This window comes from Sciurus carolinensis, chromosome 2 (assembly GCF_902686445.1).
Source record: "Sciurus carolinensis chromosome 2, mSciCar1.2, whole genome shotgun sequence".
NCBI lineage: Eukaryota > Metazoa > Chordata > Mammalia > Rodentia > Sciuridae > Sciurus > Sciurus carolinensis.
In genome coordinates this window covers 175,514,080-175,635,975 of record NC_062214.1, presented here as the reverse complement: position 1 = coordinate 175,635,975, position 121,896 = coordinate 175,514,080, and the positions used below count along the sequence as shown (strand labels likewise).

At 40.0% G+C, this 121,896-nt stretch overlaps 4 protein-coding genes and 1 non-coding gene across 6 annotated transcripts in view; 3 read left to right on the top strand and 2 right to left on the bottom strand.

The window, feature by feature from the left end:
* The first annotated feature begins 5,768 nt into the window (after positions 1-5,768).
* On the top strand, positions 5,769-40,299 carry Snw1 (SNW domain containing 1). 2 transcript variants are annotated; one of them, XM_047539085.1, is made up of 14 exons: positions 5,769-5,835; positions 9,377-9,530; positions 14,614-14,775; positions 23,815-23,910; positions 24,003-24,109; positions 24,910-25,014; positions 25,959-26,028; positions 26,658-26,723; positions 28,319-28,435; positions 29,640-29,781; positions 35,274-35,370; positions 37,003-37,120; positions 39,371-39,534; positions 39,613-40,299. In XM_047539085.1, the coding sequence occupies exons 1-14, from the start codon at positions 5,822-5,824 to the stop codon at positions 39,809-39,811; spliced, it is 1,611 nt and encodes a 536-aa protein (XP_047395041.1). In that variant the 5' UTR covers positions 5,769-5,821; the 3' UTR covers positions 39,812-40,299. The 2 variants fall into 2 exon arrangements, with proteins under 2 accessions (XP_047395041.1, XP_047395040.1); XM_047539084.1 differs by lacking the exon at positions 5,769-5,835 and adding an exon at positions 6,580-7,073.
* On the bottom strand, positions 40,281-45,391 carry Slirp (SRA stem-loop interacting RNA binding protein). Its single transcript, XM_047539088.1, has 4 exons — positions 45,241-45,391; positions 41,639-41,697; positions 40,935-41,042; positions 40,281-40,388 (listed from the first exon to the last, which is right to left on the bottom strand). The coding sequence occupies exons 1-4, from the start codon at positions 45,335-45,337 to the stop codon at positions 40,317-40,319; spliced, it is 336 nt and encodes a 111-aa protein (XP_047395044.1). The 5' UTR covers positions 45,338-45,391; the 3' UTR covers positions 40,281-40,316.
* Positions 45,392-45,430: 39 nt separating this feature from the next.
* On the top strand, positions 45,431-72,284 carry Alkbh1 (alkB homolog 1, histone H2A dioxygenase). The gene is made up of 6 exons (XM_047539087.1): positions 45,431-45,625; positions 48,078-48,186; positions 55,450-55,612; positions 67,522-67,612; positions 70,267-70,460; positions 71,216-72,284. The coding sequence occupies exons 1-6, from the start codon at positions 45,443-45,445 to the stop codon at positions 71,643-71,645; spliced, it is 1,170 nt and encodes a 389-aa protein (XP_047395043.1). The 5' UTR covers positions 45,431-45,442; the 3' UTR covers positions 71,646-72,284.
* Positions 72,285-104,725: 32,441 nt separating this feature from the next.
* Positions 104,726-104,832, bottom strand: LOC124978344 (U6 spliceosomal RNA). Its single transcript, XR_007107381.1, has one exon. It is a non-coding gene; the product is annotated as a U6 spliceosomal RNA (small nuclear RNA).
* Positions 104,833-110,051: 5,219 nt separating this feature from the next.
* Positions 110,052-121,896, top strand: part of Sptlc2 (serine palmitoyltransferase long chain base subunit 2) — a 106,864-nt gene continuing 95,019 nt past the window's right edge. Inside the window, exon 1 of the mRNA XM_047539405.1 lies at positions 110,052-110,355. Within this exon, the coding sequence (XP_047395361.1) occupies positions 110,221-110,355 (135 nt within the window). The 5' untranslated portion in view covers positions 110,052-110,220. The remainder of the gene's footprint in view (positions 110,356-121,896) is intronic.

Genomic DNA, 121,896 nt, shown 5'->3' with positions numbered 1-121,896 from the left:
CCCTGGATACAATCTTTTCTGTGTCTGTTTCACTCACATTCTGCTAGGTACACCCGAAGCCCCACTGTAGGCACTTACTGGGACAGTATGCAATGTTTGCTATGATCTCATGGGATTCTGTTGCAGCTTAGCTTGGCCTCCTCAGGACTGCTCCTCCTTGGCTCTCTGCTTGCCAGTTAAGAAATACACAGCACTTTTCAAACACCAGTTCACTATGCAGCCTCTGGATTAGCTACATTCAGGCTGCTTTTCTGATCTGCAGATTTTTCCATGCCAAATCTCTGTGTTATCCCTCCACTTTGCAGCTAACCAGCACCAGGGTCCCTGCCACAACTAGCTTGGCTCCAAAGTACTCTTTCTTGTTTTTTGCTCAATACTCCCAAATTTCTGAGACATGTTTGTGGTGTGTGTGTGTGTGTGTGTGTGTGTGTATTCCTAAGAGACTCTGACAGTCCAATATTAATTTCAGTGAATTCTCTCTTTAACCTGCCTCAGTGGGAAGCAGTACTCCTGCTGCTTGAATCCTGAGATCTGGAACAACTGGAAATACAGTCTTCCTCTAATCTGCCATCATGAATCTCCTCTTGAATTAATTTTTTTCATATGGCATGAAATACGGATCCAACTTCTTTCTTTTGCATAAGGATTTCCAATTTACCAGCACCATTTATTGAAAAGACTATTACAAGATAAAATCTTGGATGGTTTGGCACCTTTGTCAAAAATTAGTTCACCATAATCATGTTGGTTTATTTCTATTGATATATGTGTCTATCCTTATGTCAGAGCTACATTGTCTTGATTAGGATAGCTCTGTACTAGGTTTTGAAATTAGGAAATGTAAGTTCTCCAATTTTGCTCTTTTCTTTGAAAAGGTTTCTCATTTTATGTTTGAGCATTAGGGAATTCAGCTTTTGTGATTATGCTATTTCTACTTATTTTGCAAGTTTTTGTCTGTTCTGTTTCTTCTTCCTTTGTTGATGTTTTATTTTCTGTTTAAATCACTTTTACCTTACTTAGAAAAAGCAATGTAGAGCAGATTATTGTGTGTTCTAGGAGTAAGTTTTATTTAAAAATTAACTCTTAGTCAGGAGTGGTGTGCATGCCTGTAATCCCAGCAGCTAGGAAGGCTGAGGCAGAAGGATCACACGTTCAAACCCAGCCTCAGCAACTTAGCAAGACCCTGACCCTAAACAACTGAACAAGACCCTGTCTCGAAACAAAAATTTAAAAAAGGGCTGGGGATGTGGCTCAGTGGTAAAGCACCTCTGAGTAAAAAAAATAAAATAAAATAAAAATTAATATAAATTAACTCTTCCAAGAGATTTTTTTTAATGTGACTGGAATTTAACAAAATCAGTTAGCTGCACTATAAATTATTATACACAAACTGGATTTTTCTCTTTTTGGTACAAGAGATTGAATTCATGCCCTCATGAATGCTTAGGTGGACGCTGTATCAGAGCTACATCCCCAATCCATTTTATTTTATTTTATTTTATTTTATTTTATGACAGGGTCTCACTAAGTTGCTTAGGCTGGCCTCAAATTTGGAATCCTGCCTCAGCATCCAGAGTAGCCTGAATGTATGCCACTATACCCAGACACAAATTAGATTTAGCTTCAACTTTAAGAGAAGTTTTGAACATTTTTATAATGGATAGTTTATCTGGGTTACATGGTTTTAGTCACTAGGGTTCCTAGGACACCATTTAGTCAAAATTTAGTAAGAGTCTGTATAGTTTGCCTTGAATAAACTACTTCTATCATAGTTGTTGCATTGGGGACAAGGACTGGGAGGAAAAGACTTGTGGAGGAATGTGTAGAAATAAGGGACTATATGTGTCAACTTGGCTATTTGGTCACACATCATTCTAAATGTTTCTGTGGTAGGATTAATACTTAAATCAGTAGGCTTAGAGTAACTTATCTTCTCTAATATGGATGGTACTCATCTGATCTTTGGAGGCCTTACTAAGACTTTGCTCTTCTCTCTTAGATTTGTATTGTGAACAATTTCATATATATTTTTTCATATATATGTTCTTTCATGTATATATATATGTATATATATACACTAACATGTATGTGTATGTGTATGTTGTGTGTGTATATACGTAGAAGTTGAAACAATGATTCAGTAAACACCTATACAGCTCTGCCATTCAGTCTTAACAATTGTTAACATATTGCTATATTTGTGGTCTCTCTCATTCTCTCTTGCTCTCTGGCTGTAAACGCACACTTATTTTGTTGTGTTGAACTATTTCAAAGTAAGTTGCACACATTTCTTCCCCAAATTCTTTGGCATACATCTCCTAAAAATAAGGTTGTTCACTGGGCATGGTGGCATATGCCTGTAATCCCAGCGGCTTGGGAGGCTGAGGCAGGAGGATCACAAGTTCAAAGTCAGCCTTATCAACTTAGCAAGGCTCTAAGCAATTTAGTTAGACTCCGTTTCAAAATAATAATAATAAAGGGCTGGGATGTGGCTTAGTGGTTAAGCATCCCTGTGTTCAATCCCTGACAACAAAAAATATAAATAAAAATATAAAAGAACATTCTTCTACTTAAATATGATGTCATTTAATACTCTTAAAAAATTAACTAGAATTCTATAATGTAGTCTACTACCAGTCCACATTCAAATTTCCCCAAATATCCTGCAAAAAACTTTTATAGTTTTCCCCCAACTAGACCAGAATCCAATCAAGATTTGTTTATTGTATTTGATATGTCTCTCTTCAGTCTCTTTACATTTATTTTATAGACATTCTATGATATTAACATTTTAAAGAGTCTAGACCAGTAGTCTTAGAGAAAGTCACACTCTGGATTCTTGCTTCCTCATGCTGTCAGAAATGTTCCTTTATTGCCTGAATTTCTTATCCACTGGAAATTAAATCTGGCCTGATAATAAAATTGGGAAATTTTTAAAAAATGAGAAATTTCCTATTGGAGACACATAATGTCAGATTGTCCCACTATTAGTAATGTTAAAGTGAAGATATTAAGGAAGTTACATTTTTTCTTTTATAGTTACTAAGTAACCTTTGGGTCTGGCTTTTCCCCCCACCTTTGGAACTAGCCTTTTTAAGTATATTTTAATGAAAACCAATACTTTGGTGTTAAAGTGTTTTAAAGATCGGGAGAGCAGAAGAAAGTCATCTAAAAAGGAAGAACAGTGAGGTGCAGCAGCTCTGCTTTTTACCAGAGAGTGATAATAAAGCTTCACCAATAACTTAAACATAATGGCATCAGAATCCAAAGTACTGGTATTAAAATAAATTCAAACATATAGCATACAGGAGAAAAGAATGTGTCACATAGTTCTGAAACCATTAAAAACCCTTACATGGTTTGCTACATGCTGCTAATGTGGGGATTACATTTTTGTTCTGTCTTGATGTTCTATTTTAGAGCGGACATGTCATCAGATCCCATAGGCGAGAGCTAATGTGAACTCCCCTTTTTCCTTCTATAGTATGAATAAACTCTCCTTTCCCGTGGAAGTATTACATCAGACCTTGTTGAACTCACCACATGTGAGTTACTGAGCTCAACTACTGGACTTCAAAATACACATTAACTTGTGTTTGACCAAAATTTTGAGAGCTTAGGCCCTGGCAAGGCTGTACTCTGTCAGCCACTTGACATCTGTGGGCAGATATCAGGCTTCAGAAGGCCTTGGAATTCTGAGGCCTCACCTGCCAACACTGCGTCATCCTCTAGCATACAGGGACTTAACACATCATATTGTCCTGGGTCTTGCCAGTGGTAGTTAAGCTAGCTTCTCCCAAGTACTGATTATATAAAGCTATATCTTGAACTTTAATTAAATTTTACTTCACACAAAGGTCTGTGTGAACCTAATTGAAAAACTGGACTTGAATAATTTTGGAACTCAATATGTGCCTAATGTACCCCACTTAACTAGGATATTTACTAGTGAGCTTTTATGCTCCCCCATTTAGGCAGTGTGATTCTAAGAAAAACCTCAATTAACCATGTGATTCATAAAGTCATATTCTGATCAACTCATTTCCACCATACACAATAGAACATTCATTATAAAGTAACCCAGAAATAAAATTGAGTTCAATTGCTTCACTTCATAGATGCAAAACATGAAGCCCAAAAAGTTCAATAAATTTTAAGGTCAATTAAATTAAGGACAGAAAAATCATAATTATTTTTTGAATGTTTACTCTATGCTAGATATTGTTCTAAGCACTTTACATGATTGACCTGTTTAATCCTCCCAACAACTTTATGAGACACGTTATACTTATTTTACTTATTTTGTTTTGCCAGTGACAAAACTGGGAGACAAGTTAAGTGACTTATCAAGATCTACAGGTAACTCAAGAAAACTGACTCCAGAATCTGTGCTTAACTGATCCACCCTACTACCTAGCAAGTTATTCTATTTGTGGCTACATAGTCACAACTAAGTTAGGAATCAAGTTAGGTTCTATGTTCTCTGAGAATAAATTCCACCCTCTATAGGGAATTCTAGGAGTGGAAGGAACAGAGTGTTTCTTGCAACCCAGCACAGCACTGATTCTGGGGTTGCACTAGGCTCTCTATTATGAGCAAGTAGCTGTTAAATATCTGTCATGATGGGGGATGGATGAGTAAGGAAGATCCAGGATCCCAGAACACCAAACCCCTCTCCCACAAAACCAAACAAAGCACTAGGCCTTGAGGTATGATATCACATCATTTTTGCAAATTTGCTTTCTTAATTATGTTCTGCTTAAACTACTATTAAAGCAGGTTCCCATTCTCTTATACACCCCAAGGACAGCAAGGGATCATGACTGGTGCAAATGCCTCACATGATATGCCTCTGTGGAAAAAGAAAATAGATTGTAAGTGCTCTTCTCCCTCCCTTTCTTTCAATCTTACATCCCAGTTCTTGGTATGTCTTACTGATTTCCCAGGTTAATTATTTTAACCTTGTCCTTAGTGGCCTCTTTTGTCTCTCATTGCCATAGAAACGCAATCTGCCACAAGAGTTGTCTTTCTTGGTTGTTTCTTTGACCCAGGCCCTCTACTTAAACCCTCCTTCAGCTCCAAATCAGGTGATGAATTAAGTCTAAGCTCCTTGATCTTGGCTGCGGGACCTTCTCTAATTTGCTCCTTTTATTCTCTTTTTAGAAATAATATATTCCTGGAACAAAGGTTAAATCAGACTACTGTCAGCCAAAATAGTAACTCTAAGAACTAATGTATTTATATAGAATTTTTGAGAGAAGTAAAAAAAAAAAAAAAAAATACTTACCTATATTTACCTATATTACCCACATTTAAGTCTCACAATCAGTGCATTATAATAATGTATAATATACATAAACACACACACATACACACACACACAACAAACTCTCACAATATTCTACCGTTTTAAAAACCTGTCACCCTTTCACTTAACATCATTGTCCCCAGAAGGCTTTTACATTTGGAACTTTACTAATGGAGTGGAATGGAACTGTGCAGGGAATAAAATAAAGCGGCTTAAAAGGCATTTCCTCCAATTTCGTTTTTCTGCCTAAGGAACGCCATCTCAGGTCACAGTGTACGAATGACGGGGTTATATCATTTCCTAAATGCACTTGCTTCTGACTGAAGCGATTACCGTGATAAACCGCTTGGTCTGGTTAGGAGTACAGTGTGCTACTGTTCAAAGAACTACAAGTCCCACAAGGCCTTGCGGCCAGGGCGCCTGCGTACCGCGTGCTCTTTCCTTTCCGCTCCTCGTCGTCGGGAAAGGCCCGCCCCGCGGCGCTGTCGCTCGCCCTGGAAGAAGCGGAAGAAGATGGCGCTCACCAGGTGGGTTGTTGATTTGGGTCCTCGATACGGAAGGATCTGGGAGTAGCTACCTTTTTCTTTTCTTTGTCTACACGCCCCCGGGCGGTGACCAGGCCTGGGGCGCAGAACGACGTGGGCTGAGATCATGGCTACACCTTCCCGCTGGCCGCCGCTGCGACTAGGCCTCGCCGAAGCCGGGGTCTTTCCTGAGGGGCTTCCCGGGTGGAGTTCCCGTTCCTGTGACCGAGAGGCACGGCGTGGCCTCGCGCTGGAGTCTCACGTGTTCTTCGCTTAAGCTTCGCGGCGGGTTGGAGAGCGCTCCCGCATGCCCGCTGCTGGGGTGGGCGCGTAGGGCCCGTGGAGGGCAGCGTCTTAATTCCCTGGGAGGAGTGAAGCGCGCGGGAGGCGACTTCGCGGCTTTCGGGCAGTTTGCGATGATCTTTCTCCTGTTGCCAGAAACTGGAATTTGTGGGGGGAAAAAAAAGAGTGTGGGGGCGCTGGAGGCGGAACTGAACAGAGATTTTAAACTGACCTCAGTCGTGGCCGCTGTCTACTAATATGCACCTTTGCTGAGCACTTTAACTTTGGACCTTAGAATTTTTTCTGTGGATAGAACTACCTCAGATTATTTTGCTATTCTCGGTTGCCTTGGCAACCGAAGGTAAAGCGCTCCCGCCATTAATAAAATAGATGCTGTTAAGTGGGAGATTCCAAGAAGTTACATAACTCTTGCGACCTTGCTGCTCCATCTAAGTAGAAAAACTTTCCACGCGAACTCAACAGTAAACGTCTGTTGTCAAAGAGGGCGCAAGGAAAGTAATCTTTTTAGGACCTCAGCTTGAAGACCTGTAACGCACTTCATTCAGTCTCCTCTTATATTTCCTAACTGATGACAGCATGAATCCTAAAAACGTTTTAGTTGTAGAGAATTACTGTTAGGTACCTGCCCTATCCTAGGGGTCTTTTGTACAGAAGGAAATACAACTTTTCAGTGGCAGAGAAGATGGGGTACTGGTACAATCATAAGACAAAGAGTAACATAGTGCTTTTTTGTTTAGTACCAGCCTAAGTACAAAAAGAATTAGATGCAATGAGCTGTATGGACTGAAGAGTTTCCTTTAGTAAATGATATAGTCAACAAACATTTTAGTATCCTCTGTGTGCAAAGCATCGCAATAGATACTAGTAGGGTTATGAATGAAGAATTTTTGGAAAAGTGGAATTGGAAATGAACACCCAGGAACAATACCACAGATATGGTGGGTATTATGTGCTTAAAATTGCATTGGCAGATTGCAATCTCTAAATGGTCAGTTTGGGGGACTATGTTGCTTTCCATAGGTTCCATCTGGTGTTCATTGGTGTCTTTTGTAAAATCCTTTATATAAACCAGTAAAGGTAAGTTTTTGTTTTGTTTTGTTTTGTTTTTAAGTACCAGGATTTGTACCCCAGGGTACCACTGAGCTATATTGCCAGCCCTTAATTTAATTTTAATTTTATTTTATTTTGAGACAGGGTCTTGCTATGTTGTAGAGGTTTGGCCTTGAATTTGCAATCCTCCTGCCTCAGCTTCCCAAGTAGCTGGGATTATGGGCTGTCTGCTATCATACCTAGCTAAGTAAATGTTTGGGTTTTTGTGGTTGTTCTTTGAGCCAAGGTAGTACAGCCAGTGAGTCAAAAGCTGAGACTTGAAATTGGCATCTAATCTGTGGGATCTGGAGCTATCGCCAGATAGACAGTATCAAAATTGAATTGAATTAGAAGATACCCAGCTGGATACACTGAAGACCCTGCAGGAGAATTGATTGCTTAATGTGTAAGGGAACCATCCCACACATTTGATTTCCTAAATCTTACATATTGTTGATTGTTGAGTGAGATAGTAGGAGAAAATGGTTTTCCTAAATTATTACATTCCCTATCTTCATGGAGCTTACATTCTAGTAGGACAAACTATATATGAGTAAAATCAATAATGCCTTCAGTAATAAATGCTGGGAATAAGAAAGGATTAGATTGTGACTCAGTCTGGAGAAGTGGCTACTTTGGACAAGGTAGTGAGAAAACAGCTCTGAGGAGGTGTAATTGAGCAAGACTTTAATGCTAGGGTACTCAGGAATTGGATTGTTTTTTTTTTTGTTTTGTTTTGTCTTTTGTTTTTAACTAGGGTCAAGTTGCTGAGGCTTGCCTCAAACTTGCAATCCTCTGGCCTCAGGCTTCTGAGATTATAGTGCCCAGCAGGAGAAATTGTTCTTAATAAATAAATAGAATATTATCTAATGTAAAGAGCCTGAGACGGCTTCTCTGAGTAAAGGTGAGAAAGCTATAGTGACTTAAAGATGGTGAAGGCAAGGGATGGAGTGAATTCCCCTTGCAAACATTTAAAGTACTCCTACAGTGAGCTGGACAGTCCTGGACATTTAGGATAAACTTGCAGAAAGCATAATTCCTAACCTTAAATTGCTCACTGTCTAGTGAGAGAACAATAGGTAAATGAATAGATGATTACAGTTCAGTAAGTAGACGTTCTTGTAGTGTTGTGCTGAGGGTCTAAAGAGAGCATAGTGTGGGGGCAGCCAATGCAAATTGGGAAATCGTGGAACAAGCCAAACAAGTTGAACTTTATCTAGACACTCTGCCAACTAGTTCATGAATGTTCTCATTTAATGCTTAAAAGAATCTCATGTGGTAGATATTCTTCAGTGATCTCTCAATACAGGTGAGAAAACAGGTTCAGAGAGGAAAGTATTACCCAGGTTTTTAAGTGGCATAAGGTAGATTTTGAACTCTGAGCTCTTAGCCATTTTATTTATTACCTGACCTTCCCCAACTGGTAAACCCTCTGTTGAATGCTGTTGTAGGACTCTATTTTTTTAACACTTAATGTATTCATAATTATGGATTTGTGTGATTGTCTTTCTTCCTCATAAGACTCTAAGCTTTCTCAGTTTATACTCTCATTGCCTGTCTAGTATAGTGTTTGCATCCAAGCGATCAAGAAATATTTTGAGGTGGGTGGGAAGGAGGTAAGAATGGAGGAAAGAGGAAGTGTATAGAGGGAAAAGAGGGGTGGGAGGGGTGTGGTGGGGGGAAATAACGTAATGAATCAAACACTATTATCCTATGTAAAAGTATGACTACACAAATGGTATGCCTTTACTTCATGTACAAACAGAGAAACAGTATGTATCCCATTTGTGTACAATAAAAATAAATTTAAAAAAAAAGAAATATTTTGAATAACTGAATAAACTCTCCTACATATTTAGGTGTGCTTGCTAGCCAAGAATCACAAAGGAACTTGAATTATTCTTCCCTTCAGTGTTCATCTGCTGGAATCCTTTTTTCTTTTTTTTTTTTTTTTTTTTTTGCTTGTTTTGTTTCAACTTTGGATATCATTATGATAACATAATATTTTAAAGTTGTTAAGAACATGGGGCGGGAGTCTGCTCTTGATTCCTCAAAGGATAAAGCATCATAGAAGAAGTCACCTGAGAGCCAATTTGCAATAATCAAATGAAATGTATGAGTTTTTTAAAATTCTGACTCTTGTTTTCTATAGCTTTTTACCTGCACCTACTCAGCTGTCTCAAGACCAGCTTGAGGCTGAAGAAAAAGCAAGATCTCAGCGATCACGGCAGACCTCACTGGTCTCCTCCCGAAGAGAACCCCCACCATACGGATACCGAAAAGGCTGGATACCTCGGTTGTTAGAGGTAAAAATGGATGTTCTGTTTTGATATATTAAATTATGCTGGGATTTATTATTGTATGCTTGTAAAATAAATTTAAACCCTAGATCCTCTGATTATTAATGTCAGTGATAGAAATTCTAATTGTGAGCTCTTGAGACATCTGCTTCCTTCAGATTTATCATTTTCTTTTTGCTTATTGTCACTGGTTTGTGATTCCTAGAGAACTGCACCATTTTGTCTCTTCTAATGCCAGACTACTAAACATGTACGTAAAGAACTAACATACCCTTTATGAATCTAGGTAGCATGTGGACAATAATGATAAAATAAGAGGTAAAAATAAAGTGATTTTTATGTTTGCGTCTGCCCCCAACTTAAAAAAAATAACATGTAACCCTGAAGAGATAGTTTCCTCCAAAGAAGCTCCAGTAGCATTTCCTTTGCTGAGTTTTTTTTCCCTCATCTGTTTTCTTCAGTTTGAGAATGTTAATTAACACATGCCTGATATTCAGATTAGATAATGTTTGGGGAAAATGTGAGAGACAAAATTTTATGACTGATTAATAGGAAATAGAGGAGAAGGAAGAATCTAGAGTGATCCTTTTTTATATCTCCGCCTTGTTTCCAAAGAACAAACATCTCGACACCACCAATTCTCCTAATTACTCAGGATCCTATACATACATAAGTCAGTTCAGTTGCATATTTCTTTCCCTGATTGCAGGGAAACCTTCCCATGCTAGACCACTGTGTTAGTCAGCTTTTGGTTGCTGTGACCAAAATACCTGACCAGAGCAGCTTAGAGAAGGAAACGTTTATTTGGGCTAATGGTTATGGAGGTTTAGTCCATGGCTGGCCAACTCTTGTTTTGGACCTGAGGTGAGGCATAGCATCATGGCAGAAGGGCAAGGCTAAAGATAGCTGCTCACCTCATGGTGGCCCAGAAGCTGAGAGACAAGGGGAAGGGGCCACAGGGAAGATGAATCCAGGGCTCACCCCAGTGACCCATCTCCTCCAGCCCACAATTACCACCCAGTCAGTCCATTCAAACTGGGATGAACTGATTAGGTACAGCTTTCACAATTCAGTCATTTTACCTCTGAATATTCCTGCCTTAACATAGGAACTTTGTGGGGACATACCCAGACCATAACAACCACTTTACTTATCTCGAGAGAAAACAAACATTTGAGGTAAATATTTTCTTACAGAAGACTTACTCTGCTTTAATCAGTCTTTTTCTTCTCCCTCTCCCAACATTCATTCTGATTACTACAAATTTTCCATCACATCCCAAAGAATGTATGTGCCCTATTAAACTCTAAAATGGCTATACATTTTTGCACCCATTTATTTTCATTGTATCACTTTCTTATATTCTGTTCTTATGTAGTTAACTTTTAATTCACACATGGGAAGAGCTCTTGCCTTTTCATATGCCTCCAAGTGGTGATCATAGTATTTTTTTAATTGAAACTTTTGCTTAGAATCCTTTAAGAAGCCATCTGTATTCTTTCTCCCGGCACCACATGTTTGTCATTCCCCTGCCTGTCAGACTCTACAGAGCCTACAGGATGAACCCCCAGATAGATTGCCCTTATATATTTTGGGGATTTTTTTCCTCAGCTCTCCTGTGGTCTTTATGAATTCCTGTGTGTAAAGACCAGCCTTACTATATTGAGGGGTTTTTGTTGTTGCTTTTGTTCTCTCTGGGACTATAATTTGTGAGAAACAGCAAAATGAAAGATCACTGGGGTGGCTATAATGCCCTTTTTACCTGGAGCAAAAGGTAGTGATTGGCATTAGTTAATTGAAGAATTCAGTTTCTCTTGAAATTATATCTTTTTTTAGCTTCTCAGTAGATTACAGAATGGGGGTGGCAGGCCTCATTTTACATACAATGGAATCTCATCTTTGCATATCAGCTTTATGACATTTGGCTGCTTTTTAAACTCTTAATTAATTATCAAAGGTTTCATGTATCTTGGTGGAACAGAACTGTTTATTTGAAAATCAAACTAAAATGGCCAGCTAATCTGGAAATGCCATGGATGCTTTGAGGGGAGCAAATGTACTGTGGAAGAAGGCATTTTGTTCTAGTCTTCAGAGTAAAAGCTATGATTTTCTGGCAAGCTTAATGACCACATAATGCTACATCTACAGTTCTGAAGTGCTTATTATAGTTGAAGAACTCTAGCAAATCTGAGCATGTGTCAGATTGATGGTCTGGGTACAGGAAGCACTTTTCTTAGGAATGCTTTAACTGTTTCTGCCTAATTTACAAGAAAATTTCTCTATTCTGTTCATTTTCATATATTTCAAATCTCTCAGCAAATAAGCCTAGTGTATCTAGGGACTCATATATGCTAGGTCTATCAGAATATTGCTTGAAGAAGTCTTGTAAAAGTGGATTTCTTAATAATTTTTTCATCAGACCCCTCTAAATGATGTATGTTTTTCTTATCATTCTTAGTAGTGCAAATTGAGTATTCTTATCTGAAATCCTTGGGACCAGAAGTTTTTCAGGTTTCAGAGTATTTTTCTAGACTTTACTGGTTTAGCACCTCTAATCTTGATCATGAGAAGTTTAAAATCTGAAACTTTGGAAGTCTATTTCAACCCTCAAAACATTTTGATTTGGGGGCTGGGGCTGTAGTTCAGTGGCAGAGTACTTACCTGGCATGTGGATACTGGATTTGATCCTTGGCACCACATAAAAATAAACAAATAAAATAAATGTATTCTGTCCGTGTACAACTACAAAAAAATTTAAAAAAAAAAGTTTTGATTTTCAAATTGGGGTTTCTTGACCTATCTTAGTTTGACTTTTTTTTTTTTTTTAATTCTGTTTAGTTATACATGACAGTAGAATGCATTTTGACACATCATACATAAATGGAGTATAATTTCTCATTCTTCTGGTTGTACACGATGTAGAATCATATTGGTTGTGTAGTCATACATGCACATAGGATAATAATGTCAGATTCATTCTACTATCCTTCCTAACCCCTTACTGCTCCTCTCCCTTCATTCCCCTCTACCTAATCCAGGTAGAGGAGAATTTTCTTTCCTAGCATGACCCCGCCTTACTGTGAATTGAAATCAAATATCAGAGAAAACATTCTGCCTTTGGTTCTTTGGGATTGGTTTTTTTCACTTAGCATGATAGTCTCCAGCTCCACCCATTTACCAGCAAATGCCATAATTTCATTCTTCTTTAAGGCCGAGTAATATTCCATAGTGTGTGTGTGTGTGTGTGTCACATTTTATCCATTCCTCTGTTGAAGGATACCTAGGTTGGTTCCATAGCTTAGCTATTGTGAATTGAGCTACTCTAAACATTTATGTGGCTGCCACACTGTAGTATGCTGATTTTAAGTCCTTTTGGTATAAACCGAGGAGTGGGATAGCTGGGTCAAATGGTGGTTCCAAATTTTTTGAGGCGCTCCATCCCACTTTCCATGATGGTTGCACCAATTTGCATTCCCACCAACACTGTATGAGTGTACCTTCTTCCCCACATCCTCGCCAACATTTATTGTGTGTATTTTTTGATAATTGTCATTCTGATTAGAGTGAGATGAAAACTTAGAGTAGTTTTGATTTGCATTTCTCTAATTGTTAGAGATGTTGAGTATTTTTTTCATATATTTGTTGATCAGTTGTATTTCTTCTGTGAAGTGCCTAAGTGCCTATTCAGTTCCTTAGCCCATTTATAGATTGGGTTGTTTTTTTTTTTTTTTTTTTTTTTTTTGTAGACGGACAGCATGTCTTTATTTGTTTATTTTTTTGTGATGCTGAGGATTGAACCCAGTGCCTCACATAGCAAGGCAAGTGTTCTGCCACTGAGCTACAGCTACAGCCCAGCCCATCCCCACCCAGCCCTTTTTTTAATTTTGAGACAGTGTCTTGCTAAGTTGTCTAGGGCCACAGCCTCCCAAGCTACTGGGATTACAAACATGTGCCGCTATGCCTGGCCCTTTTTTTTTTTTTTGTCAGTGTTAAACATCATTGCCAACACTGTTTAGCTTGTACTTTAGAAGTGTGAGCCCAGTGTAGTAGCATGCACCTGTTGTCCCAGCAGAGGCAGGAGGATCACTTGAATCCAGGAGTTTGAGATCAGCCTGGGCAACTTTGATTCCATCTCTTCTCCCCACTTTATCCCCCAATAGTAATACGCATATACCTCGTGTGCATGTGTGTATTTCCTGCACACACTCACACATGTATGTTTTCCAAGTTGGAAACATAGCCCAGTGTAAGAATGCTTAGTATGCTTAAAGCCCCAGGTTTCATCCCCAGCTTTACAAAAAGAAAGAAATGTGGTAACTCATTTCTAGCTTCTTCCTATCTTACTTGCTTCTCATATAATAGTGAGTAAATGATGTGTTTTTATTTTTTTAGTACCCAGGATTAAACCCAGGATCTTGCTGTGCCAGACAAGTGTTCTACTTCTAAGTTACTTTCCCAGCCCAATGATATTATTTTAATAAAATTAATTCCAAGAAAAATTCTTTATAGTTCTGCCCCTAAGTACAGTTTTACCTCTTACCCTGCATGTGTGTGTGCGTGCACATGCACGCATACATGCATTTTCTTATTTTCTGTCACATGTATCATCCACATTGTTTGCCTTGAGCTGGAAGCACCTTCATGATATGGTGTTCTACCTGTGCAACCTGTGTGTCAGTTACTCTGTCCTCAGTACACTATTAGCCTCACTGGACTTTTGTTTCCCAGAACAAGCCAAGCTCATTCTTGCAGCAGGGCCTTCACATTTACTGGTTGCTTTGCCTAGAAAATGCTTGCCTCAGATCTTCCCATAACTGCTTTATCATCATTCAGGCTTTAGCTTACACATTATTCCTGTTGCTTCTTAACAAAGGCTTTAGCAAGCACCCTATCAGAGTAGCGCCTGGTTCCAGGATCTGTATTACCCTTGTGTCACTCATCATGAACCAGAATATATTTTTTATATCTTTGCTCACTGGATTGTAGGCTCTACAATGCTAAGGACTCAATGATTATTTGTTGAATTAATGAATTTATCTTGAACCTCTAATTATTATTTAATCTTCCTCTTATTTATTTTAATATTCAGGATTTTGGAGATGGAGGTGCCTTTCCAGAGATCCATGTGGCCCAATATCCACTGGATATGGGACGAAAGAAAAAAATGTCAAATGCACTGGCCATTCAGGTGGATCCTGAAGGAAAAATTAAGTATGATGCAATTGCTCGACAAGGACAGTCAAAAGACAAGGTAATCTCTCACTGGGTGGTCTTTTAGTTTTTTTGTTTTCTCATTGACAAATATTTTTGTGACTTTTTTGTTTTTGTTCTTGTGTTGTAATAATAGTAGCAGTGAAGTTAGAGACACAGCTAAAATGGTGGAGCTCTTGCCTACCATGCACAAAGCCCTGGGTTCAATTCCCAGCACCAAAAACCAGAAAAGTAGCAATGAAGTATACTTAGGTTAGCTTTGGTGTTGTATCCAACAGTGACTTGTCCTTCCAAATTTTCCACAAATTGTTGATAGCTTGGGGAAGGGAATTGAACCCAAGGATATTCTTAACCACTGAACTGCATCCTCAGCCCTCTTTATTTTGAGACAAGGTGTCACTAAGCTGCCAGGGCTGACCTTGAACTTGAGATCATCCTGCCTCAGCCTCAGTAACTGGGATTAAAGGTATATGCCACCATGCCTGGCTTGGTGATGACTTTTTTTTTTTTTTTTTTTTTTCAGGTTGAAATTGGGCAATTGCAAAGAAAGGGCAGAGGAGAAAGGGAGTTGTTTGGTAGGCATGAAATTTAATGCAAATAATAAAGGAACTGAATTGAATGGAGCTAATAAATGGGAAGGAAGTAAAGGAGTTGGCTTTAAAATACTGCGGTTAGAAGAACAGTTACAATAGGATGACTGTGTAACAGACTAGAGAGGAGACTTGCTGAATTAGTGATGATGGAAATGGTGGAGTTTTAGGTGGCAACTAGATCCAAGGTTTGAAGATGGATGTGGGCTGGAAGAAGTCATTTGAGATTAAGGGCTTGAAGTTTGAAGTCACTGGGTAAGTGGGAAGGTGCAGTGTGAATTAGGTGGTAAAGACTAAGGAAGAGCAAGGGAGGAAATGGTGATGACTTTTATATTTATGGTTTTTACTTAATTTTATATTTCAAATACAAGTATTCTATAGTTCTGACATTCTAATTTTTTTAAAGTCTACAATTCTAAAACCCCAATAAAGTCAACTTTTCTTTTTCAACTTTTGTTTTTTGCAGTGCTGAGGATTATACACAGTGTTTCAATTCCCTCCATATGCTCATAGAATACATGTATAAATGCTTATTCTATTTTATTTATTTTATTTAAATTTTTGCATGTGTGGTGCTGGTTATTCATCCAAGGGCTTTGTTCATGCTCTACCACTGAGCTATACCCCAGGTCTTATTTAATAGTTCATTTGGATATAATAAACACTAACTTCTTTTGCCCTAGATTAAGTACTGAGCTAGCATTTGGATCCAGATTTAGGATGGCCCTGCTTACAAAGTAATCCAAAGACCAAAAATAAATTTTGCTTAAAATAATCTTTTTACAAAGCAGTTATGCTCAGAGCCAAGGAATTATTTTTGAGAAGACCTAGTTTGGTTTTTCCCCCCTTGTAAATAAATACTTGAGATAGAAGTAAAACATTTCTTTAGAATTGATGATGTTGGGGGAAAAAAAATACCTGAGAGCTTTCAGAACCTATCCTTTGCCCATCCCCCTCCCCCCCTCTTTCTCTTTCTCCCTCTCTCCCCCTCTCTCCCTCTCTCTCTCCCTCTCTCTCTCTCTCTCTCTCTCTCTCTCTCTCTCTCTCTCTCTCGCAGACTTTTTCACTTTGCCATCTAAAATAGCCCTGCGGTCATCCTTAGTCCTGCATCAGGACTTTTGAGCTTTTGGAAAAAGGCAGACATTCAAATTCATATCTCCAGCCCTGCTCCTTTCGTGCTTCCACCACGTTGTATGTAACTCCTTCTCTCCGTTCTGTCTTGTCCTGAACAAGTGGCTCACATCTATTTCAGTATAAAGACAGAAGAAAACTGGCAACTTTATTCTGCACTTACCTTTTTCTTTTTGTTTCCATAAGAAATACCTTTTCTCTGAGCCTCATCTTTTTATTTTAAATTTCCTAGAACTTATATTTCAAAAATTATAAGAAATGGTTGAAATTGATTATAATCACAGAACTTAGTATCTGAGCCTCATCTTGCCATGTGTATTCTGGTTCACAGTCCCTTCTCTTTCCCTCTGAATTTCACATATTAGTTATTCTTCTCAACTGTCTTTAAGTTCTAATGTTTCCTTCCTGTTACATTCGAATGTGCCTGCTTTTCTTATCTTTTGAAAGATAAACTTCCTTGACTATCCTCAAAGCTCCCTCTAAGTTACCACTTAATTTCCACTTAATTTTCTTTAACTTTTCTCAAGATTCTCTAAAGAACTTGGTTTCACCCTACTTCACCTCCCTTTAACTCTGTAATTCACTATAGTATGGCTTCACCTCAACCTATTTGTGGAGGTAGCTTTCTGAAAAAGTCAAAGGTCTCTAACACTTTTTCACAATGTATTCTCCTTAACTAATATAGTTTATTTCCTCTAGGTTCTGTTGTCACTCATAGGTTGATAACTGTTCAATCTGTGTCTCCAGCCCAATTTTCTTTGCTAAACTCTTTTTTCTTATTGTCTCTAAGGACAGGTATAGAAAGGTTTCCCTAAAATGCTTAATCAAATCCAAATCTAGGGCTGGGGAGATAGCTCAGTCGGTAGAGTGCTCCCTGGGTTCGATCCCCAGCACCACAAAAAAAAAAAAAAAAAAAAATCCAAACCTAATGCATAGCTTGTCTCTTAATCTACCTGCTATATTCTCTAATTCAGTGAATGGTTGTGATATCTCTCTAATTGCCTATACCAAAGACTCAGAGAGTCCTGTTTCCCCTTATTTTATGGATTTTTAAAATGTTACACAAGTAATATATTCTCATGGTAAGATACCAGTGGTATACAGTCCTGCCTGGTTTTCTTTTCTTTTACCTGCCAGAGATAACTAATGTTACTACAATGATATATATCTTACCAGACTTCTATTGTGGATTTAGATACTGACATATATATTTTCTCACTTTATATATGCATATCCATTTATAGATTTTTTTATATGAATGGAATTTTAATGCACCTTCCTTTGACTTTTATTTTTTAATGTTTTGAAAATTTTTGTTAGGATACATAGGGTTGTGTCTTCAAAAAACATCTATGTAGACTTCTATGTGTGGTAATACCCTAATTTTTAAAGCATTGGTAGTTTTAATTATTTTTGCTATTGCAAACAGCACTTTATTTAAGATAAGATACAAACCTCTTTTTGCACATTAGTGTCTATGTAAAATAAATTCTTAGATGTGGACTTAACTGATCTGAAGGATATTCCAATTTCAGATGTGATACACACTGCCCGTGTGTTATTCCTTTGCTTAGCAATCATTCTAGTTTTTAGTTTTCTTTAGACCCTCCATCTATTTAGGAGCCATGCTCTGTCTAATTTCCTTAATACTTCTCAGGTATATTCCCTCTCTACTACTTATTTCAGGCTATTATTGTTTCTTGCTTAACTTAGCCACAGCAAAGGCTGAGCCCATCTATTTGCCATTTGTCTTGCCTGCTAGAAAAAAAGATACATCGTGTCTGTCATTCTCTTTCCTCTGCATATATGCATAGAAGCGTGCATGCTTACAGTCTTTTCTTGGCTTCTGTGGTCTCCTGGATAAAGGCCAACCTCCTTATGGTCTATTTGCCCCCTTGCTTACCTTCCTAGTCTAACCTCAATTCTCAGGACCAGAATACTGAAATAAAAAATAAACGGTTCAGTTTTAACCATTCTATTTATTTTCAGCATAAAATAATCATTATAGTGATTGTAAAGAAGAAAAATTTTCATGCATTCTCAAAATATCTTCCATGAAGAACTACTTTTAGTTCCCATAATACAGCACAGTCTCTCTTATCTTGAGAACTTTTGTGGACTTCCTTCTCATGCCTGGAGTGCTCTACCCCTAAGTTCTGTTGCTTTGAGATCTCAGCTTATTCTTTACTATTCCAGGATATTCTCCCTGATCTTCCTAACTACATTGGCTTTCTCCTCTCTAGTCCCAGTGTTTTTCATAGCAGTTTAACACATCATTTGACAATGAACTGTGTTGGATTGGCTCTTTCATCTTTTCCTCTTCGGGCACTTTAGTGCCTGAAAGCTTGACACAAGCATTTACTAGTGTTCCTTGGGTGAATAATAGCAGTATTCATTGTGTAACAGAAAACCACTTCTTGCTGGGTGTGGTGGTGCATACCTGTAATCTCAGAAACTTGGGAGGCTGAGGCAGGAGGATTGCAAGTTCAAGGGCAGCCTCCCCAATTTAGTGAAACTCTAAGCAATTTAGCAAGGCCCTGTCTCAAAAAATAAAAGGACTGGAGGTGTAGCTCAGTGGTAAAGCTGGGTTCTATCCCTGGTATTTAAAAAAAAAAAAAAAAAAAAAAAAAACTGCATCTGAAATCATTGAAGAAGCCTAATCTACCCCTGCAAAAGGAAAATGAGATGCCTGCACATGAAGGATTTATACTGGAAGCCTTCACTGGACTCTAGCTGCATTTGTTTTGGTACATCTCTCCCTCTGGGTTAGTCACTTCACTGGTATATGCTACCTCTACTCTTACCAGTTAGGAAAAAGCAACATTTTAGGGCAATAAATTGGCATTGGCAGATTATAATATTTCGAATTAAAGAATTTTGTCTGGTTTATAGGAAATCTCTGAAAATATTTTTATTTATGTAACAACCATTTATATTGATAGTTATTTTATATCAAAAATAGAGTAGACCATTAAAACTGAACCATTTATTTTTGGATTTCAGTACTTTAACCCAGTAAGGTCTCTAAAGCTTTGTTCCTTTGTACAGTGCCATTATTTATATGCATACATGCTTCTCTATAATGTAGCCACTAGCACTGAACCCAAACTGGTAGTTTAGAGAGAAGTACCACTCTCAAGTTTGCACTGCTTTTTTCCTTTTTTTTTTTTTTTTCTTTTTTCTTTTTTCTTTTTTGCTAAAAGTGGATGGATTAATGCATGAAATTTTGGAATGCATTTAATAATTCAAATTTAAATACACATTACATGCCATTGGCATTTTGAGGGTGACATTACTTGATTATTTCTTACTGTCTTGAGCTTTGTACAATGTTTAACATGACTGATTCTACCTATTAAATACCAGTAGTGTCCCTCTCTACCACCATTGTCTTAACCAGAAACACCTTGTACATTTATCAAGGCTACAGGAGGGGAGCTGGAGGTGACAGCAAAACCGTGTTTGAAAATCATTGATTTACACATGAATGGTGTGAATCTACATTGTGTACAATCATAGAAATGAAAAGTTGTACCCCATTTGTGTACAATGAATCAAAATGCAGTCTGTAAAAATAAAAAAGATTTTAATTAAAAAAAAATCATTGATTTACTATTTTTTAAAAAATGGGAATCGACTACTTGCTGTACTAAATGGAATTTTAAAAATTCTTCATAAGGAGACTTATGCAGAATTCTCAACAAAAGATGAAAACAGTTTTGGGGATTTTTAAATTTGTATTGTAGTGCAAAGATTTCTAACTTATCTCAGAGGGATCTGATAACAGTATTCTTACTGAAATATTAATAGAAAGCAGGAATGGAAATGCTAGCTAGCCAGGCACAGTAGTGCATGCCTCTAATTGGCACAAGGATTGCAAGACAAGGTCAGCCTCGGTGACTTAATGAGATCCTCGGCAACTTAGCAAAACTCTGTCTCAAAATTAAAATTAAAAAATAAAAGACTAGGGGCTAGGGCTAGGGCTCAGGGGCAAAGCACTTGCCTAGCACATGTGAGGCACTGGGTTCGATCCTTAGCACCACATAAAAATGAAATAAAGGCATTCCGTCCATATACAATTACAAAAAATTAAAAATAAATAAATAAAAGACTAGGGATGTAGTTCACCGGTAAAGCACCCCTGGATTCAATTCCCAGTGCCCCTCCCCCCAAAAGGGAAATTCAAGCAATAGTTATTAAGAGGTAAGGAGAATGAGTCAGGATTCCAAGAGGTAATATTTAGAGCCAGTCTTAAGGCCATTGCTCTCTGTACATGTAAAGTAAGTACTTGTGTTTATGACTTATCAGTAATATAAAATTATGTAGAAGAAACTTTCTTGAAATAATCTTGGTAGAACTAACTGCTTCTCTTCTTTTCAATTATGAACTTCAGTGATAAATCTTGAAATAAAGACCCTCGTATGTTTTTATTTCTGAAATAATTTCATAGAAAATGATATACACATGATATTACCTAAAAGAGCACCCTTTAATTACATCCTAAAAAAATTCCTTAACAACTTTAAACTATGATAAATGTGGTGTTATTAATATTTTAAATGATTACACAAAGTAAGCCTAAAGATAGTGTTTTTTTTTACCTTATATTGTGAGTACGTTGACAGACTTATCCTTCCATTTAGTCCAGTTCTTTCCAATTTCATTAATAAGAAATTATCTATTTTACAGATGAGTTACTGCTTTATCTTGTTCACAAAGCTCATTTATGCTTCTACCTTCAAGGATATATTATAGTTTTCAGATAACCCTATCGAGCCCTGTTACCTCCTGGGATGTACTGAGTCTTCAGCACATTTGGTTCTCAGGCTATAAAATTTGGGGGTTTTATACTTAATTACTGTGGAGGAATCTTGCTCTTCAAATGTCCTTTACTCTGCCTAGTGAGATGGTAGAGTCTTACTGATGCTCATTTAAAGGGTTATTAACTTTAGAATACCCAAATAAGAAACAGGAAATGGCTCTTGTATGCTAAATTAGTATTGAGACTTTATGTTGAACATACATGACTACCAAGGAGCTGTTTACTTAAGAATCTTCCTAAAATGATTGCTCTGTGAAAGTGATTAACTCTTCATAGTCTAGGTATTATCTTCTATGGTGTCGTTGTTTAATTTTCAATTTGTGTGATGTGGATTTTTCCTTCCTGAGAAAAAGACATTTGATATGTTTTAGAAGCTATGTGATCTTAGTATAGTGAGCCTAATTTCTCATTAAAGTGGGCTTTAGGGCTGGGGAGATAGCTCAGTCGGTAGAGTGCTTACTTTGCAAGCACAAGGTCCTGGGTTCAATCCCCAGCACCCAAAAAAAAAAAAAAAAAAAAAAACACTTAAAGTGGGCTTTAGGGTTCCTTCCAAAACAAACCTTCTTAAAGGATGGTAACACTAATAGCTCACATGTCAATAGGACACCTTGTGCTAAATTTGTACTTTCTTACCTGGTCCATCTTCTCATTGCTTAGAGAAACAAGCTAGAGATTTCAGTTTATAGCTATGAGGTAGTTTTTCCTGAGAAAGCAATAACTTATATAGAAAGTTCTTAGCTAAACACAGTGGTATGCACCTGTAGTCCCAGCTACTCTAGAGGCTGAGGCAGAATGGTTCCTTGAGCCCAGGAGTTCAGGGCCAGCCTGGGCTGTCTAGCAAGATCCCATTTCTTTAAAAAAAGAAGAAGAAAGATTGGTTCTATAGGACCTAAAATATAGTACCTGTAGCATGTAATAAAACTTCTCCGAATTATTTAATTTGTACAAAAAATTAACTGAATAACTCCTATGTACCAAGCATTGTTATTGGCACCAGAGATACTTCAATGAATATTCTCATCAGTAATATGGCTATTATCATCATGCTTACCTCTTAGGGTTGATACAAAGATCCAATTAATGTATATAGTAAAACAAAACAAAATAGTGACACATAGTGTGCTCAATAAGTATTAGCTATTTTTTATTTTAATAAGGGGAAACAGTAAACAAGTAGAATAGATAAATAACGTCATGCTGTGAATAGCACTTTGAAAACCGTAATGAGTGGGGTAAAGCAAAATGGTTGAGGGAGTAGGGCTGTTGCTTTAACAAGGCCAGTCAGGAGGCCTCACCAGTATAGGCCATTTTAATCTGAGATAGAGATGAAGAGCTCACCTGAAGAACTGGGAACAGTACTCTCTGTAAAGGTACAGAATTGGGGGAAAAGCATGTTTAAGATACAGAAGCGCTTGTGTGGCTGAAGCATGAGTGAAGGAGTAAGAATTTATAAACAGAGACTGATGCTGCAGGCAAAGCCAGGTCAGATCAAGTAACCCATCAAATGTCTTTTGGTCCATTGTTTGAAGTGGGAAATTAGGAATAACATGCATTTCCCTAAACTGTTTTAAGACCTCTCATTTGGTAGAACAAATTATTAATATAAGACTTGGGCTTACAGTTTCTTCTATAGAAAACTTTGGGTCTCAAATGCCTAGGAATTTTGTTTTCTTTCATATTCATAAGTTGTTCTTTGTCAAAGAATTCTAATTAAAGCATTAAAATCTAGAATGCTTATTATTGTAGCATTTAAATTTCTGTAATCTCTATTTCTTTAAAGTCTATATACATTTTTATGAAAATATTTGAAAACTATAGATGTCTGTGAAAGTAACTAATATTTTGTTTTAGGGGGACGCCTGTCACCCATTGTCAGCCTAAAAGAATCTATGTTGGGCCTAGTAGAACTCACAGTAGTCTTAAATTTTGGAATAAAATAAGTTATGTATATAGGATGTGTTTTGTTTTTTCTATTTCATTTTTTGTCTTCTCATGGAAGAAAATGTTCTGGGATTTTTCACTGTGGCACATATTCATTTTCTTAGTCTATGAATAGAATTGATGGCAGAAAAAGAGAAACATTATAAATAGGATGAGGTCAATGAAATTTTCTAGGCCCAGTGAATTTGGAAATTATTTGGTAACCTGACTTAAATTCTGATGAGTTTTTAATCCAAGATAATGATTCTTTGGGCAATTTATATCATCATTAATTTCAAGTCCTAGTGAGCCTCAAAAATAGAGATCACTGATGCATAAGATTTTGTTGGCACAATTTATTTGGATTCTGACTTGATTAGAAGATCTCAAATAATTTAAATACATGGGGTCAAAGGAAAATTATTAACTTAGAGCTCAGGCAGCAATTTGTGTATATAGCTTAAACTTTCTTGGTTTTAAAATCAAAAAGACAAAACTGAGTGTCCCAAATTTATAAGTGTGCTGAGAGGACATGTTGACATCTGGAATGACTTAATGAGGTTGCATTTTTTCATTCTCTGCTTTTCTTAAGCTTGCTTGTGTTTGAACATTTCAGGTCATTTATAGCAAATATACTGACCTGGTTCCAAAAGAGGTTATGAATGCAGATGATCCAGACCTACAAAGACCTGATGAAGAAGCTATTAAAGAGGTAACTGGGAACTGATATATATAATTATCTTAGATGACTTTTTACATCCTTATTAACTTCCAAACCACTCAGCACAATGTTTCTTATTTCAGATAACAGAAAAGACAAGGGTAGCCTTAGAGAAATCTGTATCACAGAAGGTTGCCGCAGCCATGCCAGTTCGAGCAGCTGATAAACTGGCTCCTGCTCAGTACATCCGGTATGAGACCTAAAAGTCTTAGTTTCAGTTCAAATTTGATTTGACTTGGAAATTCTGGTATTCATTCACTGTCCTACATAGTCATAATTATAAATGAATTGTCTTGAATAGGGACTTGTATTGACTCTCTTTGCAAACAGTTGAAAGCAGAATTTTTTAAGATGTCCACTTTAAGATGTAAGCTGCCACTGCTATTTCCGAAGTATTTTTTTGATTGTAGAAAAGTTACTTGTGGTATATGATCCTAACCACAGTTGTTATTTTTAGTTTTCCTTTCAACTATAATAGACATCTTTATAATCCTTCTAAATGTTGAGGGGTTTCACTCAACTAAATGTTTCTGTGGACAGATAAATCACATATAGACTTTAAGAAAAAAACTCAGAGCTGCTAGGGCTGCTGCCATTATTCTTTCTTTGTTTTACAACTTAAGATTAATCAAAAACTACTGTAAGATGCCTGCTGGGATTTTTATGTAGGTTGTTTTTCCTCAAACACACGCTTAGAAACTAGCTACTATTTTCTAGACCTCCTCTCTCTAAAACTGAACAATTGCACCTTCCATATTAGAAAGTGGATGAGGATGAATTGTTGACAAACCACTCCAGTTTACATTGTTTGAATCTCATAATTTCTGCTAATTGTCTTATTTTTGTTCCTGATGGCTCTGCTTAGATATTTTGTAATTTTCTGTTAATCCTTTGTGAAAGCATTTGAAAATGTAGTCTTTAAGATTGCAATGGGAAAATACCTACTGAAAACTTCAGTTAGTCACACCTTTAGTTTCCATCTTTCTTTAGATACACACCATCTCAGCAAGGAGTAGCTTTCAACTCTGGAGCTAAACAGAGGGTTATTCGAATGGTAGAAATGCAGAAAGATCCAATGGAACCTCCAAGGTTCAAGTAAGTACATTGCTTCACAAGAATGAACCACTGTCCTTAAAGATATTAGAGGAGAAAAGTGTCTCAAATGTCCATGAAGCAAATGGATAAACTGGTCTATTGATGCATGGAATATTACTGAGCAGTTAAAAAGAGGGGGAGCATGGGTGGCACATGCTGTAATCCCAGCAGCTCGGGAGACTAAGGCAGAAGGATCACAAGGTCAACGCCATCCTCAGCAACTTAGAGAGGCCCTAAGCAACTTAGCAAGGCTTGTCCCTAAAATACAAAAAAGGGCTGGTTGTGTAGTTCAGTGGTAAAGTGCCCCTGGGTTCAATCCCCAGTACCCAAAAGAAGTCTCAAAAAAGAAAAAAAGTGTATTAATATAATAACATTGATGAATCTCAAGATCATTATGCTGAGTAAAAGGAACCAGGCAAAAACAACATATATATAATATGATTCCATTTATATAAAACTCTAGAAAATGGAAACTAATCTATAGTAATAAAAGGTAGATCAGTGCTTGCCTATGGGAAGGAGCTCAGGTCAGAAGGAGGAGAGACAAGAGGTATAGGTAGGGACAGTGCACAAACTTCTGGGGCGAAGGGTATGTTCACTGTCTTAATTGTGATCCTTCCACAAATGTATCTTTGAGGTGAATCAAATTATACACTTTAAATATGTATAGTAAATTATATGTCAGTTATATCTTAATAAGCTGTACACATGTTGTTTAATGCTGTAATAATGTTGGTGTGTCAGCTGAGTAATGATGACAGCATTGACCGTATTTTATTAATTGTTGGTGCCAAATGGTAGATGTATGATGGGCATTCACTATGTCTATTTTGTCTGTGTTTAAAGCTTTACTCAACAAAAAACAAGAAGGGGAGTTTGGCAATACAATAACTAATAGGGGAAAAAGTATATCACTCTCTGATTGTGTTTGATTTATCCTTCAGGATTAATAAGAAAATTCCCAGGGGACCACCTTCTCCTCCTGCACCTGTCATGCATTCTCCTAGTCGAAAGGTATTTGCTATAGTTCAAAATTTTATTTTTACTCATGATTATTAATTTTATAAATAAGCTCCCTATGCCTACAGGTACATGTTACCAAACTGATCAGTTTTCTTTTGTCAATATCAAATAAGGACCCAGTCAAGACTACAAATATGAGAATGTATGTGAAATTTTAGCTATTAGTTTTATTATTAGTAGCTTCAATCCTTCTTTTAATGAAATGAACAGGATCTATTTCATATGATGGATATCCTTATATGAAATGAATACCATGTGTTCGTTAGTTCTTCAATTGATAATTGCCTTTTTAGGTAAATTTTTTTATTACCCCAAAAGAACAAGTTTTCATCTGAAAGATAGCCCATCAGTTTATGGAAAAATACCAGCCAGCATTTGTAAGTGTCAGAAATAATTTCTAGATTCTTTTCCATTTTTCACTATAGTTGAAATTATTACTAGAATCCATGGTATGGGAGCACAGTATGTAGTGCTACCAAACAAATGGAATTTTACACTTTGACAATGTCTGTCCATATGTTGTTGTATGTGGAGGAGTCTTTGATGAGAAAAATTGTACTTGGGTTTTTAGCTAGACTGCAAATTATAAAAATACTACTCTTGCTCTTTTCTCAACTCAGATGACTGTAAAGGAACAGCAAGAGTGGAAGATTCCTCCTTGTATTTCCAACTGGAAAAACGCAAAGGTAATTCAGTTGTTATTAGTTTCTAAGTATTATAATCTACTACTTCAGTTGAAACTTTAGCTTCATATATGAATGTTCTCAGAAAGGAGTGCCAGGGACTGAGGGTTATAGCTCAGTGCCAGAACTCAAGTTTTGCTAGTGTAGGCCATGGGTACAATCTCAAGCACCAGCACCAAAAGTTAAAAAGACTAATTTGTGCAACTTTCTAAAATGTTAATGTTAGTACAGCATGATCATGGGTACCATGTAGAGTCCTGTAGTGAATTTTAGCTGACACATGGGGCACAGTGGAATACACTTGTAATCCCAGCAACTCAGGGGTCTGAAGCAGGAGGAACTCGAGTTCAAAGCCAGTCTCAGCAGCTTAGCAAGACCCTAAGCAACTTAGGGAGACCCTGTCTCTAAATAAAAAATTGAAAGGACTGGGGATATGCCTAAGGTTAATAAGCACCCCTGGGTTCAATCCATGATACAAAGAAAAGAAAAAAATTAAACCAGTCTCAGTGATGATGTGAAAAACTAATAGTAAATCTTTGGATATTTTCAGTACTTTAATTTTCAACTATTGGTCTCTGTTTATAACATTGCAGGTTTAGGCTATTTAAATCCTACATATCTCTACTAATACCCAAAGCCTCTAGGAGTTACTAAGAATCTGTAAAATGTGGGATAAATTGCCTAATCACTATTTCTCATTCTCCAAATTATATCATGATTCTGTTTTTGATGAGGGAAGAAGGCCAGTTTAACCCATGAGTTAAATGTAAGTTGTTCCTTAAAGAAAGTGATGTACTATTGAGGTCCCACAAGAAGAAGGTTGGCTAATCTGATTTAGTCTGATTAATACATACGTAAGTGTGTGATATGTTAAGTATTTGATTCTGTAACACTTTGTTTTGTTAGGAGACCATGGACTAGAGGTCAGTGTTTGGGAATCTAGTCAGAAATCTGGAAGAACAAAGGAAAGCCTCAGAGTCATGTGGATGTTCAAATATTATCCATGTAATGTTACCAAAATGGGATGAAAACTGCAGAATGTAGAATCTCAATTACTTAGCAAACTTCCCACCCCCCATTTACTAAAACTTAAAATCTAATAAATCATTAAAACAGCATGACAAATTAATAGCAAGATTATCTTGATTTGTGCTACCTTTGTATGACTTGATACTTCTACTCATGGAGCAACTATTTGGCTATTTGATAATGATTTTCTTTTATTGTACTCCACATGAAAATCTGTTTTTCGAGAACTTGGACTCTGAAATACTGTCAGAGTTTAAATCCTAGTTTATCCACTATCTATACAACTTTAGGGACATTACCTAAGCTCTCTACCTCACTGTCTTGATCTGTGAAATGTAAACAGTAACATTATGAGATTTACTTACTGTGACAGTCAATGCCATAGGTTTGAAATGCTTAATCCTCCATACAAAGCGCTCATTGTTACCTGCAGTTATTTTGCATAATTGTGAAGAAAGATGTAAGAAAGAGAACTTCATGTTCTAGAATGAACAGGTCTTAATTTCATTTTAAGTAATTATTATAGCTCTTCTGTACTGATATTTTCTCTCTGCTTTCACCCTTCCTAGGGTTATACAATTCCATTAGACAAACGTCTAGCTGCTGATGGAAGAGGACTTCAGACAGTACACATAAATGAGAATTTTGCCAAACTGGCTGAAGCACTCTACATTGCTGATCGGAAGGTTGGTCTGTTACAATTTTAGTTGTTTAAATTTATGATAATTTGTAAGGCCATTCTTGTTTACCTAAGGTACTGTCAATTTAGCTCTAGTACTGAGTATCTAGAGAGACTAACCTGTAGTGTGGGAGGTGCTAGTTGCAGCTCTGCACATGGTTCCAGCCTGTGTGTACTTGTGCACACACCCTGCACCAACAGTGATCTACCTCCCTCACGACATGCTAGAATGATGATTCCCTAGGCTGATCCAGTTTTGCAAAGATTGTTTGGTTCTGTTCTGTATTACATTATTTTCCCAAAAAGGGTCAGTTACAGGGATTGGTAGGTAAACATTCTGATAAATTGAATGCTACTTAAAATCACATAAGGGTATTGACTGTTGATATTAAATATTATGGTATTAAATTGTGAACTTCAAGTTTGCATGGCTTGTTTTTAGCACATAGAAAAGAATGTCTTCTTTATCACAATGAGTACCCTTATAAACATTATCTCTTTAAAAATTTAGTCAGGTATGATGGCATACTCCTATAATCCCAGCTACCTGGGAGACTAAAACAAGCGGTTCAAGTTTGAGGCCAGCCTAGGCACCTTAGCAAGACCCTATCTCAAAATACAACAAGAAAGTAAAGTGGGGACTAGGGATATAGCTCACTGATAGAGCACTTGCATAACATGCCTGAAGCTCTGGGTTTGATCTCCAGCATCCAAATATATATATCAATAAATATGTTTACCTATTAGGCTAAAATTTTGTCTTAGGTTGGAGTCTTGCTTAAATTTATTTTTTGTTTTTGTTCTTTAATTGTTCTGAGAAGAGGTTTTGCTAGTTGTCCAGACTAATCTCAAACTCCTAGGCTTAAGTAATCCTCGCGCCTCGACCTCCTAAGTACTGGGGTAGTAGGCATGCAGCTCAGTGCTAGCTAATTTTTGATTTTTAGTTTGTTTCTGAGAATGCATTGGTGAAACACTTGACTTACAAGATCGATTGGGGTCACAATAGTTTCAGCCATTAAAACACTCCCCAGGGTGAAAAAGCTAACCTTGTGAAGTCTTCTAAGGCAGGATATCGTATTTTAATCAGCAATAACAAATATGAATTCTATTTAATTGCTCTTTCAATCCATACTTTAGTCAGGGAGTTGGATGACAGCTGTAAATATTTATCCCACAATAGTGTCCTGTTTAACATCAAATTTTACTAACAGGCACGGGAAGCTGTGGAAATGCGTGCCCAAGTAGAGCGAAAAATGGCTCAGAAAGAAAAGGAGAAACATGAAGAGAAACTTAGAGAGATGGCCCAAAAAGCCAGAGAGAGGAGAGCGGGGATCAAAACCCATGTGGAAAAAGGTATGACGTTCTCTTTGTAGAATTTACTTGATGAATAGTATGTATCTCATTTTAGAAAACCTCTTTATTGTCTTTTTGTTTTTTAGTTCATACAAAAGTAGTAAATATAATAGAAAACTTCTGATATTTCAGAAATAGTGTAGAAATGGAGAGTAAACTCTACCTTACTAAGCTGAAGCAGCAGAAAATAAAAGTATGTATTTGAAGGTGAGCCTTTACTATGGGACTATTCTAGAACTTCCGGGGATTTTAAGTTCTGAGCAATATATAGTTGGCCTTCCTAATCCTCAGAAACCACATCACAGATTGAACCACTGGTCCAAAGAGGGGAAAAAAATAAATAATCTACAATCTAGAGATGATTGAAAGTATAAAGGAGGATGTGTGTAAGTTTTATGGAAATGCCATCTTATTTTATATAATGGAATTCAGTATGCATGCATTCAGGTATCCCTGGTGAATGGTGGAACTAATCCCCAGGGGATATCAAGGAATGGTACTTTAAAAATCACGTTATTATTTAGCTAGGCATGGTTTAATCCCAACAATCCAGGAGACTGAGGCAGGAGGATCACAAGTTCAAGGAGAGCTTGAGCAGCTTGGTAAGAACCTATCTCAAAATAAAAAGACTTAGAATGTAGTTCAGTGATGGAGTGATAGTTTCCATGTACAGGGGCCATGGTTTAATCCCCAGTATTGAGGGGGTGGGTATTTATTATTCAAATGATAGGCTGATGGGGTTTTTTTTGTTTTGTTTTGTTTTTTTCTGTTTTGTTCTTGAAATTTAGAAAGAAATGAGATTTCCAACTGAGGAAGTCAGCTTGCCCATATGGTAAAATAATCCAGTTTTTCTCTCTCACAGGCTAATGTATTCTCTAATCAATACAATTGCCAGTGTTCTCTCTGGTTTTATTTGGTGGTCTCCATTGGTGTATTAATTCCATTAGAGTAGAATGATTATCATTAAAGAAAATTTGTTAGGATGACTTTTGCTTCATAATAAGTCCTAGACTAGTTCAATTATTCATTCTTTCATTAATTCGGTTCATATTTAGTACTTACTATGTGCAGGGGTTTTTTCCTAGACACAATATTTTCCACTACATGTGGTTAGGGTGGTATGCGGGTAAGTAGTCAACTTCTGCTGAGTGTAGACAAGACAGTTAATCATACTATAATATGTGTAATAGTGTAATAAAAAGTAATAACTGCTATGGCTAAAAATAAAACAGGGAAGGGGACATAAAAGTACCAGGAGAGGGTTATCAGACTGGGCCTCACTTCTGAGATGATAATACTAGCACAAAAACTTAGAAGTAAGGAAGTAAGCCAGGTGGCTCTCTAGGGGAAGAGTATTCCAGGTAGAAGGATAAGCAAGTGCAGAGGGCCTGAGTTAGGAGTATACCTGTGTACTCAGAGAAGTGTGGGGAGACTCGTATGGCTGAGGATGGTGAGGAAGGAGAAATCAGAGATGTCAGGGTGGTTAGGACAGGTGGGAAGAGTAGTGGCCAGCCAGGATCACACAGTCTTTCAGCCATTGTGAGGACATAGCTTTTACATCAAGTGACAAAGGAAAGAATTGAAGCGTTTTGAACAGAGCAATATTGCCACCTTTATTGAGGTATCATTGGCAAATGAAAGTTATATATATTTAAGTTGTATAATGTGATATTTTGGGGTGTTTTTGTTTGTTCATTTTGTTTTGTGAGACAGGGTCTTGCTTTGTTGCCGAAGAGCTCCTGAAGTCTCTCAAGAAGTTGGGGCTGTAGGTGGGCTCAGTGATATGCCCAGACTAAGTTTTGTAGGTGTTGTTTTTTTGTTTTATTTTGTTTTGTGGTGCTGGGGATTGAACCTAGGGCCTCGAACATGCTAATTAGCACATGCTCTACCGCTGAACTATGCCCGACACATTACCCCAGTGTAATGTTCTGATGTATGTATACTTCATAAAATGTTTGCCACTGGGAGGGGTGGGGGGAAGGGGAAAAATAACAGAATGAATCAAACAGCATTACCCTATGTAAATTTGTGATTACACAAATGGTATGCCTTTACACCATGTACAGACAGAGAAACAACAGGTATCACATTTGTTTACAATTAAAAAAAAAAATGTTTGCCACTGTTCAGCTAATTGACCTATCAGTCATCTTACATAGTCAGGTTTTATTTTTACCTTAAAACAACACAGATTGTGGGCTGCAGTTGTGGCTCAGTGGTAGAGTGCTTGTGTAGTATGTGTGAGGCACTGGGTTCAATTCTCAGCACCACATATAAATAAATGAATAAAATAAGGGTCTACCAACATCTAAAACCAATTTTTAAAAAACACTGATTATTTTATAGTTATAGACATCAGAAATCTAAAATGGGTTTCAGGAAGCTAAATCAAGGTGTTAGCAGGGCTGCTTCTTCCTGAAGGCATTCATTTCCATGCCTTTTCTAATTTTAGAGGCTTCATGTTCTTTTGCTCATGGCCATTAGCTAGCAGTCATGTTGTTGTGATCTATGCCAATGTCACATCTCCTCCTCTGCCTCTCCTGCCTTCCTCTTTTTTTTTTTAATTAAATTTTATCTTTTTTAAAGTTTTATTGGAACATTTTAATTATACATAATGGTGGAATTCATTGTGTTTTATTCATATATGCATATTTCCCCAGTCCCTTTCTTACCGCCTCTGCTTCCTCTCCTGTTAAATAGTCAGTTTTTATATTTTTGGTGAGAACAATTAAGATGTGTCAACAAATTTCATTTATTCAACGTAGAATTATTAAATACATTCACCATGCAGTACATTAGCTCTCCAGAGTCTATTCATCCAGCATCAGTGAAACTTTGTACCCCTTTAACCCGCATTTTTTTCTAAAATATTTCTAAAAGATTACTCTGACCAGTATGTTAAAAATAGAAAACTATATCCCAACTACTCAGTAGGCTGAGGTAGGAGGATCACAAGTTAAACACCAGCTAGACAACTTAGTGAGACGTGAGACCCTGTCTCAAAATAAAAAGGACTAGGAATGTAGCTCAATGGTAGAGTGCCCCAGTACCAAAAAAAAAAAAACAAAAAACTATGGCATGGGCATGGACAGAAGTAGAGAAATTAATTATTTAATTATTTGTAGGGTTATAATAAACTGGTATGAGAGAAAAGTAGGAATCATGAATGACTCAAGGTGCCAGGTGTGGTGGCACATGCCTATAATCCCGGCAGCCCAAGATGTTGAGTCAGGAGGATCGCAAGTTCAAAACTGGTCTCAGCAACTTAGCAAGGCCCTAAGCAACTCAGCAAGACCCTGTCTCTAAATAAAATATTTAGAAGTAAAATTTGTTAGATTGGAGGTGTAGTTCAGTGGGAGAGTACCTAACAGGCACAAGGCTCTGGGTTCAGTCCTGTGTACTACAAAAAAAGAAAGAAAATTTGCTTTATCTAAGTTGTCTCAAATGATTAAAGAAAAGAAAAAAAGGAAAAACAGAATGGTTCTTAAAAAATTTAGTTTGAAAAGTCTGTTGCCAACATATATAGAATGCTTCATTCATCAGAGACTGAATACACTTTCTTTTTTTATTTTTTATTTTTTTTAGTTATTGATGGACCTTTATTTTATTCATTTATTTATATGCGACGCTGAGAATCGATCCCAATGCCTCACACATGCAAGGCAGGTGCTCTACCACTGAGCCACAACTCTAGCCTGCCTGAATACACTTTCTTCTCAACAGCACATGGATCCTTCTCTAAAATAGACTATATTTTAGGCCACAAAGCAACTCTTAGCAGATACAAAAAAATAGAGATAATACCTTACATCCTATCAGATCATAATGAAATGAAATTAGAAATCATTGATAAAATAAAAAATAGAAGTCACTCTAAATAATATGCTATTGGATGATAAATGGATAACACAAGAAATCAGGGGTAAAATAAAAAATTAGTGTGGGGAACAGTGATTTGAATCATGGTTTCTCACAGTAGGAGATGTGCCTGTACTGTGAACTTCCTGTGCAAGGGTGCAGGTCAAAACTGCCCAGTTGCTATGGTGACTTCCTGTTTAAAAGAGATTCTGTGCAAGGCACAGGACTATCAGTCTTGACCCTGAGTTCAGACACCAGCTGCCAGGGGTAGAGAATTATGAACACAAGTAGATAATTAAAATAGGCTTTGTCCTTCAGCCTGCCTGCCTCCTTCAAAGAAACTTCCTCACAGAAAACCCTTTTGATGATAAAAATCTATGTAATAAACGTGCTGAACTAGCTCTAGGTCATTGCTCCTGCATCAGAGGATGGTGTTCCACTTGGTCCCAGCTTTCTCTCTTAAAAATCAAATTTCTGTCACAAAAAGGAAGTATGGGAGATGGTGGGCTTATTAGCTAATCTGATTTAATTATTTTTGCATTATAAACATCAAAACATGTTGTATCCCATAAATATATACAATTATTATTTGCCAATTTTAAAAAGAGTCTGTGGCCATATATTAGTAAAATAACTAATATATATTTATTGAATACTTAATATAAGCAGTTTACATGTATTACCTCATACAATCTCTTCAGCAGCCTTTATGCATTGGTGCTCTTATTGTCACTGCTTTACAGAAAAGGAAATTACAGGTCAGAGTGGTGAAGTAAGCTGCACAAGGTCATAGTGTTAATTTTGTCGTTCAGAAGCAGGATTTGATTCCAGACAGGCTGGCTTCAAAGCTCATACTCCTTTCTGTACTGTATCCTCTCATACTCGTAAGGGTAGAAAAAAGTGAAGGAAGACATAAATACAGTAGGGATAAAGATGGCAGCCAGTCCTTGTGGACCACAAGCAAAGGGTTCCTTATTCATTAGAATCTTTTAAAATATAAGGAAAAACTTATGCATAATTCTTTTTTCCTGAAAGTGAAATTTTCATAGAAAAATTGAAAGTACTGTGTATTGAACACTCATATCCACCCACCTGAATTTTACATTTCATTTTTTAAAAAATTACCCTCTCTTAATTTGCTTTATCACATGTATACCCATGTTTCTATCCATTTATCAGTTCACTGTACTACTTTGTACATGAAGACATCACTACTATACACTTCAGGTGTGTGCATAATTCCAGAATTCACATTCAAAAAATTCTTCCACTAATACAGTGTGATGGCACATTCCTGCAATTCCAGCTACTCAGAAGGCTGAGGCAGAAGGATTGCAAGTTCAAGGCCAGCTTGGGCAATTTAATCAAAACCCTGTCTCAAATTGAGAAATAAAAAGGGCTGGGGGCATAGCTCAGTAGTAGAGCATCCCTGAGTTCAATACCTCTTCCTCAAAACCAAACAAAAAATTAAACTAACACTGTTTATTAGATTTGAATCAATTGCAAGTGAGGTTAAAAGGCTGAATGTGACTACATAGAAGTACATGGAATTTTCTCTAAGTTTAAAGAATATTATTCAAAATATTAATGGATAGAATACAGTGATGAAGTGATTTTCAACTGTGTCCACACAGAGGATGGGGAGGCACGTGAGAGAGATGAAATCCGTCATGATAGACGAAAAGAAAGACAGCATGACCGGAATCTTTCTAGGGCAGCTCCTGATAAGAGGTATGTGTTGTCCATTATAAATATGAATATGAAGAGGATCTTTTTTATTAACTTTTGAAGCAGAGTTTTACTTCATTAATACCAGTTTTGCTTTTTCTTCCTTTCATTTTTAGTTTGCTAATAAGTTGGCATCTAATTTTCTTGTGCTTAACAATTTTGGCTTTGCAGAATTGACTATCCCTAGAAATAGTCTTTTCTTCCATCACCTTATAGGGTCATTTAGAATTAAGGGTGGGAATGTAGATAAAAGAATTCAGATCAAGTTTGTAAAGAGGAAGTAATGAACAAGGCTGTCTGATCTGTTCTTTTCCTATTTCAAGGGGTGAGACAGATGATGTGCCTTTGTTTTTAGACAGGAAATAAACTACCATACCTTTATTGACATCCTTTCATAATGCAGAATGCTGTGTCCAGTACAGTGGGCAGAGGGAAGAGCGAGTTTTGAAAGAAGTGAAAATTTGAGTAGTTAATTTGGGAAAATTTACGAAGCACTCTTAGTAAGTTACAAAATGGTATAAAACAAAAAAGTACATGTGTGGGGACATAAAGTGGGAATTGGGAAAGTTTGTAGTTCAGCAGAGGCTGAGGACCACAGTTGCTAAAAAGTAGAGGAAAGCTGTAATACAAAGGTGAAATTCTGAGTGGTGTTTAAATACAAATGTAAAACGTTTTCTTCTTGAACCATTTTCCATGCTCTGATCATCCTAGGAGCTGATACAATCCATTTTTTAAGTTATATCTTACATCACATCTACTGGTGGTGGTGGTTGTTGAATTGGTGTATTTCATCTCCTTGGATAAATATAGTCATGGAAAAGCAAAGAATCTGAATTCAATTGTGGATAAATCTACAAAATAGAAGAAATTAAATAGAGGAATTAAATTGGAAGGGTTCAATTAATGATACTCTTGGTTTGAATTTCCTAAGTTGTAAAAATTAAAATAACTTTGTACATAAATTGGGCTCTTAAAACCAGTAAAGTGACTGTGAAAATTGATAACATGAAAAAGCCATAAATTTGTGATTGGATGAAAATCAGATTATCTACGGAAATAATTTTAAGTCCTGAACGTCTAGTAAAATTAGTGATGACAGTTACCATGGTTTCATTCATTAGTGCATATGTACTAAAACCGTAGAGAAATCAAATTAAGCCAGATATTTAAAATTTAGAGTAAATCATTGACATGTATTCCTCAAAATTCTAGTAGGATAAAATTACAGACTGGTTAGGTAAAAGAGCTGATCGTAGTGTGTGGAAAACAATTCGTATGGTGCATCACTCAGCATCCACTTCCCAAGCCTTCATCTAATGATAGCAAATATAGACCATAGGAGTTTGAATTTTAGCATGGTTCTAAGGTGATTGATTGTACGTAACAAGAACCAATCTATTGGATGTTTTTTTGAGCTAACAGAAAAGTCCTAATTGTAGAACCCTACCTCTAATCCTGTATCTGAAATGATATAACAGCTGCCAGCCTGATTATACATTATCAGGGAATATATGTTCACAAGATATAAATATGACATATTCATTTCCTTTGCTTCTGAGATTGGTTGTATTTAAATTGAATATATTCAACTTGTCTGTAAAGAGCGTTCAGTTAATCATATTGTGTTTGTAATAGGTCAAAGCTGCAGAGAAATGAAAATCGAGATATCAGTGAAGTCATTGCTCTTGGTGTGCCCAATCCTCGGAATTCCAATGAAGTACAATATGACCAAAGGCTTTTCAACCAATCCAAGGTACATGGAGTTTAGAAACAGCCTATCTTGTGTGTTGATATGAATACCTATCCTTAGGGAAAAGAAAACTTACATGTCTTAGATTTGGATTACCAAAATTTGGCCAGTGTGGTGGCAAAAAAAAATTGGATATTGTTACTTAAAAGACAAGATGAAACATTTCTGATTTTAACCTCTTGAATTTAGATAAAATTTAAAGCACTCAATAGAAAATGAAAGAAATGGGGTGATTAGGTGACTCTGGTGTATCTATCTTTTATTTGTAAACTAGAGCCAGTGTTCTTGCTACCTCAGTTTTTTTTAATCTGTGGATTTTTTTTTTTTTTTAATGCTACAGAGATATTTCAACTTGAGAACTTTTAAAAATTAAGCTTGAAAACTGGACTAAAGTACCAGAATGATTGTCAGAAAATCTGATTTCTAGGGCTGGGGTTGTGACTCAGTGGTAGAGCACTTGCTTGGGTAGCATGTGTGAGGCACTGGGTTTGATTTTCAGCACCACATATAAATAAAGGTCCATCAATAACTAAAAATATATGTTAAAAAAAAAAAAAGAAGAAAGAAAATCTGATTTCTAGTTCTGGAGGTTATTAATCAGTTAGGACACTGTTTCTGCTTTTTTGTGGATGCTAAGCACACACTCTGCCAGTAAGCTACATCCCCAGACACAGTTTTAATTCACCTAATGTTGATTAGCAGCTATGCCTATGTTAGATCAAAAATAGATATGCCTTCCCCTTCAAGGAATCCATAGTCTACAGGAGAAAATAGCAGACAAGTGCATGCACACTTGTGTTCATATAAAAAGACAACCTATGTCTCAGCCTCCAAAGTAGTAGGGATTACAGGTGTGTGCTACCACACCTGGCTTACAGGCTTTTTTGTTTTGTTTTGTTTTTTTAAGCACTGAGATAATACAACTAAAAGACTTAGAACTATGTCTGCAATATAAAAAGCACCCAACAAATTATAATAATTGTTAGAAGAGCTAACTTAAATGCTTTCAAATCGTCCTAAAGCCTCCAAGTCATATAGGACTTTATCCTTCTATATCCCAGTAGAACTTAACACTTCTGTATTCATAACCACACACTTGGTGATGGTGCATTCCTGTAATCACCTACTCAGGATTACAAGTTTGAGGATAGCCTGGGCAATTTAGGGAGATGCCATCTCAAAAAGGACTGGGAACGTAGCTCCATGGTATAGCAATTACCTAGCATGTGTGGGAGGTCCTGGTTTCAATCCCCACTATCACCAAAAAACAAAACCATATGAAGGGCTAGGATTGTGGCTCAGTGGTAGAGCACTTACCTAGCATGTGTGAGGCACTGGGTTCAATTCTTGCCACCACATACAAATAAAAGTTCATAACAATTAATAAAAATGTTTTTTAAAAAAATGAAAAAAAAACATGAAGTCATTTAGCTAATAATTAAGTGATGTAATTAAGATTGAAACTTGAATGTCTTGACCCCAAAGCTTTGTTCTTAATCACTATATAAAGAGTTTAATCAGCCTGAAAAGAGTTGGTTTGAAGGTTCCACCTAAGTATTTCCAAGACTCACCTGTTACAAGCTTAAGCTGAAAGCATTTAAAAGTTGCTGGGAAAATATTTCATTTGATTTTAGATTTCCGTTGAGGATCTTGTGTGTAAAAGTGAAGTTCTCAGGCAATTAAGGGGTGTAACTACTCTAAATAGCATCAAAGAAGTATTTTATCATTTTTTCATCTTCTTGCCACCATGTATGTACAAGTAGAAATTTTTGAGTACCTGCTTATAGAAGCATCCCAGTTGTGCTTTGTTTTGTTTAATAATGTAATAGTTTTTATTTTATTTATTTGGCAGGAGGGCACTGGGAATTGAACCCAGGGACACTCAACTACGAGCCACATCCCCAACCCTTTTTGTATTTTATTTAGAGACAGGGTCTTGCTGAGTTGACTAGGGCCTTGCTAAGTTGCTAAGGCTGACTGAACTCATGATCCTCCTGCCTCAGCCTCCCAAGTCACTGGGATTACAGGCATACACCACCACGCCCAGCACATCCCACTTTTAATGACTGCTTTGTTAGTTAAAACTTCAAACATCATGTGAACAAAAGTTATGTAATTTGGAGTTTAACAAAGACCTTTTTTAAATTTGAAGTTCACATTTTTGAAATGAGAGCTATAAATGAGCATTTGTTCTTTATATAAGTATAATCAGATTGTTTTTAATAAAATATATTTTCATGCATTTTCTCACAGGGTATGGACAGTGGATTCGCAGGTGGAGAAGATGAAATTTACAATGTTTATGATCAAGCCTGGAGAGGTGGTAAAGATATGGCCCAGAGTATTTATAGGCCCAGTAAAAACCTGGACAAAGACATGTATGGTGATGACCTAGAAACCAGAATAAAGACCAACAGGTACCAAGGCAGACAGTTCAATTTCAGTGTTTACACCCATGAAATAAGTGGTTCATAGTTCCTTCTGTTTTTCCTTAGATTTGTTCCCGACAAGGAGTTTTCCGGTTCAGACCGTAGACAGAGAGGCCGAGAAGGACCAGTTCAGTTTGAAGAAGATCCTTTTGGTTTGGACAAATTTTTGGAAGAAGCCAAACAGCATGGTGGCTCTAAAAGACCCTCAGATAGCAGCCGCCCCAAGGAACATGAACATGAAGGCAAGAAGAGAAGGAAGGAATAGATACACCTCTCTTCAAAGGGAATGAACTATTATTACCTAGAACCCTAATGATGCAAGTCATGGGGGAACACTTTGTAAATGGTCAGGATAAAAACCAAACCTGGGTGTCAGATCCCAGTGCTACTTTTTACTACGGGAGATGGGGGGATTGAAAAATTTTACTTTGAATTAATTTAGCTTTTTTAAACAGTGGGTTGTTTGTGCTTCTCCCACCTTTCAGCACTTACAGAACATACTGCCCACACAGAATTAAGACCATTTTGTGTGACACTAGTAGTCTTGGGGTAATATTTTACATAAGAACAACTGCTTATGAACAAGGTTACCCCAACCATGAGGAGGAGAATATTCATATATTAGGACTGTGCTACCAAATGAATTTTACCCCTATTGTGCTGTTTTACTTTGGAGTGGGGAAAATAAGGTCTTGCTTAGTACAGCTATTTGTTTGAAATAAAAAACATTTAGACAAAATTCTCAGTTAAGTTTATTTAACTGGAAATAGTCAAAAATCCTTCTCTTCATCAGATGTTTGATCACCTTGCAACCTTTTTCGTCTTTGAGCTTGAACGTGGACCTAAAAAATCAAATTAGCACTGTAAGGAAAGGCAATGTGTGCAAAAAAAATTAAAACTTCAGCAAGTACCATTTTATAAGAATACCGTATTAGGAACTGAGCACCCTCAAGCAGTTATTTGTACCTTGTTCTTGGGAGACTCCCTGAACTTTAATTTAAAATTGTAAATCAATTTGGCTCAAGATCATATAATTATAATAAGTGGAAAAGTCAGGATTTCAACCCTGCTTTGCCCACCTTGAATGTGCACTCCAGTTTCCAGTGTCTGGTATTACTTATACCTGCTAACCATAAAAGGATCTTCCCCTGGTGGTAGAGCACATGCATATTACCTACATGTGAGGCCCTGGGTTCAATCCCTAGCGCTAAAAAATAAAGAGCCTTCCTGTTTCTCCACACCTTTTAGAAATGAACACTCTACTTACCACTCTTAACAAGCATTAAAGAACCTTGTCATTCCTAAATTTTCCCAAAATACCTGTCATTCTACACTTCTGACTTATTTAAGTAATACATGGAAAGCTCATAAGATATGAGAACATTTACCTTTACTCCATCAATAATATGATTTTCCTGTTGTACTGCATTCTGAAGTTCTTCTTCTGATGAAAACTGAACCCAACCCATACCTTTATGAAAGCCAGTCTCTTTGTCCTAAAAAATTTAAATAACAAAGGAAATGATTAATCATGAACTCTTCAAACTGATAACCAGGATTGCCATGTGCAATCCTGAGCAGATAACAGTTCACCTGTGCCCACTTGTGAGCTCATCTGTTTTTTAGCCATTAAGTTTGTGGTAGTTTGTTATGCAACAATAGAAAACTAACACAAATACCTAAAGTTTTGTTGTTTTTTATCAGTCTTATCAATATAACACCCATAACTTTATCAGTAAAGGCTAAACAGCTTCATTCTTTTTTGTTGTTGTTTGATACTAGGGCTCAATCCAAGGAGACTTCTACCACTGAGCTATAACCCCAGCCCTTTTATTTTGACTAGGTCTTGTTAAGTTGCAATCCTCCTTTCTCAGACTCCCAAGTCATTGAGAGGACAGTTGTGCACCACTGCACCTGGTTTCATTATTAATATATGTTGTTTGTTATGCTTTGATTTTTAAAAAAGCAAGAATTAGAAGGAAACAATGCTTTTTTTTTTTTTGTCAGTACTAGGACCACACATGTGCTAAGGCAAGCCCTCTACTACTGAGCACCCCCAGTCCCCAATAGTTTTTTTAAAGATAATACTCACAAAAGGTACAGTGCACTTTCGTACATGACCAAACTGAGCAAAGTGTTCTCTCAGTTCACCTGTACAAGGAGAGAAAACATACTAAAAATAGTTAACACATTTTGTTTTCTAGCCTAGATTGTAGACAGAAACCAAGGGGGTTCAGGAGTCCTCAATCTTCTTGTGGGTAGGAACTTCTTTATATTTCCTTAGCCTTAAGATTCGGCAAACAGCTACAGGACTGATCAAATTGCCATAATGTACCAGATTTGATGGTAAGTTAGGGACATGCTGAGCTGGCTACAGTCTCCGTACTCAGCAAATACTAAGTATTTTCATCATACCAGATACCGTACAAGGTGTGTGAATTACAATCCTTGTGAGTAGATCACAGAAGACAAAAACAATTACAATCCACAGTGTTGCCAGTTATATTAGAGGTCTCCAAACAAAATTCCAATTTACTCATGTAACTTAAAGTTCATACTAGGCTAAATAACTGGTGCTTGAAAATGTGTTCTGTTGCCCTGCCCTGCCCTTCCTGCCTGCCTTCTCACTGCTGGCCCACAGTTCTCTAGATCTGAAGTCTCCATATCCTATCCCGTGGATTTCCAGTTTTGTACATGTTGTTCTCTTCTATGTTATGTTAATGTTAATGTTCTATAATCCTATCTCCTTCCTAAATTGTAACTATCCTCCAGACTCAAGCCAAATATATCCACTGAGTATGGGCTCCTGTGCAACAATAGGAAACTTACCAGCCCTATAAAAACCTCAAAAATATATAGCATATAAATGTATTTATTCATTGTTGCAGTGCTGGGGATCAAACCCGGGGCCTCATGCACACTAGGCAAGCACTCTTACCAGTCAGCCACATCCCCAGCCCTAGAGTGTACTATCTTAAAGATAAAAAACTACATGACCTCTTTTTCTTCTGAACTATAGTGGTTGGTTTTGCTGGTTTTCATTTTATATTACTATATCTTGTAGTTCATCTAAATTTGATTGGTTCAACTCCCTACATTTGTGTTTGTAAGTCTTCTCAGCCCCACCACTACTCTATATAAGAATAGAAACCGTGTGAGATACACAGTAGGGCTTTAATATTAGCTGAATAAGTAAACAATTTACAGAAGTTAGATTTCTGTAGGTCCCTAACAGTTGGTCAAACCAGCTGGAAAGATCAGATCACAGAACACGATACTGTGATCGTTTAACTGTATGTTAAAACATGTATGTTTTATACCAACTATTATAAGTTCTAGAAAAGGCCTGGTTCCCAGTCTGTGGAGGTGGGAGAACTTTTAAAAGGGAGGGCCTAGTGGAAAACAGGTCACTGGAGTACACCATTAAGGGGATCCCCTCTCTTCCTCTCTGCATGAGGTGAACAGCCCTTCTCTTCCACATGCCCCCAACATACAGGTTATACTATGCTGCCATAGGCCCAAATAACCAGACTGAAACCTAAAAAGAGGTAAAAATAAACCCTCCCTTCTTTGAGTTGTTCATCTCAGGTATTTCTATACAGTGATTAAAAAAAAAAAAAAAGAAAACCCTCTGGATGGTAACCTTTGTACCAAATCACCTATAACTGTTCAGGAAAAATAGCTACCAAAAAACAGATACTTGTTAAATATTGGCTGACTGAGTGAATGAACTAAGAAAAAGTATTTCAAAGTTATGAAGCTTTAAGAGTTTTAGACCAGGCCAGGTGAGGTGGCACACTCCTCTAATCCCAACAGCTCCGAAGGCTGAGGCAGGAAGATCGCAAATTCAAAGCCAGTCTTAGCAACATAGGGAGCCCCCCCTAAGCAACTTAGTGAGACCCTGTCTCTAAAAAAAAATACAAAAAAGGGCTAGAGATGTGGCTCAGTGGTTAAGTGCCCCTGGGTTCAGTCTTCAGTACCCCCCCAAAAAAAAAAAAGAAAAAAAAGTTTTAGATCAGCCTTTATGGTAGAAACGTGCATCTACTAGATGCTGGTAAAAATCCTCAGCCTTTTTCTGAAAGCATAAGAGAAACATTATTGGGTTTGGTCTTCACCACCCACATACTGAAAGATGGGGCACAAACCAATCTGCTTCCTACCTTGCTACTCTCATTTGAGTCACCAAAACAAAGAAAATAGCCAGTTGCTGCTGGTGCAGTGATGAACACCTGTAATCCCAGCAGCTGAGGCGGCGGAGGTAGGAGGATCTGGAGTTCAAAGCCAGCCTCAGCAAAAGCAAGACACTAAGCAACTCAATGAGACCATGTCTCTAAATAAAATACAAAATAAGGCTGGGGATGTGGCAGAGTGATCAAGAGCTCCTGGGTTCAATCCCTAGTAACAAAAAAAAAAAAAGAAAGAAAGAAAGAAAGAAAATAGCCAGGTGCAATGGTGCATGCCTATAATACCAGCTAAGCAGGACATTTTTAAGTTCCAGGCCAGCCTCACAACAAAGGGAGTCCCTGTCTCAAAATAAAAAAGGGCTGAGGGGTAGCTGAGCAGCAATGCCCCTGGGTTCAATTCTCAATGGGAGAAGGGGAGGACAACCTAAGCAAAGTAACCCTGTTTCATTCTTTTGTTGAAGGAGACTGGCCTATACATGAGAACATCTACCAAAGTTAATCATGGATTTTTAAGTTTTAGTAAGAAAACATAAAAACCTTAATACTGCAGCTAACAAGAAATTTCAGAATTTTTCAAACCCTCTATCTCCAGAATAAACCTCTCCGATGAGCTTCAATTTTAGTAATCATGAAAATAACTAGATTCGTTGAGTACTTTCACTCTAACAAATCTAAGAAGTGTATGTATAAACTCGCTTAATCCTCTCCACAATCCTAGGAGGTATTGTTGACGCCATTTTTTAGATGATTAAACTGAAGCACTGCTGTGAGTTTCTTTCCCATATTATCTTCAGTTATTCGGGTTATTTTTAACTACTAAATGGCTGAGTTGGAATTTTAACCCGGGTAGTCTGGCCTCAGAGTCCATTTCTCAATCACAATGTACAACCGCCGCCCAATACCCTGACAGCGATCCCACAAGCTTCTAAAATCTCAACTTGCCCAGAACTGAAAAGGATCCCCATCTCCTCTCAGCCTGCTTCTCCTAAATTCCAACAACACAACTATCAACGCTAGAAATCTGGAGGTGTCCTTCTGCTCTTTCCCTCGTTGCATAACACCACCACCACCACCACTCTTCCTAAGACATCACGAAACCCCACTGATTTTGTTTTCTGAAAGACCTAAGTGGATCTGATCCCGCCCCTTTTACCTCTTCCCTAGCTCAGGTCTTCAGTTTTGAATCACATGTACTTGCCTTTTATCTCTTATCCATGCCTACCATCTTGCTAGTCACAGCGGTTCCTTCGAAATCTTACATTTCGTTACCAAGTAATAAACTTTTCCACCAAATCTCCAAATTACAGGAGATCATGAACTCGTGCCTCAAGGTTCAGGGGCATCTCTAAGCAGTTAAATATGAAGGAAATGTCAGCGCACTGGTTTGCTTGGTAGCAAACTCGACCTTCTAATGCCACCACCACGCTGACTTAAGTGCTCTGCACAACGCAGAGGTTTTGTCATCGCGTGGACCTACAGATTCCGCCTCCCCCACATCTCCGTCACTCACTCGACGCCGCGGTCCAGGGGATTTTTCTGACAAAAGCAACCGGACGACCGATACTCGTACGCAGAGCCACAGCACCTTTCGCCGCGGAGGCTGCCATCTTTCGACTGAAGGAGCTCGGTGAGCGCGTGTCGTGACCTCGGAAGAACCCGTCGGATCCCGAGCAAGAAGATATGCTTCCGGGTCAGAGCGGTCAGGGAGCGAGATGGGGAAGATGGCGGCGGCCGTGGGTTCTGTGACAACGCTGGTGACCGAACCTGGGGAGGACGCTTTTCGGAAACTTTTCCGCTTCTACCGGCAAAGCCGACCCGGGACCACAGACCTGGGAGGGGTCATCGACTTCTCGGCGGCCCACGCAGCCCGCGGCACGGGCCCTGCGGCTCACAAGGTACGGAGAGAGGGGCGGCTCGAGCGCCAGCGTCACCGCGCGTGGCTCGGGAAGGGGCTTCCTCGCCTCTTCTCGCCGCCAGACCGATGGTTAGGGAGCGATCCGCTCTCCTTGGGCTCGGAGTTGAACTCTCCACCAGCAGTCACACGTGGCGACAAAGCGTTACGCTGCAGGTTTCACCGTGCTTTGCTTCTCTGCCTCGGTCAGAATCCTGAGAGTTCGTGTTTGTTCCTTCCTTGAACTGTCCACTGACAGCTCCACTTTATTCCACGTAGAATCCCTTCGAGGGCCATCGTAGACTTAGGGTAGCGCTCCGCGACTTCTGCCAAACCTAACACCGAGTAATCCCAGCACTGCAGAGGGCGGCCGTTGTTAAACCTTCCGGCATGAGACTAGTCACAGACTTGGGTCTTATGGAAGAGGTCATTGGAAGGATTCTGAAATCATCTCCCCAAATCAAAATAAATGTCTGAAGAGTACATATAGAACCCAAGCACCCTTCCTTATTTTTATTTTTGCCACTGAAAATTCAGAAAGGAAACTGTGAAGGTGTTGTAGGTGTTAACTGCACAACTGTAGTGCAGTTAAGTTTTCTTTACAACCTACTTTAACCTTGAGAACATCAAATCCCTTAATTGGCCCTTGGTGTTGTCCGGATGAGGCATTCTTTACAAGCACAGTTATAGCTCTCAATAAAACTAATGCTATCCTAACCCCGTACTTGTCTAGAACTTAGCTTCTGAGCGACTTCATTTGTTAACATAATAGTCATAGAGTTCTCTGAATATTATAGGTCTGCACCTGGAGTGTAATATACTTGACTAAGAAGAAACCTTCCAGCTTCACTTTCCTGTATTTTATCTTAATGCATCAATACTTTTTAGAATATAAGTCACTGATAACCCCAGACATTGTATGTCTAGCACAGTACCGAAAATAGCACTCAAAAAATTCAGTATGTGTTGAGTGCATGAAAGCTTAGGCATTTAGTTCCCCAGGTTAAAGCAGATTTAAAGTAGCATATTAGAGAGATTGCTATCATAAAACTGGTGAGAAATGAAGAAAGTGATGCTGACAATCCGGCAAAAGAGGAAGCAGAAAAACTGTTTTGGGGGGTGGTGGGGAACAATACTGGGAATTGAATCCAGGGCCTCATGTATGCTAAACAAGCACTTTACAATTGAGCTATGTACCCAGTCCTCAGGAAAACTTACTTTAGAAATCTCAGTGGTTTGGTTTCATTCAGTTTAGCATATAATAGACTAAGTACACAGACATGCATCAACTCTGAAGGTGTTGCTGAATTATAATGCAGTGCAAAGTGTGGCCTATTTAAGAAATTATAAAAGTGTTTATCAGTTGGAAAACTCAGCTGATAGGTCTCTTTGAGAGTTCCAGATAATTGTTTTTTATAACAACTGGTTACATACCTGTCATTTGTTGGTTTTTTGTCTAGAAATCTCCATACTTAGAAAAGTTGATAGGACAAACGATCACTTATCTTTGAAAGAGAACTTTTGATGTAGTCTAAGGAAAGTCAGCTCCTAAGTTAATTTATTCATAGAAAAATTCTCTTAATGTCCTTAACTTAATGACTACATATAATGAGCTATAAAATAAGATGCTTTATGTGCAAAGAAACTTTCATTAACTTCTCTTATTTTTATGTAACCAACGAAAGCAAAAGTTCTAGCATCACCGTATCATCTAGAAGACAAAATGTTCTACTTTTAGTTAATAGGATTCTCAGTGTTTTATTGAAAGGGAGTGCACCCTCTCTGTTCTCTCACCCTCCCTGGCCTACAGAGCACCAATATGCAAGGGCATCAGAAGTATTATTAAAACTAACCAGAGTAAATACTATTGTGACGTGGGATATTCCAGTCCACCACACACCTTCTATGTAAGTTCTATTAAGAAGCAACCAAAGACCAGGTGCAGTGGCACACACCTGTAATCCCAGCGGCTTGGGAGGCCAAGGCAGGAGGATTGCAAGTTCGAAACCAGCCTCAGCAACTTAGCAAGGCCCTAAGCAACTTAATGAGACCCCGTCTCAAAATAAAAAATAAACAGGGCTAGGATGTCATTCCGTGGTTAAGTGCCCCTGGGTTCAATCCCTGGTACCAAAGAAAAAGAGCAACTGAAGTGTGGTCTCAAAGGAAAAGGTAGTCTTGAAAGCCAAAACCAGTCTGCTTTAATTTTCCTATTACCACTTTGCTTAATTTTATATAATTCCTTAGTGTTTGTTAGCATACAGATGAAGAAACTGGCTTTAAGAAGTTACATAACTCTTCTAAAAGTCTCAGATCAAGTATCTGGTAGAGCTAAGATTAGAATCCCAGATGTAAGACTCTTAATTTGCTGCATACCAGAAATTTCTGGAGATTTGAGGTTCTTAGGGTTGACCTTCGAAGTAGCTCTAGCCCTCTGACTTCTGTTTCCTTCCTGCCAGGTGGTCAGATCTCAGCTAAGTGTGTGCTCAGTGAGTGAGCACGATGCACATAGAGCAGGACTTCAGCCAGTCAGCAAGTGGAGAGCCTATGGACTTGAAGGCTATCCTGGTGAGTGCACCTGTCCTCAAAGAAAGTTCTCTAATTTCATAGGAGCTATGAGCATGAAAGTAGAAAAAGGAGAAACAGACACAGGCACCCCACTTGTGAACACATCCTAAATTGTGTTTTTTCTAAGGTGCCCGTTTATTTGCATTCCCAAAAGATAGAAAAGTAAGCAGTGCCTGCCTTATATGGCAGAAAGTGGCCAACAACAAATTAAAAATAAAGACAATGACTGGGCTCCCTGTCACAACTCTGAACTTCTACCAGAATAATTGTTTTAAATAGTACAATAACTCATAATTGTCATTCCAGTCACATTTTCTAATGGTGTAACAACTTAAAACATTGCTATCAAGGTTGACTATTTGAAAAGAGAATTACAGGGCTGGGGATATAGCTCAGGTCATAGAGTGCTTGCCTAGTATGCATAGGCCCTGGGTTCAATCCCCAGCACCACAAGAAAAAAAAAAAAAAGTCCTCTGAAAAGAGAATTACAAGTAATAATCAAAAGTTCTAATAGACTACTTTAGGATTTTTAATGATGTTGAGTAGGTTACTTTATAGAAAAATTAAGGTAAGAGTAATTAATTAACCTTTTATCTCTTGAAGCTGTTGTAGGCTAATTATTATAAACCATTTATAGGATACAGAAATGCCTTATTTGGGCCAGATAATCTTATATCTGCCATCCTGGATTTGGATATATTGTTTGTTTGTTGTTGAGATAGAGGACTCACTGCATTGCCCAGGCTGTTCTCAAACTTGGGAGCTCAGTCCTCCCACCTCAGCCCTGTGAGTAGCTAGGACTACAGGCATGCACTACCACATCCAGCTCTGTTTTTTCCTAAAAGACAAAATGTTAATGTTGCACTTGTGATTTCCAATTTAGGTCAAAAGTGGGAGAATCTTCAAAAAGAAGTATTAGTTTTCATTACTGTGAACCAGACAATGTTAGAGCTCTTACTACATTATGACTACTAAAATATTTGTTGAATATTGGGAAAGTGTAACAGCTGTACTACTTCCTGTAAATTCTGTATGAATTCAGGAGGAAAACAGTTGAGGGATGACTTTTCGATGTGAAAGCATCGTTCTTTGTGAGTTTGGGTAAATTGGAATAAGCGCATAAAACACCGCTGGTTGTTTTATGCACTTATTCCTTGGAGGCCGCTCGTAATCTCTTAGCTCTAGTGCCTATTTTCAAAGTCATGGTTTTCTGTCATCTAAGCCTTCTTTTCTTAACAGATTGTACTACACAGTTACCAGTTCCACTTCAGTTTTGTATTGTCCAAACCGATATGCCTGCTTTTTGAAATTTTCTAGGTTTTTCCTGCCATTGTAAGCTGCATTAAATAGAAGTGTAATGTCCAGAGCATGAGCAATAATAGCCTCCTGTTGCTCTGAGTTAATCAGAAGGAATGTATCTTCTTCTGGATCCCACTTACTTTAAAGAAACCTGATTATCCCACTCCTAGGCGTATATATACTCAAAGGAATTAAAATCAGCATACTTTAGTGACATGGCCACATCATTGCTCATAGCTGCTCAATTCACAATAACTAAGCTATGAAACCAACCTTGGGGCCCTTCAATAGATGAACGGATAAAGAAAATGTGGTATACGTCCACAATGGAATATTACTCAGCCATAAAGAAGAATGAAATTGGTAGAATGAGACAGACATTATTACCTTATATACATGTGTGGGAAAAAAATTTTTTTAATAAAATAAAAGAAGAAGATTGGAATTATGGCATTTACTGGTAAATGGATGGAACTGGAGACTATCATGCTAAGTGAAATAAGCCAATCCCAAAAAATGGGGTTGGGGCTAGAATTTCACCAGATTGAACAGTAGGAATAGAGGAGATGGAAAGGAGGGTGGGAATGGGAAAGACAGTACAGTGAATCAGACATAACTTTCCTATATACTAAAGAGAAGGTCAGAAATGATACTAGGAGGCTTAGTCCAAGGGTCCAAGGACTACTTTACCAATGTTGCACCTAATTTGGGAAATATTTAGGACTGGATCCCAAAAGCTATGTGTAATTTGTTTTGTTTTTCTATTTCGCTTAATGTGTGAGGGCAAGGGATGATAGAATTTTTTGTTTGATTGAATTGTATCTTCCATAATACTCTCAATAAAAGGACAACTGGAGTCTTTGATGCGGGGGAGGAACCTGAATATACCAAACCTGTTCTTACAATAGTGAGCAGGAGAATCATAAGTCTGGAAACCAGGACCTTAATGTAGGGAAGAGAGGTCTTGAAGGGGGAACATGATAGTATCAAACATTTGAAAAGTGGTCAGATACAAGAAGGAATAGAAAGGACTTAAGATGAATGGTTAAGGCATTAGTTCTGGTGCCAGGCTACCTGGACTTTTCCTGGCTCTACCATGTACTAACTGACCTAGGGAGATTTTCTTAATCTCTCCTGGCCTCAGTATTCATGTGTAAAAGACATATAGAAATAGTGCTTGCCTCATCAGTCGGCAACTGTACAAGACAATCCAAAACAATAGAGTGGAGAGGGTAGAAAAGAAATTTACATGCTTCGGTCAGCGCCTGGAATATCATAAGTGCTCAATAAATGTTAACCATAAACCTGTAGGTGTTTATCAGAAAGAATTAAACACCAATTTGGGGTTGCTCAGTGTCAGAACTCAAAACCAAATCAAGTTCAGTGGCACGCATCTATAATCCCAGCAACTTGGGAGGCTATGACAGGAGAATCACAACTTCAAGGCCAGCCTCAGCAGCTTAGTGACATCCTATATCAAAATTAAAAATTTTGAGAGGAATTAGTGATTCAGCTCCGTGCTAAAGGGCCTCTTGGTTCTCTCTCCAGTACCAGGAAAAAAAAGGAGAGGGGGGACGTAAAACCAATGAAGACCAATGCATGCAGATTAAAGAGAGGCAGATTTTTAACCCAATAAAAGAGAAACAACATTGAAATAGACTGCCTAACAGAACATTCAGTTTCCTATCACTGTTCAAGGTTTGTCTAGAACAGACACATTCTTCCTTTAATTTAATATTTTGGGAGATGTTACCATCTTTATTTTGTGAAAAAATGATGATCAGAGATGGTAGGTTGCAGAGTTTTTTTGTTTTTGTTTGTTATATTCCTTTTCCCCTCCTAAAATGTTGACTATCCTATCACTGTCCCAAATTATTTGGAGGCTATTTCTGCTAAATGGAATGCAAAGGTGGGAACTCCTAAATGGGTTCTATGTTTTGGAGATGCATTAGAGGACGTATAAAGAATCAGATTAGCCAGGCACAGTGGCACACTCCTATAATCCCAGCCACTCATGGGTGGAGGCAGGAGGTTCACAAGTTTGGGGCCAGCCTTGCCAACTTAGCAAAAACCTACTCAAAATAAAAAATAAAAAGGACTGAAGATGTAACTCAGTAGTAGAGGCTTCTGGATTCAATCCCCAGTATTGCAGCAGACCAGATTAGTGGTTAAACTAAACAACCACTAAGATGAATTTTTATAACTGATCAACTATGTTTTTTGCCCAGCCTTTTGCAATGATTTTCTCTCCTTGCTGCGTTAATTTACAGTGTGCCTAAATAATGAAATCCACCAAGAGCTTTCTATTTTTTCTTAGCAGGTGAAATTCTTTGCCATATGAGATTTCTTTGGTGTCATTTAGTAATTAGCTTTGGTCACTAAGTCTAGTTTGTAGTGTAAGCTATCCATAATATTAAATTATCAATAACTTGAGGCTGGGGCTATAGCTCAGTGGTAGAGTGCTTGCTTAGCATATTTGAAGCACTGGGTTTGATCCTTAGCACCACATAAAAAATAAAGCATTGTGTCCATATAACTGAAAAATATATATATTTTAAAAAATTATCAATAACTAAATTATTGATAGGATTAGTCAACTGTAGTGACCAGCCTATCCTCAGTGAATATTACTAAGCTTTTTAAATTTTTTCCATATATGCAAGAATCTAAACACAAAATTTTAAGTTCTTTTAATAAGATTTAGTACAATGAAGGAATCTTCAGGTTATTTTCTATATATTTCTACTATATTAGCACAGGTTCCCTTCTGTCAGACTTCATGTGGTTTAAAATCCTTTGGAAATTCTAATAGTGGACCATTGATTTTATTGTTCAAAGACTGAAATGATTAGAGACTAGTATGTACAAGGCAAAGATCTCAGGTTTGTTTCCTGAGAACAAACAAATGGTTTTGTTTGTTCCATGTCCACAAGCTCAACTTTGTTGTCATCTCCAAAATGTGTGCTATTGACCCTGAGAGAGGAATTAATCAGTGAAGCCATGTTACCTTTCCAAACCTCTGTTCTCTCATCTGTAAAACTGAATTAATGACTTTCTCATGAAGTTATTGAAGATTAGTGACATAGAGTAAGATTACTAGCACAATGTCTAACACTTGGAGGCATCTTGTTTTTAGTAGCTACTGTAATTAGTGACCTAACTTGTTTAGTGTTAATTTGTTGTTATTAAACGTCGCCATTATCCTGTGTTTAAATTAAATGCCAAAGAGAAGAGAGAAAGAATAGTTTAGTAATACCAAAGTTGTTTTTGTTTTAGCCTCAGCCCTTGTCTTTATTGTCTGCTTTCCAAAGTAATTCTCCTTGAGGACATTTCCATAGTGTGTGCTCTGTGGTCTAGACTACGAGTTGGCAAACTGCAATCAGGGGCCAAACGCCCCCTCAACCTGGTTTTCTTTTTTTTTTGCAGTGCTGGTGATTTGAACCCAAGGCCTGTGCTTGAAAGGCAAACACTCTACCAACTGAGCTATATCCCCAGCCCCCTAACCTGGTTTTCTAAGTACAGTTTTATTGGAATATAGCTATGCTTATTTGTTTAGTGTTTCTGGCTACTTTCTACTACAGTGGCAAAGTTGAATACTGAAAAGAGACTAAATAACCCTCAAAGCCTAAACTATTGAGTGTCTAATCCTTGACAAAGTTTCCCAGCATCTTATTTAACTAGATCTGAAGTCCAACCAGGCATTTAAGAACCTCTAATTAATGCCAACATTTAACTTAGAAATGCTTGAGTTTCAGTCTCTTCATCTGTTTGTTTACCTTTGCATGAAGACTTTACACTAATAGAAAATTATTGCTTTTTAATGTAATTTTACTGATTCCATGTCGTTCCTCATGACTTTTCCCCAGCTATTCTTTCTTTTGCTGAGATGGCCTTGCTATATATCTGGTTGGGAAAACTGAGCCTCAGGGACGAACTTCTCAGCGTCTAGTAACCCCCACACTTACAAGCTGATGTTCTCATTCTTTCCTCTAAGGTGAAAAGCCATTCCTTTAGTTCAGAGACAGTTCCTTCACCCTTCTGATTTCCCTTTATGTCTTTCAGGACCTTGCTGTCCTCCTTTCCTCTCTTTTATTTTCAACCAGTTCCTCAGTAATGGCTCATTCTTCACAGTCTACAAGCATATTTAGGTCTTACCAGTCACTAAAAACCATAAACTTACCTTTCAATTCTTTATTCTTCTGTGACTACTCCTTGATTTCCTTTTATAGACAGTCTTCTAAAAGGAATTGCTTGCTGGGGATATAGCTCAGTTGGTAGAGTGCTTGCCTGGCATGCACAAGGCCCTAGGTTCGATCCCTAGCACAATAAATAAATAAATAAATAAAAGGAATTGCTTGTATAACCAACCATCCCTCCTGTCCTGTCTCCAGGCACTTACTTCCCTTTCTTCAGACAAAAATTTTCATCTCTAATTCTTGTCTTTTTTTTTTATTTTATTTTTTTTATTTTTATTTATTTATTTTTTTTTGGAGACAGTACTAGGGATCAAACCCAGGGGCTTGTACATGTTAGTCATGTGCACTACTACTGGGCCACATCCCTAGCCCTCTTCATCTCCTATTCTTAGAAAGTACCTTGTACATAATGAATGAGAATGAATCTTTACCATGTATAAGAGATTATAGTTAAATATTATTATTTGTCTTTGAAAGTAAAGAAAAATGAGGTTAGGTTACTGTTCATATCACAGAGATCTTTCCAACATGTACTATAGTTACTTGCATCACATCATACTGAGAAGGTATGTATTCCATCTTCCTTCCCTATAGGATCAGTCAGGAGGCAGAAATCATTAATTGCTTTAACACATAACTTAATATGAGTAATTACTAGTCAGGTATTAGAAAATTAAAAAAACAAAAAGGGAGCACAGATATCACAAAGGTAGGAACTATAAGAAGCAGCCACCACCCCTATAGGTGAGTGGGATTATTGAAGAGGATGTTGGAATTATTAAATTTAGTAGCTTTGGAAGAGGGAACACATACAGCTAGGGTTTTGTTGGTTTGGTTTTTGATTTGGAGTTTTGTTTTGTTTGTTTTGTGGTGCTGGGGATTGAACCCAGGGCCTCACACATGCTAAGCAAGTGCTCTACTATTGAGCTACATCCCCAGCCCCAAGACTTAGAATTCTGAGGAAGGGGCACATTGAGACTGGTTCTAGTGATGTGGAAAAACAACATTAGAACCAACTTCTGCCCTCCAGTCATCCATTAGTATCCCTGATGGGCACAGGTTAGTGGGGAGCCAGCTGGCAAAGAGGAAATGTAGTTGGCAGGTCCCAGCCTGACACTATGAAGCCAAACCAAATACAAAAAGGAATGAATTTGAAACTGAGAGACAAAATAAATTAATAACCAGTGCTCCATTCATTAGAGGCAGACTTTCAAATCCATATTTCAGTTAGTTTCAGTATAAGAATTCAGCCTTCTGTTCCAATAATAAATGATAAAAGGAGTTTAAAAAGTCTCAGATGACTCTGAATGGTGATACCTGGTAAAAATTAGAGGGTGGATTTTCAGTTCTAAAGTTTACTTTAGGATAACAAAATAGACACTTAACTTTGTGGAATATTTGTTTTCTTTGAGAATAACCCAAAAAGTGAGAGATATTTGTATAGAAATGGGTGTTTGATAATTTTCAAAAATTAACTTTTCAGGCTAGGATTGTGCTCAGTGGTAGAGTACCGGTTTAGTACATGTGAGGTACTGGGTTTAATCCTCAGCACCACATAAATAAATAAAATAGCGTTATTATATCCATCTACAACAAAAATGTTTTTTTAAAGAAATTAACTTTTTATTAACTTGAAGCCTAACCAAAGGATATATGGGGGTAAATGACAGATTAGTAGATATAAGGATGTCAACAAAAAGAAATGGTCTGAATAACTAATAGACAATTTTCCCTTCTCTTTTTTTTTTCCTACCTATCTCTTGTATAGGATTTATTTTTATCTCAAACCCATTTCTCCCAGGATACCAGTGGCACTGGGTAAAGCAGTGCCTGAAGTTATACTCCCAGAAACCTAATGTATGTAACCTGGACAAACACATGACTAAAGAAGAGACCCAGGATCTGTGGGAACAGAGCAAAGACTTCCTGAGGTAAGTCTTATGAGTCAGAATAAAGTGTCAGTACTCGGCTCGGATCATCACAGTTCTTTGAATAAACTGTTATATCACGATGCAGTGAAAGTGACTGTCCTGTATTTCCTCCCTTGCTTCTGTGCACATAGAACACAGTTGTTTGCCTTCCCTGGGAACATTTAGACAGATGCTTTGACAGTTATATTAAATTGAGATCATTTTACAGATTTATTTACCATAGCTTAGATACTGAGTTCATCCATATTAATCATTAAATTATTCATTTTTATTCAGCATTAACCCTTTTTTCCTACTTAAAATGAGTTCCTTTGAACACTTGTGGTATGCTGGGATAAAATATCATTGACAGCTCGTTACCCCTACTCTCCCAGATGGAGTCTGCTGCTAGTGTTTTATGAAAGGCCAGTTGTTCCTTATGGGAGAAGAACTAGTATTTGTGCCTTCATTCTGTTTCAGTATTCATTCCACAAATACTTATTGGAAGTCATTTGTGTACCAGGTATGATACTAGACTTTGGATGCAGAAAGCTTAATAGAATATTCTTCCTGTACTCTAAGATGAATAATCTATAGCAGGAATTCATTGTCTATAGGAATAATTATAATAGACTCAGAAACTGTTATAATAGGGGTCAGAAAAATACCATGGGAGCACAGAGGAGGAAATAATTAATTCTTCCAGGTAGGGTGGAAGTGTCAAAGAAGAAAAAGTGGGGTTTTTTTTAATTGAGTTTGTTAATCCTCTTTCTTCCTCCATTCATTTGAACTGATCTTCAAAAATGATTAAGGGTTTGTCAGTCATAAAAGTAAAAGGGCACTGAGTGCTGTGGAACACACCTGTAACCCCAGCAGCTTGGGAGGCCAAGGCAGGAGGATTGCAAGTTCAAAGCCAGCCTCAGCAGAAGCAAGGCACTAAAAATTCAGTGAGACCCTGTCTCTAAATAAAATTCAAAATAGGACTGGTTATGTGGCTCAGTGGATCAAGTACCTCTGAGTTCATTCCCTGCTACCAAAAAAAAAGTAAAAGGGCTGGCTAAAGATACATACACCGGTAGAGCAACACTTGCCTAACATGTAAAAGGCTCTGAGTTTGATTCCCTGCACTGCAAGAAAAAAAAAGGAGGTTGTTCTGGGTAAAGAAAGCAGCCTGAGCAAAGATGTAATATGGGAGCAAGAATTCAAAGACAAATAAGAAACAGTTCCTGTCTTCAAGGTGTTCACAGTTTAATCAAGGACAGAGACGTATAAACAAGTAATTAAATATAATTTGGCAGGTCCAAGTTGAGTTTATAAAATAAAATGTGAATAGTCATTTACATGGCTAGATAGGGGTAGGTTTTGGAAGATGCTTCCTAGAAGTCATGGGTAAGAGGAATGAAGCATGAATCTGGAAAAGTAGATTAGGACCAGCGTGTACATGGTTTAATTATATAGAGCACCAGTTTTGGAATCATTTCCTTTGTTCACATTCCAGCTGTGACACTTAACTGTATAAACTTGAGCAAGTTTCTTTTCTTTTTTTTTTATAAACCTTCACAACCCTGGGGATTGAACCTAGGGTACTCTACCACTGACCTGCATCCCCAACCCTTTTAATTTTTATTTTTGAGACAGGATGTTCTGAGTTGCCAAGGCTCTCTGCAGATTACAGTCCTCTTGCCTCAGTCTAAGTAGTTGGGATTGTAGGTATGTGCTACTACACCTGCTTGAGCAAGTTTCTTAACCTTTCTTTGTCTTCTGACAGTCCTTTCTTTATTAAATAGTGTAGGACTGAAACAAGACAATAGAGAGAAATCCTTAGAAAAGTTCCTGTTAAGACCATTTTACCAACTTTGTATCCTCTTTAGTCTTAAGTGGCCGTAAAGATACAATTTTCAGAAACTGTCATACTGATTTTAACAAGGGAAATAGAAGATTTTTTTAAGGTGAATGGGGAAAGAAGAACCAAAGCTTAGTTGGTATGTAGGTTGTAGTACGAGCAGGAGCAGTGAGGAAAACCCTGTCATCAGCCGTTAGTAAGTACCTTCTTTAGAACTGAGTGAAATTAGTGAGAGACAACTTATTGTTATTAAACCAGTCTATGTTTTCATTTCTTTTTTCCATTCTGATATATAACTGCAAAATCCCATCTGTCTTCTAAGATAGCTCAGATGAATTTCTGTAATAAATCATCCTGTAGACAATGGTGGGATACATTTTTTTTGTCTGATAAATTAGCAAGAATAAAAAAAATGTGTTTGTCATATCTGATGTTGGCAAAGTTTAGAAGAAATTGATATGCTCACACATTGTACTGGGAGCATTGCAAACTGATTAGGTGCTTAGTTCTTGTTCTGTCACTATGTGATGTGTGTTTCACTTTTCTCATGTGGGAAATGAAGGTATTAGATGGGAAAAGCCATTCAAGATGATTGAATCCTGGTCATAGTCCTATGAACAGTACACAAAGCTCTCCTCACTTTCCCAGTCTGTCAGTGAAGGAGAAAATCTGTTGCTCAAAAATTCCCCTAGAGATTCTGATTATCTGATAACATCCTCCCACAGTGAGAACCAGGAATGAGAGGATTTTTCAGGATCCTTTCACTTTGAACTCTGAAATTCTACATTTTAAATAGGATATGAAGAAGAAATACTAGAACTTAGAAGCAAAGACAAGACTGCTCATAAAACTAGGGAATTTCAATTCTCTTTTGCGTAAAGTGAATAGTTCAGCTATTGAGCCTTGTATAAGAAGCAGAAGACCAGATTGATCAAGCATGGCATATCGCAGTAGTAGAATGCGGTCATTAAAAAACTGTAAATCCAGCTCTCTCACAAATATGGTAGAGCTTAAGAGACAGGATAAATTCAGTCATTTCTCTCCATCTCTATCCCAACCACCTTGTTCTAAGCCACCATCACATCTTATTTATAGAATACCCCAGTAGCATCCGAACCCATCTCCTGGAGTGTGCTCTTGCCCCTCTACATAGAGGATAGAAATCATGTCATTTTTCCTACAACTTCCTGGCTACTATGCAAATCTTATGCAAACTATCCAAAATTAGCACAGACTTCGTAAGTTAAGGTCACATCTCCAACAAGCCTGCTACCTTCACTCCAGACACCAACCACAAGTTTGGAAGGTTTCCATGTTACACTCACTTAGGACCAATGCTTATAAATTCAGGGGAGACCTATGATTCACTGAGGTCCAAAAATTTACCTACAACTCAGAAAAACATTTTACTTATGATTACATTTTTATTATAAAAGCTACAAATCAAGACCAGCCAAATGAAGACCATGGGACAAGGTCTAGGAACTCCCTTGTCCTCTTTCCTATGGAATCAAGTCATATATGTCATCCTTCTAGAACATTCGTGTGTTCACCAAGCAGTAATCTCTCCTAAACCTTAGCATGCATAATTTTTATTGAAGTCACATTATTTAGGCATGATTGATTAAATCATTAGTCACATAGAAGTATTATCTCTGCAGTTTCCCAGTCATCTCCTTAGCATAAATCTAAGTGTGATCCAAGGGCCTATCATGATTAACAGTGACAGTCCTGTCATTCTGGAAATTCCAAGTGTTTAGAAGCTCCCTCCCAAGAACCAGGGACAAAGACCAGTCAAATTCTTCATTATATAATAGCATCACGTTTTTTAAAAAATCCAAATTCTTTTTCATGGCCTCTAAGGCCTAAATGATGTGGCCTCCAGCCACTTCTCTAACTTTATTTCCTCCATGCCTTTTCATTTGTTCCCTAGCCACACTGGCCTCCATGTTATTCCATAACCACATCAATTCTGCTCAGCCCCTTTGAACAAGTTTTTCTACCTAGGAAGCTCTTCCCTTGAATATCCAATGACTCCCTTACTTTGTTTGTTCTAATATAAGAAAAGCCTTCCTTTATCATTCAGTCAAAAATAGTCCCCTACTTTCTTTCACTTTTTAATCCTCTTACATTGACTTTTTTCTTCTCCAGTGTAAAGAACTTATCAAATATTTCTGAAATTATTGATATATTTTGTATCTTTTGAATTTTGTATGTGTTGTCTATGCAAAAATAAAAGAATAGGACAAGAGAAAATGCAAATTAGTAGCTTACAATTTTTTTTCTCTATGTTTGCTTATGAAGTGCTTTGTATCCCTTTTTTTTTTTTTTTTTTTTTTTTATTTTTTACACAAAAAAGGTTCTTTCCACTGATACCCTCCATGTGGAAGCAGAATTGTGCCTTTGCACCTTTGTACGCATTTATTTTGGGTCGGGTTTTATTTTGTTTTTGCAAGGCTGGGAATTGAACCCAGGACTTAACATATGCCATGCAAGCACAGAGCTATATTCCAAGTCCAAGACTTTGTTGTTCAATGCTAGTTATGGTATCTATTTTAGTGAATCAGATTATCTGATCCTTCCTCCTTTCACAGTACACCTTCCATAGCCCCTACCATCTTGAAAATTGTGTGATCTTAAGGCCTAACATAGTTCTTGTAAATATTAGAAGGTATTCAGTAACTAATATTTCTTTTTCCCCCCAATGCTGAGGATTGAACAAACCCACAGTAAATATTTCAATTATGTTGCTATCTCCTTTTCTAGCCCAATAAAACTGCAACCACTAAATTTGGAAAGAATTACTTGAGGACTTGGGGTTGGGGTTGTGGCTCAGTGGTAGAGCGCTTGCCTGGCATGTGTGAGGCCCTGGGTTCCATTCTCAGCACCAAATATAAATAAATATATAAATAAAACTAAAGACCCATCAACAGCTAAAAAATATTTTAAAAAAAAGAATTACTTGAGGACTGCATAGTAATTTTCCTTCTTGTTTTTGTTAATTTATTAAATAATGGTGATTTGTGTCTTAGAAAATATTTGATTCTAAAACAACCATGAAGAAGAATAAAACTTAGTCCCTGTCTTTGAGGAAAGGACTTAGATGAGGAATTTACAACATGGAAGGTTATGTCCATGAACAGAGGGCAGTTTAGGGAGAGACTGGGAAGAAAAGACTTCAAGTGGAAGTAAATGTAAAACATGTATGAAAAAGCAATTTAGGAAAATCTGGTAGTCTGAGGATATAGTGAGAGAAAAGATAGCATTTCAGTAGAGAAAAATTGAGTGGTCCAAGTCACAGCCATGGAAGGTAAAGGGGTAGGACTTGTGGGAAATGCTTGGTGATGTACTAGAAAGGTTAGTTAGAACCAGATTATAAGCAGGTTGTATGTGGACTTTATCTTGTGAAGAGTGGAAATTTATCCAGATCAGTACCAAGATTTTTCATTCTAGAAGTCTGATTCTTTTGACACTAGGAAAAATAGTCTGAAAACAGTGGCTACAAAAGGCAAATTAAGAATTTAAAAGCTCTTGAAAAAAATAAAGGTCTGGAAAAGTCATTGTCAGCAGAGCTTGGTTATCAAAAGATTATGAAAAATGAAAGAAAAGAAGAAAACGTTATCCACAGATTTCCTTGAGGATGGCAATGAGGATAATATGGAGGCTTTTAGTGGAAATAAGGATTGGCAGTAGAGAAGAATGAATAGATTATCCTGAGCATGGTTTGGGGCATATTGGTTTTGAAATACCTGTGGTTTATCCAAGTTGGGATGTCCAGCGTGCCCTGCAAATAGGGAGCTAAACTTGAGAGCAAAATCAGAGATGAGATGAGAAAGTTACACATAAAGACCACCGTGAAGTAGTGGGAATAGATGTGATTTTCTCTTTGGGGAATTCGGAGGGGCATAAACAGGAAAGAAAGTCATTAGCCTGAGGAAGCCTCAGTGCTGGGTGAAGAAAGTAGAGCAGAAGACCCTGAGCAGTTAGAGGGACATGAAGGAAAACAGAAGAGAGGACTTATAGGGGCTGAAACAATAAAATATTTGAAAAAGAAGAAAGGGGAGACAGGCTAGCCTTGTCAACGAGGCCTAGGATTTGACAGTTAAGTGATGTGATTGAAGCTGAAAAACTAATTTTGGTAGAGTAACATTAACAAAAACCAGACTATAGTGAGGGAAAAGTAAAGATGGCAAATACTGAGTTTTTTGAGAGTTTAATTGTGAGTAGAAGAACACATACAGGGCAGAGAGGTTGGCGTAGGGCAGGGTGGCTTGAATGAGAGGTAGAGTTGAAAAAAATGTTGTTTTGTCTTAAGTATGCAAAACTATTAAACAATATAAGTCAAGAGGAAATAATAAGTGCAGAGGAGGACTTGAAAATGGGAGAAGAAAGATTTCTTAATGGAGAAACCCAGAGGTTATACCAGGGGAAAAGGATGTAGTATGGGTAGAGAATTAGCCTTAGTGGGAAGAAGTAGGACCAATTCTGAAACCAGAAGGGAAGATTGGAATAAAAATTTAGAGAAGTATGGAGGTGTGGGAGAGAGAATTTGAAATTGGACTGGATCATTTAGGTCTGTTTCTTCATTGACCTAGAAGTGGGAGTAAGAGCAAAACTGAGGGCTTGAGATGTATGGTGAAGGCTTCAAACAGAAGCTGGAAGGTTAAATGAGATAAAATATTTACAAGATAACAAAAAGATGTTAGCAATTAAAGTAGCATTTGTTGTGATTGGGAGTATCAAGTTGAGAAAGGAAGAAAAACTGGAAGCACTCAAATACTGAAAAGAATGAGGTTCTGGGAATAAGAAATTGAAGTTCAGGTTCAATGGAAATGAGAGAAGGAAGGAAGGAAGCTGTGATCTTAGAGGAAAATATCAGAGTTGTGAAAGACAATTCCCAGACCTTTAAAAATAATTGGAAAAAAACTGGTGTGGTGGCACACACCTGTAATCTCAGTTACTCAGGAGGCTAAGGCAGGAGGATCTTGAGTTTGAGAACAGCCTGGACTATTTAGCAGTACTACTCTTCAAAAAAAAAAAAATCTAGGGCTGTAACTCAGTGGTGGAGCACTTGCCTAGGAAGCTCATGGCCCTGGATTTAATCCCCAGTACCACCAAAAATAATAAAAATGAAAAAAGCAAATACCTGTAGTAGGATTTTGAAGGTTTTTATCATAAATTCTCAGACTATTCTGTCCTGAGTGAGTAATTTTGCTTTCCCAGTGATTCAGCTAATTAATGTTTCATGCAAGTAAGAAAGTAAATACCAATGTTTAGTTATGGCACTTGGGTTGTCCACTGTACAAAAGTAGAAAAGCAGGCAGGAGTTCATTTCCACCCATTAGGGTTCAATTGGAAGCAGTGCTTTAGAACATGATTGCTGAAGAAAATGCCAACACCAGGCACTTAGCTGTGACAGAAACTGCACAGACCGCTGCATGAACGCATTCACTGGGGGAGAAGGTGGCCAGCCCACGGATCCATCTTCCTCCTGCTAGTGCCTGGAGGAAGGAATGACGGCAGTGCCAGGAGAACGAATGATTAGGGTCATTCATTCTTGAAAGCATTGTTTTGGATAATTGGGTAAAGATTTAAAGTTAGGTTAGGTGCCACTATATTTCCTACTTTGTTCAAACTGAATATGGAAGCTCCATTGGTGCTGATCCTTCTTGGCTTCCTTTTGGACAAGTCAGATTTTAAGGGAGAATAGCTCACGCTCTTCAGTGACTCCTTGGTGTTTCATGCTTGAGACTGTTCTGGAGGTGGGTTAAGTTTTGGCCTCATAATGTTCACAAAATTGAAGAGTGAACTTTTTGGATTCTTCGTTACCCAAGTGGCCCAAGGGAACAAGATGGGTCCCTAAGTAGTATAGTAATACAAGAAATGTGTTGTGCTGGCTATTTTGCTCTCATATCATGAGGGCGAATGTTAGCAATTTTTGGCTACTTTTCTTCTAGAAAATACAAAGATAAGAATTGAAATCAAGTTTTCAGAAGAGGATATGAAATAAGGGGTGGAATCTTGGACCTACCTCAATCCTAATACATTATACAAAGTATATGTATTATTACCTTCAAAATGGAACTGTCAAGGATCACTTTTCTTGCACTCAGCAGACTTTTAAGTTATTCTTCTCTTTTTGTTATGTGGACTGGGCTTAATACTTTTGAAAGTAAGATTCTGCTTTGGCTTCTTTCACATCCTTAGACTAGTCTCCCTCAAAAGGCAAACCTCAAAACCTTTCTTACAGTGATGCAGTTAACAGAGAGATGTTCTTTTGGTTTCTTAAAAAGGATATAAATTAGAAAGATATATTACAAGAGCCAGGCATGGTGGCACATGTCTATAATCCTGGTGACTCAGGAGACTGAGGCAAGAGGATCACAAATTTGAAGCCAACCTGGGAAACTTAGCAAGATCCTGTCGGAAAAAAAAATTTTTTTTTTTTTTTTTTTTTTTTTGGTGCTGGGGATCGAACCCACGGCCTTGTGCTTACAAGGCAAGCACTCTACCGACTGAGCTATCTCCCCAGCCCCTGAAAATGTTTTAAAAAGGTCCAAGGGCAGGGGGCTGGGGATGTAACTCAATGGTAAAGCATCCCTAGGTTTAATCCCCAATCCAAAAGAAGGAGAAAAAGGAAGAAGGAGGGGAGCGGTGCAGGAGAGGGAAAAAAGAAAAGGTATATGATAGGATGGTTCTGCTCAGGATAATTTAGGTAAATTTTATTGTTAATGCCATAAAGCTGTGTTTGTTATGATAAAGTATGCCGTTCTTAACATTAGACTGAATCTTTGATGGAAAAGTAGTTTATTGGTGCCATGTCAGATGTTTAAAATACCAGCACTTGGGCTGGGGAGATAGCTCAGTGGAGTGGGGAGATAGCTCAGTGGAGTGCACCTACCTAGCATACACAAGGCCCGGGGTTTGATCCCCAGCACCACCAAAAAAAGAAAGAAAAAATACCAGTACCTTCTTACTAATAATGTAAAGCTGCATTATTGCTATCTTTATGATTCAGATCTATCTGATTTTGCTATATTATAATAGTGTAGATTCTTTGTCAAGAGTAAAATAATCTATTATTGAGAAATGGAAGGTATTTTGAATTGTCTTTTAGTTCTGACTACAGTAGTGGTTTTCCAAGTGTGGTCCCTGCACCATCAATGTCAGCATCTTTTGGGAACTTGTTAGACATGCACATTCTTGGCCCCAACCCAGATCTGCTGAATGAGAATTTATAGGCCTAGACTCAGCCACCTTAGTTACAATAAACCCTCTGGATGATTCTGATGCACATTAAAGTTTTAGAACCTCTAGGCATAAGCTAGTGGTATGGGGCTTGGGTTGTAGCTTAGTGTTGGAGCCCTTATCTAGCACATGTGAGGCACTGGGTTCAATCCTCAGCACCACATAAAATAGATAGATAAATAAAGGTATTTTGTTCATCTACAACTAAAAATTTTAAAAAAAGCTGGTGGGGTGCAGGCAGACTGTAAAGCTTCCGTACAGTTTTTCTCTGGACCATCTAGATAATCAAGGTACCATCTATATTGAGTTTTAGATTCTAGTCTTACACACTGACTTCAGGCCTCCCCCTTGAAAGTCCTCCAGTGTCCATAAAGCCATCATCTTTTCAGTAGCATTTTCATCTGTCTTAGAGATTGATTACCTTTAAATAAAGAGTTGTGTACAAAAGTTTCCATTAATCTTAAAATCTGCCAGTCCAGAAATAAGAAAGCATACTTATTTCTCTCTTGGGCTACTAAAGTAGTAGTACATGTTCTCTGGAAAATATTAAGGAGTTCTTTTATGTGTACCTTTAACTATAGAAACATTGATAGAACTCAAGTTCTGTTAATAACTACCTTTTGTTTTTTCTTTTTCTGATTTTTATACACATAAATATTAAACAGTATATGGCCATATTGTAATTGTTTAGGATATGAGAGTGATCTGGCTTCAATTTCTATCACCCCATTGATCACCAGGATTGGTTCTTTTGATATAACTGGCTCTGCAGGTGTCCCCATCCTCATCCACTCCATGTGCATCCCTCAGGAAGCTCTGTGCTCAGTGGATAGGGTGACCTTCCCCAACAGAGGAGGACCATTCTTCAGTCAAGGGTATATGAGTAGCTGTGCTCCCTGCTAGAACTTCCAAGACAAGCTCTGAAAGTCCATGTTGTACTTGTTTTGATCTGGCCAAGCCTTAAGTGTCTTTTTCCCTAAATTGTTAGTCCTGTTGAGGGGCCCCAAGACCACACCCAAGTTCAGTAATTCACCAGGAGAGTTTATAGGACTCAGCATATAATTGTTCTCACAGATAAGATTTGTTAAAGTAAATCATAAGCAGCAAAATCAGCAAAAGGGCAAAGGAACATGGAGCAAAAGACCAGGGAAAATCCTGCACTAGCTTTAAGGATCCTCTCCCAGTGAAGTCACACAGGGCATGCTTAATTGCTCAGCAATGAGTTATGACAAAATCTGTAAAATGTCTGCCAAAGAAGCTCAGTACCAGGTTTTTAGCAGGGACTGGTCACATGGGCAGTCCCTACCTGAAACTTACAAAATTCCAAACTCCCAGAAGGAAGGCAGACTTCAACATAAACCATTTTGTTTACACAAATTGTTGAGGCACAGTGAGCCATTCTTACCAGTTTAGTGAATGGTATGAACCCTTCCAAATTCCAGACACCAGACAAAGGCCATCCCTGAAGCAGGCCTTCGAAAGGATAGCAGTTGGATCTTCTAGGTCTTTTTTCTGCATGCCTGTTCTAAATAAGTGTTTTCCTTGTTCCCTTTCTTTCATCAATTGGTCTTGATTTATGTCTGTGTTGTGATGTCCTTCTTAGAATGTAAATTCTGTGAGGACAGATAGCATCAGTTCCATGAACTCCTTGTCAGACAGCAAGATGAGTGCCACTTACATGTGGGCCTCCAGTGGATCCTTCACTTTCATGCTTTTGTACCCATGTTGCCTGCTGCATCGCTCCCTGTTTAAATACTGGCCATTCTTGGATGCCACGCACAACTGCCCTGCATACCACAAAACCTTAACTAATTAGGCAGTTGACTTTGCACTTTGCTTTTTCTTAGTTCTCGTATCCTTCAAAGTCTGTGATATTCACTTTAGTAGTTTCATGCTAGACTTTCTATTGCCTTTAACTTTCCCTTCATTTCTACCCAAACTTTCCATTTTATATGTTCATTTCCTTTCAGAATATAAATCCCTTAAAGGAATCCCATCTTTGGTACTAGGGATTGAACCCAGAGGTGCTTAACCACTGAGCAACATCCCTGCCCCTTTTTTATTTTTCATTTTGAGACAGAGTTTCACGGAATTGTTTAGGGCCTAAGTTGCTGAGGCTGGCTTTGAACTTGTGATCTGTGGCACCCAGCTTTTTTTTTTTTTTTTTTTTTTTTAAGATTGATTAATAATGTAAATTACACAGAGAATAATTATATAAAATGTTTAAACCTTGGATTTTTAGATATTTAGAAATGAACCAAACAAGCTTCCTCTTTTTAGAAAAAGAATAGTTAATCCCATAGATTTATTTCTTCAGATAAAATATAATTGCAGGAAGGATACCCCTATTTTACTGACATCTCCATTGGTTTGAACAATGGAATGGCAGAAACCCAATCAGTTTCAGTGGGGCCTTAATTGTTAGCTAAGCCTCAATTATCTAAACTGTATTGTACATGGTTAAGTAAGTCATGTTAAACCAGTTACTTTTTATTGTGTACTATTAGTACTCTTGGTATCATTAACAAGTAAAGACGTTTCTATTACCATTTTTGTTTTGTTTTTCTTGCTTTATGATTATTGAGATGCTAGAAACTTGTCATTTCAAGTTGATCCCATTTAGCAGAGCATTTAGAACTAAAGAATAGAAATTGGAAATGCTAATGTTTTTTACTGTTACTGTATTCTTGGTCAAGTCGTTTATGTTTTTATTTTCCCTGCCAAGCCTTGTCTAACAGCTTATACTGTGGAATACTAAATTTAGACTCCAGGGTTCATACAGAGAACTGTTGCTGATATTTGAAATGAATAAATTCTCTCTTGTTTGCAATCTTTTCAGGTATAAAGAAGTGAATAAACGGAGACCCCGAAGTCTACTAGAGAAACTGCGCTGGGTGACCCTAGGCTACCATTATAACTGGGACAGTAAGGTATTCAGATTTTTTTCATTCTTTTATTTTCCATTTGTGAGCTTCTTGAGTCTGTATAGTTGAATTTCTCCCTAGTCAAGCTCAAAGTATCACCACATAACAGGAACTGACTAGAGCATAAATTACCCATTTCTGGTAGGATCTCTTTCATGTATGCCCTCCTTAAAAATCTCCCTTCAGTTATCTCAGGACAAATGAATAATTTATCAGGAGAAAATTTTGTCTTCATAAACCCTCACGTCATATTATTGCATCAGAAGTCATCAATTCTGTCTCAAAATCTGTGTCTCTCATGTCTCAATGAGATGGTTATCACCAAGTGAAAGAATTCTGAGAGTAAACTGAGGACTGGGGAATAGCTCAGTGGTAGAGCACTTCCCTAGCATGCATGAAGCCCTGGGTTCCATCCTCCGCATTGCAAAAAAAAAAAGTATACTGAATAAAACATATTGGTATAGAGCATATTCTCTGCCTGACCAGTTACTTTCTGAAAACGCCATTGTTTTAGTCAACCCAACTTATTAACAAGTTTATTAACTGCTTCATATAATGACAGGTGTTGCTTTAAAAAAATGTGTGATATAATTCTTTCTTTCAGTGACACAGATTCAGTATGAAACTAGATGTTTGTGTTCAGGAAAATGGCCATGTGAGGGTCTTTGAGTTAGACAGTTGGTGTTTGAATCCTGCCTCATAAGATATTTGTGGGTAATACCTGTAAAGTGATTACCATAGTGCCTGACTATTCTAGACAGTAAGATTCAGTAAAACAAAAGGAATTAGCTTTTTTTTTTTTTAAAGACCAGGGTCTTGTTAAGCTGTCCAGACTGACCTTAAACTTGCAATCCTCCTCTTCCAAGTCGCTGTGATTAGAGCCATTTACCACTGTGCCTGGCAGCTGTTGTTTTAAATATTTTAGATATTGTTATTCCCAAGGACCTCAAAGTTAACCTTGTTTACTAAGAAAAATAGAGAAAATTATCAACAACTCTGACTGAGAAATCAAAGTTTTTTTTTTTAAAAAGTGGAAGTTTAGGGGATGAGACATGACAAAATATAGTATTTTTTAGTTAAAGAGAGTGTGTAGCACATAGATAGTTTGGGTAGGTTGAAAAGCCCTAAAAGGTAATTATTTCATCATAGCAGAGGCCATCTAGAGCTCCAACGGGAGTCCTGACTGGTTGATCTTCTAAAGGAATAAAGCCTAAATTGATACAGGAAATCTTAATGTTCTTTAACTATACTTTTAGTTTTAAGAATTAAATAGGAGCTTTTCTTATTTGCAGTTCAATAGAAGAAGAGAAAACTAAAAACAGAAGTTCTAACCAAAGAGGTAGGCCATCCAAGATCTCACAGAAGTTTTCCTTATATACCTATAAGTTAAAGTTCACTTCTGGACAAAATAAATCCCTTCTGTCCAGAACTGTGACTATTGCTCCAGCTAGAATATATCAGGAAACTAATGGATCTGTGAGAGAAAAGTGGATCAGTTTTGAGGTTCATTTATCAAAGGAAGAGGTGGGAACAGAGGAACTTCAAGAGGAAGGGGAAGCGTGTTGGTCTGCTGCAGGCATGCCCAGCCCGAGAGCCCTCTGGCTCCTCACACAGGAAATGAAATGAAATGAAACCACAGCCTTGGTGTTCTTATGAATTGTATGCAGGAAGATCTTTTAGAAAGGTTTTATGACCTTTGGTTTTTGGTTTGTTGGTTTGTATGTGTGCAAGAGACAGAAGGTATTTGTAATCCTTACATGCTAAAAACAGAAGCAGTTTAGAGAGAGAAGTTTTAAAAAATGACTTCTTCCATTTTAAGGCCCTACTTGACCGTGATGTGAGTCAGACTTAATTCAGATGTTTTGAGCATGTCCTCTCATCCTTGTTGCAAAGCCTTGTTGTAAGGTGACTTATAATATGAGTTGCCTTTTTTAAAAATAATTTTTTTATTTTAGGATAATTTTAAACGTATAGAAAAGTTGAGAAGACAATACAGAAAGGTGCCATACCCAGTTCCACCACTTATTAACATCTCTCATTAGTGTGGTAGCTTTGGCTCAGTTAGTGAACTGCAGGCTGGGAATGTGGCCCCGTGGCAGAGCACTTCCTTAGCATGTGCAGAGTTCAGAGTTGGATTCCCAACACCACGAAAGAAGATAAAACAAAACACTAGAAATCAATTAATAAACCAATATTATAAACAATTATAATTTAATTCAGATTTCTTTGATTTTTAACAAATATCCTTTTCTGTTCTAGAATCTCATCCAGGTTACTATATTACATTTAATTATCATGTTTCTGTAGGCACCTCCTGACAGTGATACTTTTGAGTTGCCTTTTTACCCTACGAGAATTAGCCTGCTTAGGATTAAAGTAAACTGGAGAATGGTGTAATAACCACTTCCTGTATGCACTCCAAGCACTGTGAATCTGTGTCATTACTACTGCATAGCATGGCCTCCTGTGTAATAGGTGCTCAGTATTTTGAATGATTTATTATTAGATTACTGGTTGCCTCAAGAATAGATGGGTAAATAATGCTAGTTGCTATTACTTTGGAAGTTAGAGGACGTAAAAATGGTAATTAATCTTCTGCCACAGTTTACTATTCCTGAGATCATTGTTTATTTTTCTTATTTTCCCTACTTTTACCAAAGAAATACTCAGCAGATCATTACACACCTTTCCCTTCTGACCTGGCTTTCCTCTCAGAGCAAGTAGCCGCTGCCTGTGGATTTCAGGGTTTCCGAGCTGAAGCAGGTATCCTGAATTACTACCGCTTAGACTCCACACTGGGAATCCATGTAGACAGATCTGAACTAGATCACTCCAAACCTCTGTTGTCATTCAGGTAAGCTGGTTCCAGAGATTTTGAGTTACTTTTATCATTTCATTCTTTTCTCTAAAGCATTTTAAGCTAAAATAAAGACATTAAACTTTCTTTGAATGGCTGGACTCTATGTAATCTTTCATTTCTGGGCATCTTAACAATGTATCATAAAGTAAAATTAACCCAGTCCTCTATGAGCAGTGCCAAGTTACAGTTACTATTCTGTTTAAGTTGCATGGAGTATGCCTTTTGTAATAAAGATATCCTCCGTGTTCTGTGGAAGAAACAGGTAGAAGACCATAAAGCAAAGTGAGCAGCCTTTTTAGAATAGTGGAGCAAAATCCAAAAGCCTGAGTGTTTACTCTGGTCTCCTGAGACATAAGTTTAAATTGGTGCTGAGTACTACGCCAGTATCTCAACAGAGAGAGTGCCTTTCGTTAATGCCTTATCTTTATAGTGAAGGAATGATACACATTGTGAAGGATGCAAACAATTTTATTGAAAGGCTAAAATCTTGTAAGATACATCAATAAAACTTTATATGAATAATGTTAAAACTCAGTTCTTTACTTGCTTGTTTCCTTCATCAAATTTTATTTCACAACAGATTTACGGGCTGTCATAAGTATAGGTAGCAGGTCTTGGGTTGATCACTGAGAGACACAAGCCAGAAGAGAAAGATATTAAACTGCATTGATAAAATAATGCAGTTGGCAATAACTTTGACAATTATAGTTAATAACAGAAACTTCCTATTTTTACTTATTTTTTTATAGCTTTGGACAGTCTGCCATCTTTCTCCTAGGTGGCCTCAAAAGAGATGAGGCCCCCACAGCCATGTTTATGCACAGTGGTGACATTATGGTGATGTCAGGTTTCAGCCGCCTGTTGAACCATGCAGTCCCTCGAGTTCTTCCACATCCTGAGGGGGAAGGCCTGCCTCACTGCCTGGAGACTCCTCCCCCAGGTGTCCTCCCCAGAGAGTCAGTGGTAGAGCCCTGTTCTGTGGAAGACTGGCAGGTGTGTGCCAGCTACTTGAAAACTGCTCGTGTGAACATGACTGTCCGACAGGTACTAGCCACAGACCAGGACTTCCCTTTGGAACCCACGGAGGAGAAAAAAAGGGACATCACCATAGAAGGTTCCTGCCATCTGGATGACCAGAATTGCCAAGTAAAACGGCCCAGGTTACATCCTAACAGCTGAGACATAGAGGCAGGTCTTATATTGCCATGGACTCTAGCACCAGGACAAACAAAAACAGACAGGGAAGGACTCATCCTGATCACACCGTTGCCTTGGAACCCATCCTGAAGAGTAAAGTGCTTTCACTTTCTCAGACGCCGTCCAATCCTAGTCAGACGTCAGCAGTGATATGTGTGGATCATGTGACAGAGGTATGATGGTCCACACAGCATTCAGCCTCTGCCGTTACCTTGAGGAAGATGGAAGTAAGTTTACAGATCTGTGGAATCAAAATACCTCAGATTTTACTACTGGGAAATATAGCAGCACTGCCCCAGTCACAATCAAAGTCTTTGATCTCTTCTTCGTCCTCACTGGCTCTCACAGAGGAATCACATGTACGGATGACAATAGAACTGAATTGTCCCCTGGAAAAGAATTAATCACAGCCATCAATTTTGCCTAGAAGACAAATATATGTAAACCAAACAAAAGGGAAACAGTAGTCTCTCCACATCTTTTGGGTCTCCAAACTCTCCTGTTGGCTTTTTAATGCAGTTTTAATTATTGAACTAAAAATGTCCCGAGGGTGTTCTGTTACTGTTTTCTCCGTGAATAAACTCACTTAGTTTTAAATTAAAGATCTGTATCTGTCTTTGAGGGTTAGTCTGTCTGGGATTGGTTTTTCCTCTTTTTATTTGCTTTATTGTTCATGCTATTGAAGCCCTCTGGCTCTTCTGCCCCACACCAGCTTGCTCTGCCCTAAGTATTCTTTAGCTGTCTCACAGGAGAGACACTTGATAGTCCAGTCACTGTTGTCAGTACTTGACTTGAAAAATGCAGAAAGCACCAATTTTCATCTTGTACCCCCAACCAGCCCAGAACACTGTACCCTGCACACAGTACTTTACATTTCTCTGGACCTCTGTTATCTCACTCATAAAATGAAGAAAATATTTACTGCCATCTTCCTAGGGGAATTTTGGTATTCAACAGGGAATTCAGTGCTCTTTTCTAGAAACATGATGTAACAGTATTGTCTTATTACTACTTGGGCTCCAGAGATATCCTAACTTATGTTTGTGTGACAGTGAGCCAGAAGCCACTTTGATGCCTAGTCTTTTTGATGTGTTGTGTTGGATTTGCATCTCTCCTCTGCCCTACTTCTTTTTTTGGAGGTGGGAGCTGGGGGAGGGACTAGAGACTGAACCCAAGGGCACTCTACCTGTACCACTGAGCTACACCCCCAGTCCTTTTTTATTGTAATTTTTATTTTTTATCTTGGGACAGGGTCCTGCTAAGTTGCTTAGGGCCTCAATAAGTTGCTAGTCTTGAACTTGTGGTCCTCCTGCCTAAGCCTCCCAAATAGCAGGAATTACAGGGGTACATCATTACAACTGGCCCCACAAGGTACCTTACATATGACCCACCTGAAACCAACATACTGCCGTTTTTTGTTTGTTTGCTTTTTCTTTATAATAGATGATAACTTCCTGATGGGGTAATTCTGTATCTGAAATCTAGAATGCAAACTTAGGAACAACATTGTCTAACAAAAGAGGCATTTTAATGAAATTCTTATAAAGTGCTAATAGGTACTACAAATTATATTTTAGAGGAATATTTGATCATTAGAAACAATATGTTAACTGAAAACAGCTTAAAGCAGTATGCACAGGATTTATACATTTTTTATGTGTACATACATAGAAAAAGCTAACATTCTTATATTTTCCAAATCTTCTACAGCCAGCATAAATTGTTTTGAAAGCCTTCGTGAGATTTTTCAAGGGACCAGTGTGGCACATGCTGAGTCAGCAGCACCAGTTTTGTAAAGTGTCACATTGTGTCATTTCTAGTTGTCTTCTCTGATCAATCTGACACCCTCTCAGTTTCTCTGACCTTCCTCTTTCTTTAGCATATACCTTCCAAAATGGATCTTCTCGGTACACTGTTATTTCAGTAGAACCTCTTTCCTATGACCCATTTTTACCCCACATCTGGCTTTTCCTAGAAGGGTGTCAGGGCCTCAGTGAGACATAGATGTATTGCTAAGTAGGACAGACTCAGCAAGATTTGGCTTTCCAGTCCAATTTTCTCAGTTCCTTTTTCACTAATATAAGCTGGTCTTATCCCTTTTCCCTCAATTTGAAGGCTGTTTATTAGAGAGGGGAAAAAAGACCCTAATATCTTTAGGTGGATTCAACTAAGGCAAATTAGAATGGTAATGAGGCAGAAAGGAATCCTGGGAGTGACTTGATCTCAGGGAATGAGGCTGGAGGAACTAAACAGGAGACTCCTCACCTGTTTCAAAGGTTGCAGTGGAAAAGCAGTGAATATCTAGTTTCTTAGCCTGAGTGCTACCTATCCAAATTTGAGCCCTTGTGGAGATTGGTTTTGTAAGATATAGAAAATGACAAACCCCAGAACAGTGTGACCTGGGAAGGGGGAGTGAGGAAGAAGGTAACACATTGATAACATTGATCCTTTCCCAATACATCCATTCCTAGCGACAGGACCATCCCTGGGAAGGAAATATCCATCAAGCCTTAAATGGCAGTCTCTGGAAGGAAGCCAAAGTATTGATCCTCTCCCAGTGACATATACTGGGACCCTGAAGGGAAAGAGATAAGCACTGAACACTGACCCCAGACCCTCCATTCTTCCCAAGTAAGAATATTGCCCAGTAAAAACATTTCAAATTCTCACAAATCTGTACCTGAGTGCCCACACCTACACGCTCTGCTGATAATTATGTCACCTCTCAGTGTAACCTATTTAAGCACAAGACTCCCCCTTTGACCAGTGGCTCATTTTTTGTCAGGAAAGTGGGTCGACCAGAGGCATGACTCCACTGCTGAATAAAGGCTCTGCTGACCCGTGACGTTTGCACCAGGCTCAGTCATTTTGGGGTAACAGGTTTTTGATTCTCAGTTCATTTTGTTGTTAAGACAGATTTCCTATTAGGATAGGTAGAAGGAAAGTGAAATAGAGTGGTTATCAAGAAAGCTTTTTTCTCTCCTGTGATGGAAATGGAACCCAGGGCCTCATGCCTGCTTGGTAAGCGGTCTATCACAGATTCACACCTAAGCCCAAGAAAGCTAAATTTTAATAGCAATTGTAACACTTAGCTCTGTGACCTTGAATAAGTAAGTCACTGAGCCTAGCTAGCCTCTGTTTGCCTTCTTGAGCCCATTTTTTCTGATCTATAAGGAGATGTTATCAAGTAATCCTTGTGTTACATACCAGCTCTGCAATACTGTATTTCTAAAATGAGAAGTTAATTCCATAGAGAAGCTGGATAAACACAAAGCAAAGCTATCCCAATAGGCAAGATTTTTGGTAAGGAAATCAAGTTAAATAAAGAGAAAAACAAAAAACTCAAACTTCTTAGAAGAAAACATAAAAAGATGCTCACCTCACTAGTGGTGAGAGATACGCAAATTATTGCAGGATGGAAGTTTGTTCCCAGTCATTCAGCAAAACTAACCAAATTATGATCTCTAGACTCCTCTCTCTGACTCATGTTCTACCTGCCTTCAAGGGATCCAGAATCTGATCAGTTCTTTTCACCTCACAATTACAACCCTGGCCCAAGCCACAATCATCTCTCAACAGATCCTTGCAATAGCATCCTAACTGGCTCCTTCCATGCTGTCCCTACCCCTGTCCCCATAGTTTACTGTCAACAGCAGCCAGAGTAAGCCTGTTAACAGCTAAGGCAAATCACGTCACTTTTGTGCTCAAAACTAAAGTCAGTACTCACCCTGAACACAAGCCAATTCCCATCAATCACCTACAACTCCCTACCCCAATTTGGCCCCCATTTTTCTGTTGGTCTTCTCACCTACTTTTCCAGCCCCTGGCCTCCTTGCTGTGCCTCAACATGCCAAGCACCTTCCTGCCTCATGGTCTTGGCACGGGTGGTCCTTGGCCTACAACACTTCCCAGGGATTTGTACTCACTTCCTTCAAGTCTTTGCTCGAATATCACCTTCCTTAGCAAATCGCCATGGCAACTCGGTAACCTGAGCAAGGCCAATCTGGGCGACTTAGTGAGACCCTCCTTGTCCCCAGATAAAAAATAAAAGGGGCTGGGGTGTGACTCAGTGTTAAAGCACCCCTGGGTTCAAACCCCAGTACCAAAAAATAAAAAGGTATAGATATATACACCTTATTACATATATACACACATATATACACACATATATGTATCACCTTTGACTTTACCGAACCCTGTTTTTCATAACACTGATGACATAACTTTCTATGTAAGTTACTAGTTAAGAAATAATAAAGAATATGATAATTAGTTTCCCTCTACTGGACTATAAGTGCCACAGGCAGAGAAGGGCCCTAGTGTCTAGAATGGTGCCTGCTTGGTGAGGATATGTGACTGTTACACTGCTGTGGAAACAAATTGGTAAAACTTACCAGAGGCTAATTATTGGTATTTATGTAAATTTTATTCTAGCAATTTACTTCTAGGTCTCTTCTCTGTAGAAACACCTATAACTGGACATGCTATGTGTAAAAGATGTTCGTTGCAGTGTTATTCATAATAGTGAAGAGCTGGAAACAACCCCAGTATTAATCAGGCTAATTGAATGATGACTCATAGACACTGTGAGACAAATTAAAACTGCATCCCTTCACAAGAATGTACTGACATGAAAGCACTCAAAATATATTGGTAAGTGAAAAAAATTGCAAAATAATATATACCGTCTAAAAACAGATATGCAAAATTATTATGCATATATAAATGTACATATAAAAACTGATGGAAAGTTGGGCATAATCCCAGCGACTCAGGAGGCTGAGACAGGAGGATCAAGGGTTCAAAGTCAGCCTCAGCAATGTTGAGGCACTAAGCAACTCAGTGAGACCAAAAAACAAAAAAACACTGAAATAAAAACTAAAGACTGTTTTCTTCCTGTGCATACATTTGTGAATGCACTGGGATAGGGGAGATAAATCCTTTAATGTAATAGTGGGGAGGAGAGATTGGGTGGTAGGAGCCCCTTTCTACTCCATATACTTTTGTATTGTCCAATTTTTTATGAAAATATGTTCACATTTTATTTATGCATAGAAAAATTTATAAAGAATCTTGTAGTGATAAAAAAATGGAGTAAATCCATCTTTCTCCAAACTGGACATTATGTGTCGTTAAAAAGATCTGGTACTGGGTCAAATGATGCAAAAAGCAGCCGATGGCTACTACACAAGGGCTCTGATCCTGACGTGTGGGTCCTCCGTGGACTGGCTAGAAAATACATGGACCCCCTTCCAAGCAGGAGAACCACCTCTTGTTTTGTACACCCTAAGCTCAGGTACCTTGCTTGCCCACAAACACTGATCTACCTTCCCATGAAGATACCAGACTTGGGCTTTGGTTGCTAAAGCAACAACCTTGAGGTTGAGCCAACTTGTGAGGATCACAGTCTTCCCCTGAAAAGGATTACTGTATTGCTCTAGGGATGAGGCTGGGCAGATAGCTCTGAAGTCCCCAGAGCCTTAAAGTTTCTTATTTCTGTGATGTAATGGTGATGGCCCAAGGGAGGAGAGGTGAAGTCTCTGCTGTTTGGGGCACCCTGGGAGGTGTTTGTGCATGTGTGTGCTCCAGCTACATGCTGGGTTCCCTTTTCCTGTTAGGTATTAACTGTCCCAGCCCCAGTAGTGAGATCAGGCCTACAGAGGTGCTCACCAGTGTGCTCCACTTGCTCCTGTTGACAGTAGGCCCGGGCTGCGGAGAGCCACTAGACACTGGCCCCACAGACTCTATCTTTATTGTTAAGAGGTGCTCAGCAGAAAGCTCCAGGCTCAAGTGCAGGAAGAGTGAACAAGTTCCCTGTCCTGCATTTCTGGCTAGAGAATATTTTTCTCTATCTCTGAAGACATTCATGTTATATGTGTCACTAACCAACTGTCCCTGCCTTTGAAGGGGTCACATGGTGAGAAAATTGCCTCAAGGGCAAAATAAACAGTGTGACTGCTATGGGTCAGGCACTGAGCCCTCGCTGTGTGTTTATCCAGCACCACTGAGCTTCAGTGAAGTGAGTCGCCGTGTGCGTGAATGTGACAGGCATGCTGCTGGCCTCGGCACCACAGGGAGTGGGGAAAACGCTTGCCTAGCCACAGAGCAGGCTCCGGTGGGCCAGGCACGAGGTGCGAGAGGAGGGCCTTTAACCTGGAGAGGGCAAGCCCAGGCTTCCCGGAGGAAGTGACATACAAGATGACAAAAATGAGCCAGGGCTAGCTTCACTACCCTCCTGTTTGGCCAAAGGCATTTATTAACATACCGATCTCATTCCTCTTGTAGGATTAAAAGCATCTGGGAACTTGTAAGAACATTCTTAACCTTAATAGTTGTGATTATGTATGACTCACACTGAGCGAATCACTGGGTTTGTTGTTACCCATAGCACTATCTGCTCTTTGGTTTGTTTACCCCTTACCATGTCCTCCAGAGTATAAATTCCTGAAGGGCAGGCCTTTCTCTGTCTTGCTCAGGGCTATATCCCTCAGGCTTCAAATAGTGCTTGGTATATAGTGGTTGCTAAATAAAATGTTTAAGGAAGTAAATTTCCTTGGTCTTTTCTTGGTTGTTTTTGTTTTTGTTTTTTGGTCACGTATAGAACCCAGGGGCACTTAACCGCTGAGCCACATCCCCAGCCCTTTGTATTTTCTTTTTGTTTTGAGACAAGATCTCACTAAGTTGCTTAGGGCCTCACTAAGTTGCTGAGGCTGGCTTTGAATTTGTGATCCTCCTGCCTCAGCCTTCCGAACCACTGGGATTACAGGCATGCCCGATTTCACCTGGCTGCCTTGAGCATATTCTTAATGCAACATGGCATCCCACAAGTCTTTACAAATAACCAGCTGTGGAAAGACGGCAGCATTTACATTTACACATAGCCAGGCGGCCTCTTTTTTGAGGGACTCACAGCTAATTCTGAGTGGTAATGTGGCTAGACAGGTCCTTTCAGCACCACGGGGCAAGACTTACCCAACTACTCAGAGTGCCTTAGCATTCCACAGCAAGACAGACACCTATTAGACCACAAAAAAAACAACCATGGACAGGAAGTGCAGCCCAGCACCACGGGCAACTAGAATCAGAAAAGATGTTGGAGCCACCGTGGCTGGCACATCCCCCTCCCCCACACCCTCCACCCTCCCTGGTCTCCCTCTGCCTGTCTGCCTCCTGCTCACCACAAGTCTTTGCTGATTTTACCTGCATGGTGCTGGGGCCTAATGGCACCTTAGCATCTCTACCTCCCAGGGTGATTAACCCAAACTCACGTTGCTGGGAGAGAAACACTTGATGTTCTTGGGCTCAGTTGTCTATTCCTAGACCCGTCACCTATGGCCAGGGAGGCAGGGACATTTGATGAAACATAGGACTTAATTCTTCAAAACCAAAGGAAGGACAGGGGATGGGTAGAAAGGAAAAGATTAGTGGAAGAAATGATGGGCATCTCTATTGACATTCATTGCTAAATAAATTTTCCTTCTAGAATGAAGTGCTGGAGGATATTAACCCCAGATCATTGAACCAGGAGCTGATAGGTGCAGAGCCTGACAGCTTTCTTTACCAAACACCGCTCCCAGGCCCTCCTCTAAACAAAGCCCACCAGTGCCCCAGCGTCATTTCCCCCGCGTATCCCCTCTTGGGTTTTGTTGGAAGGTTGGAAAGGAGGTGAGGTATCTGGTTTTCCCACAGTCCCATTGCTTTGGAGACCAAAGGCAATTGAGGTGCTTTCAGCCAGAAAAATATAATTTAAGGGCTTGGCATCTGGCTGGGAGCGGAGAGCTGTGTTGCCATGGAAATGCCTCGCTTCATTTAACAGCAGCATATCCCTGAGTTTGGTCACATCCACACTCAGGCACACAGAGCACACTGTCAGCAGCCCCCGCGATGCACACACACATACCTCTGGCAGAAATCCCTCTGCAGGATGCAAAGCCCATTTCCGGCACCCTCCTTCCCGTCACTGACACCCACACTCCTCATACCCTTTCCTGCATCGCCTCTGCCAATCACAGAGACTCCCAAAACACCCCCAGAGAGCACAGAGCACTCCAGGGAACGGGGATTGCCTCATGAGGGCAAAGCCTCTTTACCAGGCCTACGCCACACGGAAAGAAGGCTGCGGGATCCATCTGCTTTTCCAGTGCCCCTAACCTGTATCCCTAGCTCCTCCTTCCTTCCTGCATCTTCATGTCATCGCCAAGCCTTTAATGATACCCGAGGAGCAAGGAGTGGCGCCGGACACTGTACACAAATACTTCTCTATTTCCCTGAGAGGGCTCTGGGGGTAGGTATGAAGAGCTCAAGCCCTGCAGTGATTACCCCAGACCCCTAAGACCCTCCCTTAACCAGGCACTGATAGATCAGGTGACTTACAGCAGAGGGACACGAAGAGACATCTGAGGATATTCACTGCATTTCACTGCTAGCTATAGTAATGAAAAATTGGAAATCGCCTAAAATGTCCACTAACAGGAAATAGGTGAGTAAATTGTAGTGCAGCTGTCCAGTGATGTACCCTATGGAGGTTTAAAAGTTATATAATCCACATATACTGACAGAAAATATGTTGTATTATATGTAAAGTTTGATCCTGCCTGTGTTTTTTTTTTTAACATTTGAAATTTACATACATGTGGATATTTATATTGTATAGGAAAAGGTCTGGGAAGTGTTGAATCAAGAGAAGGGTGAGCCAGGCGTGGTGGCTCACACCTGTAATCCCAGCAGCCTCGGAGGCTGAGGCAGGAGGGTCGAGAATTCAAAGCCAGTCTCAACAATTTAGTGAGGTCCTAAGCAACTCAGCGAGACCCTGTTTCTAAATAAAATACAAAAAAGCGTTGGGGATGTGGCTCAGTGTTTGAGTATTCCTGGGTTCAATCCCCAGTACCAAAAAAAAGAAGAAAAAGGTGATGGGGACTGTTTTAGTTGTCCTGGCCTACATAGCAAACCACCCTAAAGTTCAGTGGCTTCAAGCAACAACTCTCTATTTTCCTGGACCACAGGTTGGCCAGGTAGCTCCCTGCTGGGTTCCCCAGAACTCACTGATGCAGCTGTGATCCATTGGTGCTGGCTGTCAGGCAGACTGTCCCAGTCCCCGAGATGGCCTCTCATCATCCAGAAGGCTAGAGTGGCTTCTCTGGTGTCCCAGAGTAATATTCCAAGACCACACATGGAGAAGCAGCAAGACCTTACAGGCCGAGGCTCTGGAACTTGATCAACATCGCTGTATCTGACCTGTTCTACTGGTCAAATCAACTCCAAAGTCAGCCAAGTTTCAAGGGGTCAGGGAATAGACTCTGCCTCCTGTGAGCACAGGTGGCAGAGTCACATGGCGTAAGGGCGGGTTATTGGGATGGGAAGAATATACAGCCATTAAAGAGCTATGGGTGCCTGCCATGTTTTACTCTAGGTATAAATTCTGTACTTCGTGTTCATGTGTTACTTACGTAAACTAAAAAAAAAAAAAAAAAAATCTATGAGACATAAGAAAGAATGATGAAAGCTTTGTTGACTCATAATCCAGAAAGAAAAGTCAAAGATATCTTTAAGTTTACTAGTCTGGAATGCTAAATTATGGCAAGATTATTTTAATCAACTGTGAGGAAATTAAATATGGAACATCCCAGGGTAGAGTTGTGACATCATTGACTAGTGATTCTGTGGGAAAGAAGCATGAATTTTAAAGAGCAAAGGAAGAAAGTGTAACTATTTCACCAGACTCTCACTTTATAAGAAATAAATACAATCAGCCTTCGAAATAGCTGTACATATGCAACTGATGTATGTTATCCATGAAATATCAAAATGGATGGCACAATTTTTCATTCTCTGCCACTGCTTGCTGGATATTAAGTACATTCCAGAACCACATGTTCACTCACTAAATGGAATAATCCTCCCTGTTAAGGACTTTGGGTTTTTTTGTTTGTTTGTTTTTTAAGTGATCTCCCATTCATATAATATTCCTGCAAAGATGGTTTGGGCCATTAGCATGGGTGATTTAACAAAACAATACCCTCAAAGTCTTGGGGAGGGGCTGGGGCTGTAGCTCAGTGGCAGAGCGCTTGCCTAGCATGTGTGAGGTACTGAGTTTGTTCCTTAGCACCGCATTAAAATAAACAAAATAAAGGCGTTCTGTCCATATACAACTACAAAAAAAAAAAAAAAAAAAAAAGTCTCGGGGAAACAGGACCAGCAAAAAAAGAAAATAAAACCTTATTTTCAAAGTGGCAAGTTTACAGGCTGCAGGGGAGCTCAGTGGTAGATTCCTGCCTAGCACGTGTGAGTCCTGAGTTCCATTCCCAGTACTACCAAAAAAGAAAAAGCACAATAAAGTGGCAAATTTTATTTTTATTTTTCATTTTTATTTTTAGTTGTAGATGGACACAATGTTTTATTTATTTCTTTTTATGTGGTGCCAAGGATCAAACTCAGTGCCTAACACATGCTAGACAAGTGCTCTACCACCGAGCTACAATCCCAACCCCAGAAGTGGCAAATTTGAAGCATGATTACCCCAATGAGTCCTGAGCGAGGGCCTGGTCCATGTGGAGCACTGTGCAAAGCAGCACCAAGGTAGCAAAGAGTTCCCAGGACACAATAGAGAGAACAGAAGAATAAGAATATTAGATTCCAGACACAGAGACATCATCTGAGCCCCCAAACTTCTGGAGAAGAAATTATGTACACAAATAGGACCCCAAGATGTAAGGGAAGGATCTGAAGGAGGAATATTCTTTCTCACTTATGTTAGTCAGCTTTATGTTACTCTAACAAATACCTGATATAATCAACTTATGAAGATTAAAGGTTTTCACAGTTTGGGAGGTTCCTGTTCATGATCAACTGGCCCCAATGCTTTTCCCCCAATGGAGACACAAAATGCATCATTAACAAAGCATGTAGTGGAGCCGAACTGCTCTCCACATTGCCAGGGATCAGAGAAGAAGAGAGAGAAGACAGGACTCATAATTCCCTTTGAGGATAAGCCCCCCCCATGACCTAAAGACTTCAAACAGTTTCATCCCTCCCCATAGCATGATGCTAGGAAGCGCGCTCCACATGGACCTTTAGGGGACACTCGAATCCAAACTATATCATCATCCTAATGTTTCCTTCCTGTGAAGGGAGCTTCATTGGTGGAACTTCTAGAATTCTCTGCCCCTTATTGCACCTTCCTCCCCAGTGACTGTGGGGAAGGGACAGTGACTCACTTGCCCTTAATTTGACTCACATTTACACCTATCTCTCACGGGCATGAGCCCCCCTGCTGAGTGGAAGTCCTCCCTCCTCCAGGCCTTCATCCTGCAAGGGGAGGTCTTGTGTTCTTTGGGACTGGGTGGCTAAGGCTACCTAGCCTCTGGGGTTCAATAACAGCAGGCTCAATTAGCTTAGGACCTATGACCTCAACCTTCAATCTGGCCTCTTATCACTTTTTGTTATTGTTGTTGTTGTTGTGCTGGGGATTGAACCCAGGGCCTTGTGCTTGCAAGGCGACCACTCTACCAACTGAGCTATCTCTCCAACGCCTCTTATCACTATTAAGGTGCTATTTCCCTTCACATGTTTGTTTTTTAAACTCTTTCTCAACTACAAAACCCAAAACTTTCTCAATTGCAAAACCCAAGGAGAGGATAAGAGGCTCTTTATTAGATTCCCTCTTGAAGGCTGTATTAGTTATTTATAGCTGCACAGCAAATTACCCGCAAACATAGTGGCTTGAAATGATGAATATTCATGATCTACAGTTCCTTCAGAGCAGCGCCCCTGGGTGGTTTGTGAGGTTCAGAGTCTTTCCTGGGGGTGCAGTCAAGCTGCCAGTCAAGGAGGCATTTGTCTGCAGCCTGATGGGGCTGGAGCTCAGCATCCAATGCAGCTCTCAGGTCTGCAGTACATTGTCCTCTCCACAGGACTGCCTGAGTGTCCTCAGGATATGGCATCTGTGTCCCCTGAGAGATGACCCCAGTGGCAAAGAGGAGGAAGTCACAGCAACTTTGACAGCCTGGTTCCTGAAGTTGACCATCATCGATTTTGCCTTATTTCCTAGAAGCCAGTCACCAGGTCCAGCCCAGGAGGGGAATTAGGCTTCCCCTCTTCAGGAGAACCTGAAAACACTTAGGGATTTGTTTTGGGGGGTACTGAGGATTGAACCCAGGGGTGCTTAACCACTGAGCCACATCCCCAACCCTTTTTAATTTAGAGACAGGGTCTTGCTGAGTTGTTTAGGGCTTTGCTAAGTTGCTGAGACTGGCTTTGAACCCTCCATCCTCCAGATTCAGCCTTCTGAGCCACTGGGATTACAGGGGAGTGCCAATGTGACCCACAAATTAAAGGAAAAGTGACCTGGCTTTCACACAGCCAGACAAAAGCTGGAGAAAAAGAAGTCACTGTTTCAATCAGCTTTTGTTGAAAACTCACTCACTGCTAGTCTTTGTGACCCACATCTTATGTAAAGACAGAAAAACTGGGCCCTGGGCATGGCTCAGTGGTTTGTTTAAGTATGTGCAAGGGCCTGGGTTTGCTCCCCAGCACTGAAATAAAGAGGGGGAGGCGGGGAGAAGGAAATAAATCCTGCAAGATCCTTCAACTCAAGAGTTGGGGGAAAGAAGGCAAACCCCTGTGTCCTCACTTTGGAGGATGCCCCCTCCCTCCCCACAGGCTTGAGGGATGTGCTCACCCAATGCCCTTGACCCCCTTCCAGACTGTGCTCCGAGCACCAGGACTCCAGCCTGAGCCTGCTTCCCAGGCCTGCGCGGCCTCCTCCTCAGGTCCTTCTGGCTAGCATGCGCAGCCCTGGGCCCAGGGAAGCTTGTTGTGGGATATGGACAAAGTTATGACATGCAGGCTGGGGTGTGGGGTGTCCATAGGGACAGAATGAAAATGAGCCTTAGCTGGGAAGGGGACAAGGCACTGAGGTTCGGGTTTCCATAACACGTCCTACCTTTACCTACAATCCAGCAAGTGCGACTCAAACTGCTGTGAGGGGCTGATGTGAGCGGGATGTGGGTACCGGGTCTCCACTGCCCAGGGTCTGCAGCCCCTCCGCAGGCAGGTGTGGCAACACTTCCCAGCCCAGGCCTCCCTCTAGTGGCCAGTTGGGGAACAACAGTCGGAGGCTCCGTCTGGCTCTCCAGAATGGACAACCTCTTCCAGAACCTGCTCTCCAAAACGCATTTCTGATCCTGTTGTCCTTTTCTTAGAAACCTCAAAACTAAGGAGCAAACCCTCCGAGCTCTTCCTTTCCTGACACACCTTCAAGGAGAAGCCTAAGCCCATGCCTATCAGGTATCACACAGAACTCTTGAGAACAGCACAGAGCACACAGGGCACATTTTCAGGGTACTCAGATCCAGCGTCCACACCCCACACACACACACATTCCTCCACCACCTCTGTCACATACACTCATGCAAAGGTACACACTGTTTCTGCTACACACACACACACACACACACATACACACACACACTGCCGCAGCCTCCTCCACCCCTGCTTGCCACACTGCACACACCTCTATGCTTAAGTCATGCCGAAGAGCTTGCTTTTCAACAAACACACCTCGATCTTCGTGCCTCTCTTCTGGCCACCCAGCCCTGTCCATAAAACATTTTTTCTCCACCATCAAGACTCACGTCATAGCTCATTTGTGGCTTCCTCTGGCCCCCGTGGGCGCATCAGAAGCCTTTTGCCAGTTCCCTTAAGTACTGGTACAGAACAGCCACTAACGAGCACTCTGCCCATCCCTGTCCTGGAGGCTCTGTGGGCACTGTCTCATTTTATCCTCGTGCTGACCCTGAAAGCCAGGTACTACTGTCACCCCCAGCGTACAGAGGAGGAAACCTCCAGGAAGGGGGTGACACCAATAGCAAGAAGAGCCTGGGTACCAAATCCCTCCTCGACCCCCGCACCACCTCCTCAACCACGGCTCCTTGCACCAGGGTCCTTGTTTCCTGCCACTCGAGAGACTCCAGTCAGAGCCCTTGTACCCTCACCTCTGAGTCCCTGGCATGAAACTCCATGACCCTGTGCTTGGCACCTGGGAGGCCCTTATGTCTATTTTCTGAACAGGACAACAGACAGGAAGGGAGAGCTTGCCTGCTGCCGGGTTTGTTTGTTTGTTTGTTTGTTTGTTTCCAATTTTTTCCCTCTTGGTCTGAACGCTGATTCTAAATCTCCCACCTAAGGCTAAGATTCCTGTTGCCCCCATACGGAGCCAGTCTGACATAATTAAAAAGGTAGGGCAGAAGCTGTGGACTTCATTTGCAGCGGGAAGAACTCTAGATTAAGAGTAAGAAACAGGGTGTAAGTTTGGACTAGTTGGAAAACAGCCGATCGTCAATTCCCCAATTGTCCAAGACTGTTAGAGTTTGTGCCAACTCACCCGACTGCTCCCTCGGAACCCACTGTACCTCCTCCGTAGAGGGGGTCTGACCCAGACCCATGGGCCCTGCTTTCCTTCCTCCCGGACCGACCACTCCTCCTTCCTTGCTTCCTTTCTCCTGCTCTGCTGTCTTCCTGTCTCACTCTTTTCTCTAATTTAGACAACAGCATTAAATAAACACTTTTTTGTGAAACTCGAGCACTCAGGTTGCTGGGCTGCATCTGTTTCTTCCACCCCCTCACCCTTCAAAGTGGAAATATGAGGTCTCTTTTTTTCTTCCTGATTATGAAAGTAACAGTCTGAACAAATCGAAACACCGAATGTTTCAAGTTAGAAAGCGAAAGTTGAGTGTCCCACTACAGCAAGATAACCACGCTACAGTTTGGTTGATAGCATTCCTGACTGGCCCAAGAGCACATGTGTTTATCATTTCATTTTAATTAGAATCATAAATAAAGCTCTCTCTTTTCCTCTGTAATTGTATTTCAACAGTCCTAGGTTGCAATCATAGGACTATAGGACCTTGGACAAGAGCCACCCAGATTCGTTCCAACAGAATTCTCTAACTTCACTCGGCGGGGAATAAAAATAGGGAATATTGGAACCTCTAGTTCCAGAAGATTATTAAGGTCCTTAACACTAATTGGTCATAAGAGCTCTCTGTATAAAATGACCTTCATTAAGCCATAGGAAAGACTTTTTACACCAATCAGAGCAAGACTCCAAGGAAGTCCATATCCTTCCACCCTCAAAATGACAAAATGTAGGGTTCTCAGATAATTTCCTTGCTTTCCCTTAGGACCAGGCAGAGATTCACTTGAGGGGTGTTCACTCATTCCATGAGCATGGGCCATGGAAATGGCCAAACCAACACTCGGTTCCTGCCCTCGGGCCATGAGCTAATCCCTCTGCTCCATAGATGGGCCAGGGCTCCAGGGTAAAGTACTCTGCCCAGGTTAAACCCCAGACTTGTGTAAAGTGATAATTACTGGGTCACGCTACCCAACTCATGCGAGATTGATGCATAAAAACCTGGAGAGCAGATTAATCATTTTTAAATAAGAAATAAAACTTTTAAATAGATTTACCAGCTACTTGTGTTTGCTGATCAGTGCACTCTTTCCCTGTGGGTTATAATTAAAGTGATAATAATGATATATACATGTGTGTGTATACATATATATATATAAAGTATAATAATAGTAGTCGCAATTATTGTGTTGAGTGTACACTAGGTGCTAAGTACTGTGCTGAGTGTTTTAACTTCATTTTCTCACATAACACTCTCTATAACTCCACGTGGTAGGGACTATATTTATGACCACTTTGCAGATGGAGCCTTGTATGGCGACACACACCTGTAATCCCAGCAACTCAGATACCTGAGGCAGGAGGATTGCAAGTCTGAGGCCAGTCTTGGCAACTTAGCGAGACCCTGTCTCAAAAAATAAAAAGGGCTGGGAACATAGCTCAGTGGTAGAGCACCCCTGGGTTTAATCCCCTGTACCGAATAAATAAATAAATAAATACATATTAAAAAAAGAAGAAGAAAAAAGAAAGAGGGACTGGGGTTGTGGCTCAGTGCCTAGCATGTGTGAGCCACTGGGTTCGATTCTCAGCACCACACATAAATAAAAGAATTAAAATAAAGGTCTATCAACATCTAAAAAAATTTTAAAAAAAAAGAAAGAAAGAAAAGAAATGCATAGAGCAAACAAACAGGAAACCCAGACTCAAGCCCAGTTCTTCCTGCCACCAAGACCCAAGTTCTGAATTGCTCTGATTCTCTTCCCATCTGGCAAACTAGACTGGAATCTGCACTCAGAACCAGCAGTGTTAGGTGGAGGCCTTTTTACAGCCAGTCTCAACACAATCACGTACCACCAAAGCACTGGTCCAACTACCAAAGCAAGCAGAGCTGGAAATCTATTTTCCCAAGGCTTTTAGGAGAAGAGGAGTGAAGGGTAGCACTTCCCTAACACGTCTTCTCAATGCCTGTCCCCAAAGCCCCCCAGCCCAGCTACTGTCCACAGACCTTCCTCCTCCCTCTCTACGGCATCCCAGCCATTCCTTCCAGCCTTCTCCTCCCTCCTTCAGGATCTTCATGTACCCTGATTGCTTATCTCAGAGATCATAGATTGGTAACCCAGATGCAGCCTACAAAAGGGTTTCCCTTGTTCTACACAGCATTTGAAAACTTCAAATTAGTTGTCATTATTTTAAACCAGCAGATTTCACATGAAAATTTGATTTGCAACTAAAACAACAACCACCTTTGCTGACATGAGCAACAAGATGTTTGGGGAAGAACAACAGCCGCACAGATTCTTCAGTTATCTATCCATTTTCTCCTTTCCCCACCTACTAAACCCCAATCTCAGGGTCAATTGCTCTTTATCATCTAAATTATCAGCCTGACCTCTCCAGGTGTTCAATTTCCCCAGCCCTCTCTGTTTCTTTATTTAGATACCACAGCATAGTAACTGTTGTAGGCAGACTTTGGAGCCAACCTTGGGTGGATTTTCCTGTCTTGTCTATGAATATATTCGAACGCCTTGTAAACGTGCAACTCATTAGGAAGACTGTAGCTCTAAACAGGTTCTTTTTGGAAATTCTAGGCCAGGGCATGTCATGGTGGTCAGAAAGCTGACCAGGAGAGAGGAGGAGGGAGGGGGCCAGAGGGAAGATGCAATGACTGACTGCCTCCATCCTGCCCCACCTGCCTATAGTTACCACATGACCCCTGCGTTCAATCTCCAGTACAAAACAATAACAACCATGGTAGCTCATTTCCACCAACCCCTTTTCCTATGCTTCCTAGCTTTCTTCCAATTAAACTGGAACTATGTGACTTGGCTCTGGGAAATGGGCAGAAGGGATATACGTATCATCCTCAGGAGGAGTCCCTAAAAGAACCTCCCTGTCTCCAGCACACTGACTATACTGATTTCATGACTGGGAGTGAAGGACTCAGAGAAGTCGAACACAATGATGGGAGGGTTCTGGATCCCTGAGTCACTAGCCGGAAAGGAACCACTTGGGAGAACCCATAATCTATGAGTGGAAAATAATCTGCTACGCTGTCAGGCTTTGGAGACTTTGGGGTTGCTTTTTACAATAGCTGGCACTAATCATTCTAAAACACACAAAAATGGAATTTGTACTGCATATGCCTTCTAGTGCTTTAAAAGAAAACTTAATAATGATATAGTTTTAAAATATTTTTTTAGTTGGCAATAGACCTTTATTTTATTTATTTATATGCAGGGCTGAGGAGTGAACCCAGTGCCTCACACGTGCTAGGCAAGCGCTCTGCCACTGAGCCACAACCCCAGCCCATAATGATATATTTTAGATTTTCATCATGTGTATGTTGAATTTAGTTTAGCTCTTTGTGAATTCTTGGTAAGCAAGGACTATGTCACCATAGTCCTTGAATCGCCACAGTCTAAGTGTTGGGTGTCACGCCGGGGGACTTCAATGACACTGAGTCAGTTCAAGCCTCCAGATCTATTTTCCTTCCTCTGCTCTTTATCAGAGTGGGGCTGGCCCCTGTGAACTGCACTTCCAGGATTTCCTGTGTCAGCCAACGTCTTGCTCTGTCTAGCCAGTGGAAGACGGATTAATGGTGGGAGAAAGGAAAAGGCCGGGCAGGGTATTTCCCCCATCTCTCTGCCTTTGTAACTTCTTCAGCAGTAGCTGAATCTCTTCTGTGTCTCCAGCTCCTGCTGACCTGCCATCTGCCCTTCTAATTTTCACCAACCGACTGCCATCCATGGATTCTATAACACCACCTCCACTCTTCATCCTTTGTTACAGACTGGACATTTCTGTCCTCCTCCAAATTCCTATTTTGAAGCCCAGGTCTCCAATATAGTTATATTTGGAGATGGGGCTTTTATGGAGGTAATTAAGGTTAAATGAGATAGAGGTTTGGGGTGCTGGCCTGAGGGGATTGGTGTCAGCAGAGAGCTCACTGGCTGTCTCTCAGTGTGTATACAGAGAGGTCACATAAGCACACAGCAAGATGGCAGCTGCCTATAAGCCAGGAAAAGAGGCCTCAGAATGAAACCTTGACAAGACCTTGATCTTGGACTTCCCAGCCTCCAGAAACATAAGAAATAAATTTCTGCCAGGTATGGTGGCACACGCATGTAATCCCAGTGGCTCAGGAGGCTGAGGCAGGAGAACCATGAGTTCAAAGCCAGCCTCAGCAATTTAGCGAGGCCCTAAGCAACTCAGCAAGACCCTATCTCTAAATAAAATACAAAATAGGGCTGGGGATGTGGCTCAGGGGTCGAGCGCCCCTGAGTTCAATCCCTGGTATCCCACAAAAAAAGAAAGAAAGAGGGCTGGGGCTGGGGCTCAGTGGTAGAGCGCTTGCCTGGTTTGTGTGAGGCACTGGGTTCAATCCTCAGCACTACATAAATAAATAAAGGTATTGTGTCTATCTATGACAAAAAAAATTTTTTTTAAAGAAAGAAAAAGAAATAAATGTCTGTTGTTTAAGCCACTGAGTCTACGGTACTTTGTTATAGTAGCCCAGGCAGACTAAGACCCCCTTCTACCTCAGGGGCAATGGTAGCATCCAATTTATTTCAGGGCTGTGTCACTGTCCCCTATGGGCTTCTCAGCTTTTCTGTCACCAATTCTTTGCATTAAGCTCCCTCTTTTCAAGTAATTTTCCAAGTGGTTTCCTTTTTCTTTGTCGAACTCTGAATGATTCACTGCATCATTCTTGCAGATGTTATATCGGCTATGATATGTGTAATTCCAGTCATTGGCAATATAGTGTGGGGCATGAGAACACATTCTAAAATTAGACAGGAACGGGGGTGTCACTCAGTGGTAGAGTACTTGCCTAGCATATGTGAGACCTTGGGTTTCATCCCTAACACTGCAAATTAAAATAAAATAAAATAAGGCTGACCCAAGTCTGAATCCTGACTCCAACCATTTTGTAGCTGTGAGACATTAGATTCCCTAAGCCTCAATTTCCTCATCTGCAAAATTAGGATAATACTAACATCCATCCCAAAGAGGAACCAGTGCTTGAAACAGATTTAGCATAGTACCTGGCATAGAGGACGTGTTCATTAGGTGTAAGCTGAGGTAATAGAAGCTGGAAAAAAGCCGGCAATGTCAACTAGGATTGCCGGTGTTCTCATAACTTTCTGACAGCACTGTGACCTTCTTGTGAGACGCCCTAGGAACTATTAATAACCCCCCTCATGCCCAGGACAGAGACTAGACCATGGAAAAGCTCAGAACAGTAGATTGTCCTTGATCTTGTAATTACCACAGAATACCTTACATTACGCCTGCCCTTTTATCTGTGCTGCTGAATGCTGGCCCTGATCTTGCCCTTGGTTTCTGAGCCTTTCACCAAAGGACTCCAGTGCTACAGAATCCTGTCTTGCCTCCTCATTCACCCCTCACACACCTGACTCTGCCCCCGTGACTAAGGTCTTGGAGTTGTTACCCCTGAAAGAACTGCTGAGCACTCCAGACCAAGAATCAGCAGGCTATTTCCGCAAAGTGCCAGGTAGTATTTTAGGCCTTGCCAGCCAGGTGTCTGTTCTATCTACACCACTTTGTCTCTGTAGTGTGAACAGAGCCATAAATGAATGGGTGTGATCCTGTGCGTAAATTTTTGTTAACAAATTTTATTTATGGACACTAATATTTGACTTCATATAAATTTTCACGTCACAATATGTTGTTATTCTTTGGCTTCTTTTTAACCATTTAAAAATGTAAAAGACCAGTTCTTAGCTCCCAGACTGAACAAAAGCAGGCAGACGCACAATTTGGCCTGCAGATCAGTTTCCTCTTGGCTTTGGTTCAAGTTCTGTGCTTTTGGTTGCTCTCTTTCCTTCTTTGCTGTGTGAACGTGTAAGTCACAGCCTCTCTGGACCTCAGGTCTTTGCCAGTAACGCGGGAATAGCAGGGGTCTACCTTTTCAAAATCTCCCACCAGGATGGGGTGGAGAGAGGGGCAGGAGAGCAACTGTAGGGGGTTTTGTGTGTGTGTGTGTGTGTGTGTGTGTGTGTGTGTGTGTGTGTTGTTGTTGTTTTTAATCAATTGTACTGGTTAGGTTTCCAGGTAAAAGTCCATTTATATTAAAAAAAAAAAAAAGTCCCCCTCCTATAAACAAGTGTGTGCAACTGCTCACTGGCCCGATGGTTTAAACATTTTTCCTGCCTCCTTACCAACACAGAACAAATGCATCGGTAACGTCTGGGACTTGGCAAAGTGCCCTCGCGCCCAGGGCCTCGTGCTCCCTGCGCATCAGGGCGTGCGCGCGTCGGGTGTCCCCTTGGTTCTGGGAATTCCGGGGCGAAGCCTTGGCGGGCCCCTCCGCGCGCCCCCGGCCTGGTCCCGGCTGAACCCCGCGGGGCAGCCCTCCGCGGAGGCGCGTGCGCCCCGGCCCCGCGCGGCGGAGACAGCGGAGGGAGGCGAGAGCTGGGGAGGCGGGGAGCTGGGGCCGCGGGGACCCGGGCTCGGCCTTCCCAGAAACCACGGCCGACCTCCCATGCCCTCCGGTCTGCTTCCCTGGCTTCCTTCCGGCGCTTTCTCCAAACACATTCTTCCAGTTTCCCGGGCTGGTCCCCCAGCAGGGCGACCTCGGCCCCTGACCCTTCCCGGCACACCGGGCGAGGCGCGGGGCGCTGGGACGGGCGCCCGGCCCGCGCCCCGCGCGGCTGCTCTGAAGCTCCGGGCGCCCCGCACCGCTTCCTCCTGGTGGCCACGCGGGAGCCCGGCGACCCGCAGGGCAGCACCCTGGCCGCCAGCCCCGTTCTGATCCTCGCAGGGAGCCGCTATCAAGACTGACCCCAATCTATTTCCGTGAACTTTCTGGAGAGAATGGTTGTTGCCAGCGATTGCCTGGAAACACGCAGGAATCTCAGCCTAAAATAACCGGCCGACCTGATTTTCACTCCTGGCGGGGAGGGGAGAGGACAGGGCTGGGGGTTGGGGAAGTCTCGTCTGCTCTGCACTGGGGCCTCTCTTTCCCTTCCTCCTTCTCTTCCTCTTCCTCCTCATTTCGAAAAATCCCCAAGGGATTGAATAGTGACTTTTTTTTTTCTTTCTCCTTTATTACCAGGGATTGAACCCAAGAACGCTTAAGCACTGAGCAACATCCCCTGTCCTTTTGATTTTTTTTTTTTTTTTTTTTTTTTTTTTTTTTTTTGGAGACAGGGTCTAGCAAAGTTGCTTAAGGCCTCGCTAAATTGCTGAGGCTGGCTTTGAATTTGTGATCCTCCTAACTCAGCCGCTGGGATTACAGGCGTGTGCCACCGCACCCAGCTTAAATATTGATTGAATAACAGGAACTTCTCGGCTACCTCCAGAGTTCATTGTTACCTCTCTCAGCTTTCCTCTGTGCTGTTGAAATCTGCTTTTCTTTCTCAGGCGTGGTGGTCCCTTCCTACCCACTCCCTAGCATACCTAACCTTACCTCCCTTCCTTTCTGCCGAAGTCAACATAGCACTTTAGGGGCATCAGTTAACTCATGGGCTGCCCTTTCTCGAAGAATTTACTGTGCACACGGGCGCCCCACCCCGACACACACACCCTCCCAGGGTGGGGCCTCCACACTGTTTGAGCGTGTGACCTTGCCCCATGACCTTGTTAATTGGACCCGGATGTACATGACTCACAACTGGATCTAGTATGCTCTCTCTTCTGGACTTTGGAACTGGCCTTGAGATGCTAGTTGTAGCCTGAGTTCTTTTCTTGAATGCAGGAAATGCAGCTGGGGTAGAATCAGTGAAAACTGGTCCATAGAGAAAGAACAAAGAAGGATGCAGAGCCTCAGAGAGGCAGAGATGAGCCTGGAAGACAGAGTAATTAATTGCCTAGGGGTGGGACAGCTTTTCAGGTCCTATTTTCTGACCTTTGGGATTAGCTGCCCTTGAGTTCCTTGACACTCACAAAGAATGTATTATCAGTCTGTATGAATTAGTATATACTTGACTGCAAGTAAGAGGTAACCTACATTTTAGTGACTTAAGCCATTAGGAACCTTCCTTAAGAAATCCATAGGCATGCAGAGCCAGGTGTGTTCAACTCAGCTGTCATTGAGGACCCAGACTCTTTCCATCATCTGACCACTCAATATGTTGACTCTTCATTCATGCTGTTGCCTCATGGTCTCAGTGTGACTCCCATTGCTCCAGACATCATGTCCCTATACAATGCAACGATTAAGGAGGAAAGGAGCAGGGAAAAAAGGGGGCTCAATTTTTGTTAATAAGGATAAATCCCTTTTTCTCAGAGGCCCCACAGAAAAGGTCTTGTTATGTCTAGAACTGTCATTTATCGACACTATGCAAGGGAGGTTGGAATAGTCAGTGTCTGGCAAAGGGGAGTTTGATTACCATGATTACCTTAGGCCAAGTATGTTTCCTGGGGCTGGCAGGACCCTGCTTCTCCCAGATCAAGAGTTCTTCCCTGTACCTGAACAAAGTCATTAGGGAAGAAGGGGAAGAGGAGGTGGAACAGGGGTTGTATAAAAAACAATATCTGTCACACCTTCCCCAAACTTTCTATTGCATTGAAGTTAACTTAATTGCATTTGTTATGTGTAACCAAAAGAATATGGAGTAAGGCACCCATTAAAGGGCATGCTTCAGCTGGGCATAGTGGTGTGTGTCTGTGGATCCAACGGCCCGGAAGGCAGGAGGATCCAATCTGGGCAACATAGGGAGACCCCATCTCTTAAAGGCGAGGAAAGCGGGGAGAAATGCCTCTTTCCATTTCTCAGGTTTGCCTAATCACTCTTGGTCTCTTTTCCACCCTTACTTCTCACCCCACTCCAGAGGTGGAATGGGGTCCATGGTTGGTGTGGGACATGTTTCTCCACCGGGGTAAGGGTGATCTGTCAGCTGCCCTGGATTATGGGGTCTGGTTTTTGTCTCTCCTTCTCCACCAGGCCACTGGGAGAGAGCATGTGCACATGTTGCAGATTCAACTTCCCCTTTAGGAAGGCTGCCCCCAGACTGAACTGGAGGCGAGGAACTGGCCTTCACACTGGGGCCGCGTACTCCCAGATCACTTGCAACTGTGATAAAGGTTGCGTTTTGCCAGGTGACATTTTTGTGAGCTACATAATTTGTGGGTACAAAATAAAAAGTAATAAGATGGTGACAGCAGAGCACTAAAGCAAGTCAGGGCCCTGTGCAACTCACACAGGTCTCACACCTGGGATTCAGCCTTGCATTTAAGTTCAGCATCAATGACTGACACTGCTGGACTGTTTCTCAATTGGTTCAAAACTTTGGTGAGAAACAGGGCCTTATTTTGGCCTTTTTGAATTCCCCACATCTCACAGGAGTTCTCAGAACATACTCCTTTTCTTCCCTTATCTGCTCCCCCAGTACCCTCATGGACATGCACATACCGGAGTCTTACTCAGGTCCAGCTAGCTTAGATTCACCCCTATATTTTGAAACCTTATCAGAGGCCACCACACTTAGCTTATCTAGTTTTTCTTTGTTTATGTATACTTTTGGCATCATATCTAAAACCAGTTATGTGATCTGTGGTTATATTTATGTCCATGTTTTCTTCTAATGATTTAATAATTTTAGCTCTTACAGGTAGGTCTTCTATCCATTTTGACTCGGTTTTTGTATATGGTGTGAGGTAGGGGTCCAGTTTCAAGCTTTGGCATGTTGATATCCAGGTGTATTAGCACCATTTGTTGACAAGACCATTCATTCCTCCCTTTGAATGCTCTTGACACTATTATTAAAAATTAGTTGGAAAAAACCAACTGATTATAAATGTTAGGGTTTATTTCTAGATTCTGTATTTTATTACCTTGACCTATATATGTACTGGTATACCAATAGCACACTGTCTTCACGATTTCTGCTGCATAGTAAGTTATGAAATTGGAACAGATGAGTCCTTTTGGTCCTTTGTCAAGATTGCTTTGGCTATTCTGTGTCTCTTACATTGTCATGTGAATTTTAAGATCTATAATGTCTCAAAAAAGGCAGATGGATTAGGCTAGCAATTGCATTGAACTGATCAATAAATTTGGGAAGAACTGCCATCTGTGTGTGTGTGTGTGTGGAGTGAGATGTTGGGGATTGGACCCAAGGCCTTGTGCTGAGCTATATCCCCAGCCCCAGCATTGCCAACTTAATAACCTTGTCTTGTAATCTTTGAAAATGAATTATCTTTCCATTATTTGTAATTGCTTTATTTTTTTTTCAGTGCTCAAGATTGAACCCAGGGCCCAAGAATGCTAGACAAAAGCTCTGCCCCTGAACTACTTTCCCAATCCTCCTTTAATAATTTTTTCAACAATATTCTGTGGTTTTTTTTTTTTAAAGATGTCAAGAGATCTTTATTTTATTCATTTATCTATATGAGGTGCTGAGAATCGAACCCAGTACCTCGCACATGCTAGGCAAGCGCTTTGCCACTGAGCTGCAACCCCAGCCCATATTCTGTAGTTCTCAGTGTATATATCTTATACTGTTTTTGTTAGGTTTGTTGTTGTTGTTGTTTTGTTTTTGTGGTACTGGGGATCGAACCCAGGGGCACTTTACCACTGACTTACATTTTGTTATGGTTTGGATATGAGGTGTCCCCCAGAAGCTCATGTGTGAGACAATGCAAAGGTGAAATGATTGGATTATGACAGGAGGTAGGGGTGATTTAATCCTTGGAGCGATGGCTTACTTTTCTGATATGGATTAACTGTGTGGTAACTGTAGACAGGTAAGGTGTGACTGGAAGAAGTGGGTCCCTGGGGTCATGCTTTAGGGTTCGTATTTTGTCCCTGGTGAGCAAAGCTCTCTCTGCTTCCTAACTGGCGTGTCCTGAGCTGCTTTCCTCCTCGACACCCTTCCTTTATGATAGGGCCAGAGCAATGACGTTGGCCGGCTATGGATTGAGACCTCTGGAACTGTGAGTGCAGAATACACTTTCCCTTCTCTAAAATCGTTTGTCAGTTCTTTTGGTCACAGTGGTGAAAAAGTTCACTAAAACACATTCCCAGCCCCTTTTATTTTTTATTTTGAGACAAGGTCTCTCTGTGTCGTGGGAACAGACTGGTCGAGAAGCAGGAAGCAGCACTCGGAGAGGAGAACTCCAAACTTTATTTTTTGCCTGTGGGCCCAGAGGAAAACAAGACTCCAAATTCTGAGCCCTGATCCACAGTTTCTCACAATATTTATAGGTTATTTGGCATCATCTTAGACCCATCCTATCGTTGGGGCATTTTTTCTCTTTAAAAAAAAAAAATTCCCAATCTATGCAGCCAAAGTCCTGTGAGGGTCTCTAACATAAAGCATGTTCACAGAAACAGCTGAGAAGAAATGGCTGTTTTCACAGGCACCTGTTGCATTTCAAGAGGGAGTAGTCAGACTTCTAGGGCAGTTATTTATAATCCAAAGGTTGGGCTCCATGGTTAAACAGATTTCCTTGAGAAAGGCTGAGAGAGAGGAGGGGAATTGACCCCTTCCCCAGGCAATGTTTTCTTACCATAACATTATTATAATTTCATTTCACAACTAGATCTGGTTTTGCCATCACACCTGTATTGGGGGTGGCCTTGAAGTTGTGACCCTTTTGCCACAGCCTCCTAAATTGCTGGGATTATAGGCGACACCAACCCTCCTGCCCAGCCTTTTGCTAATGAAATTGTTTTCTTGATTTCATTTTCAGAATGTTTATTGTTAGTATGTAAAAAATGCATCTGGTTTTTGTATATTAATCTTTTTTTTTTTTTTCTGGTACTGGGGATTGAAAACAGGGGCACTTGACCACTTAGCCACATTCCCAGCCCTATTTTGTATTTTATTTAGAGATAGAGTCTTAATGAATTACTTACCACCTTGTGATCCTCCTGCCTCAGCCTTCTGAGACAATAGGATTACAGGTGTGCACCTCTGTGCCGAGTTATATATTAATCTTGTATCCTAAAACCTGTTTAACAGACTGGGGATATAGCTCAGTTGGTAGCGTGCTTGCCTTGTGAGCACAAGGCCCGGGGTTCAATTCCCAGCAACGCCAAAAAAAAAAAAAAAAAAAAAAAAAAAAAAACTTGTTTATTAGTCCTAATAATTTTGTAATGGATTCCTTGAATTCTGTGTATAAGATTATGTTTGCTGGGCACACTGGTGCACTTCTGTAATCCCAGTGGCGCAGGAGGCTGAGGTAGGATGACTACAAGTTCAAAGTCAGTTTCAGCAACTTAGTGAGGCCCTAATCAACTTAGCAAGATCCTGTTTCAGATTTTAAAAGAGAGAGAGAGAGAGAGAGAGAGAGAGAGAGAGAGAGAGAGAGAGAGAGAGAGAGAGAAAGGAAGAAGAAAGAAAGAAAGAAAGAAAGAAAGAAAGAAAGAAAGAAAGAAAGAAAGAAAGAAAGAAAGAAAGAAAAGAAAAGAAAAGAAGGAAAGGGACTGGGGATGTGGCTCTGGTTAAGAGCCTGTGGGTTCAATTCCTGGTACCAAAATAAAGATTGTTGTGAGCAGAAATCATTTTCCTTCATCTTTTCTAATCTGAATGACTTTATTTCACTTTCTTGTTTAATCACCCTGCCTAGAAGTGGTAGTACAAGTTGAATAGATGTGTTGAAGACTAGCATTCTCTTGTTCCTTTCTTGGAGGATAAAAGCATTTAGTCTTTAACCACTTAGAATTTTAACTGTTTGTGTTTTGTAAATGCCCTTTATCATGTTGAAGAAATTCTGTTCTTTTCCTGGTGCAGGCTTTTATCGTGGAAAAGTTGCCAAGTGCTTTTTTGTGTGACTATTAAAATGACTATGACCAGGCACAGTAGTGCATGCCTGCAATCTCAGTGACTCAGGAGATCAAGGCAGGAGAATCACAAGTTTAAGGCCAGCCTCAGTCACTTAGCAAGGTCTTAAATAATTTAGCAAGACCCCTGTCTCAAAATAAAAAATTAAAAGGGCTGGGGATGTAGCTCATTTGTAAAGCACTCCTGGATTCAATCCTTCATACCCCGCCTCCCGAAAAAAGTGTGGTTTTTTGTCCTTTATTAATATGGTACACTAACTGTTTTTGGTTATTAAAACAAACTTGTAGGACTGGGGTTGTGATTCAGTGATAGAGTGCTTGCCTAACACTGTGAGGCACTGGGTTTGATCCTCAGCACTGCATTAAAAAAACAAAGTTATAAAAAATTTTTTAAAAATTTTAAAAACTTGTAGTCCTGCTCTGTTATTAGGTCTTAAAACATTATGATTATAAATAGATGCATCATTTTTAAAAATGGTAAGAATTGAAAAGTAAGAAGACACTGAATCATCTACAACACAAACAAGGATTTTGGGGTCTGACTCAGATGCAAATATGTGAAAAGATGTATAAATAACCCCACATGATAACTAAGCCTATATAACAAATTCCTATTTAGTTCATGAGAAAACAAACACAAATGAGAACACAAGTACCTTAACTCTAAAACAGCATATATTGAGAGCTCTGTGTTTTGATGGCACTGCAGATTGGGTACCACTGTTCTAGGACCTGCACCAGGAGTAAGTGACATGTGGTATGCTCAGTCTAGACTGTCTTGTTTCTTGGTGACTGCTCATCCTGTTTGTTTTCCTGAAATTCTCTTCCCATCTTTCTATAACTCTTATTTTTCCTTAATTATCATGCCCAGAAGGATATGCATCAAGATATATTATTAGTGCTTTCTGGGTGTGGTGGCGCACACCTGTAATCCCAGCAGTTTGGGAGGCTGAGACAGGAGGATCGCCAGTTCAAAGTCAGCCTTAGCAACTTAGCGAGGCACTAAGCAACTCAGCGAGGCACTAAGCAACTCAGCGAGACCCTGTCTCTAAATAAAATACAAAATAGGACTGGGGATGTGACGCAGTGGTTGAGTGTCCCTGAGTTCAATCCCCAGTACCAAAAAATAAAAAGATATATTATTAGTATTTTTAATTTTTTTGTTTTGGCTTATATTATATTCTAACTTCCTTCATTAAATACGTTGTTTTTTAATATAAAAATATATTTTTAAAAAGACTCCACTCATAGATATTTCACCAAGAAAAATGAAAGTTTATATCCACACAAAGATTTGTACACACAGATTTAGAGCAACTTTATTTACAATAGCTCCAAACTAGAAAAAAGCCAAATGTCTATCAACTGGTGAATGAATAAACAAACGGTTGTACATCCATACAATGAAAACCATCCAGCAACAAAAAGGAACAAAAATGCAATGCAACAATGTGGATGCATCCTACAATATACTGAATGAAAGACGTCAAAGAGAAAACATACTATGTTATTCCATTTGAATAACATTCTGGAGAATGCAAGCTAGTCTATATGGCATAAAGTCTTGGACAAGGAATGCATTAGCTTTGCATCACTTCCACAAAACATCTGATGCAGCTAACTTATAAAGAGAAAAGACTTATTTAGCTCATAGTTTGGAGGTTCAAGTCTGAGATTAGGCAGCCCCATTTGCTCGGGCCAGGGGTAAAGGCACAGGATGGCAAGGAAGGAGCCTGTGTCTTGGTTAGCATGAGTTGCAGTAGAATCTGAAGCCAGGAAACAGGCATGGGGTCCCATAAGCCCCTTTGAGGACATACCCCCAGTGACTTAGGGCCTCCCACAAGACCCCACCTCTTTAAGGCCCACAGCATCTCCCCAGGCTGCCCCTCTGAGGACTAAGCTTTACATATGGATCTTTGGAAGACACTGAAATTACACTAACACCATGGGAAGGGAGGGTGACAAAGGAGGGAGGGATTCCAAAAGGCACCAGGAGTCTTTTGGAGGGTGATGTATACATTTATTATTTTGATTATGGAGATGAATTCATAGGTGTACACATATCAAAACTCATCAAATCATACATTTGAATACATGTAGTTAGCTTAATGTCAATTATACCTCAATAATACTGTAAAAATGATATGCTGAGAAACTGTTAATAGTTAGGGTGCTTTAAGTTCCGCCGAAAAACAAAAACCCTACAAAACTCCAACCTGCTTAAACAAAGAAGTGTCTGGTCAAGGCTTCAGGCACAGTTCTACCAGACCCCCAGCTCCGTGTGTCTTGAAGCGCTCCACCCACTTCTTACTGATGCTGACTCCTTTTTTTGCGGGGGGACCAGGGATTAAACTCAGGGGCACTTAATCATTGAGGCACATCCCCAGCCCTTTTTATATTTTATTTTGAGACAGAGTCTCTCTAAGTACCTTAGGGCCTTGCTAAACTGCTGAGGCTGGTTTTGAACTCACTGTCCTCCTGCCTCAGCCTCCCGAGTTGCTGGGATTACAGGTGTGCACCAGCTCATCAGGCCCTGATACAGGCATCATTCTTAGGTGGCTTTCCTTATATATCTTGTAAGCTTCACATTCATCTGCCACTCCCTCTGGGAGAAAAGATAGGTTTCCTTTCCCTGACCATTAACCATGATTGAATCAACTAAACTCCTGAGCCCATTTCTGTGGCAATAGTCTGGGCAAAAGTCAACTCACTTTTAAATAAATAAATATTACCTTGGGTGTGGTGGTGCACGCCTGTAATCCCAGCTAGCCAGGAGGCTGAGGCAGGAGGATACCAAGTTCAAAACCAGCTTCAGCAATTCAGTGAGGCCCTAAGCAATCTAGCAAGACCCTCAAAATAAGACTCTCAAAATCAAAAATAAAAAGGGTTGGGGATGTAACTCAGTGGTTAAGGGCCCCTGGGTTCAATCCCAGGTACCAATAAATACATGCATGCACACATACATGCATGCATGCATACGTACATGCATACATACATACATACTAACCAGTGAAGGAAAGTGGAATGGACAATGGAGAAGCAACCAGCTAAAATGTGGGTATAGATTGGTCAGCATGGAAAACTGATCTGGATTGAAATAAAAGGTGTTATGCTTTAAAAGATGATATAAAATCCTCTCTGCCTTATCTAAATCCTTTATTTTTCAGGAAATCAATGAAGAGTCCCCAGAAACGTAAACAACAGAGTAGCACTCTTCAAGATATAGGTTAAAGGGCTGGAGATACAGCTCACTGGCAGTGTACTTGCTTAGCATTCACAAGGCTCTGGATTCAACCCCCAGCAAAACACACACACACACACACGATATAGGTTAAAATGACTCTCTCAGACAAGATAGCAGGCAGCAGGCAGCAGACATGATTGATTTGCAATGGTACAGGATAGGAAAAAATGTGAGGAAAAGTTAGGAAATCTTTTGTTATGGGGCGCAACTTAAGAACAGACCGATCACCGCTGAGAAGTCCAAATTTGAGAGTCTTTATTAAGCCGGCCGCCTGACTGTCTCACACAATGCCCCCAAAAATGGCTATTGGGAGAACAGCCCGGACCATAGGGTTGTAGGGGTTCTTATACCAAAAATCACATCAATCATAAGTGTCTGTTGCTATGATTCGAAATTACAAACTAACATCATGAGATCATCAACAGAGGGAGAAGTGGGTCAAAATGACCCTTACCTAGGTACAAACTGAAGAATGGGTACTAACATCCACACAATTACCATTTACATGGTACATTGGTTAAGAGCAATAGAGATCAAAAGAGAGCAATTTTTCATTACATAAGAATTGCCATTTTGTATTGCTAACCATGTCACACTAAGTAACTGATGATGGGCACAGAGGCGGGGTGTTCCCACGGGAGAAGCTTATTTCCTACATAACATGGAGTCTCAGAGCAAAATGGAGTCTATTTAGTCATTTCCCTTAGAGTCTGGCCTATAACATTCTTATGGAGCCAGATCTGTCAGCCCATCACATTTTGAAGGTGAGAAGAGTCCCAAAATGTTTTTTCTTTCTTTCTTTCTTTCTTTTTTTTTTTTAGAAAAAGGAAAAAGAAGGTTTATTGCTTTGCTAGCAAAGGAGAAACACAGGGAACTTCTGTCCCAAAGGCTGTGATTCTGCTCATCAGCAGGAATAGGGAGCTTTCATTTTATTTATTTATGTATTTATTTTTTAGTTTTAAAAAAATTTTTAAGTCATTACTGGACCTTTATTTAATTTATTTATATGTGGTACTGAGAATCAAACCCAGTGCCTCACATATGCTAGGCAAGTGCTCTACCATTGAGCCACAATCCCAGCCCAGGAACAGAGAACTTTTAAAAAGGTGATTCAAAGGCTACATTCCATGTGTTCTCTGTTGGAGTTGTAACTCACTTGTTAGTTTGGGAGATGGTCCTTTCTGAGGTCTTCTGGTAACATCCCCCAAATTTGTATTATTTCATTCCTATGGTGGGTGTGTACTCAAGGAGAGATAAATCTGCCTAAAATGGGAAAGAAAGGTAATCCTGTTTCCCATGAGATTAGAGAGGGATAGAGAATATTGAGGAGCAGGGAGAAAGGAAGAGAAAGAAACATGTTAATTTTAAAAATAAGTCATAGTGGCAGAGCAGCAAGGGCTATATTCAAAGCATACAGTGGGCCACTTACATTTTCCCACTGTCAAGTTCTACATTCCAGTTCTTTTTTTTTTTTTTTTTCACACGAGGAACTTTTATTTTTTGCGGATGATTCGCGTCCGCTCGGGGAAAAGGAAAGAAGAAAAGAAGATGGCGCATGGTTTCTTCTCAGACATTGGAATTTCGCAAGCTGGGAGGAACCAATCACGGAGGAGAATTATTACAGACTGACTGATGGACCAATGACATATTAGAACGTAATGTGGGAAGCAGGAAGATTATGGCAACGTAAGTCGGAAATTCCTGTAACGGGAGAGGCAGGTGTAACGCAGATTGACAGGTGGTTGGGAGGCCAGATTCCTTACATTCCCCCATTTCTCTTTTAAAAAAAAGTAAAAAAATCTTTCTCTTCAGTTCTTTTTGAAGCCTTCTCTCTCCTTCCTGCCTAGGTGACTGGGGTTGGTTTTGCAGGTGAGATGTAAAAAGTTTATTCTCCTTCTAGGCTTCCAAAGGAAGATTATCTTCATGGACTTCATTTTCTCAATTTGACTGACCTCCTATTTCTACAATAACTGCCTGTTCCCAATTCTGACTTCATTTACCCCTCTAATACTAGGAACTCCTTCACTGCTGTAGGGAAAAGGGGTGATGACCGATCTGACTTCTTCGAGCTGTAAGTGGACAGCATGGGGCAAGCAGTTGGGAAGTTCCTTTTTAGAAATTGGTTCAATTGAGGGGTTCATGGTAGAAGTCTGGTTGTGGGACAGCAGGCTGTAAAGGCATCTGGGGATGTGTGCTTCATTACAGACAAGTTTAATTTGGAGAACAGCAGCTTGATAAATTTTCTTCTTTAAAGGCTTGTATACCAATTTTGGAGTCCGGTGTTGTATGCAGAAAACTGGGCATCCAGGTAGATGGAAGGTGAGCCTGTATCTGTGGGCGCCGGGGCTATTGGATGGGATTCCGCTTGCTTAGTCAGTGGAAAAAACCCATCCCGGGTCTTTCAGCACCAGATGTTAGGGGCAGCTATTAGGGGCAGTTACCGTTCTTCGAAAACTCCCAGAAAAACGCTCCGCAGACACAGGTCTCACACGAGGAACTTTTATTTTATGCGGACGATTTGCATCCGCTTGGGGAAAAGGAAAGAAGAAAAGAAGATGGCGCCTACATTCCAGTTCTATAGAAAAATGGGTGATGACCTCTTCAAGCTGCTTCCTGCTGAAAGAGGGTGAAGTTGGGGAACAAAATGTCATTTTTTTTAAAATATGGATCACTTCACGAATTTGCGTGTCTTCCTTATGCAAGGACCATGCTAATCTTCTCTGTATCATTCCAATATTAGTATATGTGCTGCCCAAGTGAGCACAAAATGTCATTTTTAAAAGAAGTGATTTACCCAAGATTGTGTAGCACAGCCAGGTAAATACAAAGAGTGATAGGAAAGAGAGTGTTTTTTTTTTTTTCCCTGTAACATTGCCTAAATTACTGAAAATTTTATAGATATCCCCACTTCCTGCTTCTTACTGTCATCATATCCAACATGGTCAGTAAAATGGTCCTGCGTTAATTATGTTTGTCCACCATTTTTTTCTGGTAGCAATACCCATCTCTTTTATTTGGGAAATCACTGGCCTCAAATTAGTGGAGTGGAAAGGTACAAGATTCAGGCCTGGCCAATCAATTCAACATCCATCTGAGGCCATGGGAGTCCACCTCAAGGGGATTACAAAAAAGAGGCACTGTCTCTTGGCTAAGATTTTTGTTGTTTTTGTTTTTTGTGGTGCTGGGATGGAACCCAGGGTCTCTCATATGCTAAGGAAGCACCCTACCATTGAGCCACACCCCCAGCCCCTTGGATGAGATTTTTATCATTATTATTATTATTATTTTTTTTTTATTTACTTATTTTTTTTTGGTACTGGGAATTGAACCCAGGGGCACTTAACCACTGAGCTAGATCCCAGTCCTTTTTTTTTTTTTTTTTTTTTTGCTGGGGGTGGGAGGGTGGGGGAGGTAACTGGAGATTAAACTCAGGGGCACTCAGCTACTGAACTACATCCCTATCCCTGTTTTGTATTTTATTTAGAAACAGAGTCTTACTGAGTTGCTTAGCACCTCACTTTTGCTGAGGCTGGCTTTGAACTTGATATCCTCCTGCCTCAGCCTCCCAAGAGGCTGGTATTAACAGGTATGTGCCACCGTGTCTGGCTCCCTAGCCCTATTTATTTATTTATTTATTTATTTATTTATTTATTTATTTATTTATTTATTTATTTGAGACAGCATCTCACTAAGTTGCTGAGGACCTTGCTAAGTTCCTTAGGGTGACTTTGAACTTGCAATCCTCCTGCCTCTGAGCCACTGCACAAGGGTGCACCATTGTGCCTGGTACTTTGGCTGAGATTTTAAAGCAACTGTTACTAGGTGCCATATCATCACATGGTGAGGGCCAATATGGCAATCAAGTCAACTGGAAAGGACACCAAACCAAGGATGAAGACAAATTCCTAATGATATCACTGGAATATCTGAATCCAGTCAGATCTATCCCTGGCCTTTTTGGTTATTAGAACCAATAAATCTCCTATATGCTTGATTTGTTTTGAATTCAGTTTCAAAACTGCAATTCAGAATCCTGACTAACACCACCACTATCATTGTAATTGTTATCTGGATCACCACCCCTTTTTCTCCTTCCTGGAGCCAGAAGCAAAAGTTCACTTCCTGAAACAGAACCTCAGATAATTGCAACATTCAGCGGGATGAGTGCCCACAGGAAATCCAGGGTGGCAGTATAGGGTGTGGCAGTTCAGTAGGAAGCTCAGAGGTGCTTCTGAAGCAGAGGAAACAGAAGCACAGAGACCTGCCATTGAGACACAGGTTCTAGCCAATTCCTGGAGTGCTCATCCAGCTTGCCACAGAGCTCCTATTGCAAATGCCTTGTTAGACATTGATTAAAATTGCTCTAGTGGATGCTCGGCAGGCACTGAGTAGGTGTGTAATCAGGAATTATTATCCCTCCTTTTTATTTTTTGTTTTATTTTTGTAGTGCTGGGGACTGAACCCAGAGCCTCATGCATGACGAGTAAGTGTTCTACCACTGAGCTACATTCCCAGCCCCCATTATTCCTTTTAAAGTTTCATATTCGCATGCAATCATTTCTTAAATAACTCAGTTCTCCCACTAATAATACAATTCTTAGCTCTTGTCCCAGGACCTGTCCAGTTTTGTGAATATAAAGATTGCCACTGAAAATGATCCAAAAACATTATCTAAGATTTTCCTGCAAAAATGGGGTCAGAAGTCCAGGGAGAGCAGTAATCTCTTTCCCTGATTGTATTAGATTAGGAATAATGAAAAGGAAATAGCAGACCCATTTCTTGTAAGTCAAGACTGAAATCTCCACAAGGGCAGAGACCCTGTACTTTCTGCTTACTCTTGTAGTTACGGTATCTGACATCATGATGCCCAGCCCTGCCCCCCAAATATATATATATAAAATATATATATAAAATAAAATATATTTGTTGAGTGAGCGGCCAAATAGAGAAATGAATGAATGAAGCATGGGAAACTTGAAAAGAGAAGCCCAAAGGAAGCTCTCAGAATCAGGAACAGATAATAGCTCTGAGTGGGCTAGCTCTGATGTTTTTACAGAGGCAGATCTCTTCCAAAGGGCCTTTCTACCCTGTGATTCTTCAAGGTCTTATGGATGTAGTGGGCATTTGTCATTTTTGCTTGTTCAGTGTCCATTTCTTCTTTTCTATTTTTCAATTTCCTTTTGGGAAATCACCTCTCCTCATTGTGTATCTTCTTGGGAGGGTGAATGTTGATAAGTACCTTCTACCAGGGAAGGTGAAGGAACCATATTCTTCTGTCTGTGCTTGTATGGTGTGACCTAACTCAGTTGATCAGGTGCTTTCTGCAGGACTCTGACCCCTGGCCAACTGACTGAAGGAGGGGAGGGCTGGGTGGAGGTAACTGAACTTGCTCACCAGAGTTCCTGCCTCAAATCCTTGCTGTGGTCCTTGCTGCCTGGCCCTCTGGAGCTTCAGTCAGGTCTCTGAGCCACTGACAAACTTCCAATGAATTCCCTTCCCTGTCAGTCAGCGAAAGTTGACTTGCACTGCATGCAACCAAGACTCCTGTCTGATAGTCTGATAGTGCAGGCTGGCTGCCCCTCCTGTGAAAATGTCTGCTTTCTTTCATTTCATTTCTCTTCTAGGAAGCAATCCGTGTTCACATCCTGGAAGGCGTCTCCTTTAACGTACATTCCAAACTATTGTTATTTGTCTTTTTAATTCCTAGGTTCTACCTTCTTATAATGGACACCTTGAATGTCAACCTACTAATGTTATAAGGGAGGCTGACATTCAGGACAGGCTTTGTAGCCAAAGTGGCTTGAGTAATCTTGAAGGAAGAGGAGAGTTATGTTTCTTGTGTCCAGCACAGAACTTTGCATATGAATTCTGTAAAGAGAGCATGATGAGGCACCTTATGCATAAGGAAGCCTGGAGCCTGGGGTGTTTCCTACTGCCCACGGAGACATCCATTTTGTGATTTAGCAATGGCGTATGGAGCAATCGGATCATTTGTGAGGTAAGTAGCGCAGGTATTAACTTCAGAAGATGAGTGAGGAAACCAGGGTTGGGTATACATGACTGGCTTAAGATCACACATGATGAGTAAGTGGCAGAACAAGATAAGGAGCTGGAGCTCTCCCCTCAGGAAGGAGGGACTGGGTAACAGGATTCCTCTCAGCTAGTCAGGTACCTTTACTCTTCTTAGGCTACAGTTCAGGCTTAGATCTTCCCATCCTCTGCAGCTGAGCTTTTGCAGGTACCCTCCCCCTAGAATATCCTCCCCTTCCTTCATAGTTCTCGTGTTCTAAATCCTCCTAATCTTCAAGAGCCATCTCATTCTGTATCTTCCTCTCAAGCCTTCCCTAGATTCATTCAGTTCATTATCTAAGCTTCAATGAAATCTCTTAGCTCCTGCTTCCAACCAGATTCCTGTCCTGAAAACTTCCCATGTGGAGAATTTGACTTGCCACTGGGCATCCTCCCTCACCATCAATCCTATTGCCCAGTCCCTCCTGGCCTGGGTCAGCCTTTGATTGTTTTCTTTATATGTGCACTTGTCTCTCACTGGAGTGTCAGCTTCATGACACATAATATTCTTTTTTAAGCCTCATCCATAGACTTATGTTCACTGTGGGATCTTAATGTTTGTCTACTCAAAGAGCATGTGTTTTATCCCCACCTGCTGTTAACTGTTCAGTTCCTAAATCATGCAAAACTGATACCTTGTCAACCTGTTTCTAAAACTCCAGGAGAGTAGGGGGAAAATGCAGGGACTCTATGAGATGCATTCAGCAATTAATAATAACCAACACTTAATGAATACTTCCTAATTGCTAGGTCCTGTGCAAAACACCTTACATGTATTAACTCATTAGATCCTGATGACAACTATTATTATCCCCACTGAACAGAGGAAGACAAATAGAGGTCACTCAGCTAGTAATGGTACAGCCAGAATTCAAACCCAGACTGACTTGAGTCCATACTCTTAACTTGACACTAAACTCTTTATGGGTAATTGAAAGTCTCGCTGTAATGTAGATCAAATTCCTTTCTAACCACTCTGCAAAGACAGGACTAAAAGGGCTAGAAAATAATATTTACTGTGCTCCTAGTCTGGGTAGGGTATTTTGATAGCTGAGTAACACTTTACTAATATAATTCTTGTAATGAGTCTGTGAAGCAGGAAGTATTAACTCCATTTTAAGAAATTTGACTCCTAAAGCTAAATATTCAAATTTTAGTGTCTAGTTATCGATAGAGTTGGGAAGTTTCCTGATTCTGATTTTCTTTATTTTGGTAGTGCCGGGAATCCCCAGGGCCTCCTGCATCCCCAGTACTCTACCACCCCAGTACATCCCCACTCTACCACCGTGACACATCCCCAGCCCAGGTTTCCTAATTTTCAAGGAAAGTCTTTAAAAGAAATAAAAGGGATAAACGTGAAGAGCACAGGAAGATACATCTGAATTATTAAAGAAACGTGTTAACGTGTATTGTATATTGAAGAATGGTGAGAAATTGTCAAAAAGGCTATTCTATTAACACCCACAGAGGGATTTGCTAATGAAATAAAGGAGCTGCCTGTCTTGGGCTTGAATTCAACTCCTGAACTTCCCAGGAGGCAATGGCAGAGAGGGTACCACCTGTCTGGGAGAACCAGGGAACCCGCTCTAGAGACAGGTTCAGCCCCTCTTTCTTTCCTCACACTCTAATTGGTTACTTTTTCCTGGACTCCGCCTCCTCCTAAGTCTGGACCATTAAAAGCAGCCAAGCCCTACACGACCTGGCTTGGGTCTCCAATCAGGTGCCAGGCCCACGGGTCCCTTCCAGAGAAGCCCCCTCTACGCGAGAGAGCCGCTCTGCTCTCGCTCGTGATTGGTCGAGCGCAGCACAGGTCCGCCTCCTCCTCCTCCGGATTGGCCAGCCGCCCTCAGGCCCTCGTCCCTGCGCGGCTCGGCCCCGCCCCGTGTCCCCCTTCACCGCCGGGCCTTGGGCGAGTCGCGTCCTCCCGAGAGCGGGCCCCGCCTCCGTGTGACGGCCGCACCGGGAATTGGCGGCGGCGCTGCAGCCATTTCCGGTTTCGGGGAGGTGGGTGCGGTGCGGAGCGGGACTTGGTGCTGCCGCCGCTGCCTCCAGAGCCTGCCTTGTGCCTGGTGCCGGCCGGACGATGCGGCCGGAACCCGGAGGCTGCTGCTGCCGCCGCCCTGCGCGGGCGAACGGCTGCGTGGCGAACGGGGAAGTGCGGAACGGGTACGTGAGGAGCAGCTCCGCCGCCGCCGTAGCCGCAGCCGCTGCCGACCAGGTACGACGGAACCGGGCGGCGGGTCGGGCCGGGGGCGGTGGGCCGGGACCCCGCGAGTTGACGCCGGAGTCCGGCTGGGGCGGCCGTCGAGTGGGCGGAGGGGGCGGCCGGGCAGAGCGAGGTCGCGGTGACCGGCCGCCGGACTGGGCGCGGCTCAGGTGTGCTGGCGGTCGTGCCCGCGCGCTGCCCGGGCCTCCCGAAGCCCGGGGGCTCAAGGGCGACGCGGGGCTCCCCATCCCCGCTCTCCCGAAGGTGCTCCCCTCCCCCCGGAGGCTTGAGCTGCGCTCGGAGCCCGCGGTTCCTCCCTCTCCTGATCCCGCCAGAAGTGCGGGCGGCTCCCCGGGGAGGCAGGGGGTGACCCTTCGGATCCAGGCAGGATCTGCGCAGGGGCTCCTGGTTTTTCACCCGAGGCTTCCTCTTAGAATCCTGCAGCCGCCCAAGGAAAACCACCCTTGAGGTCCTTAGGAGGCAAAGAAAGTTAGGAGATGGTGCCCGGTGGAAACACACCCAGTGTCTTCCTACCGTGTTCTGGCCTCCTTCCACGAGCAGGACAGGGGACGTCGACCTGGCAGTGAACCCAGTCCGATGCCTCGAAAGCATTATCCTTTCATGCTGCCTGCGGCGGTGAGACCCCCTCCCGCGCTCCAGGTTGAGTAAGGTGGTCCCTGTGACTGAGCAGGAGTGCTACCACACAGGGGACTGTTGGGCAACTTGAGATGAGTCTCTGTACTAATTAACCAAGGTTGAATCATCAACCAGGTTCAGGCAGTTCTAAAATATTTTGAAAAGTTCTGCATTCACATTACTTATTACCAGCCTTCCAATTCTCAGGACTGCCTAGTCTGCTGAAAAGTGTTCTTAAAGATGAGCTGTTTAAAAAAGATACAAGATTAATGTATCTGGAAGAGTGTTGTGATAATTTAATTGATTTTAATATTTATAAGTCTTGTTCAGATATTAAAGAAAACTTTTTAAAAGTACCCTGTTCCCTTTAGCAGGACTGTGACAGTTGGAATTTTGAGGGAATGGTGATCTTAATTTGACTTTAACATAAATATCTGGTAATCTCTCCACATCAGTAGCTGTGATGGATAGACCTGTTACTGTTTGATATGAAACCTAGAAAAAGCATTTCTGCAGGTCCCATTGAGATACTGAGACTATAAGGGGGTGGGGGGAGTGGAGAATATATGAAAGAGACTTGATCCCCCAAGAATTTGTAAGATGTCAAGATAGAGAAGTACACAGATTCAGACTTTTTAAGAAATAAAATTGTGTGAGAGAGAATGTGATAAAAATCAGGTCATTATAAGTGGTGGAAGAATTTGTTGTTTTCCTCGCCATATAAATGACTAATAAGACAAAATTGGTGTGGTGTAGAATGCAACAGGGAAATATAATGGTGGAAATTAGAAAACACTTCACAGTTGAATGAGTGAGGTATAGAGTTTTTGGTTTTGTTTTGTTTTGTTTTTGGGAGGGCAGGGTGGGGGAGCAGTACTGGGGATTGAACTCAGGGGCACTCTGCAGCCCTATTTTGTATTTAGAGACAGTCTCACTGAGTTGCTTAGCACCTCACTTTTGTTGAGGCTGGTTTTGAACTCGAGATCCTCCTGCCTCAGCCTCCTGAGCCCCTGGGATTACAGACCTGTACTCCTGTGAGGTATGGTTTTTTTTTTTTTTTTTTTTTTTGTGGTGCTGGGAATCGAACCCACAGCCTTGTGCTTGCAAGGCAAGCACTTTACTGACTGAGCTATCTCCCCAGACCGAGGTTTGGTTTTTAAGAGGAGAAAAGGAAGTCAAGTGAAAACTGATCACATGTTAGAGGTCTTTTCAGTCCCCAGGAATTATATTCTGATTAAACAGTCAATACAATTCCTCCCTTTCCATAATATCTTAATTTAGCATTTGTAGGCATGATACTTATTCAGAGGTTTCCAACTAATAAGATGAAGGAATATCAAGTTACTAATTTAAAATCTGTGACTGTAACATCTGGCTGACTTTTTTGGAACGTATTTTAGTAAGCAGTTTCACTCAAGGCACATGGGTGGCATTTGGAAGAATGGTCTAATGGAATGCTGTGACAGCTGCAGCATCCACTCTAGAAAACTATTTTTCCAGAGTCTTAAAAACAGACTTTAGACCTGTACATCTGCACATTCATATACAGGAATGTTTTTGAGTTTTCTTCATTCTTTCTCTTATGCCGAAGACAGATCTTGGTAACTTCATGAGGGCAGTAGAGTATCTTAAAAATATTTTTAAAGTTGTTTTTGTTTAGTTAAAGAGACTGTAACCACTACCTATATTTCCTTTTATTTTGGGGGAAATGTTGCCAGCTATGCCTCACAATACACATTAGATGTTGGGCAAGTAGGTGTGTGTTGAGCTTTTACTAAAATATGGATTATAACATGGTAGAAGATATGCATTTCCTCACATAACCTAATATTTGTCTTTTAATAAACAGAAGTTACAAACTTTTAAGGTTTCCACATACTCTAGAGTATGCTTCTGAGTTTGAAGGGATGGATGCATATGCTAAAATATCAACTCTTGGATCTGGTTGAGTTTGCTTAAATAGATGTTGTGATAGGAAGGAGTTTGGAAGCAATCCGACATTACTGTTTAGAGATGACAGTAGTTTTCAGAAGAGTTGACAATAAAGCAGTAATTTTTTCCATTCAGATGAGTGGGAGGAGGGTCAGACTTTGAGGTAAAGGGTGACAATTGACCTTGGGGAAACTGACAGAATTCAAATCAGAACCTTTGGGTGGGGCTGGGTGATGCACACCTGTAATCCCAGCCACTCTGAGGCAGAAGGATCACAAATTCAAAGCCATTTAGCAAGGTGCTAAGCAACTCAGTGAGACCCTGCCTCGAAATAAAATACAGAAAAGGGCTGGGGTTGTAACTCAGTGGTCGAGTGCCCCTGAGTTCAATCCCAGTACCAAAAAAGAAATGAAGAGAAAGAACCTTTGGGTTTTATGTTATTCAATCCCTTTATCTCTTTATAGGACTTTACTAAAATGAATCTTGATATAGAATACTACTTTATTTTTAAAATAAGATTTCCAGAGGATTTGCAGGAAATTTTCTCAACAGTGAGTTACATTTTTCAGTTATCTTAATTACCAAGAGTTTCTTTATGTGAATTTAACATTAAATAAATGACATGGTTTGGTTGCACCTGAAATAAAATAGTTTGCCTGCTTGTTTGTTTTTAAAACTCCATGTTAACAGCACTTTTAAAGAGAACTTCCAATGCTGGCAGTGGTGGCGCATGCCTATAATCCCAGTGACTCAGAAGGTGAAGCAGGATTGCAAGTTCAGGGCCACCTTGAGCAATTTAGTATGACCCAGACTCAAAAAATAAAGCAAAGTAAAATGGACTGGTGATATCTCTCAGTGGTAGAGCATCCCAGGGTTCAATCCCAGCCCTGTAAAAGAAAAAAAAAAAAATTAGTTAGAAACCGAGACTGGAGCTTCCGCCTAGCCCAGCCTGGGCACCATAGCCAGAGAGACCCTATCTCAAACAAACAAAAAGGACCTTCCATTTTACCTTCTTAACCAGTTAACTCGTATGAAAGGGAAGAATATCATCTGCTTTTGAGACTGCTTTGAACTTTTCTTCCATCTGGGAGTAGTTTTAATGAGATAAGTCGCCAGAATAAGCAGGAGTGCATCTCCAGGAGGCCCTGGAGCACAAATCCTTTTATTTTTTAGTACCTGGGTTGAACGCAGGGGCACCTAACCACTGAGCCACATCCCTGCCCTTTTTTGTATTTTATTTAGAAATAGGGTCTGCGCTGAGTTGCCTAGGGCCTTGCTAAATTGCTGAAGCTGGCTTTAAACTCATGATCCTCTTGCCTCAGCCTCCTGAGCTGCTGGGATTACAGGGATGTGCCCCTGAGCCCGGCAGAAATTATTTTAAATAGCAAGACAGGCAAAGTAGAAAGAAAAAAAGTGTTGGTTCTGCTTCTTATACTTAGAAGAAGGCAAATAAATAACTAACGAAGGACGGTTTACTAAATAGCTACTAGCTTTTGTTTCCATTGAAGGGAAACTGTAACTGGGGAACTAATGTGATAGTAGTTGAGGAAGGAAGTTGGGTCTGAGGCAGCAACAGGAGGAGTAGCCGGAATGACCACTATAACTGCTCAGGTTTGGCAGGGCCTGCTGAGACACCCTGAGGACCTCCAGGCTTTGCAGAAACAATGAGACTACTTACACCTTGGACTAAGATTTTTGTTTTAAATGCTTTTTTTCTTCAAGTAGAAGAACATTTGATTTTCAGTAGCTGGTTCTGAAAGATTCTAGTCATTTGTGCTATTCAAAATTCTCTTTAATAAGAATTCTTGGGACACATAAATAACAGTCTTACGATAGTATTTTAAAACTTGGATTTTCAGCAAGGGCAGACTTGCCCACTTTTTTAGGCAGGGCCCAGGTACCCTAGAAGCTTGTAGGATACTGATCAGAAGAGCTAATTGGTTGATTCAATTAGGTTCAGTTTTTCAAAGAAAGAAGCAGTGTTTATTGGTAGAATAGGCAATTGAGAGGGATGGGTAGAGGCAGTGTTTGCATGCTGAGTGGGTGTGCCTTACTGGATCAAATAAATGGTTTGTGACCTCAAAAGTCATTTGCCTTCTGAATAGTTTCTAAGAAACCTTCTGTAAATAATTTAAAGTTTGTGGTAATTAGGAAAGGCCTTTTCTCTTGACCCATTTAATCTCAGAAAATTTATTTTATAATAGTAATCTTTAAGACTACTTTAATGACCTGTTGTAAAGGTTGAATCAGCTGTTTTTCTTTGGTTTTAAAATAATTTTTATTCCTGATTATAAACATAAATAAGACTTTAAAACACTGGGATAATCCTTGTTTGGGGGATTCATTATTTTAAAATTTACTTTTTAACTGATACATAAAACATAAAAATTATACGTTTAATGGTGTACCATAGAATGTTTAAATCAGGTAAAGCATATCTATCTCCTCAACATTTTTTTTTTTTTTTTTTGTATCAGGGGCTCTTAGCCACTGAGCCACAACCCCAGCCCTTTTTTATATTTTATTTAGAGATAAGGTCTTGCTGAGTTGCTTAAGTCCTCACTAAATTGCTGCAACTGGCTTTGAACTCACAGTTGTTCTACTCAGCTTCCCTAGCCACTGGGATTACAGGCATGGGCCACTGTACCTGGCCTGTCATTTCTTTATGGTAAAAACTCAAAACCACTTCTTGTAACTTGTAGGAACACACAGTGCACTGTTTTCTTTCCCACTCTGTAGCACACCAGAACCTCTTCCAACTGCAACTTAGAACCCATTGGTCAGCCTCTCCTCCTCCCCTTTCTTCCCACTCTTCCCGGGCCCCCATTCTACTTTCCACTTCGTTGAGGTCAAAGTTTTTAGATTTTACACATGCATGATATCATGTGGTACTTGTCTTTCTGTACCTGCCCTGTTTCACTTAATATAATGATCTCCATTTTCATTTTCATCCATATTATCAAACAGCAGAATTTTCTCATGACTGAATAGTATTCTATTGTGCGTGTCTACCACAGGTGTCCTTTTTTTTGTTCCAGGGATTGAACCCAGGAGTGCTTAACCACTGAACTACATCCCAGTTGTTTTTAAATTAGTTTGAGACAGGATCTCTCTAAGTTGCATAGGGCCTTGTTAAGTTGCTGAGACTGGCTTTGAACTTGCAATCCTGCCTCAGCCTCCTAAGATGCTAGGATAGTAGGCATGTGCTACTGGGCCTGGTTTTCTTCAACTATTAACAGTAGAAAATATTTGCAACCTGGTTAAGGAAACATGTATTTCATAGGCCATTCTTGGAATATGACTATGGCTGTTAAATTAAATACTACTTTATAGTTATAATGGTAGGAATACACATTTTACTTATATGAAGAAAAAAACTTAGGTCTTTTGCTGGTCCCTTTGTCCCTAAAACAGGATATGAAAGTCTTAAAGTCATTTCTCTCCTCTAGCAGTTTCCCTACCACCCTCAGGGCATGTCAGGAAATACACAGAGCTTCAAAGACAGAATCACATTCAAACTTTCTTTGAAAGTAGCTATAATAATGGTACATATGCACAATGGAATATTACTCAGCCATAAAGAAGAATGAAATTATGGCATTTGCCAGTAAATAGATGGAACTGGAGACTGTCATGCTAAGTGAAATAAGCCAATCCCCCAAAACACCAAAGGCTAAATGTTCTCTCTCATATTGGATGCTAACTCACGATGGGGGAAGGGAGCTTCACTGGATCCAACAGGGCAGAGTTGGGGGAAGGGAGAGGAGATGGGAATGGGAAAGACAGTAGAATTAATCAGACATAATTCTTCTGTGTTCATATATGAATACATGACCAGTGTAACTCCACATCACATACAACCACAAGAATGGGAAGTTATACACCATGTATGTATGATATGTCAAAATACATCCTACTGTCATATATAGCAAAAAAGAACAAATAAAAAATATTTTAAAAAAAGAAAGTAGCCATAATAAACATTCAAACCTTTTTGTTATTTTTAATTTTAAAAAATTTTTTGATTTTTTTTCAAACCTTTTTTAAATCCAAATTAGGTTTACTTCTTGAGGTGTATTCAACAAGAGCCAATGTGTCTGAGTCCAATTTCAAACTATTTTTTCTCTTTTCTTAAAAATCTGCATACAATATACATATTCACTCCAATTTAGAATTTCTCATTTCTACCTATGATGTTGAAATAATAATAATATTTAGTTTTCAAGAAGATTTAGTTATAGAAGTAACTAAATGGCAAAAAAAACGTTTGCAGTCTTAATTGTTCTATGCTTTATGCCCTAATTTTAATATACCAACTGAATTTCAAGGTGTTCCTTTATTCAATGTGTTGTGTTGTAAATCAGTCTTCTGCTTTCTGATAATTTCTAAGTACAGCGAGGCATGGAGTTGTACTGAGACTATGGATGTGATCCATCCTTATTCCAAACAACACTGACTGAGGTTAGGGAAATATTCAACAATTGTGTAATCTGAAAAGATTAGAAACTATTATACAAATACTGACCTTCTAAATGTGATGATCTTGAATTAGTCTAAATAAGCCTCTTTCTACCTAATTAGTAAACTCGTAAGGCCAATTTTTTTAAAAAACATTTTTTTGTAGTTGTGGATGGACAACATGCCTTGATTTTTTGTTTATTTTATGTGGTGCTAAGGATTGAACCCAGTGCCTCACATGTGCTAGTCAAGTGCTCTGCCCCAGCCCTAAGGGAGAGATTTTACTATTTACTTTGTACCTGGTTTGTAATGAAAGTCAGGAGATGTTAGTTCAAGAAATAAGTGATAGTTGAAGCCATTAGTAAAGAAGATAGAAGAGGGCATTAAACCAGAAGAGGGGAGGTAGCAGGGATTAGGACTAACGAATCCTACTGTTCCTGGGAGAAGACACATAGTTGCAGCACACAAGCTGCTAAGGAAGGTGGATTGTGAAAACCTTGTTAGGAGGAAGTGGTACAAGAGAAGCTCAGGGAGACGGGCTCTTTCCTCAAGGAGGGTAAGCAATACCTTTTGGTGACAAGAAACCAAGGATGCTAGTAGCAATAGGTACCATTTGCTGAGAATCTACTGTGTGCCAGGCCCTCTCCTGGTTAGTCTTCATCGAATCTTGATGATAGAGCCTTGGTAGGTAAATAGTATCCCCATTTTACAGATACTGAAGTCCAGACCACTGAATAATTGGCCCAGGGTCAATAGTTACTGACTTGGAAGAGCCTGGGTTGTATTCAGCTTTGTCTGACTTTACTATGTCATTACAATTGGCAATAGAGAATTTACTGGTAAATTAGACATTAGGGATGATAGTAGTTTTCATCTCTTGAGAGTTGGTTATATAGGCTGGTCTTTTCTTGGAATTTTACTGAAATGTTCGAGCCTCTCCCTACTGCATACCACACATACTGGAGAGAATAGTTTGGAGCTTTGTGCAGATCACACAAGCTATGCCACGCTCTGAACCGATGTTTCCAGAAGTGTCCTCTCTTTTCAGCAAATTTTGAAAATCAGGGAGCTCACATTTTTTCTTGCATTCAGGATAACTTTCCTGGTTTGTTGTTTTTTTTTTTTTTTTTTTTTTGGTCAATATGTAGCTCTTGTGGACTGGACAGGAAAGTGCTTTCAAAACTAGCTGCAGAACACACTTATAGTTTGACATGACCATTTTCCTGCTGACAACCTCAAAACAGAGAATGGAGGAACATGTCAGTTGAGGGGCATCCTGTGCATACTGGGCACTGATGTCCTCCTCTGTAGCATTTTCCCATAACAGACAGATGCAGATGCTTCCCGGAACAGACAGATCTGTGACAGATGCAGTCAGGAAGCTGGAGTGCAGTCCTGCCACCAGCTCTGCCTCTTCATCTGAGCCCTTGCCTCTCTGACATGTCCCGAGCCCTTAACACCATCTCCTCCAGTCTGTCCCCTCCACGAGACTGCATGTGAAAAGGAGCCCAATGTGTACCCATTTCCCTTCTCTGGGAACATTCCTTGCCATGCAGTGTGGGGGCCCTGGCAGTCACATCTGTGCTTTGTGACCATAGTTCTTGTTCATACTGATGGATCCTGGTTAAACACCTTTGCAAAAAGGATTTAATTTCAATAGGGAGAATTTGGTCTTTGAATTATCAAAGACCAAAAATCATTTGTAATTATCGTACACAGACAAATAAACAAAAAGAAAACAAATATCTCCTGAAATTCTGTAGCTCCAAAATACCCACTGTAACATTTTGATGTACATCTTGCATATATTATACGCATGTACACAGATGCATGTGTACACACACAAATACAGGAAGAGATGTACAATTTTTTCCACATTTTTTATGGAAGATGTACAATTTCACATAAATTATACTACGTGTTTTATGATCTTTTTCCCATTTAATGTCATTAATATATTCTACTGCCAATCAATATAGGCAAATGTCATTCTTTTAAAGGATGCTTAAATTCCACAATAGATACATATGGCAAATGAATGAATCCCCAGTCATATATCCTGCCCTCTCTCTCTCATTTCTCATTCTTTCTTAACAAATTGATTCTAAAACTCATGCAGAAAAGCGAAGAACCAAGAAAAACTCAAGGCAATCTTACAGACAAGTGGGAGAGAAATCACCTGTATTTGATAATATAAGACTGACCATACAACTATAATAATTTGAGTTTATGATTTTGATCAAACAGTAGAGAGATGGAACAACAACAACAAACAGAAAAAGTAGTTTGATAGATGATAGTGGTGGTACTTCTAATGACGGGGACAGCATGCCTTTTATTATTGTTGAAACATGATTCTCCAGTGGAACAAAAGTAAAAATAGTTCCCCACTTGACACCATTCTGTAAAATTAATTCTAGGTTGTTAAATATCCAAATGTGAAAACCAAAAAGTTCAAAACTGTAGTGTATAGGAGAAATTTATGACCTTGGAATAGAAAATGAGTTTCCTAAAACTGCCAAAGCACAAATTGTGAAGGTTGATAAATTTGATTGTATAAAATTCCTATGCATAAAAGATGATGTAATACTCAGAGGAAAAAAATTAGTAAAAGAAGTGCAAGCCAGATGTGGTGGTACATACCTGTAATCCTTGCTACCCCAGATGCTGGGGCAAGAGGCTACCAAGTTCAAGGCCAGCCTGGGCAACTTAGCAAGACCCTGTCTCAAAATAAAATTGAAAAAGGGCTGGGGATATAACTTATTGTGTTCAATCTCCACCATCTCTCTCTGTTTCTCTTTCACACACACACAAAGTGCAAGACTTCTACAGTGCAAACTATAAAACATTGTTGAAATTAAGGAAGATCTAAATAAATGAAAAGATTTTTGATATTCATGGATTAAAAAGTCATTGCAATGGAAGAACTCTTCAAACTGACCTACAGATTCAAAATCCCAACTGATTTTTTTGGTGATATTCACAAACTAATCCTAAAATTCATATGGAAATATGAGAGACTAGGAAGAGATAAAATCTTGAAAAGAAAGAATACAAGTGGAGAACCCATTCCTCAACTGCAAAATTCACTGTAAGACCACAGTGATCAAAATAATGTGATCCTAGCACAAAGACAGATGGAACAGAACAACAGAAGAGAATTTTTAGTCCAGAAATAAAGATCTATAATGATTTTTTATTTGCATTTATAATTCAAGGAAGGAAAAAATGGTCTATTTAAAAAATGATACAGGAATTACTGGATGTCCATGTGCAGAAGAACTAATTTGAACCCACTGCCTCAAAAAAAAAAAAAAAAAAAGTGTGCCAAGGTCGCAGTTCAGTGGTTAAAGACTTAATATCTACAACATATAAAGTGCTCTTATAACTTGACAGTAAAAATATAATTCAATTAAAAGATGGGCAAAAAGTTTGAAAAGACATTTCTCTAAGGAAGATACACAAATGATCAATAAGCTCATGAAACATCATTATAGAAAGGCAAATCAAAACCACAATGATATACCACTTCACAAAGACAGATTTAGGGATAGGGATGTAAATCAGTGGCAGAGTTCTTGCCTAGCATGTGAGAAACCTTAGGTTTAATTCCCAGCACTGCAAAGTAAAAGAAAGGAAAAAAAGGCAGGCCTAACAAATTCGTGAAGATGTAGAGAAGTTGAACCCTCATAAAATGCTGGTGGAGTTATAAAATTATGCAGCCACATTAGAAAGAGTTTCTAAAATGTTAAACACAGACTTACCTTATGACTCAGCAAATCTCCCAAGAGAAATGAAGTACGTGTTCTCACAAAAACGTGTACGTGAATGTTCCTATCAGCGTTACTCATAGTAATCAAATAGTAGAAGCAATTCAAATGTTCATCAACTGAGTAAAATATACAGAAAATAAGATGTATCCATTCAAGGGAATTAATATTATTCAGGAATAATAAAAGAAATGAAGTATTTAGGTGCTTATACTGTTTGCAGCTAGGTATTTACATAGTAAAAGTGTTTTAAAATACCTGGGAACGATAAACTCCAAATTAGAGTTATGCCTCTAGGGGAAAAGAGAAATAGCATTTCCCCAGGGTAGACTTCATGGATGGATTAAGAACTTAAATGTAAGTCAGACCATGACACTATTGTGAATGGCTTCTGATCACTGATAACAAAATACCAAGTTTCCACAGGGCTTAGAAGGTCTGTGTGACCTGACTTTCTTGTACCTTTCTAACTTCATGTCCTGCCAGGTCACTTACTGCAGCCAAGCAAGCACACCTGCCTCAGGGGTTTGTCCTCTCAGTTACTATAGCCAGGAAAACTGTTTTCCTTAGTTCTTTTCCCTACTTCATGACAATCTCTGGCACACCTTAACTTCCTTCAGAAGTGGTCCCTAACAACCCTGTCTGAAATGCTCTCTTTCCCCAATTCTTTTTTTTTTTTTCTTTTTGTAGCACCTAAAACTGCCAGCTGCCTAGTGTGATATGGTATATCTATTTGCTTATTTACTGTCTGCCTCTG

What these genes read in the sequence shown, in the direction of transcription:
- Alkbh1 (XM_047539087.1), top strand. Translation starts at nt 45,443, where the DNA reads ATGGGGAAGATGGCGGCGGCCGTGGGTTCTGTGACAACGCTGGTGACC. An exon ending in CAGAGCAAAGACTTCCTGAG is followed by an intron (nt 55,613 to 67,521) that starts GTAAGTCTTATG and finishes CAATCTTTTCAG; the next exon opens with GTATAAAGAAGTGAATAAAC. An exon ending in AAACCTCTGTTGTCATTCAG is followed by an intron (nt 70,461 to 71,215) that starts GTAAGCTGGTTC and finishes ATTTTTTTATAG; the next exon opens with CTTTGGACAGTCTGCCATCT.
- Snw1 (XM_047539084.1), top strand. Translation starts at nt 7,012, where the DNA reads ATGAAGAATTTTTGGAAAAGTGGAATTGGAAATGAACACCCAGGAACA. An exon ending in AAGGACAGTCAAAAGACAAG is followed by an intron (nt 14,776 to 23,814) that starts GTAATCTCTCAC and finishes TGAACATTTCAG; the next exon opens with GTCATTTATAGCAAATATAC. An exon ending in CAAAACCCATGTGGAAAAAG is followed by an intron (nt 29,782 to 35,273) that starts GTATGACGTTCT and finishes GTGTCCACACAG; the next exon opens with AGGATGGGGAGGCACGTGAG.
- Slirp (XM_047539088.1), bottom strand. Translation starts at nt 45,337, where the DNA reads ATGGCAGCCTCCGCGGCGAAAGGTGCTGTGGCTCTGCGTACGAGTATC. An exon ending in CCCCTGGACCGCGGCGTCGA is followed by an intron (nt 41,698 to 45,240) that starts GTGAGTGACGGA and finishes CTCCTTGTACAG; the next exon opens with GTGAACTGAGAGAACACTTT. An exon ending in ATATTATTGATGGAGTAAAG is followed by an intron (nt 40,389 to 40,934) that starts GTAAATGTTCTC and finishes TTGATTTTTTAG; the next exon opens with GTCCACGTTCAAGCTCAAAG.